Source organism: Hippocampus bargibanti, unplaced genomic scaffold (genome assembly GCF_051943395.1).
Source record: "Hippocampus bargibanti isolate YZ-2025 unplaced genomic scaffold, ASM5194339v1 Contig00137, whole genome shotgun sequence".
Lineage (NCBI taxonomy): Eukaryota > Metazoa > Chordata > Actinopteri > Syngnathiformes > Syngnathidae > Hippocampus > Hippocampus bargibanti.
Genome location: NW_028296972.1, coordinates 1 through 112,537, shown reverse-complemented (window position 1 = coordinate 112,537; position 112,537 = coordinate 1). Strand labels below are relative to the sequence as shown.

Sequence of the window (112,537 nt, the reverse complement as noted above, 5' to 3'; positions counted from 1 at the left end):
GGTGTTGATAAAGTATTTTTTTTTTGAGAATTTGTTTAGTCTCCCTCATGTTTTGCTCTTTATAATTTTCATTTTTCCAATGTATTGAATAAACTACATTACTTTGTTTTTCATTTGACAGCCTATCTTTTGGATGTACTCATTTTTGCCTTCAGGCGTTTATCGGTTTGAAATAAGTAGGAATTTTGTGTTGCCAAAGGACTCTGTAGTTTTTCAGAAAGCCCTGCAATGTAAGGTAATGCTACTCCTCTCCTTTTTAGTATCTTCAGAATTTTGGGTTTCATTCCCTATCCGTTTCTTTTGACATTTGTTAAATGACCACTGAGGGCAACCACAGTTTGTGAGTGCTCTCCTGACATGTTTTCACTCCTTTTCGCTAATTTCGACGCTGGTTGGTATTAGCCCTATGCTGGAGGGTTCTGATAACTCATAGTTTGTGTTGTCGAGGGTGGTTTGATTCAAAAAGTAAGTATTGGTCAGTGTGTGTGGCCTTCCTAAAGATTTCTGCTTTTAGCGCTCTGTCCTCTTTTATAATTACTTTACACTCCAAAAAGGCTAGTTGGGTCTCTTTAATGTCCTCGCGAGTATATTTAATATTGATGTCTACCGAGTGCAGGTGATTTGTGAAGGATTGAATTTCTTCTTTTTTAATTATGACGAAAGTGCCCTCCACATATCTAAACCAGTGCCTCGGTTTTGTACCCGGGAAGGATGTGAGAGCCTGTTTCTCCATTTTTTTTCATGGCCAGATTGTCCATTATGGGTTAAACTGGTGAGCCCAAAGCACAACTATGAATTTGTTTGAATTTTTTTTCCCCGGAATTTAAAATACGTAAAATTCAGGCAAGTAATCACGTAATAAAGTAATCAGTGTAGGCTCAGGGTATAGTCCTCTGCTCTCCCCAACCTGAGAGATGTGACCTATCATAGCAGAAGTCTGGCACCGCCACCTCTAGACGTTAGGGATATACATATGGGGCCGAAACTACTAGCAAATTTTAGTTCGCTGATGAAGCCTCTTCGATGAGAAACGAAACGTCCGACACCTTCAAAGAACTACAGGTGACGGCTGAAGAAACCTTTTCATCAATGGACCACTCCTGTATGACTGAGAGCTGACAGAGACGTACAAGCAGGTTGGACTGAGGATCCCCCACCCCCTTTTTTTCTAGTACTTTCAGGCGCTGCTTTCGGGGTTGTTTAAAAAAAAGAGAGAACTGGGGTGGGTACGCAACGAATATTGAGATGTGCTTAGACATGCTGTTCTGTTTTGCCATACAATGTTCAGCCCGTTACAGAGCATAGAGTAAGATCAGTTAAGATGGCCGATCAAGTTATTGTTTTCGAATGGATTGTTTAAAATATGAGCACTGTTTGTTTTTCCGATGCAATCCTTTGGCACAGTCTTAGACATGAGCAGACCTTTCAAGCACGAGGCAGAATAATCCTAAAGGTCTGTTGAATCGTTGGTGGTCTACCCAATGATTTCTAGTCGCCCTCGTTCCTTCAGATCTTCTTCCTCCCTCCACCTCTGTGTGTCCCTCACTCCCCCGTCTCAGCAAGATGGGTGACAGACCCCTCAGCTGCTCTGCCCCCAATTTTTGGAAGTCACTTCCTCCGAACTTTCATAACATCGATTCTCTTACCACCTTCAAGTCCCATCTCAAAACCCAGCTATTTAAAATAGCATTTTCTGTGTGTAGCTCTCTCTCCTGTTTCTATTTATAATTGTATTTTATTTATTGCAATCTATTTGTGATTGTATTTTATTTATTATAGTACCTCTGCTTGTCCGTGACTGTAAAGTGTCCTTTAGAGCTTTGAAAGGCGCTTAAAATGTTATGTATAACTATGAATATTATGTGGTGAAATGGTTGATCACGAGATCAGTGTCGCTGTGTGATTACGTCAGCAGAGGGCGTCAAGGACCAGACGGAGAGTAATCATAATAATACATTTAATTTCTAAGCGCCTTTCAAAACTCTCAAGGCCACTTTACAGTCAGGGGATAAGAATGTTTTTTTTGTGCGAGTGAACAGAGGCAACCATTTGCGCCAGCGTTCACTCTGCCCATAAACAAAGAAAGACGCTCTCCCTGCAACACTATAAAGAGGGATTTTCTGGCACATTCCCTCGCTTACGGCCATACTACCCTGAGAACGCCCGATCTCGTCCGATCTCGGAAGCTAAGCAGGGTCGGGCCTGGTTAGTACTTGGATGGGAGACCGCCTGGGAATACCAGGTGCTGTAAGCTTTTTTTTTTTTTTTTTTTTGCAGCCACCCCAAACACTGTGGGCCGAGAAATGGTCTCTCCCGTTCGCGATCCGATTTCACTTTTCATTTCACGATCACCCCCGACGCGATTTTAAACGGCTTCCCACACGTTGATTTTACTGTTGAGTCGCTGCGTGTAACGATATGGCTTTCCGGCAGAGGGAGCTGTCCGCATGGGGGACCGTCATGACAGTACTCGTACGCGAAGCAGAACTGGGCTTCTGCGTGCTGGACAGCTTCTTTTACTCCCCTTTCAAACCATCTATTTTCCTTTCGCTACAATTTTAACCTCATTGTCGTCAAATGAGCGGTAGCTAGCTTTAAGGTGCATATGTACTGCAGATTGAGGCCCACTAGTATTATCCCAGCGGTGTTGATAAAGTATTTTTTTTTTTGAGAATTTGTTTAGTCCCCCCATGTTTTGCTCTTTATAATTTTCATTTTTCCAATGTATTGAATAAACTACATTACTTTGTTTTCATTTGACAGCCTATCTTTTGGATGTACTCATTTTTGCCTTCAGGTGTTTATCGGTTTGAAATAAGTAGGAATTTTGTGTTGCCAAAGGACTCTGTAGTTTTTCAGAAAGCCCTGCAATGTAAGGTAATGCTACTCCTCTCCTTTTTAGTATCTTCAGAATTTTGGGTTTCATTCCCTATCCTAGGGCGGCCCGGTAGTCGAGTGGTTAGCACACCGGCTTCACAGTGCAGAGGTCGCCGGTTCGCGTCCCGGTCCGGCCTCCCTGTGTGGAGTTTGCATGTTCTCCCCGGACCCGCGTGGGTTTTCTCCGGGTCCTCTGGTTTCCTCCCACACTCCAAAAACATGCATGGCAGGCAGATTGACCACTCCAAATTGTCCCTAGGTGTGAGTGTGAGAGTGACTGTTGTATGTCTTTGTGTGCCCTGCGATTGGCTGGCAACCAATTCAGGGTGTCCCCCGCCTCGTGCCCGAAGACAGCTGAGATAGGCTCCAGCACCCCCCGTGACCCTAATGAGGAATAAGCGGTACGGAAGATGAGATTCCCTATCCTTTTCTTTTGACATTTGTTAAATGACCACTGAGGGCAACCACAGTTTGTGAGTGCTCTCCTGACATGTTTTCACTCCTTTTCGCTAATTTCGACGCTGGTTGGTATTAGCCCTATGCTGGAGGGTTCTGATAACTCATAGTTTGTGTTGACGAGGGTGGTTTGATTCAAAAAGTAAGTATTGGTCAGTGTGTGTGGCCTTCCTAAAGATTTCTGCTTTTAGCGCTCTGTCCTCTTTTATAATTACTTTACACTCCAAAAAGGCTAGTTGGGTGTCTTTAATGTCCTCGTGAGTATATTTAATATTGATGTCTACCGAGTGCAGGTGATTTGTGAAGGATTGAATTTCTTCTTTTTTAATTATGACGAAAGTGCCCTCCACATATCTAAACCAGTGCCTCGGTTTTGTACCCGGGAAGGATGTGAGAGCCTGTTTCTCTCTTCTTTTTTTTTTTTTTTTTCATGGCCAGATTGTCCATTATGGGTTAAACTGGTGAGCCCAAAGCACAACTATGAATTTGTTTGAATTTTTTTTCCCCGGAATTTAAAATACGTAAAATTCAGGCAAGTAATCACGTAATAAAGTAATCAGTGTAGCCTCAGGGTATAGTCCTCTGCTCTCCCCAACCTGAGAGAAGTGACCTATCATAGCAGAAGTCTGGCACCGCCACCTCTAGACGTTAGGGATATACATATGGGGCCGAAACTACTAGCAAATTTTAGTTCGCTGACGAAGCCTCTTCGATGAGAAACGAAACGTCAGACACCTTCAAAGAAGTACAGGTGACGGCTGAAGAAACCTTTTCATCAATGGACCACTCCTGTATGACTGAGAGCTGACAGAGACGTACAAGCAGGTTGGACTGAGGATCCCCCACCCCCTTTTTTTCTAATACTTTCAGGCGCTGCTTTCGGGGTGTTTAAAAAAAAGAGAGAACTGGTGTGGGTACGCAACGAATATTGAGATGTGCTTAGACATGCTGTTCTGTTTTGCCATACAATGTTCAGCCCGTTACAGAGCATAGAGTAAGATCAGTTAAGATGGCCGATCAAGTTATTGTTTTCGAATGGATTGTTTAAAATATGAGCACTGTTTGTTTTTCCGATGCGATCCTTTGGCACAGTCTTAGACATGAGCAGACCTTTCAACCACGAGGCAGAACAATCCTAAAGGTCTGTTGAATCGTTGGTGGTCTACCCAATGATTTCTAGTCGCCCTCGTTCCCTCAGATCTTCTTCCTCCCTCCACCTCTGTGTGTCCCTCACTCCCCCGTCTCAGCAAGATGGGTGACAGACCCCTCAGCTGCTCTGCCCCCAATTTTTGGAAGTCACTTCCTCAGAACTTTCATAACATCGATTCTCTTACCACCTTCAAGTCCCATCTCAAACCCCAGCTATTTAAAATAGCATTTTCTGTGTGTAGCTCTCTCTCCTGTTTCTATTTATAATTGTATTTTATTTATTGCAATCTATTTGTGATTGTATTTTATTTATTATAGTACCTCTGCTTGTCCGTGACTGTAAAGTGTCCTTTAGAGCTTTGAAAGGCGCTTAAAATGTTATGTATAACTATGAATATTATGTGGTGAAATGGTTGATCACGAGATCAGTGTCGCTGTGTGATTACGTCAGCAGAGGGCGTCAAGGACCAGACGGAGAGTAATCATAATAATACATTTAATTTCTAAGCGCCTTTCAAAACTCTCAAGGCCACTTTACAGTCAGGGGATAAGAATGTTTTTTTGTGCGAGTGAACAGAGGCAACCATTTGCGCCAGCGTTCACTCTGCCCGGAATGAATGGACGAAACGGATTGCATTGGAAGTCAAAGAAAAGTTACCCACGTTAACGCATCAGCTGGACTCACATGCGCCTTATTTGACAACACGACACAAATAACACCTTCATCGATTCAAGCCTGTATTTGGAAAACCAAATAACCATCATCCGACAAGAACGAACACCATAAACAAAGAAAGACGCTCTCCCTGCAACACTATAAAGAGGGATTTTCTGGCACATTCCCTCGCTTACGGCCATACTACCCTGAGAACGCCCGATCTCGTCCGATCTCGGAAGCTAAGCAGGGTCGGGCCTGGTTAGTACTTGGATGGGAGACCGCCTGGGAATACCAGGTGCTGTAAGCTTTTTTTTTTTTTTTTTTTGCAGCCACCCCAAACACTGTGGGCCGAGAAATGGTCTCTCCCGTTCGCGATCCGATTTCACTTTTCATTTCACGATCACCCCCCCCCCGACGATTTTAAACGGCTTCCCACACGTTGATTTTACTGTTGAGTCGCTGCGTGTAACGATATGGCTTTCCGGCAGAGGGAGCTGTCCGCATGGGGGACCGTCATGACAGTACTCGTACGCGAAGCAGAACTGGGCTTCTGCGTGCTGGACAGCTTCTTTTACTCCCCTTTCAAACCATCTATTTTCCTTTCGCTACAATTTTAACCTCATTGTCGTCAAATGAGCGGTAGCTAGCTTTAAGGTGCATATGTACTGCAGATTGAGGCCCACTAGTATTATCCCAGCGGTGTTGATAAAGTATTTTTTTTTGAGAATTTGTTTAGTCTCCCCCATGTTTTGCTCTTTATAATTTTCATTTTTCCAATGTATTGAATAAACTACATTACTTTGTTTTTCATTTGACAGCCTATCTTTTGGATGTACTCATTTTTGCCTTCAGGTGTTTATCGGTTTGAAATAAGTAGGAATTTTGTGTTGCCAAAGGACTCTGTAGTTTTTCAGAAAGCCCTGCAATGTAAGGTAATGCTACTCCTCTCCTTTTAGTATCTTCAGAATTTTGGGTTTCATTCCTATCCTAGGCCCGTTAGTCGAGTGGTTAGCACACCGGCTTCACAGTGCAAGGTCGCCGTTCGCGTCCCGGTCCGGCCTCCCTGTGTGAGTTTGCATGTTCTCCCGACCCGCGTGGGTTTTCTCCGGGTCCTCTGTTTCCTACTCCAAAAACATGCATGGCAGGCAGATTGACCACTCCAATTGTCCCTACGGTGAGTGTGACTGTTGTATGTCTTTGTGGCCCTGCGATTGGCTGGCAACCATTCAGGGTGTCCCCGTCGTGCCCGAAGACAGCTGAGATAGGCCCAGCACCCCCGTGACCCTAATGAGGAATAAGCGTACGGAAGATAGATTCCCTATCCTTTCTTTTGACATTTGTTAAATGACCACTGAGGGCAACCACAGTTTTGAGTGCTCTCCTGACATGTTTCACTCCTTTTCGCTAATTTCGACGCTGGTTGGTATTAGCCCTATGCTGGAGGGTTCTGATAACTCATAGTTTGTGTTGTCGAGGGTGGTTTGATTCAAAAAGTAAGTATTGGTCAGTGTGTGTGGCCTTCCTAAAGATTTCTGCTTTTAGCGCTCTGTCCTCTTTTATAATTACTTTACACTCCAAAAAGGCTAGTTGGGTGTCTTTAATGTCCTCGCGAGTATATTTAATATTGATGTCTACCGAGTGCAGGTGATTTGTGAAGGATTGAATTTCTTCTTTTTTAATTATGACGAAAGTGCCCTCCACATATCTAAACCAGTGCCTCGGTTTTGTACCCGGGAAGGATGTGAGAGCCTGTTTCTCTCTCTCCCATTTTTTTTCATGGCCAGATTGTCCATTATGGGTTAAACTGGTGAGCCCAAAGCACAACTATGAATTTGTTTGAATTTTTTTTCCCCGGAATTTAAAATACGTAAAATTCAGGCAAGTAATCACGTAATAAAGTAATCAGTGTAGCCTCAGGGTATAGTCCTCTGCTCTCCCCCAACCTGAGAGAAGTGACCTATCATAGCAGAAGTCTGGCACCGCCACCTCTAGACGTTAGGGATATACATATGGGGCCGAAACTACTAGCAAATTTTAGTTCGCTGACGAAGCCTCTTCGATGAGAAACGAAACGTCCGACACCTTCAAAGAACTACAGGTGACGGCTGAAGAAACCTTTTCATCAATGGAGCACTCCTGTATGACTGAGAGCTGACAGAGACGTACAAGCAGGTTGGACTGAGGATCCCCCACCCCCTTTTTTTCTAATACTTTCAGGCGCTGCTTTCGGGGTTGTTTAAAAAAAAGAGAGAACTGGTGTGGGTACGCAACGAATATTGAGATGTGCTTAGACATGCTGTTCTGTTTTGCCATACAATGTTCAGCCCGTTACAGAGCATAGAGTAAGATCAGTTAAGATGGCCGATCAAGTTATTGTTTTCGAATGGATTGTTTAAAATATGAGCACTGTTTGTTTTTCCGATGCGATCCTTTGGCACAGTCTTAGACATGAGCAGACCTTTCAACCACGAGGCAGAATAATCCTAAAGGTCTGTTGAATCGTTGGTGGTCTACCCAATGATTTCTAGTCGCCCTCGTTCCCTCAGATCTTCTTCCTCCCTCCACCTCTGTGTGTCCCTCACTCCCCCGTCTCAGCAAGATGGGTGACAGACCCCTCAGCTGCTCTGCCCCCAATTTTTGGAAGTCACTTCCTCAGAACTTTCATAACATCGATTCTCTTACCACCTTCAAGTCCCATCTCAAAACCCCAGCTATTTAAAATAGCATTTTCTGTGTGTAGCTCTCTCTCCTGTTTCTATTTATAATTGTATTTTATTTATTGCAATCTATTTGTGATTGTATTTTATTTATTATAGTACCTCTGCTTGTCCGTGACTGTAAAGTGTCCTTTAGAGCTTTGAAAGGCGCTTAAAATGTTATGTATAACTATGAATATTATGTGGTGAAATGGTTGATCACGAGATCAGTGTCGCTGTGTGATTACGTCAGCAGAGGGCGTCAAGGACCAGACGGAGAGTAATCATAATAATACATTTAATTTCTAAGCGCCTTTCAAAACTCTCAAGGCCACTTTACAGTCAGGGGATAAGAATGTTTTTTTTGTGCGAGTGAACAGAGGCAACCATTTGCGCCAGCGTTCACTCTGCCCGGAATGAATGGACGAAACGGATTGCATTGGAAGTCAAAGAAAAGTTACCCACGTTAACGCATCAGCTGGACTCACATGCGCCTTATTTGACAACACGACACAAATAACACCTTCATCGATTCAAGCCTGTATTTGGAAAACCAAATAACCATCATCCGACAAGAACGAACACCATAAACAAAGAAGACGCTCTCCCTGCAACACTATAAAGAGGGATTTTCTGGCACATTCCCTCGCTTACGGCCATACTACCCTGAGAACGCCCGATCTCGTCCGATCTCGGAAGCTAAGCAGGGTCGGGCCTGGTTAGTACTTGGATGGGAGACCGCCTGGGAATACCAGGTGCTGTAAGCTTTTTTTTTTTTTTTTTTGCAGCCACCCCAAACACTGTGGGCCGAGAAATGGTCTCTCTCCGTTCGCGATCCGATTTCACTTTTCATTTCACGATCACCCCCGACGCGATTTTAAAACGCTTCCCACACGTTGATTTTACTGTTGAGTCGCTGCGTGTAACGATATGGCTTTCCGGCAGAGGGAGCTGTCCGCATGGGGACCGTCATGACAGTACTCGTACGCGAAGCAGAACTGGGCTTCTGCGTGCTGGACAGCTTCTTTTACTCCCCTTTCAAACCATCTATTTTCCTTTCGCTACAATTTTAACCTCATTGTCGTCAAATGAGCGGTAGCTAGCTTTAAGGTGCATATGTACTGCAGATTGAGGCCCACTAGTATTATCCCAGCGGTGTTGATAAAGTATTTTTTTTTTGAGAATTTGTTTAGTCTCCCTCATGTTTTGCTCTTTATAATTTTCATTTTTCCAATGTATTGAATAAACTACATTACTTTGTTTTTCATTTGACAGCCTATCTTTTGGATGTACTCATTTTTGCCTTCAGGCGTTTATCGGTTTGAAATAAGTAGGAATTTTGTGTTGCCAAGGACTCTGTAGTTTTTCAGAAAGCCCTGCAATGTAAGGTAATGCTACTCCCATCGATTCAAGCCTGTATTTGGAAAACCAAATAACCATCATCCGACAAGAACGAACACCATAAACAAAGAAAGACGCTCTCCCTGCAACACTATAAAGAGGGATTTTCTGGCACATTCCCTCGCTTACGGCCATACTACCCTGAGAACGCCCGATCTCGTCCGATCTCGGAAGCTAAAGCAGGGTCGGCCTGGTGAGTACTTGGATGGGGAGACCGCCTGGGAATACCAGGTGCTGTAAGCTTTTTTTTTTTTTTTTTTTGCAGCCACCCCAAACACTGGTGGCCGAGAGAATGGTCTCTCCCGTTCGCGATTCGATTTCACTTTTCATTTCACGATCACCCCCCGACGCGATTTTTAAACGGCTTCCCACACGTTGATTTTACTGTTGAGTTCCTGCGTGTAACGATATGGCTTTCCGGCAAGAGGGAGCTGTCCGCATGGGGGACCGTCATGACAGTACTCGTACGCGAAGCAGAACTGGTCTTCTGCGTGCTGGACAGCTTCTTTTACTCCCCTTCAAACCATCTATTTTCCTTTCGCTACAATTTTAACCTCAATGTCGTCAAAATGAGCGGGTAGCTAGCTTTAAGGTGCAATTTGTACTGCAGATTGAGGCCCACTAGTATTATCCCAGCGTGTTGATAAAGTATTTTTTTTTGAGAATTTGTTTAGTCTCCCCCATGTTTTGCTCTTTATAAATTTCATTTTTCCAATGTATTGAATAAACTACAATACTTTGTTTTTCATTTGACAGCCTATCTTTTGGATGTACTCATTTTTGCCTTCAGGTGTTTATCGGTTTGAAAAGAATAGGAAATTTTGTGTTGCCAAAGGACTCTGTAGTTTTTCAGAAAAAGCCCCTGCAATGTAAGGTAATGCTACTCCTCTCCTTTTTAGTATCTTCAGAATTTTGGGTTTCATTCCCTATCCTAGGGCGGCCCGGTAGTCGAGTGGTTAGCACACCGGGCTTCACAGTGCAGAGGTCGCGTCGTTCGCGTCCCGGTCCGGCCTCCCTGTGTGGATGGGTTTGCATGCTTTCTCCCGGACCCGCGTGGGTTTTTCCCGGGTCCTCTGGTTTCCCTCCCACACTCCAAATAAACATGCATGGCAGGCATATTGACCACTCCAAATTGTCCCTAGGTGTGAGTGTGAGAGTGACTGTTGTATGTCTTTGTGTGCCCTGCGATTGGCTGGCAACCAATTCAGGGTGTCCCCCGCCTCGTGCCCGAAGACTGCTGAGATAGGCTCCTGCACCCCCGTGACCCTAATGAGGAATAAGCGGTACGGAAGATGAGATTCCCTATCCTTTTCTTTTGACATTTGTTAAATGACCACTGAGGGCAACCACAGTTTGTGAGTGCTCTCCTGACATGTTTTCACTCCTTTTCGCTAATTTCGACGCTGGTTGGTATTAGCCCTATGCGGGAGGGTTCTGATAACTCATAGTTTGTGTTGACGAGGGTGGTTGGATTCAAAAAGTAAAGTATTGGTCAGTGTGTGTGGCCTTCCTAAAGATTTCTGCTTTTAGCGCTCTGCTCTCTTTTATAATTACTTTACACGCCAAAAAGGCTAGTTTGGGTGTCTTTAATGTCCTCGTGAGTATATTTAATATTGATGTCTACCGTGTGCAGGTGATTTGTGAAGGATTGAATTTCTTCTTTTTTTAATTATGACGAAAGTGCCCTCCACATATCTAAACCAGTGCCTCGGTTTTGTACCCGGGAAGGATGTGAGAGCCTGTTTCTCCATTTTTTTTCATGGCCAGATTGTCCATTATGGGTTAAACTGGTGTGACCCAAAGCACAACTATGAATTTGTTTGAATTTTTTTTCCGCCGGAATTTAAAATACGTAAAATTCAGGCAAGTAATCACGTAATAAAGTAATCAGTGTAGCCTCAGGGTATAGTCCCTCTGCTCTCCCCAACCTGAGAGATGTGACCTATCATAGCAGAAGTCTGGCACCGCCACCTCTAGACGTTTGGGATATACATATGGGGCCGAAACTACTAGCAAATTTTAGTTCGCTGATGAAGCCTCTTCGATGAGAAACGAAACGTCCGACACCTTCAAAAAAAGTACAGGTGACGGCTCTGAAGAAACCTTTTCATCAATGGACCACTCCTGTATGACTGAGAGCTGACAGAGACGTTACAAGCAGGTTGGACTGAGGATCCCCAACCCCCTTTTTTTCTAATACTTTCAGGCGCTGCTTTCGGGGTTGTTAAAAAAAAGAGAGAACTGGTGTGGGTACGCAACGAATATTGAGATGTGCTTAGACATGCTGTTCTGTTTTTGCATACAATGTTCAGCCCGTTACAGAGCATAGAGTAAGATCAGTTAAGATGGCCGATCAAGGTATTGTTTTCGAAGGGATTGTTTAAATTATGAGCACTGTTTGTTTTTCCGATGCGATCCTTTGGCACAGTCTTAGACATGAGCAGACCTTTCAAGCACGAGGCAGAACAATCCTAAAGGTCTGTTGAATCGTTGGGTGGTTCTACCCAATGATTTCTAGTCGCCCTCGTTCCCTCAGATTCTCTTCCCTCCCTCCACCTCTGTGTGTCCCTCACTCCCCCGTCTCTGCGCAAGATGGGTGACAGACCCCTCAGCTGCTCTGCCCCCAATTTTTGGAAGTCACTTCCTCAGAACTTTCATAACATCGATTCTCCTTACCACCTTCAAGTCCCATCTCAAACCCCAGCTATTTAAAATAGCATTTTCTGTGTGTAGCTCTCTCTCCTGTTTCTATTTATAATTGTTATTTTATTTATTGCAATCTATTTGTGATTGTATTTTATTTATTATAGTACCGATCGCTTGTCCGTGACTGTAAAGTGTCCTTTAGAGCTTTGAAAGGCGCGTAAAATGTTATGTATAACTATGAATATTATGTATTGAAATGGATGATCACGAGATCAGTGTCGCTGTGTGATTACGTCAGCAGAGGGCGTCAAGGACCAGACGGAGAGTAAATCATAATAATACATTTAATTTCTAAGGCGCCTTTCAAAACTCTCAAGGCCACTTTACAGTCAGGGGATAAGAAGGTTTTTTTGTGCGAGTGAACAGAGGCAACCATTTGCGCCAGCGTTCACTCTGCCCGGAATGAATGGACGAAACGGATTGCATTGGAAGTCAAAGAAAAGTTACCCACGTTAACGCATCAGCTGGACTCACATGCGCCTTATTTGACAACACGACACAAATAACACCTTCATCGATTCAAGCCTGTATTTGGAAAACCCAATAACCATCATCCGACAAGAACGAACACCATAAACAAAGAAAGACGCTCTCCCTGCAACACTATAAAGAGGGATTTTCTGGCACATTCCCTCGCTTACGGCCATACTACCCTGAGAACGCCCGATCTCGTCCGATCTCGGAAGCTAAGCAGGGGCGGGCCTGGTTAGTACTTGGATGGGAGACCGCCTGGGAATACAAGGTGCTGTAAAGCTTTTTTTTTTTTTTTGCAGCCACCCAAAACACTGTGGGCCGAGAAAATGGTCTCTTCCCGTTCGCGATCCGATTTCACTTTTCATTTTCACGATCACCCCCGACGCGATTTTAAAACGGGCTTCCCACACGTTGATTTTACTGTTGAGTCGCTGCGTGTAACGATATGGCTTTCCGGCCAGAGGGAGCTGTCCGGCATGGGGGACCGTCATGACAGTACTCGTACGCGAAGCAGAACTGGGCTTCTGCGTGCTGGACAGCTTCTTTTACTCCCCTTTCAAACCATCTATTTTCCTTTCGCTACAATTTTAACCTCATTGTCGTCTCAAATGAGCGGTAGCTAGCTTTAAGGTGCATATGTACTGCAGATTGAGGCCCACTAGTATTATCCCAGCGGTGTTGATAAAGTATTTTTTTTTTGAGAAATTTGTTTAGTCTCCCTCATGTTTGGCTCTTTATAATTTTCATTTTTCCAATGTATTGAATAAACTACATTACTTTGTTTTTCATTTGACAGCCTATCTTTTGGATGTACTCATTTTTGCCTTCAGGCGTTTATCGGTTTGAAATAAGTAGGAATTTTGTGTTGCCAAAGGACTCTGTAGTTTTTCAGAAAGCCCTGCAATGTAAGGTATATGCTACTCCTCTCCTTTTTAGTATCTTCAGAATTTTGGGTTTCATTCCCTATCCGGGTCGCCGGTTCGCGTCCGGTCCGGCCTCCCTGTGTGGAGTTGCATGTTCTCCCCGACCCGCGTGTTTTTCTCCGGTCCTCTGGTTTCCTCCCACACTCCAAAAACATGCATGGCAGGCAGATTGACCACTCCAAATTGTCCCTAGTGTGAGTGTGAGAGTGACTGTTGTATGTCTTTGTGTGCCCTGCGATTGGCTGGCAACCAATTCAGGGTCCCCCGCCTCGTGCCCGAAGACAGCTGAGATAGGCTCCAGCACCCCCCGTGACCCTAATGAGGAATAAGCGGTACGGAAGATGAGATTCCCTATCCTTTTCTTTTTGACATTTGTTAAATGACCACTGAGGGCAACCACAGTTTGTGAGTGCTCTCCTGACATGTTTTCACTCCTTTTCGCTAATTTCGACGCTGGTTTGTTGGTATTAGCCCTATGCTGGAGGGTTCTGATAACTCATAGTTTTGTGTTGTCGAGGGTGGTTTGATTCAAAATGTAAGTATTGGTCAGTGTGTTGTGGCCTCCTAAAGATTTCTGCTTTTAGCGCTCTGTCCTCTTTTATAATTACTTTACACATCCAAAAAGGCTAGTTTGGGTCTCTTTAATGTCCTCGCGGAGTATATTTAATATTGATGTCTACCGAGGGCAGGTGATTTGTGAAGGATTGAATTTCTTCTTTTTTAATTATGACGAAAGTTGCCTCCACATATCTAAACCAGTGCCTCGGTTTTGTACCCGGGAAGGATGTGAGAGCCTGTTTCTTTCCTTCTTTTTTTTTCATGGCCAGATTGTCCATTATGGGTTAAACTGGTGGAGCCCAAAGCACAACTATGAATTTGTTTGAATTTTTTTTTCCCAGGAATTTAAAATACGTAAAATTCAGGCAAATAATCACGTAATAAAGTAATCAGTGTAGGCTCAGGTAATAGTCCTCTGCTCTCCCCAACCTGAGAGATGTGACCTATCATAGCAGAAGTCTGGCACCGCCACCTCTAGACGTTAGGGATATACATATGGGGCCGAAACTACTAGCAAATTTTAGTTCGCTGATGAAGCCTCTTCGATGAGAAACGAAACGTTCCGACACCTTCAAAGAATCTACAGGTGACGGCTGAAGAAACCTTTTCATCAATGGACCACTCCTGTATGACTGAGAGCGAGACAGAGACGTACAAGCATGTTGGACTGAGGATCCCCCACCCCTTTTTTTCTAGTACTTTCAGGCGCTGCTTTCGGGGTTGTTTAAAAAAAAGAGAGAACTGGGGGGTGGTACGCAACGAATATTGAGATGTGCTTAGACAGGCTGTTCTGTTTTGCCATACAATGTTCAGCCCGTTACAGAGCAGAGAGTAAGATCAGTTAAGATGGCCGATCAAGTTATTGTTTTTCGAATGGATTGTTTGAAATATGAGCACTGTTGTGTTTTTCCGATGCAATCCTTTGGCACAGTCTTAGACATGAGCAGACCTTTCAAGCACGAGGCAGAATAATCCTAAAGGTCTGTTGAATCGTTGGTGGTCTACCCAATGAGTTCTAGTCGCCCTCGTTCCTTCAGATCTTCTTCCTCCCTCCACCTCTGTGTGTCCCTCACTCCCCCGTCTCAGCAAGATGGGTGACAGACCCCTCAGCTGCTCTGCCCCCAATTTTTGGAAGTCACTTCCTCCGAACTTTCATAACATCGATTCTCTTACCACCTTCAAGTCCCATCTCAAAACCCAGCTATTTAAAAATAGCATTTTCTGTGTGTAGCTCTCTCTCCTGTTTCTTTTTATAATTGTATTTTATTTATTGCAATCTATTTGTGATTGTATTTTATTTATTATAGTACCTCTGCTTGTCCGTGACTGTAAAGTGTCCTTTAGAGCTTTGAAAGGCGCTTAAAATGTTATGTATAACTATGAATATTATTTGGTGAAATGGTTGATCACGAGATCAGTGTCGCTGTGTGATTACGTCAGCAGAGGGCGTCAAGGACCAGACGGAGAGTAATCATAATAATACATTTAATTTCTTAAGCGCCTTTCAAAACTCTCAAGGCCACTTTACAGTCAGGGGATAAGAATGTTTTTTTTTTTGTGCGAGTGAACAGAGGCAACCATTTGCGCCAGCGTTCACTCTGCCCGGAATGAAAGGACGAAACGGATTGCATTGGAAGTCAAAGAAAAGTTACCCACGTATCATCGCATCAGCTGGACTCACATGCGCCTTATTTGACAACACGACACAAATAACACCTTCATCGATTCAAGCCTGTATTTGGAAAACCAAATAACCATCATCCGACAAGAACGAACACCATAAACAAAGAAAGACGCTCTCCCTGCAACACTTATAAAGAGGGATTTTCTGGCACATTCCCTCGCTTACGGCCATACTACCCTGAGAACGCCCGATCTCGTCCGATCTCGGAAGCTAAGCAGGGTCGGGCCTGGTTAGTACTTGGATGGGAGACCGCCTGGGAATACCAGGTGCTGTAAGCTTTTTTTTTTTTTTTTTGGCAGCCACCCCAAACACTGGGGGGCGAGAAATGGTCTCTCCCGTTCGCGATCCGATTTCACTTTTCATTTCACGATCACCCCGACGCGATTTTAAACGGCTTCCCACACGTTGATTTTACTGTTGAGTCGCTGCGTGTAACGATATGGCTTTCCGGCAGAGGGAGCTGTCCGCTTGGGGGACCGTCATGACAGTACTCGTACGCGAAGCAGAACTGGGCTTCTGCGTGCTGGACAGCTTCTTTTACTCCCCTTTCAAACCATCTATTTTCCTTTCGCTACAATTTTAACCTCATTGTCGTCAAATGAGCGGTAGCTAGCTTTAAGGTGCATATGTACTGCAGATTGAGGCCCACTAGTATTATCCCAGCGGTGTTGATAAAGTATTTTTTTTTTTTGAGAATTTTTTTAGTCTCCCTCATGTTTTGCTCTTTAAAATTTTCATTTTTCCAATGTATTGAATAAACTACATTACTTTGTTTTTCATTTGACAGCCTATCTTTTGGATGTACTCATTTTTGCCTTCAGGCGTTTATCGGTTTGAAATAAGTAGGAATTTTGTTTGTGCCAAAGGACTCTGTAGTGTTTCAGAAAGCCCTGCAATGTAAGGTAATGCTACTCCTCTCCTTTTTAGTATCTTCAGAATTTTGGGTTTCATTCCCTATCCTTTTCTTTTGACATTTGTTAAATGACCACTGAGGGCAACCACAGTTTGGTGAGTGCTCTCCTGACATGTTTTCACTCCTTTTCGATAATTTCGACGCTGGTTGGTATTAGCCCTATGCTGGAGGGTTCTGATAACTCATAGTTTGTGTTGTCGAGGGTGGTTTGATTCAAAAAGTAAGTATTGGTCAGTGTGTGTGGCCTTCCTAAAGATTTCTGCTTTTAGCCCTCGGTCCTCTTTTATAATTACTTTACACTCCAAAAAGGCTAGTTGGGTCTCTTTAATGTCCTCGCGAGTATATTTAATATTGATGTCTACCGAGTGCAGGTGATTTGTGAAGGATTGAATTTCTTCTTTTTTAATTATGACGAAAGTGCCCTCCACATATCTAAACCAGTGCCTCGGTTTTGTACCCGGGAAGGATGTGAGAGCCTGTTTCTCCATTTTTTTTCATGGCCAGATTGTCCATTATGGGTTTAAAACTGGTGAGCCCAAAGCACAACTATGAATTTGTTTGAATTTTTTTTCCCCGGAATTTAAAATACGTAAAATTCAGGCAAGTAATCACGTAATAAAGTAATCAGTGGAGCTCAGGGTATAGTCCTCTGCTCTCCCCAACCTGAGAGATGTGACCTATCATAGCAGAAGTCTGGCACCGCCACCTCTAGACGTTAGGGATATACATATGGGGCCGAAACTACTAGCAAATTTTAGTTCGCTGACGAAGCCTCTTCGATGAGAAACGAAACGTCCGACCCCTTCAAAGAACTACAGGTGACGGCTGAAGAAACCTTTTCATCAATGGACCACTCCTGTATGACTGAGAGCTGACAGAGACGTACAAGCAGGTTGGACTGAGGATCCCCCACACCCTTTTTTTCTAGTCTCTTTCAGGCGCTGCTTTCGGGGTTGTTTAAAAAAAAGAGAGAACCGGGGTGGGTACGCAACGAATATTGAGATGTGCTTAGACATGCTGTTCTGTTTTGCCATACAATGTTCAGCCCGTTACAGAGCATAGAGTAAGATCATTAAGATGGCCGATCAAGTTATTGTTTTCGAATGGATTGTTAAAATATGAGCACTGTTTGTTTTTCCGATGCAATCCTTTGGCACAGTCTTAGACATGAGCAGACCTTTCAAGCACGAGGCAGAATAATCCTAAAGGTCTGTTGAATTCGTTTGTGGTCTACCCAATGATTTCTAGTCGCGCCTCGTTCCCTCAGATCTTCTTCCTCCCTCCACCTCTGTGTGTCCCTCACTTCCCCCGTCTCAGCAAGATGGGTGACAGACCCCTCAGCTGCTCTGCCCCCCCAATTTTTGGAAGTCACTTCCTCCGAACTTTCATAACATCGATTCTCTTACCACCTTCAAGTCCCATCTCAAAACCCAGCTATTTAAAATAGCAATTTTCTGTGTGTAGCTCACTCCTCTCCTGTTTCTATTTATAATTGTATTTTATTTATTGCAATCTATTTGTGATTGTATTTTATTTATTATAGTACCTCTGCTTGTCCGTGACTGTAAAGTGTCCTTTAGAGCTTTTGAAAGGCGCTTAAAATGTTATTGTATAACTATGAATATTTATGTGGTGAAATGGTTGATCACGAGATCAGTGTCGCTGTGTGATTACGTCAGCAGAGGGCGTCAAGGACCAACGGAGAGTAATCATAATAATACATTTAATTTCTAAGCGCCTTTCAAAACTCTCAAGGCCACTTTAACAGTCAGGGATAAGAATTTTTTTTTGGTGCGAAGTGAACAGAGGCAACCATTTGCGCCAGCGTTCACTCTGCCCGGAATGAATGGACGAAACGGATTGCATTGGAAGTCAAAGAAAAGTTACCACACGTTAACCGCATCAGCTTGGACTCACATGCGCCTTATTTGACAACACGACACAAATAACACCTTCATCGATTCAAGCCTGTATTTGGAAAACCAATAAACCATCATCCGACAAGAACGAACACCATAAACAAAGAAAGACGCTCTCCCTGCAACACTATAAAGAGGGATTTTCTGGCACATTCCCTCGCTTACGGCCATACTACAACCCTGAGAACGCCCGATCTCGTCCGATCTCGGAAGCTAAGCAGGGTCGGGCCTGGTTAGTACTTTGGATGGAGAGACCGCCTGGAATACCAGGTGCTGTAAGCTTTTTTTTTTTTTTTTTGCAGCCACCCCAAACACGTGGGCCGAGAAATGGTCTCTCCCGTTCCGCGATCCGATTTCACTTTTCATTTCACGATCACCCCCCGACGCGATTTTAAACGGCTTCCCACACGTTGATTTTTACTGTTGAGGTCGCTGCGTGGTAACGATATGGCTTTCCGAAGAGGGAGCTGTCCGCATGGGGGACCGTCATGGACAGTACTCGTACGCGAAGCAGAACTGGGCTTCTGACGTGCTGGACAGCTTCTTTTAACTCCCCTTTCAAACCATCTATTTTCCTTTCGCTACAATTTTAACCTCATTGTCGTCAAATGAGCGGTAGCTAGCTTTAAGGTGCATATGTACTGCAGATTGAGGCCCACTAGTATTATCCCAGCGGTGTTGATAAAGTATTTTTTTTTTTGAGAATTTGTTTAGTCTCCCCCATGTTTTGCTCTTTATAATTTTCATTTTTCCAATGTATTGAATAAACTACATTACTTTGTTTTTCATTTGACAGCCTATCTTTTGGATGTACTCATTTTTTGCCTTCAGGTGTTTATCGGTTTGAAAATAAGTAGGAATTTTTGTGTTGCCAAAGGACTCTGTAGTTTTTTCAGAAAGCCCTGCAATGTAAGGTAATGCTACTCCTCTCCTCCTTTACGTTATCTAGTATTGAATTTTGGGTTTCATTCCCTATCCTAGGGCGGCCCGGTAGTGCGAGTGGTTAGCACACCGGCTTCACAGTGCAGAGGTCGCCGGTGCGCGTCCCGGTCCAGCTCCCTGTGTGGAGTTGCATGTTCTCCCCGGACCCGCGTGGGTTTTTCTCCGGGTCCTCTGGTTTCCTCCTCACACTCCAAAAACATGCATGGCAGCAGATTGACCACTCCAAATTGTCCCTAGGTGTGAGTGTGAGAGTGACTGTTGTATGTCTTTGTGTGCCCTGCGATTGGCTTGGCAACACCAATGCAGGTGTCCCCCCGCCTCGTGCCCGAAGACAGCTGAGATAGGCCCAGCACCCCCCTGACCCTAATGAGGAATAAGCGGTACGGAAGATGAGATCCCTATCCTTTTCTTTTGACATTTGGTTAAATGACCACTGAGGGCAACCCACAGTTTGTGAGTGCTCTCCCTGACATGTTTTCACTCCTTTTCGCTAATTTCGACGCTGGTTGGTATTAGCCCTATGCTGGAGGGTTCTGATAACTCATAGTTTGTGTTGTCGAGGGTGGTTTGATTCAAAAAGTAAGTATTGGTCAGTGTGTGTGGCCTTCCTAAAGATTTCTGCTTTTGAGCGCTCTGTCCTCTTTTATAATTACTTACACACTCCAAAAGGCTAAGTTGGGTTGTCTTTAATGTCCTCGCGAGTATATTTAATATTGATGTCTACCGAGTGCAGGTGATTTGTGAAGGATTGAATTTCTTCATTTTTAATTATGACGAAAGTTGCCCTCCACAATATCTAAACCAGTGCCTCGGTTTTGTACCCGGGAAGGATGTGAGAGCCTGTTTTCTCCATTCCATTTTTTTCATGGCCAGATTGTCCATTATGGGTTAAACTGGTGAGCCCAAAGCACAACTATGAATTTGTTTGAATTTTTTTTTCCCCGGAATTTAAAAATAACGTAAAAGGCAGGCAAGTAATCACGTAATAAAGTAATTCAGTGTAGCCTCAGGGTATAGTCCCTCTGCTCTCCCCCAACCTGAGAGAAGTGACCTATCATAGCAGAAGTCTGGCACCCCACCTCTAGACGTTAGGGATATACATATGGGGCCGAAACTACTAGCAAATTTTAGTTCGCTGACGAAGCCTCTTCGATGAGAAAGGAAACGTCAGACACCTTCAAAGAAGTACAGGTGACGGCTGAAGAAACCTTTTCATCAATGGACCACTCCTGTATGACTGAGAGCTGACAGAGACGTACAAGCAGGTTGGACTGAGGATCCCCCACCCCCCTTTTTTTTCTCCTACTTTCAGGCGCTGCTTTCGGGGTTGTTTATTAAAAAAAGAGAGAAAACCGGTGTGGGTACGCAACGAATATTGAGATGTGCTTAGACATGCTGTTCTGTTTTGCCATACAATGTTCTGCCCGTTACAGAGCATAGAGTAAGATCAGTTAAGATGGCCGATCAAGTTATTGTTTTCGAATGGATTGTTTAAAATATGAGCACTGTTTGTTTTTCCGATGCAATCCTTTGGCACAGTCTTAGACATGAGCAGACCTTTCAACCACGAGGCAGAATAATCCTAAAGGTCTGTTGAATCGTTGGTGGTCTACCCAATGATTTCTAGTCGCCCTCGTTCCCTCAGATCTTCTTCCTCCCTCCACCTCTGTGTGTCCCTCACTCCCCCCCGTCTCAGCAGCAAGATGGGTGACAGACCCCCCTCAGCTGCCGCTCTGCCCCCAATTTTTGGAAGTCACATTCCTCAGAACTTTCATAACATCGATTCTCTTACCACCTTCAAGTCCCATCTCAAAACCCAGCTATTTAAAATAGCATTTTCTGTGTGTAGCTCTCTCTCCTGTTTCTATTTATAATTGTATTTTTTTTATTGCAATCTATTTGTGATTGTATTTTATTTATTATAGTACCTCTGCTTGTCGTGACTGTAAATGTGTCCTTTAGAGCTTTGAAAGGCGCTTAAAATTTTATGTATAACTATGTATATTATGTGGTGAAATGGTTGATCACGAGATCAGTGTCGCTGTGTGATTACGTCAGCAGAGGGCGTCAAGGACCAGACGGAGAGTAATCATAATAATACAATTTAATTTCTAAGCGCCTTTCAAAACTCTCAAGGCCACTTTACAGTCAGGGGATAAGAATGTTTTTTTTTGTGCGAGTGAACAGAGGCAAACCATTTGCGCCAGCGTTCACTCTGCCCGGAAATGGATGGACGAAACGGATTTGCATTGGAAGTCAAAGAAAAGTTACCCACATTAACGCATCAGCTGGACTCACATGCGCCTTATTTGACAACACGACACAAATAACACCTTCATCGATTCAAGCCTGTATTTGGAAAACCAAATAACCATCATCAGACAAGAACGAACACCATGAGCAAAGAAAGACGCTCTCCCTGCAACACTATAAAGAGGGATTTTTCTGGCACATTCCCTCACTTACGTTCATACTACCCTGAGAACGCCCGATCTTGTCCGATCTTGGAAGCTAAGCAGGGTCGGGCCTGGTTAGTACTTGGATGGGAGACCGCCTGGGAATACCAGGTGCTGTAAGCTTTTTTTTTTTTTTTGCAGCCACCCCAAACACTGTGGGCCGAGAAATGGTCTCTCCCGTTCGCGATCCGATTTCACTTTTCATTTCACGATCACCCCCGACGCGATTTTAAACGGCTTCCCACACGTTGATTTTACTCTTGAGTCGCTGCGTGTAACGATATGGCTTTCCGGCAGAGGGAGCTGTCCGCATGGGGGACCGTCATGACAGTACTCGTACGCGAAGCAGAACTGGGCTTCTGCGTGCTGGACAGCTTCTTTTACTCCCCCTTTCAAACCATCTATTTTTCCTTTTCGCTACAATTTTAACCTCATTGTCGTCAAATGTAGCGGTAGCTAGCTTTAAGGTGTGCATAAGTACTGCAGATTGAGGCCCACTAGTATTATCCCAGCGGTGTTGATAAAGTATTTTTTTTTGAGAATTTGTTTAGTCCTCCCCCATGTTTTTGCTCTTTATAATTTTCATTTTTCCAATGTATTGAATAAACTACATTACTTTGTTTTTCATTTGACAGCCTATCTTTTGGATGTACTCATTTTTGCCTTCAGGTGTGTTATCGTTTTGAAATAAGTAGGAATTTTGTGTTGCCCAAAGGACTCTGTTGTTTTTCAGAAAGCCCTGCAATGTAAGGAATAATGCTACTCCTCCTTCCTTTTTAGTATCTTCAGAATTTTGGTTTTCATTCCCCTATCCTAGGGGGGCCCGTAGTCGAGTGGTTAGCACACCTACTTCACAGTGCAGAGTAGTCGCGGTTCGCGTCACCGGTTCCGGCCTCCCTGTGTGGGCGTTTGCATGTTCTCACCCGGACCCGCGTGGGTTTTCTCCGGGTCCTCTGGTTTCCTCCCACACTCCAAAAACATGCATGGCAGGCAGATTGACCACTCCAAATTGTCCCTAGGTGTGAGTGTGAGAGTGACTGTTGGTATGTCTTGTGTGTGCCCTGCGATTGGCTGGCAACCAATTCAGGGTGTCCCCCGCCTCGTGCCCGAAGACAGCTGAGATAGGCTCCAGCACCCTCCGTGACCTCTAATGAGGAATAAGCGGTACGGGAGATGAGATGAGATTCCCTATCCTTTTCTTTTGACATTTGTTAAATGACCACTGAGGGCAACCACAGTTTGTGAGTGCTCTCCTTGACATGTTTTCACTCCTTTTCGCTAATTTCGACGTCTGGTTGGTATTAGCCCTATGCTGGAGGGTTCTGATAACTCATAGTTTGTGTTGTCGAGGGTGGTTTGATTCAAAAAGTAAGTATATGGTCAAGTGTGTGTGGCCTTCCTAAAGATTTCTGCTTTTAGCGCTCTGTCCTCTTTAAATATTACTTTACACTCCAAAAAAGGCTAGTTGGGTGTCTTTAATGTCCTCGCTCGAGTATATTTAATATTGATGTCTACCGAGTGCAGGTGATTTGTGAAGGATTGAATTTCTTCTTCATTTTAATTATGACGAAAGTGCCCTCCACATATCTAAACCAGTGCCTCGGTTTTGTACCCGGGAAGGATGTGAAAGCCTGTGTCTTCTCTTTCTTCTCCATTTTTTTTCATGGCCAGATTGTCCATTATGGGTTAAACTGGTGAGCCCAAAGCACAACTATGAATTTGTTTGAAATTTTTTTCCCCGAATTTAAAATACGTAAAATTTCAGGCAAGTAATCACGTAATAAAGTAATCAGTGTAGCCTCAGGGTATAGTCCCTCTGCTCTCCCCAACCTGAGAGAAGTGACCTATCATAGCAGAAGTCTGGCACCGCCACCTCTAGACGTTAGGGAAATACATATGGGGCCGAAACTACTAGCAAATTTTAGTTCGCTGACGAAGCCTCTTCGATGAGAAACGAAACGTCAGACACCTTCAAAGAACTACAGGTGACGGCTGAAGAAAACCTTTTCATCAATGGAGGCACTCCTGTATGACTGAGAGCTGACAGAGACGTACAAGCAGGTTGGACTGAGGATCCCCCACCCCCTCTTTTTTTCTACTACTTTCAGGCCTTGCTTTCGGGGTTGTTTAAAAAAAAGAGAGAACTGGTGTGGGTACGCAACGAATATTGAGATGTGCTAAGACATGCTGTTCTGTTTTGCCATACAATGTTCAGCCCGTTACAGAGCTAAAGAGTAAGATCAGTTAAGATGGCCCGATCAAGTTATTGTTTTCGAATGGATTGTTTAAATTATGAGCACTGTTTTTTTTTTTCCGATGCGATCCTTTGGCACAGTCTTAGACATGAGCAGACCTTTCAACCACGAGGCAGAACAATCCTAAAGGTCTGTTGAATCGTTGGTGGTCTACCCAATGATTTCTAGTCGCCCTCGTTCCCTCAGATCTTCTTCCTCCCTCCACCTCTGTGTGTCCCTCACTCCCCCGTCTCAGCAAGATGGGTGACAGACCCCTCAGCTGCTCTTGCCCCCAATTTTTGGGAAGTCACTTCCTCCGAACTTTCATAACATCGATTCTCTTACCACCTTCAAGTCCCATCTCAAACCCCAGCTATTTAAAATAGCATTTTCTGTGTGTAGCTCTCTCTCCCTGTTTCTATTTATAATTGTATTTTATTTATTGCAATCTATTTGTGATTGTATTTTATTTATTATAGTACCTCTGCTTGTCCGTGACTGTAAAGTGTCCTTTAGAGCTTTGAAAGGCGCTTAAAATGTTATGTATAACTATGAATATTATGTGGTGAAATGGTTGATCACGAGATCAGTGTCGCTGTGTGATTACGTCAGCAGAGGGCGTCAAGGACCAGACGGAGAGTAATCATAATAATACATTTAATTTCTAAGCGCCTTTCAAAACTCTCAAGGCCACTTTACAGTCAGGGGATAAGAATATTTTTTGTGCGAGTGAACAGAGGCAACCATTTGCGCCAGCGTTCACTCTGCCCGGAATGGATGGACGAAACGGATTGCATTGGAAGTCAAAGAAAAGTTTACCCACGTTAACGCAATCAGCTGGACTCACATGCGCCTTATTTGACAACACGACACAAATAACACCTTCATCGATTCAAGCCTGTATTTGGAAAACCAAATAACCATCATACGACAAGAACGAACACCATAAACAAAGACGCTCTCTCCTGCAACACTATAAAGAGGGATTTTCTGGCACATTCCTCGCTTACGGCCATACTACCCTGAGAACGCCCGATCTCGTCCGATCTCGGAAGCTAAGCAGGGTCGGGCCTGGTTAGTACTTGGATGGGAGACCGCCTGGGAATACCAGGTGCTGTAAGCTTTTTTTTTTTTTTTTGCAGTCACCCCAAACACTGTGGGCCGAGAAATGGTCTCTCCCGTTCGCGATCCGATTTCACTTTTCATTTCACGATCACCCCCGACGCGATTTTAAACGGCTTCCCACACGTTGATTTTACTGTTGAGTCGCTGCGTGTAACGATATGGCTTTCCGGCAGAGGGAGCTGTCCGCATGGGGGACCGTCATGACAGTACTCGTACGCGAAGCAGAACTGGGCTTCTGCGTGCTGGACAGCTTCTTTTACTCCCCTTTCAAACCATCTATTTTCCTTTCGCTACAATTTTAACCTCATTGTCGTCAAATGAGCGGTAGCTAGCTTTAAGGTGCATATGTACTGCAGATTGAGGCCCACTAGTATTATCCCAGCGGTGTTGATAAAGTATTTTTTTTTTGAGAATTTGTTTAGTCTCCCTCATGTTTTTGCTCTTATAATTTTCATTTTTCCAATGTATTGAATAAACTACATTACTTTGTTTTTCATTTGACAGCCTATCTTTTGGATGTACTCATTTTTGCCTTCAGGCGTTTATCGGTTTGAAATAAGTAGGAATTTTGTGTTGCCAAAGGACTCTGTAGTTTTTCTCAGAAAGCCCTGCAATGTAAGGTAATGCTACTCCTCTCCTTTTTAGTATCTTCAGAATTTGGGTTTCATTCCCTATCCTTTTTCTTTTGACATTTGTTAAATGACCACTGAGGGCAACCACAGTTTGTGAGTGCTCTCCTGACATGTTTTCACTCCTTTTCGCTAATTTCGACGCTGGTTGGTATTAGCCCTATGCTGGAGGGTTCTGATAACTCATAGTTTGTGTTGTCGAGGGTGGTTTGATTCAAAAAGTAAGTATTGGTCAGTGTGTGTGGCCTTCCTAAAGATTTCTGCTTTTAGCGCTCTGTCCTCTTTTATAATTACTTTACACTCCAAAAAGGCTAGTTGGGTGTCTTTAATGTCCTCGCGAGTATATTTAATATTGATGTCTACCGAGTGCAGGTGATTTGTGAAGGATTGAATTTCTTCTTTTTAATTATGACGAAAGTGCCCTCCACATATCTAAACCAGTGCCTCGGTTTTGTACCCGGGAAGGATGTGAGAGCCTGTTTCTCCATTTTTTTTCATGGCCAGATTGTCCATTATGGGTTAAACTGGTGAGCCCAAAGCACAACTATGAATTTGTTTGAATTTTTTTTCCCCGGAATTTAAAATACGTAAAATTCAGGCAAGTAATCACGTAATAAAGTAATCAGTGTAGCTCAGGGTATAGTCCTCTGCTCTCCCCAACCTGAGAGATGTGACCTATCATAGCAGAAGTCTGGCACCGCCACCTCTAGACGTTAGGGATATACATATGGGGCCGAAACTACTAGCAAATTTTAGTTCGCTGATGAAGCCTCTTCGATGAGAAACGAAACGTCCGACACCTTCAAAGAACTACAGGTGACGGCTGAAGAAACCTTTTCATCAATGGACCACTCCTGTATGACTGAGAGCTGACAGAGACGTACAAGCAGGTTGGACTGAGGATCCCCCACCCCCTTTTTTTTCTAGTACTTTCAGGCGCTGCTTTCGGGTTTGTTTAAAAAAAAGAGAGAACTGGTGTGGGTACGCAACGAATATTGAGATGTGCTTAGACATGCTGTTCTGTTTTGCCATACAATGTTCAGCCCGTTACAGAGCATAGAGTAAGATCAGTTAAGATGGCCGATCAAGTTATTGTTTTCGAATGGATTGTTTAAAATATGAGCACTGTTTGTTTTTCCGATGCGATCCTTTGGCACAGTCTTAGACATGAGCAGACCTTTCAACCACGAGGCAGAACAATCCTAAAGGTCTGTTGAATCGTTGGTGGTCTACCCAATGATTTCTAGTCGCCCTTGTTCCCTCAGATCTTCTTCCTCCCTCCACCTCTGTGTGTCCCTCACTCCCCCATCCCCGTCTCAGCAAGATGGGTGACAGACCCCTCAGCTGCTCTGCCCCCAATTTTTGGAAGTCACTTCCTCAGAACTTTCATAACATCGATTCTCTTACCACCTTCAAGTCCCATCTTAAACCCCAGCTATTTAAAATAGCATTTTCTGTGTGTAGCTCTCTCTCCTGTTTCTATTTATAATTGTATTTTATTTATTGCAATCTATTTGTGATTGTATTTTATTTATTATAGTACCTCTGCTTGTCCGTGACTGTAAAGTGTCCTTTAGAGCTTTGAAAGGCGCTTAAAATGTTATGTATAACTATGAATATTATGTGGTGAAATGGTTGATCACGAGATCAGTGTCGCTGTGTGATTACGTCAGCAGAGGGCGTCAAGGACCAGACGGAGACTAATCATAATAATACATTTAATTTCTAAACGCCTTTCAAAACTCTCAAGGCCACTTTACAGTCAGGGGATAAGAATGTTTTTTTTGTGCGAGTGAACAGAGGAAACCATTTGCGCCAGCGTTCACTCTGCCCGGAATGAATGGACGAAACGGATTGCATTGGAAGTCAAAGAAAAGTTACCCACGTTAACGCATCAGCTGGACTCACATGCGCCTTATTTGACAACACGACACAAATAACACCTTCATCGATTCAAGCCTGTATTTGGAAAACCAAATAACCATCATCCGACAAGAGCGAACACCATAAACAAAGACGCTCTCCCTGCAACACTATAAAGAGGGATTTTCTGGCACATTCCCTCGCTTACGGCCATACTACCCTGAGAACGCCCGATCTCGTCCGATCTCGGAAGCTAAGCAGGGTCGGGCCTGGTTAGTACTTGGATGGGAGACCGCCTGGGAATACCAGGTGCTGTAAGCTTTTTTTTTTTTTTTTGTGCAGCCACCCCAAACACTGTGGGCCGAGAAATGGTCTCTCCCCGTTCGCGATCCGATTTCACTTTTCATTTCACGATCACCCCCGACGCGATTTTAAACCGCTTCCCACACGTTGATTTTACTGTTGAGTCGCTGCGTGTAACGATATGGCTTTCCGGCAGAGGGAGCTGTCCGCATGGGGGACCGTCATGACAGTACTCGTACGCGAAGCAGAACTGGGCTTCTGCGTGCTGGACAGCTTCTTTTACTCCCCTTTCAAACCATCTATTTTCCTTTCGCTACAATTTTTAACCTCATTGTCGTCAAATGAGCGGTAGCTAGCCTTAAGGTGCATATGTACTGCAGATTGAGGCCCACTAGTATTATCCCAGCGGTGTTGATAAAGTTTTTTTTTTTTGAGAATTTGTTTAGTCTCCCCCATGTTTTGCTCTTTATAATTTTCATTTTTCCAATGTATTGAATAAACTACATTACTTTGTTTTTCATTTGACAGCCTATCTTTTGGATGTACTCATTTTTGCCTTCAAGTGTTTATCGGTTTGAAATAAGTAGGAATTTTGTGTTGCCAAAGGACTCTGTAGTTTTTCAGAAAGCCCTGCAATGTAAGGTAATGCTACTCCTCTCCTTTTTAGTATCTTCAGAATTTTGGGTTTCATTCCCTATCCTAGGGCGGCCCGGTAGTCGAGTGGTTAGCACACCGGCTTCACAGTGCAGAGGTCGCCGGTTCGCGTCCCGGTCCGGCCTCCCTGTGTGGCGTTTGCATGTTCTCCCCGGACCCGCGTGGGTTTTCTCCGGGTCCTCTGGTTTCCTCCCACACTCCAAAAACATGCATGGCAGGCAGATTGACCACTCCAAATTGTCCCTAGGTGTGAGTGTGAGAGTGACTGTTGTATGTCTTTGTGTGCCCTGCGATTGGCTGGCAACCAATTCAGGGTGTCCCCCGCCTCGTGCCCGAAGACAGCTGAGATAGGCTCCAGCACCCTCCGTGACCCTAATGAGGAATAAGCGGTACGGGAGATGAGATGAGATTCCCTATCCTTTTCTTTTGACATTTGTTAAATGACCACTGAGGGCAACCACAGTTTGTGAGTGCTCTCCTGACATGTTTTCACTCCTTTTCGCTAATTTCGACGCTGGTTGGTATTAGCCCTATGCTGGAGGGTTCTGATAACTCATAGTTTGTGTTGTCGAGGGTGGTTTGATTCAAAAAGTAAGTATTGGTCAGTGTGTGTGGCCTTCCTAAAGATTTCTGCTTTTAGTGCTCTGTCCTCTTTTATAATTACTTTACACTCCAAAAAGGCTAGTTGGGTCTCTTTAATGTCCTCGCGAGTATATTTAATATTGATGTCTACCGAGTGCAGGTGATTTCTGAAGGATTGAATTTCTTCTTTTTTAATTATGACGAAAGTGCCCTCCACATATCTAAACCAGTGCCTCGGTTTTGTACCCGGGAAGGATGTGAGAGCCTGTTTCTCTCTCTTTCTCATTTTTTTTCATGGCCAGATTGTCCATTATGGTTTAAACTGGTGAGCCCAAAGCACAACTATGAATTTGTTTGAATTTTTTTTCCCCCCGGAATTTAAAATACGTAAAATTCAGGCAAGTAATCACGAAATAAAGTAATCAGTGTAGGCTCAGGGTATAGTCCTCTGCTCTCCCCAACCTGAGAGAAGGAAGTGTGACCTATCATAGCAGAAGTCTGGCACCGCCACCTCTAGACGTTAGGGATATACATATGGGGCCGAAACTACTAGCAAATGTTAGTTCGCTGATGAAGCCTCTTCGATGAGAAACGAAACGTCCGACACCTTCAAAGAACTACAGGTGACGGCTGAAGAAACCTTTTCATCAATGGAGCACTCCTGTATGACTGAGAGCTGACAGAGACGTACAAGCAGGTTGGACTGAGGATCCCCCACCCCCTTTTTTTCTCCTACTTTCAGGCGCTGCTTTCGGGGTTGTTTTAAAAAAGAGAGAACCGGGGTGGGTACGCAACGAATATTGAGATGTGCTTAGACATGCTGTTCTGTTTTGCCATACAATGTTCTGCCCGTTACAGAGCATAGAGTAAGATCAGTTAAGATGGCCGATCAAGTTATTGTTTTCGAGATGGATTGTTTAAAATTATGAGCACTGTTTGTTTTTCCCGATGCAATCCTTTGGCACAGTCTTAGACATGAGCAGACCTTTCAACCACGAGGCAGAATAATCCTAAAGGTCTGTTGAATCGTTGGTGGGTCTACCCAATGATTTTCTAGTCGCCCTCGTTCCCTCAGATCTTCTTCCTCCCTCCACCTCTGTGTGTCCCTCACTCCCCCCGTCTCAGCAAGATGGGTGACAGACCCCTCAGCTGCTCTGCCCCCAATTTTTGGAAGTCACTTCCTCAGAACTTTCATAACATCGATTCTCTTTACCACCTTCAAGTCCCATCTCAAAACCCGCTATTTTTAAATAGCATTTTCTGTGTGTAGCTCTCTCTCCTGTTTCTCTATTTATAATTGTATTTTATTTATTGCAATCTATTTGTGATTGTATTTTATTTATTATAGTACCTCTGCTTGTCCGTGACTGTAAAGTGTCCTTTAGAGCTTTGAAAGGCGCTTAAAATGTTATGTAAAACTATGAAGAATATATGTTTGAAAATGGTTGATCACGAGATCAGTGTCGCTGTGTGATTACGTCAGCAGAGGGCGTCAAGGACCAGACGGTGAGTAATCATAATAATACATTTAATTTCTAAGCGCCTTTCAAAACTCTCAAGGCCACTTTAACAGTCAGGGGATAAGAATGTTTTTTTGTGCGAGTGAACAGAGGCAACCATTTGCGCCAGCGTTCACTCTGCCCGGAATGGATGGACGAAACGGATTGCATTGGAAGTCAAAAGAAAAGTTACCCACGTTAACGCATCAGCACTGGACTCACATGCGCCTATATTTGACAACACGACACAAATAACACCTTCATCGATTCAAGCCTGTATTTGGAAAACCACATAACCATCATACGACAAGAACGAACACCATAAAAACAAGACGCTCTCCCTGCAACACTATAAAGAGGGTTTTTCTGGCACATTCCCTCGCTTACGGCCATACTACCCTGAGAACGCCCGATCTCGTCCGATCTCGGAAGCTAAGCAGGGTCGGGCCTGGTTAGTACTTGGATGGAGAGACCGCCTGGGAATACCAGGTGCTGTAAGCTTTTTTTTTTTTTTTGTGCAGCCACCCCAAACACTGTGGGCCGAGGAAATGGTCTCTCCCGTTCGCGATCCGATTTCACATTTTCATTTCACGATCACCCCCGACGCGATTTTAAACGGCTTCCCACACGTTGATTTTACTGTTGAGTCGCTGCGTGTAACGATATGGCTTTCCGGAAGAGGGAGCTGTCCGCATGGGGGACCGTCATGACAGTACTCGTACGCGAAGCAGAACTGGGCTTCTGCGTGCTGGACAGCCTTCTTTTACTCCCCTTTCAAACCATCTATTTTCCTTTCGCTACAATTTTTAACCTCATTGTCGTCAAATGAGCGGTAGCTAGCTTTAAGGTGGCATATGTACTGCAGATTGAGGCCTACTAGTATTTATCCCAGCGGTGTTGATAAAGTATTTTTTTTTTAAGAATTTGTTTAGTCCTCCTCCCCATGTTTTGCTCTTTATAATTTTCATTTTTCCAATGTATTGAATAAACTACATTACTTTGTTTTTCATTTGACAGCCTATCTTTTGGATGTACTCATTTTTGCCTTCAGGTGTTTTATCGGTTTTGAAATAAGTAGGAATTTTGTGTTGCCAAAGGACTCTGTAGTTTTTCAGAAAGCCCTGCAATGTAAGGTAATGCTACTCCTCTCCTTTTTAGTATCTTCAGAATTTTGGGTTTCATTCCCTATCCTAGGGCGGCCCGGTAGTCGAGTGGTTAGCACACCCGCTTTCACAGTGCAGAGGTCGCCGGTTCGCGTCCCGGTCCGGCCCTCCCTGTGTGGAGTTTGCATTGTTCTCTCCCCGGACCCGCGTGGGTTTTCTCTGGGTCCTCTGGTTTCCTCCCACACTCCCAAAAACATGCATGGCAGTCAGATTGACCACTCCCAATTGTCCCTAGGTTTGAGTGTGAGAGTGACTGTTGTATGTCTTTGTGTGCCCTGCGATTGGCTGGCAACCAATTCAGGGTGTCCCCCGCCTCGTGCCCGAAGACAGCTGAGATAGGCTCCAGCACCCCCGTCCCCGTCCCTAATGAGGAATAAGCGGTACGGGAGATGAGATGAGATTCCCTATCCTTTTCTTTTGACATTTGTTAAATGACCACAGAGGGCAACCACAGTTTGTGAGTGCTCTCCTGACATGTTTTCACTCCTTTTCGCTAATTTCGACGCTGGTTGGTATTAGCCCTATGCTGGAGGGTTCTGATAACTCATAGTTTGTGTTGTCGAGGGTGGTTTGATTCAAAAAGTAAGTTATTGGTCAGTGTGTGTGGCCTTCCTAAAGATTTCTGCTTTTAGCGCTCTGTGTCCTCTTTTATAATTTCCGGGTCGAAATGTACGCTGGCGCGCTTTTGCGACTGCCGCTGTTCGCCGCGCAAACATTTGGCTTCTTTTTGTTTTTTTTTTACGATCCCTGTACCACTGGAAATACTCGAACAGTCACCAGAGGAACTTATGGTGGAACTCCAATCTGCTTTTGGCAGTATCGGATCGTCTCGTGATTCCGGTCGTTTTATCCGGAACGCGCGAACGAGAACACGGACGATCTCCACCCACCTGTACCCGCTGTTGAGGGCTAACCTGGGCGCTGCCTGTCTCTGGACGTTGCTGGGTGCTATCATGTCGCTCCCCCAACGACCCTTTGGAACGGCTGCAATATTCGGCGTCCAGAGCTGCTTGAACTCCGCTCCGGTCCCGGTGGACGAGCGTGCCACAGGCGATTTTCCGATTCCCGGGAAATCGCTCGCCGCCCTTCCCGGAGGTCTATATCATCGCGCGGATCACACGTCGAGACTTTCACCTCGACGACTCCAAGGATATCACCTCCCTGTGGTCATCTTTCTCCGCTCGCAGGCCACGCAGAGGTTACAGCCGCTCCGTCAAACACCGAGTGTGTTGGCCGGCCTGGCTAGGTCGGCCAATACCCTCCAAAATGACACCACCAGCGTCACTTTCGGCCTCCTGAACATCCGCTCGCTTACGGGAAAGGTTGTCTTATCCAAGACATCCTTAGTGACCGTAAGCTGGACTTCTTCTGTTTGAATGAGACCTGGCAAACAGCGGGGGACTTTCGTTTCCGAGTTGAACGACACGACGCCACCTGGGTTTGTTTACCTCTCAAAACCCCGCCTCTCGGGCCGCGGAGGCGGTCTCGCGATATTTTACCGCGAGATCTGGAAAGTCACTCAAGTACCAGTCCCGGAAACTCTCTCATTTGAATGCCTTGCGTGTCAAATTTTCGGTCCATCTCCCACAGTTATAGCCACTGTATATCGTCCCCCCTAAACCACATCGTGACTTTTTAAAAGACTTCTCAGCCGTCCTCACACACCCTCTACTCTCACTCTTCACCAAATATTATTATCCTTGGGACTTCAACATACACATTGACAATTCCACCCATCCCCTCACCAAAGACTTTATTTCCTCATTGGAGAGTTTTGGCTTACACCAATTCTCTGATTTCCCCACGCATATAAAAGGGCATATCCTGGACTTAATATGCTGCTGTGGTTTTACCCCCGCCAACTGCACAGCAAACGAACTTCCTGTAACGGACCATTTCCTCGTCTCATTTAACGTTCCCATCACACTCTCTCTCCCCAAGCCACCGCGCATCATCACTTATCGGAACATCCAACACATTGACACTGTCACCCTCACTGCAATGGCTGCCAACCTCAAACCGGACTACAACTCCCCCCCTGATGAACTTGTTTCCCAATACAACATGGACCTTGCACACATGCTCAACACCCTTGCTCCTGTTAAATCCCGGTCAGTCCAATTCACTCGATCCGCCCCTTGGTTCACCGCCCAACTCCGCTCCACCAAGGCGAAAACTCGGCAGCTGGAAAGACTTTACAGAAAGACCGGCCTCACCACCCACCAGGACATGTACACAGCTCACCTCACCCACTACAAGGACTCTATCACACGCGCAAAATCGGAATACTATTCTGGACTGATTGATGCTAACAGTGGGAATTCACGGACTCTGTTTTCCCTATACAACAAAATCATTCAACCCCCTATCTCTCTCCCCCCACACTTTCACTCCTCAGACACCTGCAACGCACTACTTCTGTTTTTCACTGAAAAGATCAACAAGATCCACCAGCACCTCGGCTCCTCTGTATCCCCCCCCTCTCCCAACCTTCCTACTCCCTATCAACTGCTGTCGTCTTTTGAACTCCCTCATCCCTCCTTACTTTCTGACCTCATCACCAAGTCCAAGAATTCCACCTGTAAACTTGACCCCCTCCCTACTGTCCTCATCAAATCTTGTCTACCTGCTCTCCTCCCTTTTATTTCAGCTATTATTCACTCCTCACTGTCCACTGGAATTGTTCCTGTCCCTCTTAAAACCGCAGCTGTAACACCAATCCTGAAAAAACTTGGTTCAGATCCCAATGATTTCAATAACCTACGTCCAATTTCGCATCTTCCATTTATCGCTAAAATTCTCGAAAAAACCGTCGCCTGTCAACTCCACTCTCACCTCACTCACAATAACCTCTACGAACAATTCCAGTCTGGTTTCCGTCCCCGCCACAGCACTGAATCAGCCCTCATAAAAATCACGAACGACCTTCTCATAGCAGCAGATACCGGCTCCCTCTCTATTCTCATCCTTCTTGATCTATCTGCGGCCTTTGACACAATTTCTCACCCCATCCTGCTCAACCGACTCTCCCTTTTTTTTTTTTTTTTTATTTTTTGGGGGTTTTTGGGTTTTGTTTCCGGGGGGTTTTTTTTAAAAAATTTTTCCTTTGTTTTTCCCAAATTTTTTTATTTTTTTAAAATTTTTAAAAAAGGGGGGGTTTTTTGTTTGGGTTTTAAAAGGGGGGCCGGGGGAAGGATTAAATTTTTTTTTAAAATTTTTTTTCCCCGGGGAAAAAACCCCCCTTTTTTTCCCCCGGGGGGGGAAAAAAAGGGGGTTTAAAAAAAAATTTTCCCGGCTTAAACCTTGGGGGGGGAAAGGTTTTCCCCCCAAAAAAAAAAAACCCCCCCCTTTTTAAAAAGGGGGTTTTTTGCCAAAGCCTCCCCAAAAAAACCCCGTTTTAAAAACCAAAAACCCCAAAAAATTTTAAAAAAAAAAAAAGGGGGCCCCCGGGGAAAAAAATTTTTTTAATTCCCCGGGTTTTCCCCCAAAAAAAAGGGAAATTGGGGGCCCCCAAAAAGGGGGGGGTTTTTTTTTTCCCCGGGGGGGGTTTTTTTTTTTTTTTTTTTTGGGGAAAAAAATTTGTTTTCCCAAAATTTTCCCCCCCAACCCCAAAAATTTTTTTTTTTCCCCCCCCAATTTTTAAAGGGTTTCCCCAACCCCCTTTTTTACCTTTTGGGGGAACCCCCGGGGGGGAAAAAATTCCCGGGAATTTTGGGCCCCCCCCCCCCCCCCCCCTTTTTTTTTTTTTTTTTTTCCCCTCCTTTTTTTTTTTTAAAATTTTTTTTTTTTAAAATTTTAATTTTTTTTTTGAAAATTTTTTTAATTTAAAGGGGTTTTTTAAAAAATTTTTTAAAATTTTAAAAATTTTTTTTTTTTTGGGGGGGGTTTAAAAAAATTTTTTTTTTTAATTTTAACCCCAAAAAAATTTAAACCAAAGGGTTTTAAATTTTTTTTTTTGGGGAAAACCAAAGGGTTTTCCCCCAAAAAACGGTTTAAAAAGGGAAAAAATTTTTCCCCCCCCCCTTTTTTTTTTAAAAAAAAAAAGGGGAAATTTTTCCCCTTTTTTCCCAAAAAAAAAAAACCCCCCTTTTTTTTAAAAACCCAAAACCCCCCCCCCCCCCCGGTTTTCCCCCTTTTTTCCCCTTTTTGGATTCCCCGGGGAAAAATTTTTGTTTTTTTTTTTTTTTTAAAAAAAAGGGGGGGGGTTTTTTCCCCATCCCTTTCCTTTTTAATTTCCAAACCCCCCAAAAGGGTTTTCCCTTTTCCCCTTGGGTTTAATTTTAAAAAATTTTTTTGGGTTTTGGGAAGGGGGTTTTTTTTTTTTAAAAACCCCCCAAAAAAAGGGCCTGGTTTTGGACCCCTTTTTTTTTCCCCCCCCTTTTTTTTTGGGAAATTTTTTTGGGTTTTAAAAAAAACCCAAAGGGTTTTTTTTTTTCCCCAATTTAAAAACCCAAATTTGGAAAAAATTTTTTTTTAAAAATTTGTTTAGGTTCAGGGTTTTTCCTTTTTTTCCCCTTTTAAATTTTTAAATTAAAATTTTTTCCCCCCCCTTTTTTTGGGTTTTTTTTCCCCCAAAAAAATTTTTTTTTTTGGTTGGAAAAGGAAACCCGGGAAAAAGCCCTCAAAAGGGGAAAAACCCTTTTCCTTTTGGTTTCCTTTTGGGGTTTTCCCAAACCTTTTTGGGGTTTTTAAAACCCCCCCCCCTTTTTTTTTTCCCCCCGGGGTTTTTTTTAAAAAAAAGGGGGGGGGAAAATATTGGGGGGTTTGAAAATTTTTTTTTTTTTTTAAAAAAAAAAAAAATTTTGGGCCCCAAAATTTTGTTTTTTTTTTTTATAAACTTTTTTTAAAACCCAACCCCTTTTTCCCGGAGAATTTTAAAAGGGGAAAAAAAATTTTGGGAATTGGGTTTTTCTTTTAAAATTTTTGGGGCCCCCCTTTTTCCCCCCCCCCCCGGGGGGGTTTTTTCCCCCCCCAAATTTTTTCCCCCAACCCTTTTTTTGGGGCCCCCCAAATTTAATTTTTGAATTTTTTTCCCCCCCCAAAACCCAGGAATTTAAAAAGAATTTTTTTTTTGGGGTTTTTTTTTTTTTTAAGGGTTTTTTTTTTTTTTCCCCCCGGTTTGGGTTTAAAGGGGCCAAAATTTGAAAAAAAAAACCCCCTTGAAAAAAAAGGGGGGTTTAAAGAACCCGGGGGGGCCCCCTTTTAAACCCGGGGATAAAAAAAATTTAAACCGGGGTTTAAAACCCCCAACCCCCTTTTTTTTTAAAAAGGGGTTTTTTTTTTTTGGGGGGGGGGTTTTTGGGGGGCCCCCAAAACCCCTTTAAAAGGGGTTTTTTCCCTTTTTTGGGAAAAAAAAATTTTTTTTTAAAAAATTTTCCCCCCAAAAAACCACCGGGGAAAAATTTTTAAAAGGGGACCCAAAAAACCCCCCTTTTCAATTTTTCCCCCCCGGGGGAAAAAAAAACCCCCCCCCCCAAAAAAAACCCCCCAAAAAAAAAAATTTTTTTCCCCCAAAAAAAAAAAAATTTTTTTTCCCTTCCCCCTTTTTTTAAATTGGGGTTTTTTTTTTTTGGGGAAAAAACCCCCCCTTTTTTGGGGGGGTTTTTTGGGAAACCGGTTTTTTTTTTTTTTTTTTTTTTTCCCCCCCCTGGGGGAAAAGGGGGGTTTCCCGGCCGGCCTTTAATTTTTTTTTTAACCCCCCCCCCAAAAAAAAAAATTTTTTTGTTTTTAAAAATTTTCCCGGCGTTTTCCCGGGGGGGGGGGAAAAAAGGGGGGGGAAAAAATTGGCCCAAAGGCCCTTTTTGGGGAAAAACCCCTTTTTTTCCCCCTTTTTAAAAAAAAATTTTCCCCCCCAAAAAAAAAAAAAGGGGAAAAAAGGGGTTTTTCCCATTTTTCCCCCCAAACCCCCCCCCCCCCTTTTTTTTTTTGGGGGAAATTTGGTTTTCCCCCTTTTTTTTTTTTTTTTTTTTTTTGGAAAAACCCAAAATTTGTTTTTTTTTTTTGGGGGGGGGTTTTTTTCCTTTTTTTTTTTTTTGGGGGGGGGGCCCCCCTTTTTTGAAAAGGGAAGGTTTTCCCCCCTTTTTTTTCCCCCGAATTTGGGGGCCCCCCTTTCTTTTTGGGGAAAAATTTTGGGGGGTTTTTTTCTCCCCTTTCAAATTTTCCTTTTTTTCCCCCTTTTTTTTTTCCCCGGGGGGTTTTAAAATTTTTTTGGGGGGGGAAAAAAAGGGTTTGGTTAAAGGGTTTTTTTTTAAAATTTTTTTTCCCCCTTGTTTTTTTTAAATTTTTAATTTTCCAAAAATTTTTTCCTTTTAATTTTTTATTTAAAATTTATTTTTTTTTTTGTTTTGGGGTTTTTTTTTTTTAAATTTGGGGCCCCAAACCCCGGGGTTTTTGGGGAAAAACCCCCTTTTTTTTTTTTAAATTTGGGTTTTTTTTTTTTTTTTAAAAAAACCAAAAAATTTTTTTTTTAAAATTTTAAATTCCCCTTTTAATTTCCGGGGTTTTTTGGGTTTGGGGGGTTTCCCTTTTTTTTGGGGGGGTTTTTCCAAAAAAGGGAGGGTTTTGGGGGTTTAAAATTTTGGGGAAACCCGGTTTTTTTTTTTAACCCCAAAAGGAAAGGGCCCAAAAGGGAAAAAAAAAACCTTTCAAAAATTTTTTTTTTTTTTAAAAGGAAAAGGGGGGTTTTCCCCACCCCTTTTTTTTCCCAAGGGTTGGGCCGGGTTTTTAAAAAAAGGGCCGGGTTGGGAAAGGGAAAAGGGGCCCAAACAAATTTTTTTTTTAAAATTTTTTTCCCCGGAAAAAATAAAAATTCAGGAAGGGCCTAAAAATTTTTTTGGAAGGGGGTTTAAAATTTTTTTTTTGGAAACCCTTTTTTTAAAAAAACCCCCTTTAAAAGGGAAAAATTTTTTTTTTTTCCCCCTTTTGGGCCCAAATCCCCCTTCCCCAAAACCTTTGGTGCCCCCCCCTTTTAAAAGGGGGGGGCCTGCCCCAAATTTTTTCCCCTGGGAACCCCCCCCTTTTTTCTTTTTCCCCTTTTCCCCAAAAAAAAAAAATTTTGGGTGGGTAAACCCCCTTTTTTTTCTTAAATTTTTTTTTTTTTTTGTTTTTTTTTTTAAAAAAAATTTTTGGCCGAAATTTTTTTTTGGAAAGGGAAAAATGGTTTTTTTTTTTGGGGGGGGAATAGGGCCCTTTTTAAAAAAAACCTAAAGGCCTTTTTTTTAAAAAATTTTTTTCCCCCTTTCCCCTTCCCCCCCCCCGGGGTTTTTTTTGTTAGAAAGGGGGAAAATTTTTCCCCCCGGGGAAACCCCCTTTTTTAAAAAAAATTTTCCCCCAAACCCCCAAACCCAATTTTAAAATTTAAAAGGGAAAAACCCCTTCCCTTTTTTTTTTTTTAAAAAAACCCTTTTGGAAAAAAATTTTTTAAAAAAAGGGTTTCCCCCAAAATTTTTTTTGGAAACCCCCTTTTTTAATAAAAAAAGGGGGGGGGAAAAAGGGGTTGGGTTTTCCCGGGGGGAAACCCCGGGGGTTTTAAAAATTTTTTTTTTTTTTGGCCCCCCCCGGGGCCCCAAAATTTTGGGGGGTTTTTTTCCTTTTTCCCAACCACCCCGCCCTTTTGGCCCCCAAAAAAATTTTTTTGGTTGGGGAAAAAAATTCCCCAAAAAAGGGGGGGGGCCCTTTTTAAAAAACCAAAACAAATTTTTGGGGGGAAAAATCCCTTTTAAAAAAACCCCCAAAAAAAAACCTCCCTTTTAAATTGGGGGGTTTTTTTTCCCCCTTGGGGCCCCCCTTAAACCCCACCCGGGGATTGGAATTTTTTTGGGGGGTTTTTTTCCCTTTTTGGGGGCCCCTTTTTTCCTTTTCCTTTTTTTTTTTTTTTTTTCCCCCAAAAAAAACCCCCCTCCCTTTTGCCTTCCGGGTTTTTTTTTAAAAAAAGGGGTTTTAAAGGCTTTAATTTTAAAACCCTTTAATTGGGGTTTTTTTTTTAAAAAGGGGGGGGACCCCCTTTCTTTTTGGGGAAAAATTTTGGGGGGTTTTTTTCTCCCCTTTCAAATTTTCCTTTTTTTCCCCCTTTTTTTTTTCCCCGGGGGGTTTTAAAATTTTTTTGGGGGGGAAAAAAAGGGTTTGGTTAAAGGGTTTTTTTTTAAAATTTTTTTTCCCCCTTGTTTTTTTTAAATTTTTAATTTTCCAAAAATTTTTTCCTTTAATTTTTTATTTAAAATTTATTTTTTTTTTTGTTTTGGGGTTTTTTTTTTTTAAATTTGGGGCCCCAAACCCCGGGGTTTTTGGGGAAAAACCCCCTTTTTTTTTTTTTAAATTTTTTTCCCTTATTTTTTTTTTAAAAAAAAAAGGGGGTTTTTTTTTTTTTAAAATTTTTTTTTTAAAAAAAAGGGGTTTTTGGGTTTTAAGGGTTCTGTTCCCCCAAAAGGGGGGGGTTTTAATTAAAAAAAAAGGGGGGGGTTTGGGTTTAAAAAAACCCCCCCTTTTTTTTTTTCCCCCTTCCAAAAGGGGGTCCCCTTTTTTAAAAAATTTTTAAAAACCCCAAGGGAATTTTGGGATTTTTTTTTAAAAAAAAAGAAAGGTTTAAACCCCAAACCCCCTTTTTTTTTTGGGGGGGTTTTGGGGTTTTTAAAAAAAGGGGGGGGGGGGGGAAAAAAAAATTTTTTTTAAAAAATTTTTTTTTTTGGGTTTGGGCCCCTTTTTGGGGTTTTAAAGGAAAGCGGGGTTTAAAGGGGGTTAAATTTTGGGGAAAATGGGTTTTTTTTTTCCCCCTTTTTTCCCCCCCCGGGGGGCCCCCCTTTTTTCCCAAGGGAAAAATTTTAAAAAAACGTTTGGGGGGGTTTTTTCCCCACCCCCCTTTTTTTTTAACCTTCCTTTTTTAAAAAAACCCTGGGGGGCCCCCCCCTTTTTTGGGGGCCCCCCAAATTTTTTTTAAAAATTTTTAAAAAAATTTTTTTTTAAGGGTTTTTAAAAATTTTAAAATTTTTTTTTTTTCCTTCCCCCTTTTTTTAAAAAAATTTTTTTTTTTTTTTTTTTTTTATTTTTTTCCCCCCCTTTTTTCCCCACCCCCCTTTTTAAAGGGGGGTTTTTTGTTTTTTAATTTAATTTTAAAAATTTTTTTTCCCCCCCCCCGGTTTTAAAAAAGGGGGGTTAAACCCCCCAAAAGGTTTTTTTTCCAATTTTTTTTTTTTTTTAAAATTCTTTGGGGTTTTAAAGGGGGTTTTTTTTTTTTTTAAAAAAAAATTTTTTTTTCCCCAAACCCCCGGGGAAAAAGGGGAAAAAGGGAAAAAAAAAAAAAAAAAAACCCCGGGGGGTTTTTTTTTGAAAAAAAAAAATTTTTCCCCGGGGGGGGGAAAAAAAAAAAAAAACCCCCCGAACCAAACCCTTAAAAAAAAACCCCCCCAAACCAAAAAATTTTTCCCCCTTTTTCCCCCCCCCCCCAAAAAAAAAAAAAAAAAATTTTCCCCCAAAATTAAAAGGGGTTTCCCTGGGTTTTTGGGGAACCCCCCCCCCCCTTTTTTTTTTTTTTTTGGGCCCCCAAAAGGGGGGAAAGGGGCCCCCGGTTGGAATTTTTTTTTTTTTTCAACCCCCCCCCCCCCCCTTTTTTCCCCCTTTAATTTAAGGGGTTTTTAAAATTTTCCCAAAATTTTTTGGGGGTTTTTTCCCCCGAAGGGGAAAGGGGGCCCCGGGGGGCCCCAAAATTTTTACCCCCCCCCTTTTTTTTTTTCCTTTTTTTCCCAAATTTCCTTTTTTGGCCAAATTTTTTTTCCAAAAGGGGGCCCCTTTAACCCCCCAAAAAAAATTTTTTTTTGGGGTTTTTAAAGTTTTTTTTTTTTTTTTTTTTTTTTTTAAAAAAAAATTTTTTTTTTTTTTTTCATTTTTGTTTTTTTAAAAAAAAAAATAAAAAATTTTTTGGGGGGCCCCCCCTTTGGTTGGGCCCCCCCCCCAAATTTTTCCCTTTTTTTTCCTTTTTTTAACCTTTTTCCTTTTTTTTATCCGTTTTTTGGGTTTTAAACTGGTGAGCCCAAAGCACAACTATGAATTTGTTTGAATTTTTTTTTCCCCGGAATTTAAAATACGTAAAATTCAGGCAAGTAATCACGTAATAAAGTAATCAGTGTAGGCTCAGGGTATAGTCCTCTGCTCTCCCCAACCTGAGAGATGTGACCTATCATAGCAGAAGTCTGGCACCGCCACCTCTAGACGTTAGGGATATACATATGGGGCCGAAACTACTAGCAAATTTTAGTTCGCTGATGAAGCCTCTTCGATGAGAACCGAAACGTCCGACACCTTCAAAGAACTACAGGTGACGGCTGAAGAAACCTTTTCATCAATGGACCACTCCTGTATGACTGAGAGCTGACAGAGACGTACAAGCAGGTTGGACTGAGGATCCCCCACCCCCTTTTTTTCTAGTACTTTCAGGCGCTGCTTTCGGGGTTGTTTAAAAAAAAGACAGAACTGGGGTGGGTACGCAACGAATATTGAGATGTGCTTAGCCATGCTGTTCTGTTTTGCCATACAATGTTCAGCCCGTTACAGAGCATAGAGTAAGATCAGTTAAGATGGCCGATCAAGTTATTGTTTTCGAATGGATTGTTTAAAATATGAGCACTGTTTGTTTTTCCGATGCAATCCTTTGGCACAGTCTTAGACATGAGCAGACCTTTCAAGCACGAGGCAGAATAATCCTAAAGGTCTGTTGAATCGTTGGTGGTCTACCCAATGATTTCTAGTCGCCCTCGTTCCCTCAGATCTTCTTCCTCCCTCCACCTCTGTGTGTCCCTCACTCCCCCGTCTCAGCAAGATGGGTGACAGACCCCTCAGCTGCTCTGCCCCCAATTTTTGGAAGTCACTTCCTCCGAACTTTCATAACATCGATTCTCTTACCACCTTCAAGTCCCATCTCAAAACCCAGCTATTTAAAATAGCATTTTCTGTGTGTAGCTCTCTCTTCCTGTTTCTATTTATAATTGTATTTTATTTATTGCAATCTATTTGTGATTGTATTTTATTTATTATAGTACCTTGCTTGTCCGTGACTGTAAAGTGTCCTTTAGAGCTTTGAAAGGCGCTTAAAATGTTATGTATAACTATGAATATTATGTGGTGAAATGGTTGATCACGGATCAGTGTCGCTGTGTGATTACGTCAGCAGAGGGCGTCAAGGACCAGACGGAGAGTAATCATAATAATACATTTAATTTCTAAGCGCCTTTCAAAACTCTCAAGGCCACTTTACAGTCAGGGGATAAGAATGTTTTTTTTGTGCGAGTAAACAGAGGCAACCATTTGCGCCAGCGTTCACTCTGCCCGGAATGAATGGACGAAACGGATTGCATTGGAAGTCAAAGAAAAGTTACCCACGTTAACGCATCAGCTGGACTCACATGCGCCTTATTTGACAACACGACACAAATAACACCTTCATCGATTCAAGCCTGTATTTGGAAAACCAAATAACCATCATCCGACAAGAACGAACACCATAAACAAAGAAAGACGCTCTCCCTGCAACACTATAAAGAGGGATTTTCTGGCACATTCCCTCGCTTACGGCCATACTACCCTGAGAACGCCCGATCTCGTCCGATCTCGGAAGCTAAGCAGGGTCGGGCCTGGTTAGTACTTGGATGGGAGACCGCCTGGGAATACCAGGTGCTGTAAGCTTTTTTTTTTTTTTTTGCAGCCACCCCAAACACTGTGGGCCGAGAAATGGTCTCTCCCGTTCGCGATCCGATTTCACTTTTCATTTCACGATCACCCCCGACGCATTTTAAACGGCTTCCCACACGTTGATTTTACTGTTGAGTCGCTGCGTGTAACGATATGGCTTTCCGGCAAGGGAGCTGTCCGCATGGGGGACCGTCATGACAGTACTCGTACGCGAAGCAGAACTGGGCTTCTGCGTGCTGGACAGCTTCTTTTACTCCCCTTTCAAACCATCTATTTTCCTTTCGCAACAATTTTAACCTCATTGTCGTCAAATGAGCGGTAGCTAGCTTTAAGGTGCATATGTACTGCAGATTGAGGCCCACTAGTATTATCCCAGCGGTGTTGATAAAGTATTTTTTTTTTGAGAATTTGTTTAGTCTCCCTCATGTTTTGCTCTTTATAATTTTCATTTTTCCAATGTATTGAATAAACTACATTACTTTGTTTTTCATTTGACAGCCTATCTTTTGGATGTACTCATTTTTGCCTTCAGGCGTTTATCGGTTTGAAATAAGTAGGAATTTTGTGTTGCCAAAGGACTCTGTAGTTTTTCAGAAAGCCCTGCAATGTAAGGTAATGCTACTCCTCTCCTTTTTAGTATCTTCAGAATTTTGGGTTTCATTCCCTATCCTTTTCTTTTGACATTTGTTAAATGACCACTGAGGGCAACCACAGTTTGTGAGTGCTCTCCTGACATGTTTTCACTCCTTTTCGCTAATTTCGACGCTGGTTGGTATTAGCCCTATGCTGGAGGGTTCTGATAACTCATAGTTTGTGTTGTCGAGGGTGGTTTGATTCAAAAAGTAAGTATTGGTCAGTGTGTGTGGCCTTCCTAAAGATTTCTGCTTTTAGCGCTCTGTCCTCTTTTATAATTACTTTACACTCCAAAAAGGCTAGTTGGGTTCCCTTTAATGTCCTCGCGAGTATATTTAATATTGATGTCTACCGAGTGCAGGTGATTTGTGAAGGATTGAATTTCTTCTTTTTTAATTATGACGAAAGTGCCCTCCACATATCTAAACCAGTGCCTCGGTTTTGTACCCGGGAAGGATGTGAGAGCCTGTTTCTCCCCATTTTTTTTTCATGGCCAGATTGTCCATTATGGGTTAAACTGGTGAGCCCAAAGCACAACTATGAATTTGTTTGAATTTTTTTTCCCCGGAATTTAAAATACGTAAAATTCAGGCAAGTAATCACTAATAAAGTAATCAGTGTAGGCTCAGGGTATAGTCCTCTGCTCTCCCCAACCTGAGAGATGTGACCTATCATAGCAGAAGTCTGGCACCGCCACCTCTAGACGTTAGGGATATACATATGGGGCCGAAACTACTAGCAAATTTTAGTTCGCTGATGAAGCCTCTTCGATGAGAAACGAAACGTCCGACACCTTCAAAGAACTACAGGTGACGGCTGAAGAAACCTTTTCATCAATGGACCACTCCTGTATGACTGAGAGCTGACAGAGACGTACAAGCAGGTTGGACTGAGGATCCCCCCCCCCTTTTTTTCTAGTACTTTCAGGCGCTGCTTTCGGGGTTGTTTAAAAAAAAGAGAGAACTGGGGTGGGTACGCAACGAATATTGAGATGTGCTTAGACATGCTGTTCTGTTTTGCCATACAATGTTCAGCCCCGTTACAGAGCATAGAGTAAGATCAGTTAAGATTGGGATCAAGTTATTGTTTTTTCGAATGGATTGTTTAAAATATGAGCACTGTTTGTTTTTTCCGATGCAATCCTTTGGCACAGTCTTAGACATGAGCAGACCTTTCAACCACGAGGCAGAAAATCCTAAAGGTCTGTTGAATCGTTGGTGGTCTACCCAATGATTTCTAGTCGCCCTCGTTCCCTTCAGATCTTCTTCCTCCCTCCACCTCTGTGTGTCCCTCACTCCCCCGTCTCAGCAAGATGGGTGACAGACCCCTCAGCTGCTCTGCCCCCAATTTTTGGAAGTCACTTCCTCCGAACTTTCATAACATCGATTCTCTTACCACCTTCAAGTCCCATCTCAAAACCCAGCTATTTAAAATAGCATTTTCTGTGTGTAGCTCTCTCTCCTGTTTCTATTTATAATTGTATTTTATTTATTGCAATCTATTTGTGATTGTATTTTATTTATTATAGTACCTCTGCTTGTCCGTGACTGTAAAGTGTCCTTTAGAGCTTTGAAAGGCGCTTAAAATGTTATGTATAACTATGAATATTATGTGGTGAAATGGTTGATCACGAGATCAGTGTCGTTGTGTGATTACGTCAGCAGAGGGCGTCAAGGACCAGACGGAGAGTAATCATAATAATACATTTAATTTCTAAGCGCCTTTCAAAACTCTCAAGGCCACTTTACAGTCAGGGGATAAGAATGTTTTTTTTTGTGCGAGTGAACAGAGGCAACCATTTGCGCCAGCGTTCACTCTGCCCGGAATGAATGGACGAAACGGATTGCATTGGAAGTCAAAGAAAAGTTACCCACGTTAACGCATCAGCTGGACTCACATGCGCCTTATTTGACAACAACCGACACAAATAACACCTTCATCGATTCAAGCCTGTATTTGGAAAACCAAATAACCATCATCCGACAAGAACGAACACCATAAACAAAGAAAGACGCTCTCCCTGCAACACTATAAAGAGGGATTTTCTGGCACATTCCCTCGCTTACGGCCATACTACCCTGAGAACGCCCGATCTCGTCCGATCTCGGAAGCTAAGCAGGGTCGGGCCTGGTTAGTACTTGGATGGGAGACCGCCTGGGAATACCAGGTGCTGTAAGCTTTTTTTTTTTTTTTTGCAGCCACCCCAAACACTGTGGGCCGAGAAATGGTCTCTCCCGTTCGCGATCCGATTTCACTTTTCATTTCACGATCACCCCCGACGCGATTTTAAACGGCTTCCCACACGTTGATTTTACTGTTGAGTCGCTGCGTGTAACGATATGGCTTTCCGGCAGAGGGAGCTGTCCGCATGGGGGACCGTCATGACAGTACTCGTACGCGAAGCAGAACTGGGCTTCTGCGTGCTGGACAGCTTCTTTTACTCCCCTTTCAAACCATCTATTTTCCTTTCGCTACAATTTTAACCTCATTGTCGTCAAATGAGCGGTAGCTAGCTTTAAGGTGCATATGTACTGCAGATTGAGGCCCACTAGTATTATCCCAGCGGTGTTGATAAAGTATTTTTTTTTTGAGAATTTGTTTAGTCTCCCCCATGTTTTGCTCTTTATAATTTTCATTTTTCCAATGTATTGAATAAACTACATTACTTTGTTTTTCATTTGACAGCCTATCTTTTGGATGTACTCATTTTTGCCTTCAGGCGTTTATTCGGTTTGAAATAAGTAGGAATTTTGTGTTGCCAAAGGACTCTGTAGTTTTTCAGAAAGCCCTGCAATGTAAGGTAATGCTACTCCTCTCCTTTTTAGTATCTTCAGAATTTTGGGTTTCATTCCCTATCCTTTTCTTTTGACATTTGTTAAATGACCACTGAGGGCAACCACAGTTTTGTGAGTGCTCTCCTGACATGTTTTCACTCCTTTTCGCTAATTTCGACGCTGGTTGGTATTAGCCCTATGCTGGAGGGTTCTGATAACTCATAGTTTGTGTTGTCGAGGGTGGTTTGATTCAAAAAGTAAGTATTGGTCAGTGTGTGTGGCCTTCCTAAAGATTTCTGCTTTTAGCGCTCTGTCCTCTTTTATAATTACTTTACACTCCAAAAAGGCTAGTTGGGTTCTTTAATGTCCTCGCGAGTATATTTAATATTGATGTCTACCGAGTGCAGGTGATTTGTGAAGGATTGAATTTCTTCTTTTTTAATTATGACGAAAGTGCCCTCCACATATCTAAACCAGTGCCTCGGTTTTGTACCCGGGAAGGATGTGAGAGCCTGTTTTTCTCCATTTTTTTTTCATGGCCAGATTGTCCATTATGGGTTAAACTGGTGAGCCCAAAGCACAACTATGAATTTGTTTGAATTTTTTTTCCCCGGAATTTAAAATACGTAAAATTCAGGCAAGTAATCACGTAATAAAGTAATCAGTGTAGGCTCAGGGTATAGTCCTCTGCTCTCCCCAACCTGAGAGATGTGACCTATCATAGCAGAAGTCTGGCACCGCCACCTCTAGACGTTAGGGATATACATATGGGGCCGAAACTACTAGCAAATTTTAGTTCGCTGATGAAGCCTCTTCGATGAGAAACCGAAACGTCCGACACCTTCAAAGAACTACAGGTGACGGCTGAAGAAACCTTTTCATCAATGGACCACTCCTGTATGACTGAGAGCTGACAGAGACGTACAAGCAGGTTGGACTGAGGATCCCCCACCCCCTTTTTTTCTAGTACTTTCAGGCGCTGCTTTCGGGGTTGTTTAAAAAAAAGAAGAACTGGGGTGGGTACGCAACGAATATTGAGATGTGCTTAGCCATGCTGTTCTGTTTTGCCATACAATGTTCAGCCCGTTACAGAGCATAGAGTAAGATCAGTTAAGATGGCCGATCAAGTTATTGTTTTCGAATGGATTGTTTAAAATATGAGCACTGTTTGTTTTTCCGATGCAATCCTTTGGCACAGTCTTAGACATGAGCAGACCTTTCAAGCACGAGGCAGAATAATCCTAAAGGTCTGTTGAATCGTTGGTGGTCTACCCAATGATTTCTAGTCGCCCTCGTTCCCTCAGATCTTCTTCCTCCCTCCACCTCTGTGTGTCCCTCACTCCCCCGTCTCAGCAAGATGGGTGACAGACCCCTCAGCTGCTCTGCCCCCAATTTTTGGAAGTCACTTCCTCCGAACTTTCATAACATCGATTCTCTTACCACCTTCAAGTCCCATCTCAAAACCCAGCTATTTAAAATAGCATTTTCTGTGTGTAGCTCTCTCTTCTGTTTCTATTCATAATTGTATTTTATTTATTGCAATCTATTTGTGATTGTATTTTATTTATTATAGTACCTATGCTTGTCCGTGACTGTAAAGTGTCCTTTAGAGCTTTGAAAGGCGCTTAAAATGTTATGTATAACTATGAATATTATGTGGTGAAATGGTTGATCACGAGATCAGTGTCGCTGTGTGATTACGTCAGCAGAGGGCGTCAAGGACCAGACGGAGAGTAATCATAATAATACATTTAATTTCTAAGCGCCTTTCAAAACTCTCAAGGCCACTTTACAGTCAGGGGATAAGAATGTTTTTTTTGTGCGAGTAAACAGAGGCAACCATTTGCGCCAGCGTTCACTCTGCCCGGAATGAATGGACGAAACGGATTGCATTGGAAGTCAAAGAAAAGTTACCCACGTTAACGCATCAGCTGGACTCACATGCGCCTTATTTGACAACACGACACAAATAACACCTTCATCGATTCAAGCCTGTATTTGGAAAACCAAATAACCATCATCCGACAAGAACGAACACCATAAACAAAGAAAGACGCTCTCCCTGCAACACTATAAAGAGGGATTTTCTGGCACATTCCCTCGCTTACGGCCATACTACCCTGAGAACGCCCGATCTCGTCCGATCTCGGAAGCTAAGCAGGGTCGGGCCTGGTTAGTACTTGGATGGGAGACCGCCTGGGAATACCAGGTGCTGTAAGCTTTTTTTTTTTTTTTTGCAGCCACCCCAAACACTGTGGGCCGAGAAATGGTCTCTCCCGTTCGCGATCCGATTTCACTTTTCATTTCACGATCACCCCCGACGCATTTTAAACGGCTTCCCACACGTTGATTTTACTGTTGAGTCGCTGCGTGTAACGATATGGCTTTCCGGCAAGGGAGCTGTCCGCATGGGGGACCGTCATGACAGTACTCGTACGCGAAGCAGAACTGGGCTTCTGCGTGCTGGACAGCCTTCTTTTACTCCCCTTTCAAACCATCTATTTTCCTTTCGCAACAATTTTAACCTCATTGTCGTCAAATGAGCGGTAGCTAGCTTTAAGGTGCATATGTACTGCAGATTGAGGCCCACTAGTATTATCCCAGCGGTGTTGATAAAGTATTTTTTTTTTTGAGAATTTGTTTAGTCTCCCATGTTTTGCTCTTTATAATTTTCATTTTTCCAATGTATTGAATAAACTACATTACTTTGTTTTTCATTTGACAGCCTATCTTTTGGATGTACTCATTTTTGCCTTCAGGCGTTTATCGGTTTGAAATAAGTAGGAATTTTGTGTTGCCAAAGGACTCTGTAGTTTTTCAGAAAGCCCTGCAATGTAAGGTAATGCTACTCCTCTCCTTTTTAGTATCTTCAGAATTTTGGGTTTCATTCCCTATCCTTTTCTTTTGACATTTGTTAAATGACCACTGAGGGCAACCACAGTTTGTGAGTGCTCTCCTGACATGTTTTCACTCCTTTTCGCTAATTTCGACGCTGGTTGGTATTAGCCCTATGCTGGAGGGTTCTGATAACTCATAGTTTGTGTTGTCGAGGGTGGTTTGATTCAAAAAGTAAGTATTGGTCAGTGTGTGTGGCCTTCCTAAAGATTTCTGCTTTTAGCGCTCTGTCCTCTTTTATAATTACTTTACACTCCAAAAAGGCTAGTTGGGTCCCTTTAATGTCCTCGCGAGTATATTTAATATTGATGTCTACCGAGTGCAGGTGATTTGTGAAGGATTGAATTTCTTCTTTTTTTAATTATGACGAAAGTGCCCTCCACATATCTAAACCAGTGCCTCGGTTTTGTACCCGGGAAGGATGTGAGAGCCTGTTTCTCCCATTTTTTTTCATGGCCAGATTGTCCATTATGGGTTAAACTGGTGAGCCCAAAGCACAACTATGAATTTGTTTGAATTTTTTTTCCCCGGAATTTAAAATACGTAAAATTCAGGCAAGTAATCACTAATAAAGTAATCAGTGTAGGCTCAGGGTATAGTCCTCTGCTCTCCCCAACCTGAGAGATGTGACCTATCATAGCAGAAGTCTGGCACCGCCACCTCTAGACGTTAGGGATATACATATGGGGCCGAAACTACTAGCAAATTTTAGTTCGCTGATGAAGCCTCTTCGATGAGAAACGAAACGTCCGACACCTTCAAAGAACTACAGGTGACGGCTGAAGAAACCTTTTCATCAATGGACCACTCCTGTATGACTGAGAGCTGACAGAGACGTACAAGCAGGTTGGACTGAGGATCCCCCACCCCCTTTTTTTCTAGTACTTTCAGGCGCTGCTTTCGGGGTTGTTTAAAAAAAAGAGAGAACTGGGGTGGGTACGCAACGAATATTGAGATGTGCTTAGACATGCTGTTCTGTTTTGCCATACAATGTTCAGCCCGTTACAGAGCATAGAGTAAGATCAGTTAAGATGGCCGATCAAGTTATTGTTTTCGAATGGATTGTTTAAAATATGAGCACTGTTTGTTTTTCCGATGCAATCCTTTGGCACAGTCTTAGACATGAGCAGACCTTTCAAGCACGAGGCAGAATAATTCCTAAAGGTCTGTTGAATCGTTGGTGGTCTACCCAATGATTTCTAGTCGCCCTCGTTCCTTCAGATCTTCTTCCTCCCTCCACCTCTGTGTGTCCCTCACTCCCCCCGTCTCAGCAAGATGGGTGACAGACCCCTCAGCTGCTCTGCCCCCAATTTTTGGAAGTCACTTCCTCCGAACTTTCATAACATCGATTCTCTTACCACCTTCAAGTCCCATCTCAAAACCCAGCTATTTAAAATAGCATTTTCTGTGTGTAGCTCTCTCTCCTGTTTCTATTTATAATTGTATTTTATTTATTGCAATCTATTTGTGATTGTATTTTATTTATTATAGTACCTCTGCTTGTCCGTGACTGTAAAGTGTCCTTTAGAGCTTTGAAAGGCGCTTAAAATGTTATGTATAACTATGAATATTATGTGGTGAAATGGTTGATCACGAGATCAGTGTCGCTGTGTGATTACGTCAGCAGAGGGCGTCAAGGACCAGACGGAGAGTAATCATAATAATACATTTAATTTCTAAGCGCCTTTCAAAACTCTCAAGGCCACTTTACAGTCAGGGGATAAGAATTTTTTTTTTTGTGCGAGTGAACAGAGGCAACCATTTGCGCCAGCGTTCACTCTGCCCGGAATGAATGGACGAAACGGATTGCATTGGAAGTCAAAGAAAAGTTACCCACGTTAACGCATCAGCTGGACTCACATGCGCCTTATTTGACAACACGACACAAATAACACCTTCATCGATTCAAGCCTGTATTTGGAAAACCAAATAACCATCATCCGACAAGAACGAACACCATAAACAAAGAAAGACGCTCTCCCTGCAACACTATAAAGAGGGATTTTCTGGCACATTCCCTCGCTTACGGCCATACTACCCCTGAGAACGCCCGATCTCGTCCGATCTCGGAAGCTAAGCAGGGTCGGGCCTGGTTAGTACTTGGATGGGAGACCGCCTGGGAATACCAGGTGCTGTAAGCTTTTTTTTTTTTTTTTTTTGCAGCCACCCCAAACACTGTGGGCCGAGAAATGGTCTCTCCCGTTCGCGATCCGATTTCACTTTTCATTTCACGATCACCCCCGACGCGATTTTAAACGGCTTCCCACACGTTGATTTTACTGTTGAGTCGCTGCGTGTAACGATATGGCTTTCCGGCAGAGGGAGCTGTCCGCATGGGGGACCGTCATGACAGTACTCGTACGCGAAGCAGAACTGGGCTTCTGCGTGCTGGACAGCTTCTTTTACTCCCCTTTCAAACCATCTATTTTCCTTTCGCTACAATTTTAACCTCATTGTCGTCAAATGAGCGGTAGCTAGCTTTAAGGTGCATATGTACTGCAGATTGAGGCCCACTAGTATTATCCCAGCGGTGTTGATAAAGTATTTTTTTTTTGAGAATTTGTTTAGTCTCCCTCATGTTTTGCTCTTTATAATTTTCATTTTTCCAATGTATTGAATAAACTACATTACTTTGTTTTTCATTTGACAGCCTATCTTTTGGATGTACTCATTTTTGCCTTCAGGCGTTTATCGGTTTGAAATAAGTAGGAATTTTGTGTTGCCAAAGGACTCTGTAGTTTTTCAGAAAGCCCTGCAATGTAAGGTAATGCTACTCCTCTCCTTTTTAGTATCTTCAGAATTTTGGGTTTCATTCCCTATCCTTTTCTTTTGACATTTGTTAAATGACCACTGAGGGCAACCACAGTTTGTGATGCTCTCCTGACATGTTTTCACTCCTTTTCGCTAATTTCGACGCTGGTTGGTATTAGCCCTATGCTGGAGGGTTCTGATAACTCATAGTTTGTGTTGTCGAGGGTGGTTTGATTCAAAAAGTAAGTATTGGTCAGTGTGTGTGGCCTTCCTAAAGATTTCTGCTTTTAGCGCTCTGTCCTCTTTTATAATTACTTTACACTCCAAAAAGGCTAGTTGGGTCTCTTTAATGTCCTCGCGAGTATATTTAATATTGATGTCTACCGAGTGCAGGTGATTTGTGAAGGATTGAATTTCTTCTTTTTTAATTATGACGAAAGTGCCCTCCACATATCTAAACCAGTGCCTCGGTTTTGTACCCGGGAAGGATGTGAGAGCCTGTTTCTCCATTTTTTTTCATGGCCAGATTGTCCATTATGGGTTAAACTGGTGAGCCCAAAGCACAACTATGAATTTGTTTGAATTTTTTTTTCCCCGGAATTTAAAATACGTAAAATTCAGGCAAGTAATCACGTAATAAAGTAATCAGTGTAGGCTCAGGGTATAGTCCTCTTCCTCTCCCCAACCTGAGAGATGTGACCTATCATAGCAGAAGTCTGGCACCGCCACCTCTAGACGTTAGGGATATACATATGGGGCCGAAACTACTAGCAAATTTTAGTTCGCTGATGAAGCCTCTTCGATGAGAAACCGAAACGTCCGACACCTTCAAAGAACTACAGGTGACGGCTGAAGAAACCTTTTCATCAATGGACCACTCCTGTATGACTGAGAGCTGACAGAGACGTACAAGCAGGTTGGACTGAGGATCCCCCACCCCCTTTTTTTCTAGTACTTTCAGGCGCTGCTTTCGGGGTTGTTTAAAAAAAAGAGAGAACTGGGGTGGGTACGCAACGAATATTGAGATGTGCTTAGACATGCTGTTCTGTTTTGCCATACAATGTTCAGCCCGTTACAGAGCATAGAGTAAGATCAGTTAAGATGGCCGATCAAGTTATTGTTTTCGAATGGATTGTTTAAAATATGAGCACTGTTTGTTTTTTTCCGATGCAATCCTTTGGCACAGTCTTAGACATGAGCAGACCTTTCAAGCACGAGGCAGAATAATCCTAAAGGTCTGTTGAATCGTTGGTGGTCTACCCAATGATTTCTAGTCGCCCTCGTTCCCTCAGATCTTCTTCCTCCCTCCACCTCTGTGTGTCCCTCACTCCCCCGTCTCAGCAAGATGGGTGACAGACCCCTCAGCTGCTCTGCCCCCAATTTTTGGAAGTCACTTCCTCCGAACTTTCATAACATCGATTCTCTTACCACCTTCAAGTCCCATCTCAAAACCCAGCTATTTAAAATAGCATTTTCTGTGTGTAGCTCTCTCTCCTGTTTCTATTCATAATTTTGTTTTATTTATTGCAATCTATTTGTGATTGTATTTTATTTATTATAGTACCTATGCTTGTCCGTGACTGTAAAGTGTCCTTTAGAGCTTTGAAAGGCGCTTAAAATGTTATGTATAACTATGAATATTATGTGGTGAAATGGTTGATCACGAGATCAGTGTCGCTGTGTGATTACGTCAGCAGAGGGCGTCAAGGACCAGATGGAGAGTAATCATAATAATACATTTAATTTCTAAGCGCCTTTCAAAACTCTCAAGGCCACTTTACAGTCAGGGGATAAGAATGTTTTTTTTGTGCGAGTAACAGAGGCAACCATTTGCGCCAGCGTTCACTCTGCCCGGAATGAATGGACGAAACGGATTGCATTGGAAGTCAAAGAAAAGTTACCCACGTTAACGCATCAGCTGGACTCACATGCGCCTTATTTGACAACACGACACAAATAACACCTTCATCGATTCAAGCCTGTATTTGGAAAACCAAATAACCATCATCCGACAAGAACGTACACCATAAACAAAGAAAGACGCTCTCCCTGCAACACTATAAAGAGGGATTTTTCTGGCACATTCCCTCGCTTACGGCCATACTAACCCTGAGAACGCCCGATCTTGTCCGATCTCGGAAGCTAAGCAGGGTCGGGCCTGGTTAGTACTTGGATGGGAGACCGCCTGGGAATACCAGGTGCTGTAAGCTTTTTTTTTTTTTTTTTTGCAGCCACCCCAAACACTGTGGGCCGAGAAATGGTCTCTCCCGTTCGCGATCCGATTTCACTTTTCATTTCACGATCACCCCCGACGCGATTTTAAACGGCTTCCCACACGTTGATTTTACTGTTGAGTCGCTGCGTGTAACGATATGGCTTTCCGGCATAGGGAGCTGTCCGCATGGGGGACCGTCATGACAGTACTCGTACGCGAAGCAGAACTGGGCTTCTGCGTGCTGGACAGCTTCTTTTACTCCCCTTTCAAACCATCTATTTTCCTTTCGCAACAATTTTAACCTCATTGTCGTCAAATGAGCGGTAGCTAGCTTTAAGGTGCATATGTACTGCAGATTGAGGCCCACTAGTATTATCCCAGCGGTGTTGATAAAGTATTTTTTTTTTTGAGAATTTGTTTAGTCTCCCTCATGTTTTGCTCTTTATAATTTTCATTTTTCCAATGTATTGAATAAACTACATTACTTTGTTTTTCATTTGACAGCCTATCTTTTGGATGTACTCATTTTTGCCTTCAGGCGTTTATCGGTTTGAAATAAGTAGGAATTTTGTGTTGCCAAAGGACTCTGTAGTTTTTCAGAAAGCCCTGCAATGTAAGGTAATGCTACTCCTCTCCTTTTTAGTATCTTCAGAATTTTGGGTTTCATTCCCTATCCTTTTCTTTTGACATTTGTTAAATGACCACTGAGGGCAACCACAGTTTGTGAGTGCTCTCCTGACATGTTTTCACTCCTTTTCGCTAATTTCGACGCTGGTTGGTATTAGCCCTATGCTGGAGGGTTCTGATAACTCATAGTTTGTGTTGTCGAGGGTGGTTTGATTCAAAAAGTAAGTATTGGTCAGTGTGTGTGGCCTTCCTAAAGATTTCTGCTTTTAGCGCTCTGTCCTCTTTTATAATTACTTTACACTCCAAAAAGGCTAGTTGGGTCTCTTTAATGTCCTCGCGAGTATATTTAATATTGATGTCTACCGAGTGCAGGTGATTTGTGAAGGATTGAATTTCTTCTTTTTTAATTATGACGAAAGTGCCCTCCACATATCTAAACCAGTGCCTCGGTTTTGTACCCGGGAAGGATGTGAGAGCCTGTTTCTCCATTTTTTTTCATGGCCAGATTGTCCATTATGGGTTAAACTGGTGAGCCCAAAGCACAACTATGAATTTGTTTGAATTTTTTTTTCCCCGGAATTTAAAATACGTAAAATTCAGGCAAGTAATCACGTAATAAAGTAATCAGTGTAGGCTCAGGGTATAGTCCTCTGCTCTCCCCCAACCTGAGAGATGTGACCTATCATAGCAGAAGTCTGGCACCGCCACCTCTAGACGTTAGGGATATACATATGGGGCCGAAACTACTAGCAAATTTTAGTTCGCTAATGAAGCCTCTTCGATGAGAAACGAAACGTCCGACACCTTCAAAGAACTACAGGTGACGGCTGAAGAAACCTTTTCATCAATGGACCACTCCTGTATGACTGAGAGCTGACAGAGACGTACAAGCAGGTTGGACTGAGGATCCCCCACCCCCCTTTTTTTCTAGTACTTTCAGGCGCTGCTTTCGGGGTTGTTTAAAAAAAAGAGAGAACTGGGGTGGGTACGCAACGAATATTGAGATGTGCTTAGACATGCTGTTCTGTTTTGCCATACAATGTTCAGCCCGTTACAGAGCATAGAGTAAGATCAGTTAAGATGGCCGATCAAGTTATTGTTTTCGAATGGATTGTTTAAAATATGAGCACTGTTTGTTTTTCCGATGCAATCCTTTGGCACAGTCTTAGACATGAGCAGACCTTTCAAAGCACGAGGCAGAATAATCCTAAAGGTCTGTTGAATCGTTGGTGGTCTACCCAATGATTTCTAGTCGCCCTCGTTCCTTCAGATCTTCTTCCTCCCTCCACCTCTGTGTGTCCCTCACTCCCCCGTCTCAGCAAGATGGGTGACAGACCCCTCAGCTGCTCTGCCCCCAATTTTTGGAAGTCACTTCCTCCGAACTTTCATAACATCGATTCTCTTACCACCTTCAAGTCCCATCTCAAAACCCAGCTATTTAAAATAGCATTTTCTGTGTGTAGCTCTCTCTCCTGTTTCTATTTATAATTGTATTTTATTTATTGCAATCTATTTGTGATTGTATTTTATTTATTATAGTACCTCTGCTTGTCCGTGACTGTAAAGTGTCCTTTAGAGCTTTGAAAGGCGCTTAAAATGTTATGTATAACTATGAATATTATGTGGTGAAATGGTTGATCACGAGATCAGTGTCGCTGTGTGATTACGTCAGCAGAGGGCGTCAAGGACCAGACGGAGAGTAATCATAATAATACATTTAATTTCTAAGCGCCTTTCAAAACTCTCAAGGCCACTTTACAGTCAGGGGATAAGAATGTTTTTTTTGTGCGAGTGAACAGAGGCAACCATTTGCGCCAGCGTTCACTCTGCCCGGAATGAATGGACGAAACGGATTGCATTGGAAGTCAAAGAAAAGTTACCCACGTTAACGCATCAGCTGGACTCACATGCGCCTTATTTGACAACACGACACAAATAACACCTTCATCGATTCAAGCCTGTATTTGGAAAACCAAATAACCATCATCCGACAAGAACGAACACCATAAACAAAGAAAGACGCTCTCCCTGCAACACTATAAAGAGGGATTTTCTGGCACATTCCCTCGCTTACGGCCATACTACCCTGAGAACGCCCGTCTCGTCCGATCTCGGAAGCTAAGCAGGGTCGGGCCTGGTTAGTACTTGGATGGGAGACCGCCTGGGAATACCAGGTGCTGTAAGCTTTTTTTTTTTTTTTTTTTTGCAGCCACCCCAAACACTGTGGGCCGAGAAATGGTCTCTCCCGTTCGCGATCCGATTTCACTTTTCATTTCACGATCACCCCCCGACGCGATTTTTAAACGGCTTCCCACACGTTGATTTTACTGTTGAGTCGCTGCGTGTAACGATATGGCTTTCCGGCAGAGGGAGCTGTCCGCATGGGGGACCGTCATGACAGTACTCGTACGCGAAGCAGAACTGGGCTTCTGCGTGCTGGACAGCTTCTTTTACTCCCCTTTCAAACCATCTATTTTCCTTTCGCTACAATTTTAACCTCATTGTCGTCAAATGAGCGGTAGCTAGCTTTAAGGTGCATATGTACTGCAGATTGAGGCCCACCAGTATTATCCCAGCGGTGTTGATAAAGTATTTTTTTTTTGAGAATTTGTTTAGTCTCCCCCATGTTTTGCTCTTTATAATTTTCATTTTTAATGTATTGAATAAACTAATTACTTTTGTTTTTCATTTGTAAGAATTAGATATAATAATAATAAAGAATTTTGTGGCGGCCCCCCCTGTGTGGCTGCCTCCACAGAATCTTTCCCTTTCTTGTCTACTTTTTCACTTTTTTATTATCCTTTTTTGTTTTGCCTGATCCGTCCATTAAACCTAGGAGAGGAGATGGGCATCTTTTCTTTTCTCACGGTTTTATTTTTTTTTTTTTTAATGCTCCTGTGAAGGGGAAACGGGAACGCGGAATCCAGGTTTACATTCGAGACCAGTACTAGCGTGGCGGGCAATAGCGGACTAGGCGGCCGCCCGAACCAGACATCCCCGATGAATTGAAGAGGAGGAAACGAGGATGTCGGGCCGGGAAAGATCGCCGCAAAAGAACGAGGAAATACCGACACGTTCTCCCGTCCGTCATCATGGGGAAGTGAGATCGCTCCCAAATAAAATGGACGAGCTGGCGGCGCTAACGCGACATCAGAGGGAGTACCGGGGCCAGCTTGTACTCGTCACGGAGACATGGTTTCGGCAATCACTCCGGACGCCCACGCAGAGTTGGAGGGCTTCCAACTCGTACGAGGGACAGAAATGAAGGCAGCGGTTAAGCAGAAAGGAGGGGGGATTGCTGTATTTGTGAATGACAAATGGTGCAATCCTGGGCACATCACGGTGAAGGAAAAAACTTTGCACTCGGGACATCGAGCTGCTAGCCGTTAGCCTTCGGCCCGCATTACCTGCCACGGGAATTCTCACACGTCATAGCCGTGACGACGTACATTCCCCCTACGGCAAATAGCGGCGCTGCCTCCGATGCCCTCTATCTGTTGTAAACAAGCTGCAAACCCAGTCCCCCAACGCCTTGTTTATCATCTCAGGGGCTTCAATCACATTTCCCTGAAATTTCTCCCTCCCAACATTAACACAGTATGTTAACTTGTGCCACCAGAGACAATAACATTTGGACCTTTTTATTCAACGCCAAGGATCATACAAAACCCTCCCCCCTCCCCCCTCTCGGAAGAGCAGACCACAATATGGTTTATCTCCAGCCTGTGTACAAACCCCTTGTCCAGAGGCAACCAGCTGTGCCCGCACGATCAAAAGATGGTCCACAGAAGCTGAAGAAGCTCTGCGGGACTGTTTTGATTCAACCAGGTGGGAGCTCTTTACTGAGATTCATGGGAAGACATTGACTCACTCACCAACACCATCACAGACTACATTAACTTTTGTGAACAAAACACCGTACCCACCAGGACTGTTGGGGTGTTTTGCCAACAACAAAACCATGGATTAAATCCCGACATAAAAGTCCTTCCTGAAGGAGAAGAAAAGGGCTTTTGTGTCGGGCAACAAGAGGAACTGAAGGCCGTGCAATCCAACTGAGGAGGAAGATCAGAGAGGGGAAGAAGGCCTACAGGATGAAAATGGAGGAGCAGCTGCAAGCCAGCAATGTCGCTGGTGTCTGGAAGGGCCTGAAAAACATCTCAGGCCACAAAAGCCCAGTGACATTGAACGAAAAAGACAAGGACTGGGCAGATGAACTCAACCGCTTTTTCAATCGGTTTGACGGACGCCCAGCCGCCCCCGGCCCACCGTCAACTTCACCTGTAGCTGCACCTGCCCAACTCTCACTGTGGCCTTACCCTCCCTGCCCCCTCTCACGACCAGCTTTCCACAACCAACATCTGCCCTCCCAACCGTTGCCACACCCTCAGCCGCCACTCTGCCTCCTGGTTTCCTGCCTTCTGTCACAACTGCGCAGGTGAGGAACCAACTGAGGAGGATGAAGGTGAGGAAGGCAGCAGGTCCGGATGACATCATTCCCGACTCCTCAAGACCTGCTCCGACCAGCTGTGTGACATTGTTTCCAGCACTTGTTCAACCTGAGCCTGAAGCTGGGCAGAGTTCCACAGCTGTTAAAACGTCATGCCTGGTCCCAGTCCCAAGATTGCCAACCCCAAAGAGCTCAACAGCTACAGACGGTGGCGCTTGACGTCTCACCTGATGAAGAAACGCTGGAGAGACTCGTCCTCGCCCACCTGCGACCGTGGCAAGCCATCGTGGACCCGCTGCAGTTTGCCTAACCAGCCCAGCATCGGTGTGGGAATGCCATCATCTACCTCCTCCATACGGCGTTGCTGCCACCTGGAGAATGCTGGGAGCACGGTGAGGATCAATTCTTCGATTTCTCCAGTGCCTTCAACACCATCCAGCCCAGTCTACTGGGGGACAAGCTGCAGCATGCCGGAGTCGACCATCACCTAATCCTGGATTACAGACTACCCACCAAACAGGCCACAGTACGTGAGGGTAAAGAACTGTGAGTCGGACAGGTTCTCTGCAGCACCGGAGCGCCGCGGGAACAGTCCTGGCTCCATTCCTCTTCACCCTTACACCTCGGACTTCAACTACAACACCCCAACCTGCCACCTTCAGAAGTTCTCGAGACTCAGTATTGTCGGCCTCATTACAGAGGGAGACGATAGGGAGTACAGGGGATGACAAAGGACTTTGTGGACTGGTGGCCAGCAGAATCACCTCCAGATCAACACTGGCAAAACCAAGGAGCTGGTGGTGGATTTCTGCAGGAAACAATCGTCACCTGCACCATTGAACATCCAGGGTTCGGACATTGAGAGGGTGACCTCCTTACAAGTACCTGGGTTTTACTCTCAACAAAAACTGGACTTGGACAACAAAACACGGTTGCCCTAATCAAAAAGGGACAGAGTCGCCTCTTCCTCCTCAGGAAACTGAGGTCTTTTGGAGTTCAGGGGTCACCCCTAACGACTTTTATGACTTCTGTGGTGGCATCAGCCACCACTATGGCATTGTCTGCTGGTCAGGCAGCATCACCACCCGGGACAGAAAAAGACTGGAGCGCTTTTCAAGCCGGGCCATTTCTGTCGTGGGGCTGCTCGCTGGACTCTCTTGAGGAGGTGGGCAACAGACGGACGCTAGCTAAACTAAAAGCTATGACGGACAGCCCCTCCCAACCCCCTCCTGCCCATCCTGACAGCTCTGGGTAGCTCCTTTAGCCAGAGACTATTACACCCGCGCTGCAAGAAGGGAGGTACCGCCGCCTCGTTCCTACCGACTGCTGTCAGGTTCACAATTCCCAATGATCACATGTGAAAAAAAAACAACAAAAAAAAAAAAACTGGCACTTGTAAATATGGGTTGTTGCATATATCTAAATGCATCTCTTGATTCTGCACTATGTACAGTCTTGTTTATAGAACGGTTTTTGCACATTTACATTTGCACAGTATACAGTTGACATTTTTATTTTGTTATGCTTAGAATATCTTGTTTTCTATCCTTTCACTCCCACCCCAACCCCATCCCTCTTCAATTGCTGCTGTGGACTGCAAATTTCCCCATTGCGGGACGAATAAAGGTATTCTGATTCTGATTCTGATTCTGATTGACAGCCTATCTTTTGGATGTACTCATTTTTGCCTTCAGGTGTTTATCGGTTTGAAATAAGTAGGAATTTTGTGTTGCCAAAGGACTCTGTAGTTTTTCAGAAAGCCCTGCAATGTAAGGTAATGCTACTCCTCTCCTTTTTAGTATCTTCAGAATTTTGGGTTTCATTCCCTATCCTAGGGCGGCCCGGTAGTCGAGTGGTTAGCACACCGGCTTCACAGTGCAGAGGTCGCCGGTTCGCGTCCCGGTCCGGCCTCCCTGTGTGGAGTTTGCATTTTCTCCCCGGACCCGCGTGGGTTTTCTCCGGGTCCTCTGGTTTCCTCCCCACACTCCAAAAACATGCATGGCAGGCAGATTGACCACTCCAAATTGTCCCTAGGTGTGAGTGTGAGAGGGTGACTGTTGTATGTCTTTGTGTGCCCTGCGATTGGCTGGCAACCAATTCAGGGTGTCCCCCGCCTCGTGCCCAAGAAGACAGCTGAGATAGGCTCCAGCACCCCCCGTGACCCTAATGAGGAATAAGCGCGTACGGAAAGATGAGATTCCCTATCCTTTTCTTTTGACATTTGTTAAATGACCACTGAGGGCAACCACAGTTTGGTGAGTGCTCTCCCTGACATGTTTTCACTCCTTTTCGCTAATTTCGACGCTGGTTGGTATTAGCCCTATGCTGGAGGTTTTCTGATAACTCATAGTTTGTGTTGTCGAGGGTGGTTTGATTCAAAAAGTAAGTATTGGTCAGTGTGTGTGGCCCTTCCTAAAGATTTCTGCTTTTAGCGCTCTGTCCTCTTTTATAATTACTTTACACTCCAAAAAGGCTAGTGGGACTCTTTAATGTCCTCGCGAGTATATTTAATATTGATGTCTACCGAGTGCAGTGATTTGTGAAGGATTGAATTCTTCTTTTTTTTTTTTTATTATGACGAAAGTGCCCTCCACATATCTAAACCAGTGCCTCGTTTTTTGTACCCGGGAAGGAATGTGAGAGCCAGTTTCTTCTCTTCCTATTTTTTTTCATGGCCAGATTGTCCCATTAAGGGTTAAACTGGTGAGCCCAAAGCACAACTATGAATTTGTTTGAATTTTTTTTCCCCGGAATTTAAAAATACGTAAATTTCAGGCAAGTAATCACGTAATAAAGTAATCAGTGTAGGCTCAGGGTATAGTCCCTCTGCTCTCTCCCAACCTGAGAGATGTGACCTATCATAGCAGAAGTCTGGCACCGCCACCTCTAGACGTTAGGATATACATATGGGGCCCGAAACTACTAGCAAATTTTAGTTCGCTGATGAAGCCTCTTCGATGAGAAACGAAACGTCCCCGACACCTTCAAAGAACTACAGGTGACGGCTGAAGAAACCTTTTCATCAATGGACCACTCCTGTATGACTGAGAGCTGACAGAGACGTACAAGCAGGTTGGACTGAGGATCCCCCACCCCCTTTTTTTTCCTAGTACTTTTCAGGCGCTGCTTTCGGGTTGTTTAAAAAAAAAGAGAGAACTGGTGTGGTACGCAACGAATATTGAGATGTGCTTAGACATGCTGTTCTGTTTTGCCATACAATGTTCAGCCCGTTACAGAGCATAGAGTAAGATCAGTTAAGATGGCCGATCAAGTTATTGTTTTCGAATGGATTGTTTGAAAATATGAGCACTGTTTGTTTTTTCCGATGCAATCCTTTGGCACAGTCTTAGACATGAGCAGACCTTTCAAGCACGAGGCAGAATAATCCTAAAGGTCTGTTGAAACGTTGGTGGTCTACCCAATGATTTCTAGTCGCCCTCGTTCCTTCAGATCTTCTTCCCTCCCTCCACCCTCTGTGTGTCCCCTCACTCCCCCCCGTCTCAGCAAGATGGGTGACAGACCCCTCAGCTGCTCTGCCCCCAAATTTTTGGAAGTCACTTCCACCGAACTTTCATAACATCGATTCTCTTACCCACCTTCAAGTCCCATCTCAAAACCCAGCTATTTAAAATAGCATTTTTCTGTGTGTAGCTCTCTCATCCTGTTTTCTATTTATAATTGTATTTTTATTTATTGCAATCTATTTGTGATTGTATTTTATTTATTAATAGTACCTCTTCTTGTCCGTGACTGTAAAGTGTCCTTTAGAGCTTTGAAAGGCTCTTAAAATGTTATGTATAACTAAGAATATTATGTGGTGAAATGGTTGATCAACGAGATCAGTGTCGCTGTGTGATTACGTCAGCAGAGGGGCGTCAAGGACCAGACGGAGAGTAATCATAATAATACATATTAATTTCTAAGCGCCTTTCAAAAACTCTCAAGGCCACTTTACAGTCAGGGGATAAGAATGTTTTTTTTTAGGTGCGATTGAACAGAGGCAACCATTTGCGCCAGCGTTCACTCTCACTTGCCCGAAATGAATGGACGAAACGGATTGCATTGGAAGTCAAAGAAAAGTTACCCACTTTAACGCATCAGCTGGACTCACATGCGCCTTATTTGCACAACACGACACAAAAAACACCTTCATCGATTCAAGCCTGTATTTGGAAAACCAAATAACCATCATCCGACAAGAACGAACACACATAAACAAAGAACGAACGCTCTCCCTGCAACACTATAAAGAGGGATTTTCCTGGCACATTCCCTCGCGTTTACGGCCATACTACCCTGAGAACGCCCGATCGTGTCCGGATCTCGGAAGCTAAGCAGGGTCGGGCCTGGTTAGTACTTGGATGGGAGACCGCCTGGGAATACCAGGAGCTGTAAGCTTTTTTTTTTTTTTTTTTTGCAGCAGCCACCCCAAACAACTGTGGGCCGAGAAATGGTCTCTCCCGTTCGCGATACGATTTCACTTTTCATTTCACGATCAACCCCGACGCGATTTTAAAACGGCTTCCCACACGTTGATTTTACTGTTGAGTCGCTGCGTGTAACGATATGGCTTTCGGCCGGAGGGAGCTGTCCGCATGGGGACCGTCATGACAGTACTCGTACGCGAAGCAGAAACTGGGCCTTCTGCGTGCTGGACAGCTTCTTTTACTCCCCTTTCAAACCATCTATTTTCCTTTCGCTACAATTTTAAACCTCATTGTCGTCAAATGAGCGGTAGCTAGCTTTAAGGTGCATATGTACTGCAGATTGAGGCCCAACTAGTATTATCCCAGCGGTGTTGATAAAGTATTTTTTTTTGAGAATTTGTTTAGTCTCCCTCATGTTTTGCTCTTTATAATTTTCATTTTTTTCCATGTAAATTGAATAAACTACATAACTTTGGTTTTTCATTTGACAGCCTATATTTTGGATGTACTCATTTTTGCCTTCAGGCGTTTATATCGGTTTTGAAATAAGTAGGAATTTGGTGTTGCCAAAGACACTCTGTAGTATTTTCAGAAAGCCCTGCAATGTAAGGTAATGCTACTCCTCTCCTTTTTAGTATCTTCAGAATTTTGGGTTTCATTCCCTATCCTTTTTCTTTGACATTTGTTAAATGACCAACTGAGGGGCAACCACAGTTTGTGAGTGCTCTCCCCTGACATGTTTTCACTCCTTTTTCGCTAATTTCGACGCTGGTTGGTATTAGCCCTATGCTGGAGGGTTTCTGATAACTCATAGTTTTTTGTGTTGTCGAGGGTGGTTTGATTCAAAAAAGTAAGTATTGGTCAGTGTGTGTGGCCTTCCTAAAGATTTCTGCTTTTAGCGCTCTGTCCTCTTTAAATATTAATTACTTACACTCCAAAAAGCCTAGTTGGGTCTCTTTAATGTCCTCGCGAGTATATTTAATATTGATGTCTACCGAGTGCAGGTGATTTGTGAAGGATTGAATTTCTTCTTTTTTTAATTATGACGAAAGTGCCCTCCACATATCAAAACCAGTGCCTCGTTTTGTACCCGGGAAGGATGTGAGAGCCTGTTTCTCTCTCCTCCATTTTTTTTTTCATGGCCAGATTGTCCATTATGGGTTAAACTGGTGAGCCCAAAGCACAACTATGAATTTGTTTTTGAATTTTTTTCCCCGGAATTTAAAATACGTAAAATTCAGGCAAGTAATCACGTATAAAGTAATCATGTAGGCTCAGGGTATAGTCCTCTGCTCTCCCCAACCTGAGAGATGTGACCTATCATAGCAGAAGTCTGGCACCGCCACCTCTAGACGTTAGGATATACATATGGGGCCGAAACTACTAGCAAATTTTAGTTCGCTGATGTAGCCTCTTCGATGAGAAACGAAACGTCCGACACCTTCAAAGAACTACAGGTGACGGCTGAAGAAACCTTTTCATCAATGGACCACTCCTGTATGACTGAGAGCTGACAGAGACGTACAAGCAGGTTGGACTGAGGATCCCCCACCCCCTTTTTTTCTAGTACTTTCAGGCGCTGCTTTCGGGGTTGTTTAAAAAAAAGAGAGAACTGGGGTGGGTACGCAACGAATATTGAGATGTGCTTAGACATGCTGTTCTGTTTTGCCATACAATGTTCAGCCCGTTACAGAGCATAGAGTAAGATCAGTTAAGATGGCCGATCAAGTTATTGTTTTCGAATGGATTGTTTAAAATATGAGCACTGTTTGTTTTTCCGATGCAATCCTTTGGCACAGTCTTAGACATGAGCAGACCTTTCAAGCACGAGGCAGAATAATCCTAAAGGTCTGTTGAATCGTTGGTGGTCTACCCAATGATTTCTAGTCGCCCTCGTTCCTTCAGATCTTCTTCCTCCCTCCACCTCTGTGTGTCCCTCACTCCCCCGTCTCAGCAAGATGGGTGACAGACCCCTCAGCTGCTCTGCCCCCAATTTTTGGAAGTCACTTCCTCCGAACTTTCATAACATCGATTCTCTTACCACCTTCAAGTCCCATCTCAAAACCCAGCTATTTAAAATAGCATTTTCTGTGTGTAGCTCTCTCTCCTGTTTCTATTTATAATTGTATTTTATTTATTGCAATCTATTTGTGATTGTATTTTATTTATTATAGTACCTCTGCTTGTCCGTGACTGTAAAGTGTCCTTTAGAGCTTTGAAAGGCGCTTAAAATGTTATGTATAACTATGAATATTATGTGGTGAAATGGGTTGATCACGAGATCAGTGTCGCTGTGTGATTACGTCAGCAGAGGGCGTCAAGGACCAGACGGAGAGTAATCATAATAATACATTTAATTTCTAAGCGCCTTTCAAAACTCTCAAGGCCACTTTACAGTCAGGGGATAAGAATGTTTTTTTTTGTGCGAGTGAACAGAGGCAACCATTTGCGCCAGCGTTCACTCTGCCCGGAATGAATGGACGAAACGGATTGCATTGGAAGTCAAAGAAAAGTTACCCACGTTAACGCATCAGCTGGACTCACATGCGCCTTATTTGACAACACGACACAAATAACACCTTCATCGATTCAAGCCTGTATTTGGAAAACCAAATAACCATCATCCGACAAGAACGAACACCATAAACAAAGAAAGACGCTCTCCCTGCAACACTATAAAGAGGGATTTTCTGGCACATTCCCTCGCTTACGGCCATACTACCCTGAGAACGCCCGATCTCGTCCGATCTCGGAAGCTAAGCAGGTCGGGCCTGGTTAGTACTTGGATGGGAGACCGCCTGGGAATACCAGGTGCTGTAAGCTTTTTTTTTTTTTTTTTTGGCAGCCACCCCAAACACTGTGGGCCGAGAAATGGTCTCTCCCGTTCGCGATCCGATTTCACTTTTCATTTCACGATCACCCCCGACGCGATTTTAAACGGCTTCCCACACGTTGATTTTACTGTTGAGTCGCTGCGTGTAACGATATGGCTTTCCGGCAGAGGGAGCTGTCCGCATGGGGGACCGTCATGACAGTACTCGTACGCGAAGCAGAACTGGGCTTCTGCGTGCTGGACAGCTTCTTTTACTCCCCTTTCAAACCATCTATTTTCCTTTCGCTACAATTTTAACCTCATTGTCGTCAAATGAGCGGTAGCTAGCTTTAAGGTGCATATGTACTGCAGATGAGGCCCACTAGTATTATCCCAGCGGTGTTGATAAAGTATTTTTTTTTTGAGAATTTGTTTAGTCTCCCCCATGTTTTGCTCTTTATAATTTTCATTTTTCCAATGTATTGAATAAACTACATTACTTTTGTTTTTCATTTGACAGCCTATCTTTTGGATGTACTCATTTTTGCCTTCAGGTGTTTATCGGTTTGAAATAAGTAGGAATTTTGTGTTGCCAAAGGACTCTGTAGTTTTTCAGAAAGCCCTGCAATGTAAGGTAATGCTACTCCTCTCCTTTTTAGTATCTTCAGAATTTTGGGTTTCATTCCCTATCCTGGGGCGGCCGGTAGTCGAGTGGTTAGCACACCGGCTTCACAGTGCAGAGGTCGACATTTCTCCCCGACCCGCGTTAAATGCACCACCACTCCAAATTGAGGGCAACCACCAATTCAGTTTCGTGAGTGCTCTCCTGACATGTTTTCACTCCACTGAGGGCAACCACAGTTTCGCTAATTTCGACGCTGGTTGGTATTAGCCCTATGCTGGAGGGTTCTGATAACTCATAGTTTGTGTTGTCGAGGGTGGTTTGATTCAAAAAGTAAGTATTGGTCAGTGTGTGTGGCCTTCCTAAAGATTTCTGCTTTTAGCGCTCTGTCCTCTTTTATAATTACTTTACACTCCAAAAAGGCTAGTTGGGTCTCTTTAATGTCCTCGCGAGTATATTTAATATTGATGTCTACCGAGTGCAGGTGATTTGTGAAGGATTGAATTTCTTCTTTTTTAATTATGACGAAAGTGCCCTCCACATATCTAAACCAGTGCCTCGGTTTTGTACCCGGGAAGGATGTGAGAGCCTGTTTCTCCTCCATTTTTTTTCATGGCCAGATTGTCCATTATGGGTTAAACTGGTGAGCCCAAAGCACAACTATGAATTTGTTTGAATTTTTTTTCCCCGGAATTTAAAATACGTAAAATTCAGGCAAGTAATCACGTAATAAAGTAATCAGTGTAGCCTCAGGGTATAGTCCTCTGCTCTCCCCAACCTGAGAGAAGTGACCTATCATAGCAGAAGTCTGGCACCGCCACCTCTAGACGTTAGGGATATACATATGGGGCCGAAACTACTAGCAAATTTTAGTTCGCTGACGAAGCCTCTTCGATGAGAAACGAAACGTCAGACACCTTCAAAGAAGTACAGGTGACGGCTGAAGAAACCTTTTCATCAATGGACCACTCCTGTATGACTGAGAGCTGACAGAGACGTACAAGCAGGTTGGACTGAGGATCCCCCACCCCCTTTTTTTCTAATACTTTCAGGCGCTGCTTTCGGGGTTGTTTAAAAAAAAGAGAGAACTGGTGTGGGTACGCAACGAATATTGAGATGTGCTTAGACATGCTGTTCTGTTTTGCCATACAATGTTCAGCCCGTTACAGAGCATAGAGTAAGATCAGTTAAGATGGCCGATCAAGTTATTGTTTTCGAATGGATTGTTTAAAATATGAGCACTGTTTTGTTTTTCCGATGCAATCCTTTGGCACAGTCTTAGACATGAGCAGACCTTTCAAGCACGAGGCAGAATAATCCTAAAGGTCTGTTGAATCGTTGGTGGTCTACCCAATGATTTCTAGTCGCCCTCGTTTCCCTCAGATCTTCTTCCTCCCTCCACCTCTGTGTGTCCCTCACTCCCCCGTCTCAGCAAGATGGGTGACAGACCCCTCAGCTGCTCTGCCCCCAATTTTTGGAAGTCACTTCCTCCGAACTTTCATAACATCGATTCTCTTACCACCTTCAAGTCCCATCTCAAACCCCAGCTATTTAAAATAGCATTTTCTGTGTGTAGCTCTCTCTCCTGTTTCTATTTATAATTGTATTTTATTTATTGCAATCTATTTGTGATTGTATTTTATTTATTATAGTACCTCTGCTTGTCCGTGACTGTAAAGTGTCCTTTAGAGCTTTGAAAGGCGCTTAAAATGTTATGTATAACTATGAATATTATGTATTGAAATGGTTGATCACGAGATCAGTGTCGCTGTGTGATTACGTCAGCAGAGGGCGTCAAGGACCAGACGGAGAGTAATCATAATAATACATTTAATTTCTAAGCGCCTTTCAAAACTCTCAAGGCCACTTTACAGTCAGGGGATAAGAATGTTTTTTTGTGCGAGTGAACAGAGGCAACCATTTGCGCCAGCGTTCACTCTGCCCGGAATGAATGGACGAAACGGATTGCATTGGAAGTCAAAGAAAAGTTACCCACGTTAACGCATCAGCTGGACTCACATGCGCCTTATTTGACAACACGACACAAATAACACCTTCATCGATTCAAGCCTGTATTTGGAAAACCAAATAACCATCATCCGACAAGAACGAACACCATAAACAAAGAAAGACGCTCTCCCTGCAACACTATAAAGAGGGATTTTCTGGCACATTCCCCCGCTTACGGCCATACTACCCTGAGAACGCCCGATCTCGTCCGATCTCGGAAGCTAAGCAGGGTCGGGCCTGGTTAGTACTTGGATGGGAGACCGCCTGGGAATACCAGGTGCTGTAAGCTTTTTTTTTTTTTTTTTTTTTTGCAGCCACCCCAAACACTGTGTGCCGAGAAATGGGCTTCCCACAGGTTGATATTACTCTTGAGTCGCTGCGTGTAACGATATGGCTTTCCGGCAGAGGGATCTGTCCGCATGGGGGACCGTCATGACGGTACTCGTACGCGAAGCAGAACTGGGCTTCTGCGTGCTGGACAGCTTCTTTTACTCCCCTTTCAAACCATCTATTTTCCTTTCGCTACAATTTTAACCTCATTGTCGTCAAATGAGCGGTAGCTAGCTTTAAGGTTCATATGTACTGCAGATGGGCGGCCCGGTCGTCGAGTGGTTAGCACACCGGCTGCACAGTGCAGAGGTCGCCGGTTCGCGTCCCGGTCCGGCCTCCCTGTGTGGAGTTTGCATGTTCTCCCCGGACCCGCGTGGGTTTTCTCCGGGTCCTCCGGTTTCCTCCCACACTCCAAAAACATGCATGGCAGGCAGATTGACCACTCCAAATTGTCCCTAGGTGTGAGTGTGAGAGTGACTGTTGTATGTCTTTGTGTGCCCTGCGATTGGCTGGCAACCAATTCAGGTTGTCCCCCGCCTCGTGCCCGAAGACAGCTGAGATAGGCTCCAGCAACCCCCGCGACCCTAATGAGGAATAAGCGGTACGGAAAATGAGATGAGAGATGAGATGTACTGCAGATTGAGGCCCACTAGTATTATCCCAGCGGTGTTGATAAAGTATTTTTTTGGGGGGAATTTGTTTAGTCTCCCCCATGTTTTGCTCTTTATAATTTTCATTTTTCCAATGTATTGAATGAACTACATTACTTTGTTTTTCATTTGACAGCCTATCTTTTGGATGTACTCATTTTTGCCTTCAAGTGTTTATCGGTTTGAAATAAGTAGGAAATTTGTGTTGCCAAAGGACTCTGTAGTTTTTCAGACAGCCCTGCAATGTAAGGTAACGCTACTCCTCTCCTTTTAGTATCTTCAGCATTTTGGGTTTAATTCCCTATCCTTTTCTTTTGACATTTATTATGATTATTGTCCGTCTGGTCCTTGACGCCCTCTGCTGACGTAATCACACAGCGACACTGATCTCGTGATCAACCATTTCACCACATAATATTCATAGTTATACATAACATTTTAAGCACCTTTCAAAGCTCTAAAGGCCACTTTACAGTCACGGGATAAGAACGTTTTTTTTTGTGCGAGTGAACAGAGGCAACCATTCGCGCCAGCGTTCACTCTACCCGGAATGAATGGACGAAACGGATTGCATTGGAAGTCAAAGAAAAGTTACCCACGTTAACGCATCAGCTGGACTCACATGCGCCTTATTTGACAGCACGACACAAATAACACCTTCATCGATTCAAGCCTGTATTTGGAAAACCAAATAACCATCACCCGACAAGAACGAACACCATGAGCAAAGAAAGACGCTCTCCCTGCAACACTATAAAGAGGGATTTTCTGGCACACTCCCTCGCTTACGGCCATACTACCCTGAGAACGCCCGATCTAGTCCGATCTCGGAAGCTAAGCAGGGTCGGGCCTGGTTAGTACTTGGATGGGAGACCGCCTGGGAATACCAGGTGCTGTACGCTTTTTTTTTTTTTTTGCAGCCACCCCAAATACTGTGGGCCGAGAAATGGTCTCTCCTGTTCGCGATCCGATTTCACTTTTCATTTCACGATCACCCCCGACGCGATTTTAAACGGTTTCCCACACGTTGATTTTACTCTTGAGTCGCTGCGTGTAACGATATGGCTTTCCGGCAGAGGGAGCTGTCCGCATGGGGGACCGTCATGACAGTACTCGTACGCGAAGCAGAACTGGGCTTCTGCGTGCTGGACAGCTTCTTTTACTCCCCTTTCAAACCATCTATTTTCCTTTCGCTACAATTTTAACCTCATTGTCGTCAAATGAGCGGTAGCTAGCTTTAAGGTGCATATGTACTGCAGATTGAGGCCCACTAGTATTATCCCAGCGGTGTTGATAAAGTATTTTTTTGGGGGGAATTTGTTTAGTCTCCCCCATGTTTTGCTCTTTATAATTTTCATTTTTCCAATGTATTGAATGAACTACATTACTTTGTTTTTCATTTGACAGCCTATCTTTTGGATGTACTCATTTTTGCCTTCAAGTGTTTATCGGTTTGAAATAAGTAGGAATTTTGTGTTGCCAAAGGACTCTGTAGTTTTTCAGACAGCCCTGCAATGTAAGGTAACGCTACTCCTCTCCTTTTAGTATCTTCAGAATTTTGGGTTTAATTCCCTATCCTTTTCTTTTGACATTTATTATGAATACTGTCCGTCTGGTCCTTGACGCCCTCTGCTGACGTAATCACACAGCGACACTGATCTCGTGATCAACCATTTCACCACATAATATTCATAGTTATACATAACATTTTAAGCGCCTTTCAAAGCTCTAAAGGCCACTTTACAGTCACGGGATAAGAACGTTTTTTTTTTTAGTATCTTCAGAATTTTGGGTTTCATTCCCTATCCGTTTCTTTTGACATTTGTTAAATGACCACTGAGGGCAACCACAGTTTGTGAGTGCTCTCCTGACATGTTTTCACTCCTTTTCGCTAATTTCGACGCTGGTTGGTATTAGCCCTATGCTGGAGGGTTCTGATAACTCATAGTTTGTGTTGTCGAGGGTGGTTTGATTCAAAAAGTAAGTATTGGTCAGTGTGTGTGGCCTTCCTAAAGATTTCTGCTTTTAGCGCTCTGTCCTCTTTTATAATTACTTTACACTCCAAAAAGGCTAGTTGGGTCTCTTTAATGTCCTCGCGAGTATATTTAATATTGATGTCTACCGAGTGCAGGTGATTTGTGAAGGATTGAATTTCTTCTTTTTTAATTATGACGAAAGTGCCCTCCACATATCTAAACCAGTGCCTCGGTTTTGTACCCGGGAAGGATGCGAGAGCCTGTTTCTCCATTTTTTTTCATGGCCAGATTGTCCATTATGGGTTAAACTGGTGAGCCCAAAGCACAACTATGAATTTGTTTGAATTTTTTTTCCCCGGAATTTAAAATACGTAAAATTCAGGCAAGTAATCACGTAATAAAGTAATCAGTGTAGGCTCAGGGTATAGTCCTCTGCTCTCCCCAACCTGAGAGATGTGACCTATCATAGCAGAAGTCTGGCACCGCCACCTCTAGACGTTAGGGATATACATATGGGGCCGAAACTACTAGCAAATTTTAGTTCGCTGATGAAGCCTCTTCGATGAGAAACGAAACGTCCGACACCTTCAAAGAACTACAGGTGACGGCTGAAGAAACCTTTTCATCAATGGACCACTCCTGTATGACTGAGAGCTGACAGAGACGTACAAGCAGGTTGGACTGAGGATCCCCCACCCCTTTTTTTTCGTACTTTACCTCTTTGGGGTTGTTTAAAAAAAGAGGCGGGGTGGGTAGCCTTTGAGGTGCTTAGACTTTTTTTTTTTTTTTGCAGCCACCCCAAACACTGTGGGCCGAGAAATGGTCTCTCCCGTTCGCGATCCGATTTCACTTTTCATTTCACGATCACCCCCGGCTTCCCACACGTTGATTTTACTCTTGAGTCGCTGCGTGTAACGATATGGCTTTCCGGCAGAGGGAGCTGTCCGCATGGGGGACCGTCATGACAGTACTCGTACGCGAAGCAGAACTGGGCTTCTGCGTGCTGGACAGCTTCTTTTACTCCCCTTTCAAACCATCTATTTTCCTTTCGCTACAATTTTAACCTCATTGTCGTCAAATGAGCGGTAGCTAGCTTTAAGGTGCATATGTACTGCAGATTGAGGCCCACTCGTATTATCCCATGCGGTGTTGATAAAGTTTTTTTTTTTGAGAATTTGTTTAGTCTCCCCCATGTTTTGCTCTTTATAATTTTAATTTTTCCAATGTATTGAATAAACTACATTACTTTGTTTTTCATTTGAAAGCTTATCTTTTGGATGTACTCAATTTTGCCTTCAAGTGTTTATCGGTTTGAAATAAGTAGGAATTTTGTGTTGCCAAAGGACTCTGTAGTTTTTCAGACAGCCCTGCAATGTAAGGTAACGCTACTCCTCTCCTTTTAGTATCTTCAGCATTTTGGGTTTAATTCCCTATCCTTTTCTTTTGACATTTATTATGATTACTGTCCGTCTGGTCCTTGACGCCCTCTGCTGACGTAATCACACAGCGACACTGATCTCGTGATCAACCATTTCACCACATAATATTCATAGTTATACATAACATTTTAAGCGCCTTTCAAAGCTCTAAAGGCCACTTTACAGTCACGGGATAAGAACGTTTTTTTTTGTGCGAGTGAACAGAGGCAACCATTCGCGCCAGCGTTCACTCTACCCGGAATGAATGGACGAAACGGATTGCATTGGAAGTCAAAGAAAAGTTACCCACGAAAACGCATCAGCTGGACTCACATGCACCTATTTGACAACACGACACAAATAACACCTTCATCGATTCAAGCCTGTATTTGGAAAACCAAATAACCATCACCCGACAAGAACGAACACCATGAGCAAAGAAAGACGCTCTCCCTGCAACACTATAAAGAGGGATTTTCTGGCACACTCCCTCGCTTACGGCCATACTACCCTGAGAACGCCCGATCTCGTCCGATCTCGGAAGCTAAGCAGGGTCGGGCCTGGTTAGTACTTGGATGGGAGACCGCCTGGGAATACCAGGTGCTGTAAGCTTTTTTTTTTTTTTTTGCAGCCACCCCAAATACTGTGGGCCGAGAAATGGTCTCTCCCGTTCGCGATCCGATTTCACTTTTCATTTCACGATCACCCCCGACGCGATTTTAAACGGCTTCCCACACGTTGATTTTACTCTTGAGTCACTGCGTGTAACGATATGGCTTTCCGGCAGAGGGAGCTGTCCGCATGGGGGACCGTCATGACAGTACTCGGACGCGAAGCAGAACTGGGCTTCTGCGTGCTGGACAGCTTCTTTTACTCCCCTTTCAAACCATCTATTTTCCTTTCGCTACAATTTTAACCTCATTGTCGTCAAATGAGCGGTAGCTAGCTTTAAGGTGCATATGTACTGCAGATTGAGGCCCACTGTATTATCCCAACGGTGTTGATAAAGTATTTTTTGGGGGGGAATTTGTTTAGTCTCCCCCATGTTTTGCTCTTTATAATTTTCATTTTTACAATGTATTGAATGAACTACATTACTTTGTTTTTCATTTGACAGCCTATCTTTTGGATGTACTCATTTTTGCCTTCAAGTGTTTATCGGTTTGAAATAAGTAGGAATTTTGTGTTGCCAAAGGACTCTGTAGTTTTTCAGACAGCCCTGCAATGTAAGGTAACGCTACTCCTCTCCTTTTAGTATCTTCAGCATTTTGGGTTTAATTCCCTATCCTTTTCTTTTGACATTTATTATGATTACTGTCCGTCTGGTCCTTGACTCTTGAGTCGCTGCGTGTAACGATATGGCTTTCCGGCAGAGGGAGCTGTCCGCATGGGGGACCGTCATGACAGTACTCGTACGCGAAGCAGAACTGGGCTTCTGCGTGCTGGACAGCTTCTTTTACTCCCCTTTCAAACCATCTATTTTCCTTTCGCTACAATTTTAACCTCATTGTCGTCAAATGAGCGGTAGCTAGTTGAGGTGCATATGTACTGCAGATTGAGGCGTACTCGTATTATCCCATGCTGTGTTGATAAAGTTTTTTTTTTTTGAGAATTTGTTTAGTCTCCCCCATGTTTTGCTCTTTATAATTTTAATTTTTCCAATGTATTGAATAAACTACATTACTTTGTTTTTCAAGAAGGCTTTGGTTCTCTTGATGTTTTGCTCTTTATAATTTTAATTTTTCCAATGTACTGAATAAACTACATGCCTTGTTTTTCATTTGAAAGCTTATCTTTTTGAAATACTCAATTAGGCCTTCAAGTGTTTATCGGTTTGAAATAAGTGTGAATTTTGTGTTGCCAAAGGACTCTGTAGTTTTTCAGACAGCCCTGCAATGTAAGGTAACGCTACTCCTCTCCTTTTAGTATCTTCAGCATTTTGGGTTTAATTCCCTATCCTTTTCTTTTGACATTTATTATGATTACTGTCCGTCTGGTCCTTGACGCCCTCTGCTGACGTAATCACACAGCGATCATAGTTATACATAACATTTTAAGCGCCTTTCAAAGCTCTAAAGGCCACTTTACAGTCACGGGATAAGAACGTTTTTTTTGTGCGAGTGAACAGAGGCAACCATTCGCGCCAGCGTTCACTCTACCCGGAATGAATGGACGAAACGGATTGCATTGGAAGTCAAAGAAAAGTTACCCACGAAAACGCATCAGCTGGACTCACATGCACCTATTTGACAACACGACACAAATAACACCTTCATCGATTCAAGCCTGTATTTGGAAAACCAAATAACCATCACCCGACAAGAACGAACACCATGAGCAAAGAAAGACGCTCTCCCTGCAACACTATAAAGAGGGATTTTCTGGCACACTCCCTCGCTTACGGCCATACTACCCTGAGAACGCCCGATCTCGTCCGATCTCGGAAGCTAAGCAGGGTCGGGCCTGGTTAGTACTTGGATGGGAGACCGCCTGGGAATACCAGGTGCTGTAAGCTTTTTTTTTTTTTTTTGCAGCCACCCCAAACACTGTGGGCCGAGAAATGGTCTCTCCCGTTCGCGATCCGATTTCACTTTTCATTTCACGATCACCCCCGACGCGATTTTAAACGGCTTCCCACACGTTGATTTTACTCTTGAGTCGCTGCGTGTAACGATATGGCTTTCCGGCAGAGGGAGCTGTCCGCATGGGGGACCGTCATGACAGTACTCGTACGTGAAGCAGAACTGAACATCTGCGTGCTGGACAGCTTCTTTTACTCCCCTTTCAAACCATCTATTTTCCTTTCGCTACAATTTTAACCTCATTGTCATCAAATGAGCGGTAGCTAGCTTTGAGGTGCATATATACTGCAGATTGAGGCCCACTAGTATTATCCCAGCGGTGTTGATAAAGTTTTTTTTTTTTGAGAATTTGTTTAGTCTCCCCCATGTTTTGCTCTTTATAATTTTCATTTTTTCCAATGTATTGAATAAACTACATTACTTTGTTTTTCATTTGACAGCCTATCTTTTGGATGTACTCATTTTTGCCTTCAAGTGTTTATCGGTTTGAAATAAGTAGGAATTTTGTGTTGCCAAAGGACTCTGTAGTTTTTCAGAAAGCCCTGCAATGTAAGGTAATGCTACTCCTCTCCTTTTAGTATCTTCAGCATTTTGGGTTTAATTCCCTATCCTTTTCTTTTGACATTTATTATGAATACTGTCCGTCTGGTCCTTGACGCCCTCTGCTGACGTAATCACACAGCGACACTGATCTCGTGATCAACCATTTCACCACATAATATTCATAGTTATACATAACATTTTAAGCGCCTTTCAAAGCTCTAAAGGCCACTTTACAGTCACGGGATAAGAACGTTTTTTTTGTGCGAGTGAACAGAGGCAACCATTCGCGCCAGCGTTCACTCTACCCGGAATGAATGGACGAAACGGATTGCATTGGAAGTCAAAGAAAAGTTACCCACGAAAACGCATCAGCTGGACTCACATGCACCTATTTGACAACACGACACAAATAACACCTTCATCGATTCAAGCCTGTATTTGGAAAACCAAATAACCATCACCCGACAAGAACGAACACCATGAGCAAAGAAAGACGCTCTCCCTGCAACACTATAAAGAGGGATTTTCTGGCACACTCCCTCGCTTACGGCCATACTACCCTGAGAACGCCCGATCTCGTCCGATCTCGGAAGCTAAGCAGGGTCGGGCCTGGTTAGTACTTGGATGGGAGACCGCCTGGGAATACCAGGTGCTGTAAGCTTTTTTTTTTTTTTTTGCAGCCACCCCAAATACTGTGGGCCGAGAAATGGTCTCTCCCGTTCGCGATCCGATTTCACTTTTCATTTCACGATCACCCCCGACGCGATTTTAAACGGCTTCCCACACGTTGATTTTACTCTTGAGTCGCTGCGTGTAACGATATGGCTTTCCGGCAGAGGGAGCTGTCCGCATGGGGGACCGTCATGACAGTACTCGTACGCGAAGCAGAACTGGGCTTCTGCGTGCTGGACAGCTTCTTTTACTCCCCTTTCAAACCATCTATTTTCCTTTCGCTACAATTTTAACCTCATTGTCGTCAAATGAGCGGTAGCTAGCTTGAGGTGCATATGTACTGCAGATTGAGGCCCACTCGTATTATCCCATGCGGTGTTGATAAAGTTTTTTTTTTTTGAGAATTTGTTTAGTCTCCCCCATGTTTTGCTCTTTATAATTTTCATTTTTCCAATGTATTGAATAAACTACATTACTTTGTTTTTCATTTGAAAGCTTATCTTTTGGATGTACTCATTTTTGCCTTCAAGTGTTTATCGGTTTGAAATAAGTAGGAATTTTGTGTTGCCAAAGGACTCTGTAGTTTTTCAGACAGCCCTGCAATGTAAGGTAACGCTACTCCTCTCCTTTTAGTATCTTCAGCATTTTGGGTTTAATTCCCTATCCTTTTCTTTTGACATTTATTATGATTACTGTCCGTCTGGTCCTTGACGCCCTCTGCTGACGTAATCACACAGCGACACTGATCTCGTGATCAACCATTTCACCACATAATATTCATAGTTATACATAACATTTTAAGCGCCTTTCAAAGCTCTAAAGGCCACTTTACAGTCACGGGATAAGAACGTTTTTTTTGTGCGAGTGAACAGAGGCAACCATTCGCGCCAGCGTTCACTCTACCCGGAATGAATGGACGAAACGGATTGCATTGGAAGTCAAAGAAAAGTTACCCACGAAAACGCATCAGCTGGACTCACATGCACCTATTTGACAACACGACACAAATAACACCTTCATCGATTCAAGCCTGTATTTGGAAAACCAAATAACCATCATCCGACAAGAACGAACACCATGAGCAAAGAAAGACGCTCTCCCTGCAACACTATAAAGAGGGATTTTCTGGCACACTCCCTCGCTTACGGCCATACTACCCTGAGAACGCCCGATCTCGTCCGATCTCGGAAGCTAAGCAGGGTCGGGCCTGGTTAGTACTTGGATGGGAGACCGCCTGGGAATACCAGGTGCTGTAAGCTTTTTTTTTTTTTTTTGCAGCCACCCCAAATACTGTGGGCCGAGAAATGGTCTCTCCCGTTCGCGATCCGATTTCACTTTTCATTTCACGATCACCCCCGACGCGATTTTAAACGGCTTCCCACACGTTGATTTTACTCTTGAGTCGCTGCGTGTAACGATATGGCTTTCCGGCAGAGGGAGCTGTCCGCATGGGGGACCGTCATGACAGTACTCGTACGCGAAGCAGAACTGGGCTTCTGCGTGCTGGACAGCTTCTTTTACTCCCCTTTCAAACCATCTATTTTCCTTTCGCTACAATTTTAACCTCATTGTCGTCAAATGAGCGGTAGCTAGTTGAGGTGCATATGTACTGCAGATTGAGGCCCACTAGTATTATCCCAGCGGTGTTGATAAAGTTTTTTTTTTTTTGAGAATTTGTTTAGTCTCCCCCATGTTTTGCTCTTTATAATGTTCATTTTTCCAATGTATTGAATAAACTACATTACTTTGTTTTTCATTTGAAAGCTTATCTTTTGGATGTACTCATTTTTGCCTTCAAGTATTTATCGGTTTGAAATAAGTAGGAATTTTGTGTTGCCAAAGGACTCTGTAGTTTTTCAGACAGCCCTGCAATGTAAGGTAACGCTACTCCTCTCCTTTTAGTATCTTCAGCATTTTGGGTTTAATTCCCTATCCTTTTCTTTTGACATTTATTATGATTACTGTCCGTCTGGTCCTTGACGCCCTCTGCTGACGTAATCACACAGCGACACTGATCTCGTGATCAACCATTTCACCACATAATATTCATAGTTATACATAACATTTTAAGCGCCTTTCAAAGCTCTAAAGGCCACTTTACAGTCACGGGATAAGAACGTTTTTTTTGTGCGAGTGAACAGAGGCAACCATTCGCGCCAGCGTTCACTCTACCCGGAATGAATGGACGAAACGGATTGCATTGGAAGTCAAAGAAAAGTTACCCACGAAAACGCATCAGCTGGACTCACATGCACCTATTTGACAACACGACACAAATAACACCTTCATCGATTCAAGCCTGTATTTGGAAAACCAAATAACCATCACCCGACAAGAACGAACACCATGAGCAAAGAAAGACGCTCTCCCTGCAACACTATAAAGAGGGATTTTCTGGCACACTCCCTCGCTTACGGCCATACTACCCTGAGAACGCCCGATCTCGTCCGATCTCGGAAGCTAAGCAGGGTCGGGCCTGGTTAGTACTTGGATGGGAGACCGCCTGGGAATACCAGGTGCTGTAAGCTTTTTTTTTTTTTTTTGCAGCCACCCCAAATACTGTGGGCCGAGAAATGGTCTCTCCCGTTCGCGATCCGATTTCACTTTTCATTTCACGATCACCCCCGACGCGATTTTAAACGGCTTCCCACACGTTGATTTTACTCTTGAGTCGCTGCGTGTAACGATATGGCTTTCCGGCAGAGGGAGCTGTCCGCATGGGGGACCGTCATGACAGTACTCGTACGCGAAGCAGAACTGGGCTTCTGCGTGCTGGACAGCTTCTTTTACTCCCCTTTCAAACCATCTATTTTCCTTTCGCTACAATTTTAACCTCATTGTCGTCAAATGAGCGGTAGCTAGTTGAGGTGCATATGTACTGCAGATTGAGGCCCACTCGTATTATCCCATGCGGTGTTGATAAAGTTTTTTTTTTTTGAGAATTTGTTTAGTCTCCCCCATGTTTTGCTCTTTATAATTTTAATTTTTCCAATGTATTGAATAAACTACATTACTTTGTTTTTCATTTGAAAGCTTATCTTTTGGATGTACTCAATTTTGCCTTCAAGTGTTTATCGGTTTGAAATAAGTAGGAATTTTGTGTTGCCAAAGGACTCTGTAGTTTTTCAGACAGCCCTGCAATGTAAGGTAACGCTACTCCTCTCCTTTTAGTATCTTCAGCATTTTGGGTTTAATTCCCTATCCTTTTCTTTTGACATTTATTATGATTACTGTCCGTCTGGTCCTTGACGCCCTCTGCTGACGTAATCACACAGCGACACTGATCTCGTGATCAACCATTTCACCACATAATATTCATAGTTATACATAACATTTTAAGCGCCTTTCAAAGCTCTAAAGGCCACTTTACAGTCACGGGATAAGAACGTTTTTTTTGTGCGAGTGAACAGAGGCAACCATTCGCGCCAGCGTTCACTCTACCCGGAATGAATGGACGAAACGGATTGCATTGGAAGTCAAAGAAAAGTTACCCACGAAAACGCATCAGCTGGACTCACATGCACCTATTTGACAACACGACACAAATAACACCTTCATCGATTCAAGCCTGTATTTGGAAAACCAAATAACCATCACCCGACAAGAACGAACACCATGAGCAAAGAAAGACGCTCTCCCTGCAACACTATAAAGAGGGATTTTCTGGCACACTCCCTCGCTTACGGCCATACTACCCTGAGAACGCCCGATCTCGTCCGATCTCGGAAGCTAAGCAGGGTCGGGCCTGGTTAGTACTTGGATGGGAGACCGCCTGGGAATACCAGGTGCTGTAAGCTTTTTTTTTTTTTTTTGCAGCCACCCCAAATACTGTGGGCCGAGAAATGGTCTCTCCCGTTCGCGATCCGATTTCACTTTTCATTTCACGATCACCCCCGACGCGATTTTAAACGGCTTCCCACACGTTGATTTTACTCTTGAGTCGCTGCGTGTAACGATATGGCTTTCCGGCAGAGGGAGCTGTCCGCATGGGGGACCGTCATGACAGTACTCGTACGCGAAGCAGAACTGGGCTTCTGCGTGCTGGACAGCTTCTTTTACTCCCCTTTCAAACCATCTATTTTCCTTTCGCTACAATTTTAACCTCATTGTCGTCAAATGAGCGGTAGCTAGTTGAGGTGCATATGTACTGCAGATTGAGGCCCACTCGTATTATCCCATGCGGTGTTGATAAAGTTTTTTTTTTTTGAGAATTTGTTTAGTCTCCCCCATGTTTTGCTCTTTATAATTTTAATTTTTCCAATGTATTGAATAAACTACATTACTTTGTTTTTCATTTGAAAGCTTATCTTTTGGATGTACTCATTTTTGCCTTCAAGTGTTTATCGGTTTGAAATAAGTAGGAATTTTGTGTTGCCAAAGGACTCTGTAGTTTTTCAGACAGCCCTGCAATGTAAGGTAACGCTACTCCTCTCCTTTTAGTATCTTCAGCATTTTGGGTTTAATTCCCTATCCTTTTCTTTTGACATTTATTATGATTACTGTCCGTCTGGTCCTTGACGCCCTCTGCTGACGTAATCACACAGCGACACTGATCTCGTGATCAACCATTTCACCACATAATATTCATAGTTATACATAACATTTTAAGCGCCTTTCAAAGCTCTAAAGGCCACTTTACAGTCACGGGATAAGAACGTTTTTTTTGTGCGAGTGAACAGAGGCAACCATTCGCGCCAGCGTTCACTCTACCCGGAATGAATGGACGAAACGGATTGCATTGGAAGTCAAAGAAAAGTTACCCACGAAAACGCATCAGCTGGACTCACATGCACCTATTTGACAACACGACACAAATAACACCTTCATCGATTCAAGCCTGTATTTGGAAAACCAAATAACCATCACCCGACAAGAACGAACACCATGAGCAAAGAAAGACGCTCTCCCTGCAACACTATAAAGAGGGATTTTCTGGCACACTCCCTCGCTTACGGCCATACTACCCTGAGAACGCCCGATCTCGTCCGATCTCGGAAGCTAAGCAGGGTCGGGCCTGGTTAGTACTTGGATGGGAGACCGCCTGGGAATACCAGGTGCTGTAAGCTTTTTTTTTTTTTTTTGCAGCCACCCCAAATACTGTGGGCCGAGAAATGGTCTCTCCCGTTCGCGATCCGATTTCACTTTTCATTTCACGATCACCCCCGACGCGATTTTAAACGGCTTCCCACACGTTGATTTTACTCTTGAGTCGCTGCGTGTAACGATATGGCTTTCCGGCAGAGGGAGCTGTCCGCATGGGGGACCGTCATGACAGTACTCGTACGCGAAGCAGAACTGGGCTTCTGCGTGCTGGACAGCTTCTTTTACTCCCCTTTCAAACCATCTATTTTCCTTTCGCTACAATTTTAACCTCATTGTCGTCAAATGAGCGGTAGCTAGTTGAGGTGCATATGTACTGCAGATTGAGGCCCACTCGTATTATCCCATGCGGTGTTGATAAAGTTTTTTTTTTTTGAGAATTTGTTTAGTCTCCCCCATGTTTTGCTCTTTATAATTTTAATTTTTCCAATGTATTGAATAAACTACATTACTTTGTTTTTCATTTGAAAGCTTATCTTTTGGATGTACTCATTTTTGCCTTCAAGTGTTTATCGGTTTGAAATAAGTAGGAATTTTGTGTTGCCAAAGGACTCTGTAGTTTTTCAGACAGCCCTGCAATGTAAGGTAACGCTACTCCTCTCCTTTTAGTATCTTCAGCATTTTGGGTTTAATTCCCTATCCTTTTCTTTTGACATTTATTATGATTACTGTCCGTCTGGTCCTTGACGCCCTCTGCTGACGTAATCACACAGCGACACTGATCTCGTGATCAACCATTTCACCACATAATATTCATAGTTATACATAACATTTTAAGCGCCTTTCAAAGCTCTAAAGGCCACTTTACAGTCACGGGATAAGAACGTTTTTTTTGTGCGAGTGAACAGAGGCAACCATTCGCGCCAGCGTTCACTCTACCCGGAATGAATGGACGAAACGGATTGCATTGGAAGTCAAAGAAAAGTTACCCACGAAAACGCATCAGCTGGACTCACATGCACCTATTTGACAACACGACACAAATAACACCTTCATCGATTCAAGCCTGTATTTGGAAAACCAAATAACCATCACCCGACAAGAACGAACACCATGAGCAAAGAAAGACGCTCTCCCTGCAACACTATAAAGAGGGATTTTCTGGCACACTCCCTCGCTTACGGCCATACTACCCTGAGAACGCCCGATCTCGTCCGATCTCGGAAGCTAAGCAGGGTCGGGCCTGGTTAGTACTTGGATGGGAGACCGCCTGGGAATACCAGGTGCTGTAAGCTTTTTTTTTTTTTTTTGCAGCCACCCCAAATACTGTGGGCCGAGAAATGGTCTCTCCCGTTCGCGATCCGATTTCACTTTTCATTTCACGATCACCCCCGACGCGATTTTAAACGGCTTCCCACACGTTGATTTTACTCTTGAGTCGCTGCGTGTAACGATATGGCTTTCCGGCAGAGGGAGCTGTCCGCATGGGGGACCGTCATGACAGTACTCGTACGCGAAGCAGAACTGGGCTTCTGCGTGCTGGACAGCTTCTTTTACTCCCCTTTCAAACCATCTATTTTCCTTTCGCTACAATTTTAACCTCATTGTCGTCAAATGAGCGGGAGCTAGCTTTGAGGTGCATATATACTGCAGATTGAGGCCCACTAGTATTATCCCAGCGGTGTTGATAAAGTTTTTTTTTTTTGAGAATTTGTTTAGTCTCCCCCATGTTTTGCTCTTTATAATTTTCATTTTTCCAATGTATTGAATAAACTACATTACTTTGTTTTTCATTTGAAAGCTTATCTTTTGGATGTACTCATTTTTGCCTTCAAGTGTTTATCGGTTTGAAATAAGTAGGAATTTTGTGTTGCCAAAGGACTCTGTAGTTTTTCAGACAGCCCTGCAATGTAAGGTAACGCTACTCCTCTCCTTTTAGTATCTTCAGCATTTTGGGTTTAATTCCCTATCCTTTTCTTTTGACATTTATTATGATTACTGTCCGTCTGGTCCTTGACGCCCTCTGCTGACGTAATCACACAGCGACACTGATCTCGTGATCAACCATTTCACCACATAATATTCATAGTTATACATAACATTTTAAGCGCCTTTCAAAGCTCTAAAGGCCACTTTACAGTCACGGGATAAGAACGTTTTTTTTGTGCGAGTGAACAGAGGCAACCATTCGCGCCAGCGTTCACTCTACCCGGAATGAATGGACGAAACGGATTGCATTGGAAGTCAAAGAAAAGTTACCCACGAAAACGCATCAGCTGGACTCACATGCACCTATTTGACAACACGACACAAATAACACCTTCATCGATTCAAGCCTGTATTTGGAAAACCAAATAACCATCACCCGACAAGAACGAACACCATGAGCAAAGAAAGACGCTCTCCCTGCAACACTATAAAGAGGGATTTTCTGGCACACTCCCTCGCTTACGGCCATACTACCCTGAGAACGCCCGATCTCGTCCGATCTCGGAAGCTAAGCAGGGTCGGGCCTGGTTAGTACTTGGATGGGAGACCGCCTGGGAATACCAGGTGCTGTAAGCTTTTTTTTTTTTTTTTGCAGCCACCCCAAATACTGTGGGCCGAGAAATGGTCTCTCCCGTTCGCGATCCGATTTCACTTTTCATTTCACGATCACCCCCGACGCGATTTTAAACGGCTTCCCACACGTTGATTTTACTCTTGAGTCGCTGCGTGTAACGATATGGCTTTCCGGCAGAGGGAGCTGTCCGCATGGGGGACCGTCATGACAGTACTCGTACGCGAAGCAGAACTGGGCTTCTGCGTGCTGGACAGCTTCTTTTACTCCCCTTTCAAACCATCTATTTTCCTTTCGCTACAATTTTAACCTCATTGTCGTCAAATGAGCGGTAGCTAGTTGAGGTGCATATGTACTGCAGATTGAGGCCCACTCGTATTATCCCATGCGGTGTTGATAAAGTTTTTTTTTTTTGAGAATTTGTTTAGTCTCCCCCATGTTTTGCTCTTTATAATTTTAATTTTTCCAATGTATTGAATAAACTACATTACTTTGTTTTTCATTTGAAAGCTTATCTTTTGGATGTACTCAATTTTGCCTTCAAGTGTTTATCGGTTTGAAATAAGTAGGAATTTTGTGTTGCCAAAGGACTCTGTAGTTTTTCAGACAGCCCTGCAATGTAAGGTAACGCTACTCCTCTCCTTTTAGTATCTTCAGCATTTTGGGTTTAATTCCCTATCCTTTTCTTTTGACATTTATTATGATTACTGTCCGTCTGGTCCTTGACGCCCTCTGCTGACGTAATCACACAGCGACACTGATCTCGTGATCAACCATTTCACCACATAATATTCATAGTTATACATAACATTTTAAGCGCCTTTCAAAGCTCTAAAGGCCACTTTACAGTCACGGGATAAGAACGTTTTTTTTGTGCGAGTGAACAGAGGCAACCATTCGCGCCAGCGTTCACTCTACCCGGAATGAATGGACGAAACGGATTGCATTGGAAGTCAAAGAAAAGTTACCCACGAAAACGCATCAGCTGGACTCACATGCACCTATTTGACAACACGACACAAATAACACCTTCATCGATTCAAGCCTGTATTTGGAAAACCAAATAACCATCACCCGACAAGAACGAACACCATGAGCAAAGAAAGACGCTCTCCCTGCAACACTATAAAGAGGGATTTTCTGGCACACTCCCTCGCTTACGGCCATACTACCCTGAGAACGCCCGATCTCGTCCGATCTCGGAAGCTAAGCAGGGTCGGGCCTGGTTAGTACTTGGATGGGAGACCGCCTGGGAATACCAGGTGCTGTAAGCTTTTTTTTTTTTTTTTGCAGCCACCCCAAATACTGTGGGCCGAGAAATGGTCTCTCCCGTTCGCGATCCGATTTCACTTTTCATTTCACGATCACCCCCGACGCGATTTTAAACGGCTTCCCACACGTTGATTTTACTCTTGAGTCGCTGCGTGTAACGATATGGCTTTCCGGCAGAGGGAGCTGTCCGCATGGGGGACCGTCATGACAGTACTCGTACGCGAAGCAGAACTGGGCTTCTGCGTGCTGGACAGCTTCTTTTACTCCCCTTTCAAACCATCTATTTTCCTTTCGCTACAATTTTAACCTCATTGTCGTCAAATGAGCGGTAGCTAGTTGAGGTGCATATGTACTGCAGATTGAGGCCCACTCGTATTATCCCATGCGGTGTTGATAAAGTTTTTTTTTTTTGAGAATTTGTTTAGTCTCCCCCATGTTTTGCTCTTTATAATTTTAATTTTTCCAATGTATTGAATAAACTACATTACTTTGTTTTTCATTTGAAAGCTTATCTTTTGGATGTACTCAATTTTGCCTTCAAGTGTTTATCGGTTTGAAATAAGTAGGAATTTTGTGTTGCCAAAGGACTCTGTAGTTTTTCAGACAGCCCTGCAATGTAAGGTAACGCTACTCCTCTCCTTTTAGTATCTTCAGCATTTTGGGTTTAATTCCCTATCCTTTTCTTTTGACATTTATTATGATTACTGTCCGTCTGGTCCTTGACGCCCTCTGCTGACGTAATCACACAGCGACACTGATCTCGTGATCAACCATTTCACCACATAATATTCATAGTTATACATAACATTTTAAGCGCCTTTCAAAGCTCTAAAGGCCACTTTACAGTCACGGGATAAGAACGTTTTTTTTGTGCGAGTGAACAGAGGCAACCATTCGCGCCAGCGTTCACTCTACCCGGAATGAATGGACGAAACGGATTGCATTGGAAGTCAAAGAAAAGTTACCCACGAAAACGCATCAGCTGGACTCACATGCACCTATTTGACAACACGACACAAATAACACCTTCATCGATTCAAGCCTGTATTTGGAAAACCAAATAACCATCACCCGACAAGAACGAACACCATGAGCAAAGAAAGACGCTCTCCCTGCAACACTATAAAGAGGGATTTTCTGGCACACTCCCTCGCTTACGGCCATACTACCCTGAGAACGCCCGATCTCGTCCGATCTCGGAAGCTAAGCAGGGTCGGGCCTGGTTAGTACTTGGATGGGAGACCGCCTGGGAATACCAGGTGCTGTAAGCTTTTTTTTTTTTTTTTGCAGCCACCCCAAATACTGTGGGCCGAGAAATGGTCTCTCCCGTTCGCGATCCGATTTCACTTTTCATTTCACGATCACCCCCGACGCGATTTTAAACGGCTTCCCACACGTTGATTTTACTCTTGAGTCGCTGCGTGTAACGATATGGCTTTCCGGCAGAGGGAGCTGTCCGCATGGGGGACCGTCATGACAGTACTCGTACGCGAAGCAGAACTGGGCTTCTGCGTGCTGGACAGCTTCTTTTACTCCCCTTTCAAACCATCTATTTTCCTTTCGCTACAATTTTAACCTCATTGTCGTCAAATGAGCGGTAGCTAGCTTGAGGTGCATATGTACTGCAGATTGAGGCCCACTAGTATTATCCCAGCGGTGTTGATAAAGTTTTTTTTTTTTGAGAATTTGTTTAGTCTCCCCCATGTTTTGCTCTTTATAATTTTCATTTTTCCAATGTATTGAATAAACTACATTACTTTGTTTTTCATTTGAAAGCTTATCTTTTGGATGTACTCATTTTTGCCTTCAAGTGTTTATCGGTTTGAAATAAGTAGGAATTTTGTGTTGCCAAAGGACTCTGTAGTTTTTCAGACAGCCCTGCAATGTAAGGTAACGCTACTCCTCTCCTTTTAGTATCTTCAGCATTTTGGGTTTAATTCCCTATCCTTTTCTTTTGACATTTATTATGATTACTGTCCGTCTGGTCCTTGACGCCCTCTGCTGACGTAATCACACAGCGACACTGATCTCGTGATCAACCATTTCACCACATAATATTCATAGTTATACATAACATTTTAAGCGCCTTTCAAAGCTCTAAAGGCCACTTTACAGTCACGGGATAAGAACGTTTTTTTTGTGCGAGTGAACAGAGGCAACCATTCGCGCCAGCGTTCACTCTACCCGGAATGAATGGACGAAACGGATTGCATTGGAAGTCAAAGAAAAGTTACCCACGAAAACGCATCAGCTGGACTCACATGCACCTATTTGACAACACGACACAAATAACACCTTCATCGATTCAAGCCTGTATTTGGAAAACCAAATAACCATCACCCGACAAGAACGAACACCATGAGCAAAGAAAGACGCTCTCCCTGCAACACTATAAAGAGGGATTTTCTGGCACACTCCCTCGCTTACGGCCATACTACCCTGAGAACGCCCGATCTCGTCCGATCTCGGAAGCTAAGCAGGGTCGGGCCTGGTTAGTACTTGGATGGGAGACCGCCTGGGAATACCAGGTGCTGTAAGCTTTTTTTTTTTTTTTTGCAGCCACCCCAAATACTGTGGGCCGAGAAATGGTCTCTCCCGTTCGCGATCCGATTTCACTTTTCATTTCACGATCACCCCCGACGCGATTTTAAACGGCTTCCCACACGTTGATTTTACTCTTGAGTCGCTGCGTGTAACGATATGGCTTTCCGGCAGAGGGAGCTGTCCGCATGGGGGACCGTCATGACAGTACTCGTACGCGAAGCAGAACTGGGCTTCTGCGTGCTGGACAGCTTCTTTTACTCCCCTTTCAAACCATCTATTTTCCTTTCGCTACAATTTTAACCTCATTGTCGTCAAATGAGCGGTAGCTAGTTGAGGTGCATATGTACTGCAGATTGAGGCCCACTCGTATTATCCCATGCGGTGTTGATAAAGTTTTTTTTTTTTGAGAATTTGTTTAGTCTCCCCCATGTTTTGCTCTTTATAATTTTAATTTTTCCAATGTATTGAATAAACTACATTACTTTGTTTTTCATTTGAAAGCTTATCTTTTGGATGTACTCAATTTTGCCTTCAAGTGTTTATCGGTTTGAAATAAGTAGGAATTTTGTGTTGCCAAAGGACTCTGTAGTTTTTCAGACAGCCCTGCAATGTAAGGTAACGCTACTCCTCTCCTTTTAGTATCTTCAGCATTTTGGGTTTAATTCCCTATCCTTTTCTTTTGACATTTATTATGATTACTGTCCGTCTGGTCCTTGACGCCCTCTGCTGACGTAATCACACAGCGACACTGATCTCGTGATCAACCATTTCACCACATAATATTCATAGTTATACATAACATTTTAAGCGCCTTTCAAAGCTCTAAAGGCCACTTTACAGTCACGGGATAAGAACGTTTTTTTTGTGCGAGTGAACAGAGGCAACCATTCGCGCCAGCGTTCACTCTACCCGGAATGAATGGACGAAACGGATTGCATTGGAAGTCAAAGAAAAGTTACCCACGAAAACGCATCAGCTGGACTCACATGCACCTATTTGACAACACGACACAAATAACACCTTCATCGATTCAAGCCTGTATTTGGAAAACCAAATAACCATCACCCGACAAGAACGAACACCATGAGCAAAGAAAGACGCTCTCCCTGCAACACTATAAAGAGGGATTTTCTGGCACACTCCCTCGCTTACGGCCATACTACCCTGAGAACGCCCGATCTCGTCCGATCTCGGAAGCTAAGCAGGGTCGGGCCTGGTTAGTACTTGGATGGGAGACCGCCTGGGAATACCAGGTGCTGTAAGCTTTTTTTTTTTTTTTTGCAGCCACCCCAAATACTGTGGGCCGAGAAATGGTCTCTCCCGTTCGCGATCCGATTTCACTTTTCATTTCACGATCACCCCCGACGCGATTTTAAACGGCTTCCCACACGTTGATTTTACTCTTGAGTCGCTGCGTGTAACGATATGGCTTTCCGGCAGAGGGAGCTGTCCGCATGGGGGACCGTCATGACAGTACTCGTACGCGAAGCAGAACTGGGCTTCTGCGTGCTGGACAGCTTCTTTTACTCCCCTTTCAAACCATCTATTTTCCTTTCGCTACAATTTTAACCTCATTGTCGTCAAATGAGCGGTAGCTAGTTGAGGTGCATATGTACTGCAGATTGAGGCCCACTCGTATTATCCCATGCGGTGTTGATAAAGTTTTTTTTTTTTGAGAATTTGTTTAGTCTCCCCCATGTTTTGCTCTTTATAATTTTAATTTTTCCAATGTATTGAATAAACTACATTACTTTGTTTTTCATTTGAAAGCTTATCTTTTGGATGTACTCAATTTTGCCTTCAAGTGTTTATCGGTTTGAAATAAGTAGGAATTTTGTGTTGCCAAAGGACTCTGTAGTTTTTCAGACAGCCCTGCAATGTAAGGTAACGCTACTCCTCTCCTTTTAGTATCTTCAGCATTTTGGGTTTAATTCCCTATCCTTTTCTTTTGACATTTATTATGATTACTGTCCGTCTGGTCCTTGACGCCCTCTGCTGACGTAATCACACAGCGACACTGATCTCGTGATCAACCATTTCACCACATAATATTCATAGTTATACATAACATTTTAAGCGCCTTTCAAAGCTCTAAAGGCCACTTTACAGTCACGGGATAAGAACGTTTTTTTTGTGCGAGTGAACAGAGGCAACCATTCGCGCCAGCGTTCACTCTACCCGGAATGAATGGACGAAACGGATTGCATTGGAAGTCAAAGAAAAGTTACCCACGAAAACGCATCAGCTGGACTCACATGCACCTATTTGACAACACGACACAAATAACACCTTCATCGATTCAAGCCTGTATTTGGAAAACCAAATAACCATCACCCGACAAGAACGAACACCATGAGCAAAGAAAGACGCTCTCCCTGCAACACTATAAAGAGGGATTTTCTGGCACACTCCCTCGCTTACGGCCATACTACCCTGAGAACGCCCGATCTCGTCCGATCTCGGAAGCTAAGCAGGGTCGGGCCTGGTTAGTACTTGGATGGGAGACCGCCTGGGAATACCAGGTGCTGTAAGCTTTTTTTTTTTTTTTTGCAGCCACCCCAAATACTGTGGGCCGAGAAATGGTCTCTCCCGTTCGCGATCCGATTTCACTTTTCATTTCACGATCACCCCCGACGCGATTTTAAACGGCTTCCCACACGTTGATTTTACTCTTGAGTCGCTGCGTGTAACGATATGGCTTTCCGGCAGAGGGAGCTGTCCGCATGGGGGACCGTCATGACAGTACTCGTACGCGAAGCAGAACTGGGCTTCTGCGTGCTGGACAGCTTCTTTTACTCCCCTTTCAAACCATCTATTTTCCTTTCGCTACAATTTTAACCTCATTGTCGTCAAATGAGCGGTAGCTAGTTGAGGTGCATATGTACTGCAGATTGAGGCCCACTCGTATTATCCCATGCGGTGTTGATAAAGTTTTTTTTTTTTGAGAATTTGTTTAGTCTCCCCCATGTTTTGCTCTTTATAATTTTAATTTTTCCAATGTATTGAATAAACTACATTACTTTGTTTTTCATTTGAAAGCTTATCTTTTGGATGTACTCAATTTTGCCTTCAAGTGTTTATCGGTTTGAAATAAGTAGGAATTTTGTGTTGCCAAAGGACTCTGTAGTTTTTCAGACAGCCCTGCAATGTAAGGTAACGCTACTCCTCTCCTTTTAGTATCTTCAGCATTTTGGGTTTAATTCCCTATCCTTTTCTTTTGACATTTATTATGATTACTGTCCGTCTGGTCCTTGACGCCCTCTGCTGACGTAATCACACAGCGACACTGATCTCGTGATCAACCATTTCACCACATAATATTCATAGTTATACATAACATTTTAAGCGCCTTTCAAAGCTCTAAAGGCCACTTTACAGTCACGGGATAAGAACGTTTTTTTTGTGCGAGTGAACAGAGGCAACCATTCGCGCCAGCGTTCACTCTACCCGGAATGAATGGACGAAACGGATTGCATTGGAAGTCAAAGAAAAGTTACCCACGAAAACGCATCAGCTGGACTCACATGCACCTATTTGACAACACGACACAAATAACACCTTCATCGATTCAAGCCTGTATTTGGAAAACCAAATAACCATCACCCGACAAGAACGAACACCATGAGCAAAGAAAGACGCTCTCCCTGCAACACTATAAAGAGGGATTTTCTGGCACACTCCCTCGCTTACGGCCATACTACCCTGAGAACGCCCGATCTCGTCCGATCTCGGAAGCTAAGCAGGGTCGGGCCTGGTTAGTACTTGGATGGGAGACCGCCTGGGAATACCAGGTGCTGTAAGCTTTTTTTTTTTTTTTTGCAGCCACCCCAAATACTGTGGGCCGAGAAATGGTCTCTCCCGTTCGCGATCCGATTTCACTTTTCATTTCACGATCACCCCCGACGCGATTTTAAACGGCTTCCCACACGTTGATTTTACTCTTGAGTCGCTGCGTGTAACGATATGGCTTTCCGGCAGAGGGAGCTGTCCGCATGGGGGACCGTCATGACAGTACTCGTACGCGAAGCAGAACTGGGCTTCTGCGTGCTGGACAGCTTCTTTTACTCCCCTTTCAAACCATCTATTTTCCTTTCGCTACAATTTTAACCTCATTGTCGTCAAATGAGCGGTAGCTAGCTTGAGGTGCATATGTACTGCAGATTGAGGCCCACTAGTATTATCCCAGCGGTGTTGATAAAGTTTTTTTTTTTTGAGAATTTGTTTAGTCTCCCCCATGTTTTGCTCTTTATAATTTTCATTTTTCCAATGTATTGAATAAACTACATTACTTTGTTTTTCATTTGAAAGCTTATCTTTTGGATGTACTCATTTTTGCCTTCAAGTGTTTATCGGTTTGAAATAAGTAGGAATTTTGTGTTGCCAAAGGACTCTGTAGTTTTTCAGACAGCCCTGCAATGTAAGGTAACGCTACTCCTCTCCTTTTAGTATCTTCAGCATTTTGGGTTTAATTCCCTATCCTTTTCTTTTGACATTTATTATGATTACTGTCCGTCTGGTCCTTGACGCCCTCTGCTGACGTAATCACACAGCGACACTGATCTCGTGATCAACCATTTCACCACATAATATTCATAGTTATACATAACATTTTAAGCGCCTTTCAAAGCTCTAAAGGCCACTTTACAGTCACGGGATAAGAACGTTTTTTTTGTGCGAGTGAACAGAGGCAACCATTCGCGCCAGCGTTCACTCTACCCGGAATGAATGGACGAAACGGATTGCATTGGAAGTCAAAGAAAAGTTACCCACGAAAACGCATCAGCTGGACTCACATGCACCTATTTGACAACACGACACAAATAACACCTTCATCGATTCAAGCCTGTATTTGGAAAACCAAATAACCATCACCCGACAAGAACGAACACCATGAGCAAAGAAAGACGCTCTCCCTGCAACACTATAAAGAGGGATTTTCTGGCACACTCCCTCGCTTACGGCCATACTACCCTGAGAACGCCCGATCTCGTCCGATCTCGGAAGCTAAGCAGGGTCGGGCCTGGTTAGTACTTGGATGGGAGACCGCCTGGGAATACCAGGTGCTGTAAGCTTTTTTTTTTTTTTTTGCAGCCACCCCAAATACTGTGGGCCGAGAAATGGTCTCTCCCGTTCGCGATCCGATTTCACTTTTCATTTCACGATCACCCCCGACGCGATTTTAAACGGCTTCCCACACGTTGATTTTACTCTTGAGTCGCTGCGTGTAACGATATGGCTTTCCGGCAGAGGGAGCTGTCCGCATGGGGGACCGTCATGACAGTACTCGTACGCGAAGCAGAACTGGGCTTCTGCGTGCTGGACAGCTTCTTTTACTCCCCTTTCAAACCATCTATTTTCCTTTCGCTACAATTTTAACCTCATTGTCGTCAAATGAGCGGTAGCTAGTTGAGGTGCATATGTACTGCAGATTGAGGCCCACTCGTATTATCCCATGCGGTGTTGATAAAGTTTTTTTTTTTTGAGAATTTGTTTAGTCTCCCCCATGTTTTGCTCTTTATAATTTTAATTTTTCCAATGTATTGAATAAACTACATTACTTTGTTTTTCATTTGAAAGCTTATCTTTTGGATGTACTCAATTTTGCCTTCAAGTGTTTATCGGTTTGAAATAAGTAGGAATTTTGTGTTGCCAAAGGACTCTGTAGTTTTTCAGACAGCCCTGCAATGTAAGGTAACGCTACTCCTCTCCTTTTAGTATCTTCAGCATTTTGGGTTTAATTCCCTATCCTTTTCTTTTGACATTTATTATGATTACTGTCCGTCTGGTCCTTGACGCCCTCTGCTGACGTAATCACACAGCGACACTGATCTCGTGATCAACCATTTCACCACATAATATTCATAGTTATACATAACATTTTAAGCGCCTTTCAAAGCTCTAAAGGCCACTTTACAGTCACGGGATAAGAACGTTTTTTTTGTGCGAGTGAACAGAGGCAACCATTCGCGCCAGCGTTCACTCTACCCGGAATGAATGGACGAAACGGATTGCATTGGAAGTCAAAGAAAAGTTACCCACGAAAACGCATCAGCTGGACTCACATGCACCTATTTGACAACACGACACAAATAACACCTTCATCGATTCAAGCCTGTATTTGGAAAACCAAATAACCATCACCCGACAAGAACGAACACCATGAGCAAAGAAAGACGCTCTCCCTGCAACACTATAAAGAGGGATTTTCTGGCACACTCCCTCGCTTACGGCCATACTACCCTGAGAACGCCCGATCTCGTCCGATCTCGGAAGCTAAGCAGGGTCGGGCCTGGTTAGTACTTGGATGGGAGACCGCCTGGGAATACCAGGTGCTGTAAGCTTTTTTTTTTTTTTTTGCAGCCACCCCAAATACTGTGGGCCGAGAAATGGTCTCTCCCGTTCGCGATCCGATTTCACTTTTCATTTCACGATCACCCCCGACGCGATTTTAAACGGCTTCCCACACGTTGATTTTACTCTTGAGTCGCTGCGTGTAACGATATGGCTTTCCGGCAGAGGGAGCTGTCCGCATGGGGGACCGTCATGACAGTACTCGTACGCGAAGCAGAACTGGGCTTCTGCGTGCTGGACAGCTTCTTTTACTCCCCTTTCAAACCATCTATTTTCCTTTCGCTACAATTTTAACCTCATTGTCGTCAAATGAGCGGTAGCTAGTTGAGGTGCATATGTACTGCAGATTGAGGCCCACTCGTATTATCCCATGCGGTGTTGATAAAGTTTTTTTTTTTTGAGAATTTGTTTAGTCTCCCCCATGTTTTGCTCTTTATAATTTTAATTTTTCCAATGTATTGAATAAACTACATTACTTTGTTTTTCATTTGAAAGCTTATCTTTTGGATGTACTCATTTTTGCCTTCAAGTGTTTATCGGTTTGAAATAAGTAGGAATTTTGTGTTGCCAAAGGACTCTGTAGTTTTTCAGACAGCCCTGCAATGTAAGGTAACGCTACTCCTCTCCTTTTAGTATCTTCAGCATTTTGGGTTTAATTCCCTATCCTTTTCTTTTGACATTTATTATGATTACTGTCCGTCTGGTCCTTGACGCCCTCTGCTGACGTAATCACACAGCGACACTGATCTCGTGATCAACCATTTCACCACATAATATTCATAGTTATACATAACATTTTAAGCGCCTTTCAAAGCTCTAAAGGCCACTTTACAGTCACGGGATAAGAACGTTTTTTTTGTGCGAGTGAACAGAGGCAACCATTCGCGCCAGCGTTCACTCTACCCGGAATGAATGGACGAAACGGATTGCATTGGAAGTCAAAGAAAAGTTACCCACGAAAACGCATCAGCTGGACTCACATGCACCTATTTGACAACACGACACAAATAACACCTTCATCGATTCAAGCCTGTATTTGGAAAACCAAATAACCATCACCCGACAAGAACGAACACCATGAGCAAAGAAAGACGCTCTCCCTGCAACACTATAAAGAGGGATTTTCTGGCACACTCCCTCGCTTACGGCCATACTACCCTGAGAACGCCCGATCTCGTCCGATCTCGGAAGCTAAGCAGGGTCGGGCCTGGTTAGTACTTGGATGGGAGACCGCCTGGGAATACCAGGTGCTGTAAGCTTTTTTTTTTTTTTTTGCAGCCACCCCAAATACTGTGGGCCGAGAAATGGTCTCTCCCGTTCGCGATCCGATTTCACTTTTCATTTCACGATCACCCCCGACGCGATTTTAAACGGCTTCCCACACGTTGATTTTACTCTTGAGTCGCTGCGTGTAACGATATGGCTTTCCGGCAGAGGGAGCTGTCCGCATGGGGGACCGTCATGACAGTACTCGTACGCGAAGCAGAACTGGGCTTCTGCGTGCTGGACAGCTTCTTTTACTCCCCTTTCAAACCATCTATTTTCCTTTCGCTACAATTTTAACCTCATTGTCGTCAAATGAGCGGTAGCTAGTTGAGGTGCATATGTACTGCAGATTGAGGCCCACTCGTATTATCCCATGCGGTGTTGATAAAGTTTTTTTTTTTTGAGAATTTGTTTAGTCTCCCCCATGTTTTGCTCTTTATAATTTTCATTTTTCCAATGTATTGAATAAACTACATTACTTTGTTTTTCATTTGAAAGCTTATCTTTTGGATGTACTCATTTTTGCCTTCAAGTGTTTATCGGTTTGAAATAAGTAGGAATTTTGTGTTGCCAAAGGACTCTGTAGTTTTTCAGACAGCCCTGCAATGTAAGGTAACGCTACTCCTCTCCTTTTAGTATCTTCAGCATTTTGGGTTTAATTCCCTATCCTTTTCTTTTGACATTTATTATGATTACTGTCCGTCTGGTCCTTGACGCCCTCTGCTGACGTAATCACACAGCGACACTGATCTCGTGATCAACCATTTCACCACATAATATTCATAGTTATACATAACATTTTAAGCGCCTTTCAAAGCTCTAAAGGCCACTTTACAGTCACGGGATAAGAACGTTTTTTTTGTGCGAGTGAACAGAGGCAACCATTCGCGCCAGCGTTCACTCTACCCGGAATGAATGGACGAAACGGATTGCATTGGAAGTCAAAGAAAAGTTACCCACGAAAACGCATCAGCTGGACTCACATGCACCTATTTGACAACACGACACAAATAACACCTTCATCGATTCAAGCCTGTATTTGGAAAACCAAATAACCATCACCCGACAAGAACGAACACCATGAGCAAAGAAAGACGCTCTCCCTGCAACACTATAAAGAGGGATTTTCTGGCACACTCCCTCGCTTACGGCCATACTACCCTGAGAACGCCCGATCTCGTCCGATCTCGGAAGCTAAGCAGGGTCGGGCCTGGTTAGTACTTGGATGGGAGACCGCCTGGGAATACCAGGTGCTGTAAGCTTTTTTTTTTTTTTTTGCAGCCACCCCAAATACTGTGGGCCGAGAAATGGTCTCTCCCGTTCGCGATCCGATTTCACTTTTCATTTCACGATCACCCCCGACGCGATTTTAAACGGCTTCCCACACGTTGATTTTACTCTTGAGTCGCTGCGTGTAACGATATGGCTTTCCGGCAGAGGGAGCTGTCCGCATGGGGGACCGTCATGACAGTACTCGTACGCGAAGCAGAACTGGGCTTCTGCGTGCTGGACAGCTTCTTTTACTCCCCTTTCAAACCATCTATTTTCCTTTCGCTACAATTTTAACCTCATTGTCGTCAAATGAGCGGTAGCTAGTTGAGGTGCATATGTACTGCAGATTGAGGCCCACTCGTATTATCCCATGCGGTGTTGATAAAGTTTTTTTTTTTTGAGAATTTGTTTAGTCTCCCCCATGTTTTGCTCTTTATAATTTTAATTTTTCCAATGTATTGAATAAACTACATTACTTTGTTTTTCATTTGAAAGCTTATCTTTTGGATGTACTCAATTTTGCCTTCAAGTGTTTATCGGTTTGAAATAAGTAGGAATTTTGTGTTGCCAAAGGACTCTGTAGTTTTTCAGACAGCCCTGCAATGTAAGGTAACGCTACTCCTCTCCTTTTAGTATCTTCAGCATTTTGGGTTTAATTCCCTATCCTTTTCTTTTGACATTTATTATGATTACTGTCCGTCTGGTCCTTGACGCCCTCTGCTGACGTAATCACACAGCGACACTGATCTCGTGATCAACCATTTCACCACATAATATTCATAGTTATACATAACATTTTAAGCGCCTTTCAAAGCTCTAAAGGCCACTTTACAGTCACGGGATAAGAACGTTTTTTTTGTGCGAGTGAACAGAGGCAACCATTCGCGCCAGCGTTCACTCTACCCGGAATGAATGGACGAAACGGATTGCATTGGAAGTCAAAGAAAAGTTACCCACGAAAACGCATCAGCTGGACTCACATGCACCTATTTGACAACACGACACAAATAACACCTTCATCGATTCAAGCCTGTATTTGGAAAACCAAATAACCATCACCCGACAAGAACGAACACCATGAGCAAAGAAAGACGCTCTCCCTGCAACACTATAAAGAGGGATTTTCTGGCACACTCCCTCGCTTACGGCCATACTACCCTGAGAACGCCCGATCTCGTCCGATCTCGGAAGCTAAGCAGGGTCGGGCCTGGTTAGTACTTGGATGGGAGACCGCCTGGGAATACCAGGTGCTGTAAGCTTTTTTTTTTTTTTTTGCAGCCACCCCAAATACTGTGGGCCGAGAAATGGTCTCTCCCGTTCGCGATCCGATTTCACTTTTCATTTCACGATCACCCCCGACGCGATTTTAAACGGCTTCCCACACGTTGATTTTACTCTTGAGTCGCTGCGTGTAACGATATGGCTTTCCGGCAGAGGGAGCTGTCCGCATGGGGGACCGTCATGACAGTACTCGTACGCGAAGCAGAACTGGGCTTCTGCGTGCTGGACAGCTTCTTTTACTCCCCTTTCAAACCATCTATTTTCCTTTCGCTACAATTTTAACCTCATTGTCGTCAAATGAGCGGTAGCTAGTTGAGGTGCATATGTACTGCAGATTGAGGCCCACTCGTATTATCCCATGCGGTGTTGATAAAGTTTTTTTTTTTTGAGAATTTGTTTAGTCTCCCCCATGTTTTGCTCTTTATAATTTTCATTTTTCCAATGTATTGAATAAACTACATTACTTTGTTTTTCATTTGAAAGCTTATCTTTTGGATGTACTCATTTTTGCCTTCAAGTGTTTATCGGTTTGAAATAAGTAGGAATTTTGTGTTGCCAAAGGACTCTGTAGTTTTTCAGACAGCCCTGCAATGTAAGGTAACGCTACTCCTCTCCTTTTAGTATCTTCAGCATTTTGGGTTTAATTCCCTATCCTTTTCTTTTGACATTTATTATGATTACTGTCCGTCTGGTCCTTGACGCCCTCTGCTGACGTAATCACACAGCGACACTGATCTCGTGATCAACCATTTCACCACATAATATTCATAGTTATACATAACATTTTAAGCGCCTTTCAAAGCTCTAAAGGCCACTTTACAGTCACGGGATAAGAACGTTTTTTTTGTGCGAGTGAACAGAGGCAACCATTCGCGCCAGCGTTCACTCTACCCGGAATGAATGGACGAAACGGATTGCATTGGAAGTCAAAGAAAAGTTACCCACGAAAACGCATCAGCTGGACTCACATGCACCTATTTGACAACACGACACAAATAACACCTTCATCGATTCAAGCCTGTATTTGGAAAACCAAATAACCATCACCCGACAAGAACGAACACCATGAGCAAAGAAAGACGCTCTCCCTGCAACACTATAAAGAGGGATTTTCTGGCACACTCCCTCGCTTACGGCCATACTACCCTGAGAACGCCCGATCTCGTCCGATCTCGGAAGCTAAGCAGGGTCGGGCCTGGTTAGTACTTGGATGGGAGACCGCCTGGGAATACCAGGTGCTGTAAGCTTTTTTTTTTTTTTTTGCAGCCACCCCAAATACTGTGGGCCGAGAAATGGTCTCTCCCGTTCGCGATCCGATTTCACTTTTCATTTCACGATCACCCCCGACGCGATTTTAAACGGCTTCCCACACGTTGATTTTACTCTTGAGTCGCTGCGTGTAACGATATGGCTTTCCGGCAGAGGGAGCTGTCCGCATGGGGGACCGTCATGACAGTACTCGTACGCGAAGCAGAACTGGGCTTCTGCGTGCTGGACAGCTTCTTTTACTCCCCTTTCAAACCATCTATTTTCCTTTCGCTACAATTTTAACCTCATTGTCGTCAAATGAGCGGTAGCTAGTTGAGGTGCATATGTACTGCAGATTGAGGCCCACTCGTATTATCCCATGCGGTGTTGATAAAGTTTTTTTTTTTTGAGAATTTGTTTAGTCTCCCCCATGTTTTGCTCTTTATAATTTTCATTTTTCCAATGTATTGAATAAACTACATTACTTTGTTTTTCATTTGAAAGCTTATCTTTTGGATGTACTCATTTTGCCTTCAAGTATTTATCGGTTTGAAATAAGTAGGAATTTTGTGTTGCCAAAGGACTCTGTAGTTTTTCAGACAGCCCTGCAATGTAAGGTAACGCTACTCCTCTCCTTTTAGTATCTTCAGCATTTTGGGTTTAATTCCCTATCCTTTTCTTTTGACATTTATTATGATTACTGTCCGTCTGGTCCTTGACGCCCTCTGCTGACGTAATCACACAGCGACACTGATCTCGTGATCAACCATTTCACCACATAATATTCATAGTTATACATAACATTTTAAGCGCCTTTCAAAGCTCTAAAGGCCACTTTACAGTCACGGGATAAGAACGTTTTTTTTGTGCGAGTGAACAGAGGCAACCATTCGCGCCAGCGTTCACTCTACCCGGAATGAATGGACGAAACGGATTGCATTGGAAGTCAAAGAAAAGTTACCCACGAAAACGCATCAGCTGGACTCACATGCACCTATTTGACAACACGACACAAATAACACCTTCATCGATTCAAGCCTGTATTTGGAAAACCAAATAACCATCACCCGACAAGAACGAACACCATGAGCAAAGAAAGACGCTCTCCCTGCAACACTATAAAGAGGGATTTTCTGGCACACTCCCTCGCTTACGGCCATACTACCCTGAGAACGCCCGATCTCGTCCGATCTCGGAAGCTAAGCAGGGTCGGGCCTGGTTAGTACTTGGATGGGAGACCGCCTGGGAATACCAGGTGCTGTAAGCTTTTTTTTTTTTTTTTGCAGCCACCCCAAATACTGTGGGCCGAGAAATGGTCTCTCCCGTTCGCGATCCGATTTCACTTTTCATTTCACGATCACCCCCGACGCGATTTTAAACGGCTTCCCACACGTTGATTTTACTCTTGAGTCGCTGCGTGTAACGATATGGCTTTCCGGCAGAGGGAGCTGTCCGCATGGGGGACCGTCATGACAGTACTCGTACGCGAAGCAGAACTGGGCTTCTGCGTGCTGGACAGCTTCTTTTACTCCCCTTTCAAACCATCTATTTTCCTTTCGCTACAATTTTAACCTCATTGTCGTCAAATGAGCGGTAGCTAGTTGAGGTGCATATGTACTGCAGATTGAGGCCCACTCGTATTATCCCATGCGGTGTTGATAAAGTTTTTTTTTTTTGAGAATTTGTTTAGTCTCCCCCATGTTTTGCTCTTTATAATTTTAATTTTTCCAATGTATTGAATAACTACATTACTTTGTTTTTCATTTGAAAGCTTATCTTTTGGATGTACTCAATTTTGCCTTCAAGTGTTTATCGGTTTGAAATAAGTAGGAATTTTGTGTTGCCAAAGGACTCTGTAGTTTTTCAGACAGCCCTGCAATGTAAGGTAACGCTACTCCTCTCCTTTTAGTATCTTCAGCATTTTGGGTTTAATTCCCTATCCTTTTCTTTTGACATTTATTATGATTACTGTCCGTCTGGTCCTTGACGCCCTCTGCTGACGTAATCACACAGCGACACTGATCTCGTGATCAACCATTTCACCACATAATATTCATAGTTATACATAACATTTTAAGCGCCTTTCAAAGCTCTAAAGGCCACTTTACAGTCACGGGATAAGAACGTTTTTTTTGTGCGAGTGAACAGAGGCAACCATTCGCGCCAGCGTTCACTCTACCCGGAATGAATGGACGAAACGGATTGCATTGGAAGTCAAAGAAAAGTTACCCACGAAAACGCATCAGCTGGACTCACATGCACCTATTTGACAACACGACACAAATAACACCTTCATCGATTCAAGCCTGTATTTGGAAAACCAAATAACCATCACCCGACAAGAACGAACACCATGAGCAAAGAAAGACGCTCTCCCTGCAACACTATAAAGAGGGATTTTCTGGCACACTCCCTCGCTTACGGCCATACTACCCTGAGAACGCCCGATCTCGTCCGATCTCGGAAGCTAAGCAGGGTCGGGCCTGGTTAGTACTTGGATGGGAGACCGCCTGGGAATACCAGGTGCTGTAAGCTTTTTTTTTTTTTTTTGCAGCCACCCCAAATACTGTGGGCCGAGAAATGGTCTCTCCCGTTCGCGATCCGATTTCACTTTTCATTTCACGATCACCCCCGACGCGATTTTAAACGGCTTCCCACACGTTGATTTTACTCTTGAGTCGCTGCGTGTAACGATATGGCTTTCCGGCAGAGGGAGCTGTCCGCATGGGGGACCGTCATGACAGTACTCGTACGCGAAGCAGAACTGGGCTTCTGCGTGCTGGACAGCTTCTTTTACTCCCCTTTCAAACCATCTATTTTCCTTTCGCTACAATTTTAACCTCATTGTCGTCAAATGAGCGGTAGCTAGTTGAGGTGCATATGTACTGCAGATTGAGGCCCACTCGTATTATCCCATGCGGTGTTGATAAAGTTTTTTTTTTTTGAGAATTTGTTTAGTCTCCCCCATGTTTTGCTCTTTATAATTTTCATTTTTCCAATGTATTGAATAAACTACATTACTTTGTTTTTCATTTGAAAGCTTATCTTTTGGATGTACTCAATTTTGCCTTCAAGTGTTTATCGGTTTGAAATAAGTAGGAATTTTGTGTTGCCAAAGGACTCTGTAGTTTTTCAGACAGCCCTGCAATGTAAGGTAACGCTACTCCTCTCCTTTTAGTATCTTCAGCATTTTGGGTTTAATTCCCTATCCTTTTCTTTTGACATTTATTATGATTACTGTCCGTCTGGTCCTTGACGCCCTCTGCTGACGTAATCACACAGCGACACTGATCTCGTGATCAACCATTTCACCACATAATATTCATAGTTATACATAACATTTTAAGCGCCTTTCAAAGCTCTAAAGGCCACTTTACAGTCACGGGATAAGAACGTTTTTTTTGTGCGAGTGAACAGAGGCAACCATTCGCGCCAGCGTTCACTCTACCCGGAATGAATGGACGAAACGGATTGCATTGGAAGTCAAAGAAAAGTTACCCACGAAAACGCATCAGCTGGACTCACATGCACCTATTTGACAACACGACACAAATAACACCTTCATCGATTCAAGCCTGTATTTGGAAAACCAAATAACCATCACCCGACAAGAACGAACACCATGAGCAAAGAAAGACGCTCTCCCTGCAACACTATAAAGAGGGATTTTCTGGCACACTCCCTCGCTTACGGCCATACTACCCTGAGAACGCCCGATCTCGTCCGATCTCGGAAGCTAAGCAGGGTCGGGCCTGGTTAGTACTTGGATGGGAGACCGCCTGGGAATACCAGGTGCTGTAAGCTTTTTTTTTTTTTTTTGCAGCCACCCCAAATACTGTGGGCCGAGAAATGGTCTCTCCCGTTCGCGATCCGATTTCACTTTTCATTTCACGATCACCCCCGACGCGATTTTAAACGGCTTCCCACACGTTGATTTTACTCTTGAGTCGCTGCGTGTAACGATATGGCTTTCCGGCAGAGGGAGCTGTCCGCATGGGGGACCGTCATGACAGTACTCGTACGCGAAGCAGAACTGGGCTTCTGCGTGCTGGACAGCTTCTTTTACTCCCCTTTCAAACCATCTATTTTCCTTTCGCTACAATTTTAACCTCATTGTCGTCAAATGAGCGGTAGCTAGTTGAGGTGCATATGTACTGCAGATTGAGGCCCACTCGTATTATCCCATGCGGTGTTGATAAAGTTTTTTTTTTTTGAGAATTTGTTTAGTCTCCCCCATGTTTTGCTCTTTATAATTTTAATTTTTCCAATGTATTGAATAAACTACATTACTTTGTTTTTCATTTGAAAGCTTATCTTTTGGATGTACTCAATTTTGCCTTCAAGTGTTTATCGGTTTGAAATAAGTAGGAATTTTGTGTTGCCAAAGGACTCTGTAGTTTTTCAGACAGCCCTGCAATGTAAGGTAACGCTACTCCTCTCCTTTTAGTATCTTCAGCATTTTGGGTTTAATTCCCTATCCTTTTCTTTTGACATTTATTATGATTACTGTCCGTCTGGTCCTTGACGCCCTCTGCTGACGTAATCACACAGCGACACTGATCTCGTGATCAACCATTTCACCACATAATATTCATAGTTATACATAACATTTTAAGCGCCTTTCAAAGCTCTAAAGGCCACTTTACAGTCACGGGATAAGAACGTTTTTTTTGTGCGAGTGAACAGAGGCAACCATTCGCGCCAGCGTTCACTCTACCCGGAATGAATGGACGAAACGGATTGCATTGGAAGTCAAAGAAAAGTTACCCACGAAAACGCATCAGCTGGACTCACATGCACCTATTTGACAACACGACACAAATAACACCTTCATCGATTCAAGCCTGTATTTGGAAAACCAAATAACCATCACCCGACAAGAACGAACACCATGAGCAAAGAAAGACGCTCTCCCTGCAACACTATAAAGAGGGATTTTCTGGCACACTCCCTCGCTTACGGCCATACTACCCTGAGAACGCCCGATCTCGTCCGATCTCGGAAGCTAAGCAGGGTCGGGCCTGGTTAGTACTTGGATGGGAGACCGCCTGGGAATACCAGGTGCTGTAAGCTTTTTTTTTTTTTTTTGCAGCCACCCCAAATACTGTGGGCCGAGAAATGGTCTCTCCCGTTCGCGATCCGATTTCACTTTTCATTTCACGATCACCCCCGACGCGATTTTAAACGGCTTCCCACACGTTGATTTTACTCTTGAGTCGCTGCGTGTAACGATATGGCTTTCCGGCAGAGGGAGCTGTCCGCATGGGGGACCGTCATGACAGTACTCGTACGCGAAGCAGAACTGGGCTTCTGCGTGCTGGACAGCTTCTTTTACTCCCCTTTCAAACCATCTATTTTCCTTTCGCTACAATTTTAACCTCATTGTCGTCAAATGAGCGGTAGCTAGCTTGAGGTGCATATGTACTGCAGATTGAGGCCCACTCGTATTATCCCATGCGGTGTTGATAAAGTTTTTTTTTTTTGAGAATTTGTTTAGTCTCCCCCATGTTTTGCTCTTTATAATTTTCATTTTTCCAATGTATTGAATAAACTACATTACTTTGTTTTTCATTTGAAAGCTTATCTTTTGGATGTACTCATTTTGCCTTCAAGTGTTTATCGGTTTGAAATAAGTAGGAATTTTGTGTTGCCAAAGGACTCTGTAGTTTTTCAGACAGCCCTGCAATGTAAGGTAACGCTACTCCTCTCCTTTTAGTATCTTCAGCATTTTGGGTTTAATTCCCTATCCTTTTCTTTTGACATTTATTATGATTACTGTCCGTCTGGTCCTTGACGCCCTCTGCTGACGTAATCACACAGCGACACTGATCTCGTGATCAACCATTTCACCACATAATATTCATAGTTATACATAACATTTTAAGCGCCTTTCAAAGCTCTAAAGGCCACTTTACAGTCACGGGATAAGAACGTTTTTTTTGTGCGAGTGAACAGAGGCAACCATACTGTCCGTCTGGTCCTTGACGCCCTCTGCTGACGTAATCACACAGCGACACTGATCTCGTGATCAACCATTTCACCACATAATATTCATAGTTATACATAACATTTTAAGCGCCTTTCAAAGCTCTAAAGGCCACTTTACAGTCACGGGATAAGAACGTTTTTTTTTTGTGCGAGTGAACAGAGGCAACCATTCGCGCCAGCGTTCACTCTACCCGGAATGAATGGACGAAACGGATTGCATTGGAAGTCAAAGAAAAGTTACCCACGAAAACGCATCAGCTGGACTCACATGCACCTATTTGACAACACCCGACATTAAAAGGTTCCACACTTTTACCTATCCTGGAACGATCTTCCGCGGAGCTGCAGGGGGCCTTAGTACTGAGGAACGCTGGGTCGTGCTGAAGCTTTTTTTTTTCACCACATTCTTGCAAATTCCCTTGCGTCATACTCATTAGTCAGACGCATTAGGCCCACCGTATTTCCTGGGTGTGTAAGTTTTTGAGAGAGTTCCCATGGCTATATTATTCCAAGAGAATCTCTCTTGTTCTTTACTCTTTAATCATTTTCTTCAATTTTACTTTGAAATAGGGATTTGGTGCAAGACTGAGTTAGCCCCTGATTTCGTTTTTTTTTTTTAGATTTGTTTATTCCATTTTTCTTTTAATTTTAATTTTCCTGTTTGACCTCTCTGTTCAGAACTATCTTGATACCATTTCCTAATTTATGTTAATAATTAGGTTTGTCAAAGGACTTGTGTAGAAGTTGGGTAACGACCCTTGACTTCACAGGTAATCACTTCTTGATAAGAATCCTTACGCTCGCTGGATCACAGCGCCTATTTGACAACACACAATAAATTCAAGTTATAAACTAACCCAAAGAAGCACTAGCAGAAAGACGTTTGCATAAGAGGATTCGCGCCGTTCCTCTACCCGAAAGCGACTCATTGGAAGCAAGAGTCGTTAGTACTGGATAGCGCCTTACCAGCTAACTTTTTTTGGACCAAAACTCCGAAAAGCCTGCAACCTTCTCACATAGAGGATTTTCGGCTTCCCCCTGATTACCTGAGCGCCGATTGTCCGCGGAGCTGCAGGGGGCCTTAGTACTGAGGAGCGCTGGGTCGTGCTGAAGCTTTTTTTTTTCACCCACTTGCAAATTCCCTTGCGTCATACTCATTTAGTCAGACGCATTAGGCCCACCGTATTTCCAGCGTGTGAAATTTTTAGAGAGTTCCCATGGCTATAATTCTTCCAAGAGAATGCTCTTACTTTTTTCTTTAACCTATTTTGTACATTTTCCTCATGTTCGTAAATAGTAGATTTGGTGCAAGACTGAGTTGAGCCCCAGTATACCACTTTTTTTTTTTAGATTTGTTTATTCCCCCTTTTTGCTTTATATATTTTCCTGTTTGAGCTCTCTGTTCAGACACTATCTTGATACCATTTCCTAATTTATGTTAATAAATTTTGTTCAAAGCTCTAGTTTACAGCCGATAGAACTTTTCTAAGACTTCGCGGTTACCTACCTTGACAATTGATTAGTCGGTCCTTACGCTCGCTGGATCAGCGCCTATTTGACAACACACAATAAATTCATGTTAACTATTTAACCTAACTCAGCAACGCACGAAAGAACGTTTGCATAAAGAGGATTCGCATTCCTCTCGGATATCGAAACGGATTCATGATCGAGTACAGTGCCTGTATCTTATGAACCGCAATACATCTGTAAGCTTTTTACCAAACACTCCGAAAAGCCCGCGACGTTCCTTCACACATAGAGGATTTTCGGCTTCCCCCTGATTACTAGCGCGCTGTCGATTGGTGCAGGGGGTGTCGATGGGGCGCTGATACCAGGGAAGTTTTTGCAGCCACCTTCCAATTTTCCTTCGCACATTTATCATTTCGTCAAGCGGATTAGGCTTACCGTTGACCTGATCCTGCGTGTGATAGTTTGGATTGTGCCCATGTTCTCTAAAATTTCTGTGTACACTTCTTTTTCTTTAAACTTATTTTTGTACAATTTCTAGTGTATCGGTTATATAGGATTGTTGCAAAGGCCTGTATTTCCCTGCTGTGTAAGTTTTTTTTTATCTCCATTTTGTTTAATTCATTTTCTTTTGAATATAATTACTTGTTTCTTGAGCTCTTGAGTATCAAGCCTTCGTGTACTTTAAATAATAATTTCAAATTAGTTTCAAAGCCTGCATTAGTACGATCTTTTTTCAGAAGGAATTCCCACTTCTTGAATATAGAACGTCTTGGTCGAATCACGAAAAGCACACTGACTCATCCATTTACACAAACAATAACTACTTAAGCGTTTAAACCAAACCTCATCCGAAAGAACGTGGCAGAAAGAGCCCTGCCACTATAAGGATTGGCGACTGCTTGGATCAAGACCCCGATCGTCGCTGGACTACAGCGCCTATTTGAAGACCTAAACCTGTTAAGCTTTTACCACCCAAACACTGGCAGAAAGGCTCTCCTGCACCATATTTTCTCACATCCCCACGCATTACGGCCCACCGTGATCTCGAGCTGCGGTGTGGTTTCGGAGGGAGCCGCTGGGACCGTCTACTTTGCAGACCTGGGCGGAAGTCTTCTCCCTTCACCATTATTTTCTTTCACATACCCAGTTAAAGGCTCACTTGATTCTCTTGAGCCCTTGTATTTCCCAGGGGTTGATGATTTTTAGATGTAGCCATTTGTTTTAATTTTTTCCTTTAAACTATTCTTTGTTTATTTAACTCTTGTGTCATTTGCTAGTGTTAGGTGATAGTAGATTGGGCCAACTCGTATTTCAGCGTGAAGTTTATTTTTAGTTCCAGTTTTGTTTAATTTATTTTTCTTGATTATATATTACTTGTTTCTTGAGCTCTTGAGTATCAGCCATGTTCGGTAAATAATTTCAAGATCTATTTTAGCGCCTCAAGTAAGGACTACTCCTAGACTTTTGTATCACCTTGCAGTTACTTCCGGTTGACGCTTGCTGGAATCAAAGAATACCGTACACATACCACATTATTTAACAACAATAACCCTTCAGTTAAGCCTTATGAAAACTTCGAGAACGACACCATGGCAGCCTCTCCCGAAATAAAGGATTTGGAGAGTTACCCATACCTAGGCCACTCGCCATTGACAGCATCCTTATACTGATGGAACCAATACCATCGAAGTGAGCCCCCCAACACTTGGAGATTCTCCTCCTCGTTACCATTCCGAACCCCGACGCGATTAAGCTACAGTGTTTGATGTGGGACGTGGTCCGGGGAGCTTTGGGCAGCACTACGGCAGAATGGCTTCCGTCGGACGTTTACTCCTTTCACATCACCGCATTTAACCTTCCATGATACTTAGGTGCTTACGAATGGCCCAGATTCCAGGGATAAGTTTGAAACTCCCTTTGCTCTAATTCTTTTTCCTTTAAACTATTCTTTGTTTATTTAACCTCTTTTATGACATGCTTAGTGTTTATCGTTGAATAGATTGTGTTGAAAGTTTTTTTTAGAATGTTAGTCCATTCTCTTTATTTTCTTGTTATCTATCTTTTTTTTCATTTAGTACTTGTTTCTTCCTCTGTACGTAAAGAATTGTGTCCAACCTATTTCAAACTAAATTAAGCCCTTTAGTCTAGCATTTGTATAACTTTTTTTTGCATAAGACCCTTGCCGCGCCTCTACGAATAAGCGAACGATTCTGATCAAATTACCACTAACATAGTACTACATGCTTCAACCAAACACTTCATCGATAAGTTTTTGGAAACAAAACCATCCGCAGCGCACCAGAAGAAGACGCCCTGCAATAAAGAATTCCAGTCCTCGCTGGCTCACTGACCATTCACCGACAATAACATCCTCAGCTTTGGAACCTATACCAGCGAACTGCGCCCCCCAACACTTGGAGATTCTCCTCCTCGTTACCATTCCGAACCCCGACGCGATTAAGCTCAGTGTTTATCTTGGTGGGACGTGGTCCGGGGAGCTTTGCGCACAACTGTGCGAGAATGGCTTCCGTCGGACGTTCTTTTATCCTCACCACTTTTCTTCCACATTTTACTCTTGGTCTGCGGTACTAGCTTTGGCAAGACTGCGTGGGACGTATACAGTGTGAAAGTTTTTTTGGAGTTTTCCCCTTTCTTATTTTCTTTCCAATTTTAATGCCTCATTACTTTCTACGCTAGCTTTGGTGATTTTGTTTGCCAAAGGCTTTCGTTTGAACCAAGTAGGTATTTGTTCCTCTTATTTTTATTCCGCATTGGTTAATCTATCCTTTTCTTTTAATTTATTTGATTAATTCCTTTCCTTTCCTTTGTTTGTATCATTGCGCCTGTCCGTGATACCCTTTACACAAATAAGAGGAACTACTTTCAAGCCTTTCAAACCTTAAAGCAATTAAGTAACGTAACGTCTTTTTAAAGCTTAACAGGAAATTCCCCGGTACTTTTTTTGAATGACAAGGATCATTGGAGTCTTGACTACCCGATAATGACAACGGACTGATTGGTATGAAACCCACATAACACTTCATGATCAAGCTGTTTGAAAACCAAATACATACCAAAAAACACCTGTTTTGGAAAACCAACTTCCCACCGATAAGAGGAATTCTGGCAAAATTCGCTTCGGCAACTAAAAGACGATTTCATCCTCTCGGCAACATCGACCCAACTTGTGGACTCTGGGAATCAGGTCGTAGTTTATTTTATGAGCCCCCGAAACCGGGGCGAGAAATTTCTCTTTTGCACCACAAAGTTTCCGAACCCCCGTTTACGCTTCCCCTTTTTACCCCGATCGCGTTTAACGGTTCCCGGTAGAACTTGATGGGGCTGCATACGGTTTCGCGAAGAGTTGGCTTTGCGCCAGCGTTTACTCCCTTCAAACCATTTTTTCTTTCGACATTTTCCCCCTTTTCAAACGGTCTTTTTCAAGTGCAATTTTACTCTTGCAGTCGAGCGCATAGTATACTTTCGGTGATAATATTCTTTGGGGACTTTTAGTCTCCCCGATGTGATTTTTTTTTTTTTTTTTCCCCTGTTTTGCTCTTTTTTTTTTTCAATTTTGAATGACTACTTCTTTCGTTTTTTTGATATTTTGGATTTTTTCCAATGTTTATCGGTTTGAAATAAGTAGGAATTTTGTGTTGCCAAAGGACTCTGTAGTTTTTCAGACAGCCCTGCAATGTAAGGTAACGCTACTCCTCTCCTTTTAGTATCTTCAGCATTTTGGGTTTAATTCCCTATCCTTTTCTTTTGACATTTATTATGATTACTGTCCGTCTGGTCCTTGACGCCCTCTGCTGACGTAATCACAGAGCGACACTGATCTCGTGATCAACCATTTCACCACATAATATTGATAGTTATACATAACATTTCAAGCGCCTTTCAAAGCTCTAAAGGCAACTTTACAGTCACGGGATGAGAACGTTTTTTTGTGCGAGTGAACAGAGGCAACCATTCGCACCAGCGTTCAGTCTACCCGGAATGAATGGACGAAACGGATTGCATTGGAAGTCAAAGAAAAGTTACCCACGTTAACGCATCAGCTGGACTCACATGCGCCTTATTTGACAACACGACACAAATAACACCTTCATCGATTCAAGCCTGTATTTGGAAAACCAAATAACCATCATCCGACAAGAACGAACACCATGAGCAAAGAAAGACGCTCTCCCTGCAACACTATAAAGAGGGATTTTCTGGCAGATCCCTTCGCTTACGGCCATACTACCCTGAGAACGCCCGATCTCGTCCGATCTCGGGAGCTAAGCAGGGTCGGGCCTGGTTAGTACTTGGA

General features: G+C 43.5%; 42 non-coding genes and 4 pseudogenes across 42 annotated transcripts; all 46 read left to right on the top strand.

Moving 5' to 3' along the window:
• The first annotated feature begins 2,135 nt into the window (after positions 1-2,135).
• Positions 2,136-2,254, top strand: LOC148881410 (5S ribosomal RNA). Its single transcript, XR_016113874.1, has one exon. It is a non-coding gene; the product is annotated as a 5S ribosomal RNA (ribosomal RNA).
• A 3,074-nt stretch (positions 2,255-5,328) lies between these two features.
• On the top strand, positions 5,329-5,447 carry LOC148881409 (5S ribosomal RNA). Its single transcript, XR_016113873.1, has one exon. It is a non-coding gene; the product is annotated as a 5S ribosomal RNA (ribosomal RNA).
• A 3,037-nt stretch (positions 5,448-8,484) lies between these two features.
• On the top strand, positions 8,485-8,603 carry LOC148881408 (5S ribosomal RNA). Its single transcript, XR_016113872.1, has one exon. It is a non-coding gene; the product is annotated as a 5S ribosomal RNA (ribosomal RNA).
• Positions 8,604-9,360: 757 nt separating this feature from the next.
• Positions 9,361-9,480, top strand: LOC148881407 (5S ribosomal RNA; annotated as a pseudogene).
• A 3,098-nt stretch (positions 9,481-12,578) lies between these two features.
• On the top strand, positions 12,579-12,697 carry LOC148881406 (5S ribosomal RNA; annotated as a pseudogene).
• Positions 12,698-15,741: 3,044 nt separating this feature from the next.
• On the top strand, positions 15,742-15,860 carry LOC148881405 (5S ribosomal RNA). The gene has a single exon (XR_016113871.1). It is a non-coding gene; the product is annotated as a 5S ribosomal RNA (ribosomal RNA).
• Positions 15,861-18,573: 2,713 nt separating this feature from the next.
• Positions 18,574-18,696, top strand: LOC148881404 (5S ribosomal RNA; annotated as a pseudogene).
• Positions 18,697-21,816: 3,120 nt separating this feature from the next.
• LOC148881403 (5S ribosomal RNA) lies at positions 21,817-21,935 on the top strand (annotated as a pseudogene).
• Positions 21,936-25,050: 3,115 nt separating this feature from the next.
• Positions 25,051-25,169, top strand: LOC148881402 (5S ribosomal RNA). The gene has a single exon (XR_016113870.1). It is a non-coding gene; the product is annotated as a 5S ribosomal RNA (ribosomal RNA).
• A 2,696-nt stretch (positions 25,170-27,865) lies between these two features.
• LOC148881401 (5S ribosomal RNA) lies at positions 27,866-27,984 on the top strand. The gene has a single exon (XR_016113869.1). It is a non-coding gene; the product is annotated as a 5S ribosomal RNA (ribosomal RNA).
• A 3,098-nt stretch (positions 27,985-31,082) lies between these two features.
• On the top strand, positions 31,083-31,202 carry LOC148881400 (5S ribosomal RNA). The gene has a single exon (XR_016113877.1). It is a non-coding gene; the product is annotated as a 5S ribosomal RNA (ribosomal RNA).
• A 12,213-nt stretch (positions 31,203-43,415) lies between these two features.
• LOC148881399 (5S ribosomal RNA) lies at positions 43,416-43,534 on the top strand. The gene has a single exon (XR_016113868.1). It is a non-coding gene; the product is annotated as a 5S ribosomal RNA (ribosomal RNA).
• Positions 43,535-46,233: 2,699 nt separating this feature from the next.
• On the top strand, positions 46,234-46,352 carry LOC148881398 (5S ribosomal RNA). Its single transcript, XR_016113867.1, has one exon. It is a non-coding gene; the product is annotated as a 5S ribosomal RNA (ribosomal RNA).
• Positions 46,353-49,049: 2,697 nt separating this feature from the next.
• Positions 49,050-49,168, top strand: LOC148881397 (5S ribosomal RNA). Its single transcript, XR_016113866.1, has one exon. It is a non-coding gene; the product is annotated as a 5S ribosomal RNA (ribosomal RNA).
• Positions 49,169-51,863: 2,695 nt separating this feature from the next.
• Positions 51,864-51,983, top strand: LOC148881396 (5S ribosomal RNA). Its single transcript, XR_016113876.1, has one exon. It is a non-coding gene; the product is annotated as a 5S ribosomal RNA (ribosomal RNA).
• A 2,700-nt stretch (positions 51,984-54,683) lies between these two features.
• LOC148881395 (5S ribosomal RNA) lies at positions 54,684-54,803 on the top strand. Its single transcript, XR_016113880.1, has one exon. It is a non-coding gene; the product is annotated as a 5S ribosomal RNA (ribosomal RNA).
• A 2,700-nt stretch (positions 54,804-57,503) lies between these two features.
• Positions 57,504-57,621, top strand: LOC148881394 (5S ribosomal RNA). Its single transcript, XR_016113881.1, has one exon. It is a non-coding gene; the product is annotated as a 5S ribosomal RNA (ribosomal RNA).
• A 6,542-nt stretch (positions 57,622-64,163) lies between these two features.
• On the top strand, positions 64,164-64,283 carry LOC148881393 (5S ribosomal RNA). The gene has a single exon (XR_016113882.1). It is a non-coding gene; the product is annotated as a 5S ribosomal RNA (ribosomal RNA).
• A 2,734-nt stretch (positions 64,284-67,017) lies between these two features.
• Positions 67,018-67,135, top strand: LOC148881392 (5S ribosomal RNA). Its single transcript, XR_016113878.1, has one exon. It is a non-coding gene; the product is annotated as a 5S ribosomal RNA (ribosomal RNA).
• A 2,791-nt stretch (positions 67,136-69,926) lies between these two features.
• On the top strand, positions 69,927-70,045 carry LOC148881391 (5S ribosomal RNA). Its single transcript, XR_016113865.1, has one exon. It is a non-coding gene; the product is annotated as a 5S ribosomal RNA (ribosomal RNA).
• Positions 70,046-71,519: 1,474 nt separating this feature from the next.
• LOC148881390 (5S ribosomal RNA) lies at positions 71,520-71,638 on the top strand. The gene has a single exon (XR_016113879.1). It is a non-coding gene; the product is annotated as a 5S ribosomal RNA (ribosomal RNA).
• Positions 71,639-74,623: 2,985 nt separating this feature from the next.
• On the top strand, positions 74,624-74,742 carry LOC148881389 (5S ribosomal RNA). The gene has a single exon (XR_016113863.1). It is a non-coding gene; the product is annotated as a 5S ribosomal RNA (ribosomal RNA).
• Positions 74,743-76,526: 1,784 nt separating this feature from the next.
• Positions 76,527-76,645, top strand: LOC148881388 (5S ribosomal RNA). The gene has a single exon (XR_016113862.1). It is a non-coding gene; the product is annotated as a 5S ribosomal RNA (ribosomal RNA).
• A 1,152-nt stretch (positions 76,646-77,797) lies between these two features.
• On the top strand, positions 77,798-77,916 carry LOC148881387 (5S ribosomal RNA). The gene has a single exon (XR_016113861.1). It is a non-coding gene; the product is annotated as a 5S ribosomal RNA (ribosomal RNA).
• A 1,151-nt stretch (positions 77,917-79,067) lies between these two features.
• LOC148881386 (5S ribosomal RNA) lies at positions 79,068-79,186 on the top strand. Its single transcript, XR_016113860.1, has one exon. It is a non-coding gene; the product is annotated as a 5S ribosomal RNA (ribosomal RNA).
• Positions 79,187-80,336: 1,150 nt separating this feature from the next.
• Positions 80,337-80,455, top strand: LOC148881385 (5S ribosomal RNA). The gene has a single exon (XR_016113859.1). It is a non-coding gene; the product is annotated as a 5S ribosomal RNA (ribosomal RNA).
• A 1,150-nt stretch (positions 80,456-81,605) lies between these two features.
• LOC148881384 (5S ribosomal RNA) lies at positions 81,606-81,724 on the top strand. Its single transcript, XR_016113858.1, has one exon. It is a non-coding gene; the product is annotated as a 5S ribosomal RNA (ribosomal RNA).
• Positions 81,725-82,874: 1,150 nt separating this feature from the next.
• Positions 82,875-82,993, top strand: LOC148881383 (5S ribosomal RNA). The gene has a single exon (XR_016113857.1). It is a non-coding gene; the product is annotated as a 5S ribosomal RNA (ribosomal RNA).
• A 1,150-nt stretch (positions 82,994-84,143) lies between these two features.
• On the top strand, positions 84,144-84,262 carry LOC148881382 (5S ribosomal RNA). The gene has a single exon (XR_016113856.1). It is a non-coding gene; the product is annotated as a 5S ribosomal RNA (ribosomal RNA).
• Positions 84,263-85,413: 1,151 nt separating this feature from the next.
• On the top strand, positions 85,414-85,532 carry LOC148881381 (5S ribosomal RNA). Its single transcript, XR_016113855.1, has one exon. It is a non-coding gene; the product is annotated as a 5S ribosomal RNA (ribosomal RNA).
• Positions 85,533-86,682: 1,150 nt separating this feature from the next.
• On the top strand, positions 86,683-86,801 carry LOC148881380 (5S ribosomal RNA). Its single transcript, XR_016113854.1, has one exon. It is a non-coding gene; the product is annotated as a 5S ribosomal RNA (ribosomal RNA).
• Positions 86,802-87,951: 1,150 nt separating this feature from the next.
• On the top strand, positions 87,952-88,070 carry LOC148881379 (5S ribosomal RNA). Its single transcript, XR_016113852.1, has one exon. It is a non-coding gene; the product is annotated as a 5S ribosomal RNA (ribosomal RNA).
• A 1,150-nt stretch (positions 88,071-89,220) lies between these two features.
• LOC148881378 (5S ribosomal RNA) lies at positions 89,221-89,339 on the top strand. The gene has a single exon (XR_016113851.1). It is a non-coding gene; the product is annotated as a 5S ribosomal RNA (ribosomal RNA).
• A 1,150-nt stretch (positions 89,340-90,489) lies between these two features.
• LOC148881377 (5S ribosomal RNA) lies at positions 90,490-90,608 on the top strand. Its single transcript, XR_016113850.1, has one exon. It is a non-coding gene; the product is annotated as a 5S ribosomal RNA (ribosomal RNA).
• Positions 90,609-91,758: 1,150 nt separating this feature from the next.
• LOC148881376 (5S ribosomal RNA) lies at positions 91,759-91,877 on the top strand. The gene has a single exon (XR_016113849.1). It is a non-coding gene; the product is annotated as a 5S ribosomal RNA (ribosomal RNA).
• A 1,150-nt stretch (positions 91,878-93,027) lies between these two features.
• LOC148881375 (5S ribosomal RNA) lies at positions 93,028-93,146 on the top strand. Its single transcript, XR_016113848.1, has one exon. It is a non-coding gene; the product is annotated as a 5S ribosomal RNA (ribosomal RNA).
• Positions 93,147-94,296: 1,150 nt separating this feature from the next.
• LOC148881374 (5S ribosomal RNA) lies at positions 94,297-94,415 on the top strand. Its single transcript, XR_016113847.1, has one exon. It is a non-coding gene; the product is annotated as a 5S ribosomal RNA (ribosomal RNA).
• Positions 94,416-95,565: 1,150 nt separating this feature from the next.
• LOC148881373 (5S ribosomal RNA) lies at positions 95,566-95,684 on the top strand. Its single transcript, XR_016113846.1, has one exon. It is a non-coding gene; the product is annotated as a 5S ribosomal RNA (ribosomal RNA).
• Positions 95,685-96,834: 1,150 nt separating this feature from the next.
• On the top strand, positions 96,835-96,953 carry LOC148881372 (5S ribosomal RNA). Its single transcript, XR_016113845.1, has one exon. It is a non-coding gene; the product is annotated as a 5S ribosomal RNA (ribosomal RNA).
• A 1,150-nt stretch (positions 96,954-98,103) lies between these two features.
• Positions 98,104-98,222, top strand: LOC148881371 (5S ribosomal RNA). The gene has a single exon (XR_016113844.1). It is a non-coding gene; the product is annotated as a 5S ribosomal RNA (ribosomal RNA).
• A 1,150-nt stretch (positions 98,223-99,372) lies between these two features.
• LOC148881370 (5S ribosomal RNA) lies at positions 99,373-99,491 on the top strand. Its single transcript, XR_016113843.1, has one exon. It is a non-coding gene; the product is annotated as a 5S ribosomal RNA (ribosomal RNA).
• Positions 99,492-100,641: 1,150 nt separating this feature from the next.
• LOC148881369 (5S ribosomal RNA) lies at positions 100,642-100,760 on the top strand. Its single transcript, XR_016113883.1, has one exon. It is a non-coding gene; the product is annotated as a 5S ribosomal RNA (ribosomal RNA).
• Positions 100,761-101,909: 1,149 nt separating this feature from the next.
• LOC148881368 (5S ribosomal RNA) lies at positions 101,910-102,028 on the top strand. Its single transcript, XR_016113875.1, has one exon. It is a non-coding gene; the product is annotated as a 5S ribosomal RNA (ribosomal RNA).
• Positions 102,029-103,177: 1,149 nt separating this feature from the next.
• Positions 103,178-103,296, top strand: LOC148881367 (5S ribosomal RNA). Its single transcript, XR_016113864.1, has one exon. It is a non-coding gene; the product is annotated as a 5S ribosomal RNA (ribosomal RNA).
• A 1,150-nt stretch (positions 103,297-104,446) lies between these two features.
• Positions 104,447-104,565, top strand: LOC148881366 (5S ribosomal RNA). The gene has a single exon (XR_016113853.1). It is a non-coding gene; the product is annotated as a 5S ribosomal RNA (ribosomal RNA).
• Positions 104,566-105,715: 1,150 nt separating this feature from the next.
• On the top strand, positions 105,716-105,834 carry LOC148881365 (5S ribosomal RNA). Its single transcript, XR_016113842.1, has one exon. It is a non-coding gene; the product is annotated as a 5S ribosomal RNA (ribosomal RNA).
• The last annotated feature ends 6,703 nt before the right edge of the window (positions 105,835-112,537 follow it).